Below are 141,220 nucleotides of genomic sequence, written 5' to 3'. Positions count from 1 at the left end.
AAGGCATTATTTGAGGATACTGATCATTAATTTCGTATTTTGTCCTATACTTTAAAAAAGGATCTTGCCTATCTTCGCCTTAATAATCATAAATTCCACCTTGTTCACAAAGATAAAAATTATATTCTTTAAAATCTTACAGTCTGTTTAGTAAGGTGAAAATGGAGGATGGAGGAGAAATATAAAAGAGACCAGAAATTCTTGATTTCTTTCCTCTGCTTCTCAGACTTAAATAAAGTGCGAAGTTCTTGGCCATTGCTATTGCAATTCAATTCTCCTGGTTTTACTTCAATTTTACTGATTTCATTTCAATCACTGTCTATTTTTGTTGTACGTATAAGCCATGATTTAGGAGGGACCAGCTCTTAAAATTAAAGTTCATCTACAATGTTCAAATATATTTTATAGGGACAGAGCCATGTTCCAATTATAGTTGTGTGTGTTTTGCAAAACTATCTTAGTATGTATGATAAAAATATATTTACATAAAAAAAATTAAGAATCAAGATTACATTTTTAGAAAATTACATTTTATCTTTTTATTTTTAAGAAACCAATTTGATCTTGGAGGGATTAGTATATTTTGGTTGACACAAAAAATAGTTTTTTAAAAACCCAAATCAAATTAATAACCCGATCCGGATGAGATGTACCTAGTTTAGATCTTTTTCGAATAACCCTAAACTAAATCAATCACTGAACACTACTTGTTAGACGTCCACTAAAATTTTAAGATAGAAATTAAGTAAGTTTGTTTCAAGACTGTTATTATTAATAATTTTATTTTTTTATATAATCTTATATCCAAAATCATTTTACTTGTTTTTTTTTTTGCGCCATACAGTAATTGCATAATTTGTTATATATTTGTATAGTTTCGCATGTGATATGTCTCGGACCAAACATTCTAATTAATGTTGTGAATGGCCACGAAAGGTATTGATGACCAATTTACACATCCTTCGTATCTAGCTTGATGCCCATGCTAGCTACGCTGCAGACACACCCATTTGATGAAATTTGCAAAAATGGTATACTTTAAGGACGAGTTAAAGGAAGAATCTATTCTAAGCCGCTGAAAACATCCTTGTTTTATATTTCAATCATCTTTTGTTTAAGGCTAAGAATCTAATTCAAATATTTTACTCATCATCTTTTCGCAAAAAGTTAGGAATCTTTAGTTTATGGCATGCCTGGACGAAAAGTTTTGCATCACCTTGACGATTGCTCATATGATTTCTTCGCCCATGACGTTACCGTTATCGAATTACATATTACAGGGAACCCACACATCATTTTCTACGACTGGAATGCTCTTTCATTCTTTAATATCCTCACACTATACGGACCATGTTCTATTCCTCAACTTCCTTCTTTCTTTGCCTTCTATTCTTCTCCATAACATTTTCTCATGGTGTGTGTTGCTCTTACTAAACTCATCTTTTACCATTAGTTTTTTTCCTTCTAAAAATTGAAAGTTGGTGTTTGCTAGTGGATCATTACTTAAATTGTTTGCAATAATGACATTTGTATAATAGTTTAATTTCTATGCGTTGTTAATGTAACTATGAACTAATCATAAATCATAGAAAAAGACGATTTTTAAAGTAATTATTATGAAAATCAAATAAATTTATGATGTACCACAAATTTGTTGTTAGATTTTATACCGCCAATATGCATAGATTATGAACTCTTTCTTTGGTACCATGCACAATTTTTGTTTTGTTTGGCATTTAGTTTTGTAGAGGTCCTTCCTTTTGCTTGGTGTAAGTAGAAGAGTTGATGTCATTTTTATGTATGAGATGGAATTTTAACCAAAGCTTGGACATATATTCTTGTGTGGTGCAGTTTTTGGGGATAAAGTATTTACGGGAACATATGGAGTAAACTACGGTAGGGTAGCAGACAATCTACCTTCTCCTGAGAGTGTGGTTACCCTTCTGAAAGCTGCAAAGATAAGGAACGTGAGAATATATGATGCTGATCGTCAAGTCCTGAGTGCCTTCAAAGGGTCAGGAATTGCAATTAGTGTTTGTGTACCAAATGAGCTTCTGAAGGAGATAAGTGTGGGTGAGGATCGTGCCATGAATTGGATCAAACAAAATGTTGAACCATATCTTCCAGGAACCAAAATCCGTGGCATTTCCATTGGGAATGAGATATTGGGAGGAGGAGATATGGAGCTTTGGGAAGTTTTGGTGCCTGCAGCTAAAAATGTGTATGCTGCCCTTCAAAGGCTTAACTTGGCACATCAAATTCAGGTGTCAACTCCACATTCAGAGGCTGTGTTTGCAAACTCATACCCTCCATCTGCATGCACTTTTAGGGAGGACATACTCCCTTTCATGAAGCCTCTATTGCAATTCTTCTCACAAATTGGCACTCCTTTCTATATAAATGCATACCCTTTCTTGGCCTATAAGAATGACCCCCAACACATTGACATAAACTATGCTCTCTTCAAGAAAAACCCTGGGATTTATGATGCCAAGACTAAGCTACACTATGATAACATGTTTTTGGCCCAAGTTGATGCAGCTTATGCAGCCTTGGAGAAACTTGGGTTTGACAAGATGGAGGTCATTGTTTCCGAGACTGGTTGGGCCTCTAAAGGGGATGACAATGAAGCTGGGGCAACAGTAAAAAATGCAAGGACTTACAATAAAAACCTGCGTAAGTTACTGCTCAAGAAAAAGGGTACCCCTTATAGGCCCAAGATGGTTGTCAGGGCTTATATCTTTGCTTTATTTAATGAGAATTTGAAGCCAGGCCCTACATCTGAGAGAAACTTTGGATTGTTCAAGCCAGATGGAAGCATTTCATATGATATAGGCTTTACTGGCCTTGTACCTTCCTCAGCAACAACCTCGTCTTTTCTTTCCTTCAAGGTATGGATACATACTCGTATATTTTGCATTATTAATATGAAAAGTGCTAATCTAACACCCAGTTTACTATTGACTGACTTAAATTTATTACAGATAACAAAGTTTTGTGAGTTTTACCTTTTTTTATTGCGTCTCTCGTGATTTTGTAGTTTAGCAATAGCATAACATGTGTTAAGAAGAGTGTTATTAATGATTAACATGATTAATTTCTAGCACGTCAATGCTGATGCTGTAGCATTTGTTCATTTCAGGGTATTGGATCTTTATATGCAATGGTTTCTACAAGCTGTGCGGCTTTTCTTCTTCTTGTAGCATTATAAGCGGTCATAAGAATGAATGTACAAGTGATTTCAATTATTCTTTGGATGTAACAATTTTCAGAACTCACATGCAATTCAAATTGTGGAAATTCCAAAGTACAGATGCCACGTCTCGATGTCTGGCCAATTAATCTTTTTTAATGTTCATCTTCATTAACACTCGGCAATTTAGCATAGACTTTAGTATCCACTCGATGTCTAGTTGATGATCAAGTATTGATATTGTTTTTTTTTTCTCTCTCCAAGATTATAGTGAATTTAAATAACCTATCATCATTTCTTATTATTGTCTTTCTTATCTCTTAACATGATTTTATAGAATTATTGCTTCTAAATATAACGTGTTTCACGTGTCCATTAAGCCTCAAGATAAATTAAGCTAGGTCCCGTTTCGGAGTCCAAACCCATAACAATCAGTAGGACCCACAATTCTTAAGTACATGTGCTTTTGAAGTTTTCTTATTGGCCCAAGTGAAATCATTCGTAGACTTGTACAAAAAATAATAATTATTAGTAAGCATTCCAATCTTAACACAAGGTGTGCCCAAAATTGGAAGAAAACAAAAACCAAGTACACATGTCACTGAGAACATCTTAAGAGCACCTTCTAAGTTCAGCGAATCCTATAGGTACAACCTACAACACGGGCCCAACCAACGTTACCCTGAACAGAGGTGGTCAACATTACTACATTTGTGGCGTTGATAATCACTGCAACGACGGGCAGAGGTTAGCCATAACTGTCTCAGCCTCTTCCACCGCCCTTCCACCATCCGCCACCACTGCTCCACCACCACCTTCGTCTTCTGCGCCATCTTCTTTTCCTACTAATTTCCTTCCCTTCCTCTTCCTCTCTACATTCATCCTTATAGCGCTTTAGATGTATATGTGGACCTTAGAGTCAATACCATTTAGTTACGCATGTCACCTTATAATAATTAAATACTTTTAATTTGTGATTCATGTATCTTTCTTTTTTTTACCTTGGTATGTTTGTGTACACGATCGAGCATGTAATTCCAAAGTAGTCATTAGTTAGAACTTTGATGGAATTTGCATCTGCTACAAGCAAACTACATACTGGTAATGGTAAATGATATGCTCAATTAGTCAAAGTTTGCATTTAATTTTGGTAGTTTGCAAAAGTCTGTCTCGACCTCAACTTTGTAGACTATAATAGATAGATTTTAAGTGTAAAACTCAAATCAAACGATGATCGTTTTGATTAAATAAATAATATTTATGGATTGACCAAGTGACTGTTTGTTTAACTCATTTTGTTTGCCTCTTCTTCATCAAATTGGGCAGCAAGCCCACTACTACGACATTCTAATTTATGGCCCAATAAAAATACTCTAGTTATGGACATTCTGAACTAGAAGCACTCAAATCCCATGAACATTAAAAATGTGAGGCAAAATTATTCTCTTTTTATCTTCTCTTTGGAGGGTCTGGTCACCATGAAAATATATTGCTACACTATTTCACGTTTAAAATAAAATAAAGAAACAATTAATATATATTCATTTATTGTATCTGAAAAATCAAGTTATGTAGAGTGTTCGCAAACTGCAAGCACTATATGAGTGTTTGCCATTAAACAATATTTGCAAGACTCATTTCATAAATAGCAATTACACACAGTCACGCTGTTCGTAATTTCCACAATAAACGGTGTGTTGAGAAATATAAAATACAAAATGTAATTATATATGTATATATACTAAAGATAATGAATGTTTCTTATAAAATATTAATTACACTAATTATTATAATAAAATAAGTGGAAAAAATATTATTATTATTATTATTAAATAATAAATGAGAAAGTTATTAAAAACATTTTAAATCTTTAATAAGGATAATTTTGTCAAATTAAATTATTTTATTATAGTAATTTATCTAATTAATAATTTTCTTAAGAGATGTATATTATTTCAAATATATAGATTATATGATAAACACGCTACATATATTATTTCAACTTTTAACTAAATAATAAGGAGTGTACGTGTTCGGACATTGATTAATTTTTGGCAAGCTAATGGTCCAATTAGCTTGTGCATTATCATCGACTAATTAATTGCCACACCATATAAAAAATAGACTAGATATATTGCTCAATTAGTAGGCAAACTGTCAAAATCAAGTTAACTCTTCTAACTAAGATTTGGATTTCTGTTAAAAATGTGGTGTATGAATTCTAAGAAAAATCTAATGGTCCACAAACTCAATTTTACAACAAAAAAAAAAATCTGAATACTTTTGTAAACTTCATTTTATCCTAAAAGTTTATTTGTAACAATAAAACAAATATACACTAATTCTCAGCTAACCCTGCTTACTATCTATGTAACCCACCGATCGAGAATTCCTTATAGTATCATAAGAGGTAAACTTGACAACCAACTACACCTTAACCCACTGAGAATGACATAAGTTTTTGAGCTATGTCGTATATCAGAACATTTAGTGCATGAATATGTATTCATATACTTCGCATCCAATGATCTCATGCACTTTTTGTCTTCTATCTTTGCTTTAGCATGTATAAGTGTCTTTATTACAAACCTACAGCAAAATATGGTCCTCGTAAGAATATGGTTCTTGAATTTAAAACTTAACTTTCAGAAAAGAGGAGTTAATATGGTCCTAACAAATGGTTCCGTCCTCTGGCCTAAAAGTGGTTATCTTCCTTGTAATAGAAAAAAAAGAAGATAAATATCGTTGTTGATTAGCAGCGTTTTTCTTCTTGCGTATTTTGCATCTGAGTGCGGGATTAGATTAGCAGGGACACATATCATCTGAATTTACTTTAATGAAGCATTATCATACAATAAAATAGTAAATTTAATTAACTACATTTTCATAACTTTATTTTTTTCTAATATTTGTTCAAATATATCATGTCAATTTCCTAGGCAAAACGTTGGTCGAAAGTAGTATACTAAAAGGGAAAATATAAAAAAAAATCTTCAAGTTTATATATACATCCTTAATTAATACTATTATAATCATATAAAAAAGTCGAAGTTATATTTTGATGCACGTTTTTGCTTTTCTCTAATTCTACCGTACGATATCATTACATTAAAAATTACAAATGTATTAATTTAGTAATACCAACCAATAGTAAATGTTATATATATTTATAAGAAAAATGATTAATTATAATACTTCTTCTTAAATGTACATAGAATTAGTTGAATATAGGAATAATAAATATATAAGCATACATTAATATTGATACATGATTTTTTTTATCGTTTTATACTACGCACATGTTTAAGCTGGTCAAAGGCAAAATGGGATATATATGACTATATATGCATGCATGATATGAATATCGATCCTTGAATTAATAATTAACGATGGGGTGGTTCACTCTGTATACGCGCTTGCCGACAAGTGGACAAATATTTCATTTGTTAATAGTGATATATGAACAGGAATTTGAATAGCTCCCTTTACAGTTCTGCTTCTGCAGATTCTCACACCACTTTGATCTTCTCTTTAATTTGATTGCATTATTTTGTGTGTACGTATATGGTTGGTCTATTAACCTAGCTAGATGTGTAGCTTTCTTTATTCCAAATTACACAAAAGTAATAAGACTGTTGAAACGGGAATTCAATTATATATATAACGGTGGACATGTGAAGTAGTATACGGCTAAGGTTCTTGCCTTTTCTACTTGTAATTTTTTATTTCTTACCTTTCTTGGGGCATGTTACGAACAAATTATTCTGCAGTTTATTGGTCATAGAGGAGGAAAGATCGACCATACTATCTGCCCTCCTAATATCATCTCCACAGAATTTATTCGTTATGTGAGTAAGAATGCATGAATTGAGAGAATAAGATTCTTACTCACATAACGAATATATTTTGAGTTAGGTCGGCACTTTATTTGAAAGCTGGTGGTCAAACATAATTCAGATATAAAAGGAGTAGAAGAAAATAATTAATACTTACACAGCAGGAAAAGTCGATACTACAATGATTTAAAAGTTTTCAGTAATGTGAAATAAAACTCAATATATAATTCATTAATACACAGCCTCAAATATATTGGTAATCCCCTCGTCCATAAATTTTACTTAGTTACTTTTTTTTAAGATTGCTCCTACATATTACATGATTAATTCAATGAATGCTTATTGGTTCTCTTTTGCTCTCGTAACCATGTAAGATATAGAGCTTAAAAACTGGCAACTTTTTTTTTTTTATGTATGTTAAGTACAGTATGCATTTTTCTTCTATTCAGATTTTGACTTTGTATTTGCTCATATATTGCATTTCTACGTACATATGTAGAGGTTTTTTCTTTTTCTTTTTTTCCTTTGACCAGAGCCAAATAAGTCGCCCTTATATTATCCATCGCTTAACTCATTACAAACCAAAAGATGAAAAACAATTTTGCCCATTTTTCTCAAGAATAGTATATATACAAATTATATTGGAAATAAGGTCGCAAACTAAATTCAGAGTTGTTTTATTATTTGATTCAATTCTTACAAACCAAAACATGAAAAACAATTTTGCCCATTTTTCTCAATATTAATATATATACGATTATATTGGAAATAAGGTCAAAAACTAAATTCAGTTGTTTTATTATTGTTGATGCTTGGGGACAAGAAATAATTTTACTTATGCATAAGTAATATATAGTTTAAGTTTGAAGCAAAAATAGGTGAAATAGAAAAGCTAAATGTTAGAAAATAAATGCTTTTCAAGTCCAAGATGTCGGTGTGCTTAGAATGCTAATACCCCTTTGCTTTCTCGAATAGTAGATAGTGAAAGGACTAAAATTCCTATAAATATTTTATAGGAATATCATGACAAGGACTCAAAATTATAAATGAAAAGCTAAAAAAAAATAATACAATGACAAAATAAAAAATGCTTATTTATTAGGCCATCCAACATATATAATTGGTTGATCAATATGTTTGAGCTGTTATAAACGTATTCCCTGATAGTGAGAAATATATAGCAATCAAAATAGCAAACAATTCAGAAATGTTATTTATTTTATTAAAATGTCAACAGTGAAAAATAGCTAGTCCGTCACAACAAACACGCTGCCCTATAGTTTCAATCAATCGAAATAGCAAACATTTCACAAATTGTCTTAAACTGCTAATGGTTAGAAATAGCCAGTCTGTCACGTACCATTCACAAATTCCCTGACATATGATCTAAATTTAAGATGCTAGCAAATTGTTGTGAAAATGGTAAAAGGCACATCATTTAATTGAACCATATACTTAGGTTTGGAAGGTATTATTGTACAGCATCGACCATTTAACTGAAAGTATCCATTCAGCCAATGATAAAATTAAAGAGCAAATCAAGCAAGCATGGGAAATTAAGATAAGTTTATCTTTAACTTTCAATGCATATAGAATGTACAAGATCGCATAGTGATTATGATCCAGAACATCATCATTATTTTTTTTTTTTACAAAAAAAAACGAGATGAGCCATAAAAAAAAAAGGGCAGAGAGAAAGAAAACCCTTTGAGAGGGAACACTCCAACGATCAGTGAGTAAAACGTCAGAATCAGAAAACAAGACAAATCTGATAATCTCAAACTGGAACCGGTGAAACAAATCCCAGATCTTCTGCAGCAGGGTGCACCGAGGGCTCCAAGATTCTATCATCAAAGTAATTCTCACCGTTGATCTGATCAAGTACCAATACCAATCCCATGGCAAAGGCCGCATCGAAACCAGGCTTCACGCAGAGCCAAAAGACTTCCTTCCCGAGCATAACGCTGGTGGTGGGGTCCACTTTGCGACGAATCTCAGCCACAAGTTCCTTAGCGGCATTGAAAACCTTGCAGCAGCGCTGCGGGAAGCAACCTTCGATGAGGTACTCCACACCGGGGCTATCGTACACCTCCACCGCCACGCTGGTCCTCGACCGTCCGATGATCGACGATCTCTTGACGCTGAAAATGGGTTTATGACCCTCCGTTCTCTCCCCTTTGAAGCCTTCCCAGCGTTGATGAAGACTCGGTTTCTGGCAATTGAAAAGGAATAATAGGCAATTAGGCATAGATGAATCCTAGTACATGTTACCTCGTACAAAGAAGAGAAAATGGTACCTTTCGGCGGAGAGTGAGAAGAGAACGGCCATGGGGATCCATGAGAACGAGCTCGTCCTTGTCACGCGCGCGGGGACCGTAGGAGTCGAAGCGGAAAACGAGTTGGCCTTTGCAATCGTAGACAGCGAAGCCATCACCGTTGAAGAAGAGAGAGGTTTTGAGCACTGTGAAGTGAGTCTCTTCTTTGAAAAGGTACCCTTCTTCAACCACCAACTCCTCCTTCATTCTTAGTTTTGCAAGAGAATACGTGTGTTTGTGTTTGTGTTTGTGAAGAGTGGAGAAAGGGAATTAACTTGGCTTTTGGCATTTGCTGTACTATAGTGGGAAACCAAATTTGAGTTGATATAGAAAAGGTACCATCATTATCATCATTCGTCAATGTTCCTTTCTGTGCTGTGCTTTCTTTTTCCTTTTTATTTTTTTATTCACTGCTAGAAAAAAGTATTTTACTTGTGGACAAGCTTCCATTTTCGTGTTGAACCAATGTAGATATTTACGTGATTTTTCACATAAGCCACCCCGCGGTTATATACACTACTTTTTTAGTATCTAATTATAAGTAATCGTGATCTCAAGCACATTGATTAAGATGTATTAAAAACAATTCTCATCAGTTTTAAGTGATTGCAAATATTTTATACTGTATTTGGTACTACTTTTTAGATAATAATTATTAAAATTGTTTTAATGTTATTGTTTAAATAAAATATGAACACATGTGCCAAAAGTTTTTTTTTTTTTAACAAATGCGTGTGTAGCCAGAGTAGCTATCTTTAGTATAGTGATATTATATACGTCTACTTGTACACATGTTTATTTTGTAATTGTGTAATTTTTATTCTTCAATTATTATGATATTATATATGTCTATCTATACGAATGTTTATTTATGTATTTATTTATAAAAATGCACATGTTTATTTATATTTGTACAATTTTTATTCTTCAATTATATTTTTTTTAATATGTTTATGGTTTAATTCTACTCCCTAACGTAAAGGTATTAAGATACTATCCCGTTGCTTTTGACCAAACACTTTTAAAGAAAACTTTTTTTTTATTTTGAAATTTTATGTAATACTATTAATTAGTATTATTTTTTTTAACTAAAATTTAATAGTCATATATTTTCGGTGTAAATATTTTTATATTACTAATTAATTAAAAATACTATGCACTCAACTTGATTCTTGAAAAATGTTAATATATAATATACACTTTAATTTATTATTTTAATACATTCTTTGTTATTAATTTAATTTCTTTCTCTAATTAATCGTCCGAGATTTTTTATGTTGGCTTTTGTAACTTGGCATTAGGTTTTTACTTGTCACCAATAAAACAACTTTAATTGGTTGAATTAGTTTTTATCTGATTCTTTAAACAACTCATTGATTTCACTAATTTACTGATTTTCAGGCCGATAGATAAGTCATTTTTTTCCAACCAAGATGTGCATATAGTATAGTATGCAGAAGATTTTGTCAAAACAAATTAATAAAATTCATAGGTGTCGTGACTGGGTTAAAGTTTAATAGTCTATATATATCGTCTAGTTAAATTCGTTGGTTTAATGCATAAATCATCATACAAAGAATTAATTCTGTTTGAAGATTTCTACAGGGGGTCAAATATTTACGGAAAACAATGTAAAAAAAATTATAAAAATTTTGGAGATCAAAAATAAGGTTTTAGTTGCCATACGAGTGTGGTACTTGTGGGTTGTCTACAGCACTAGTCCAGATGTTTGGAAGAAATATGGGAATCGGAAAAATTCCACCAATATGTATTAGATGGAGATTGGATTCTCAGCAAAAGAATCTGTACGTAGTTTTCTATCTTAATGCAAAAAGAAACTAATGCGTGGCTTATGTTTTATGTTCCAAGCAGTGATTTCCAGCTGAATTGTGATTCAGCGTCTACGTACTCTTTTGAGGAGTAAATATTTTTAGATTACGGAAAGAGTGAGAGGGTTTTGGGGCTTATTTAGACCCTCCTTAATAATAATAAAAAATAAGTTAGAGCAAAATATCGATTAATCACAACATTTATTAATTAGTCTTATCTAATTGCGTTTTGATGGGGTCCAAACTCCGTTTGGTTTTGGGCCTTCGTCAATTATTTTAATAGAACTTCATAATATAAAACACCGATGGAACTTGAGTAGTAGCTTGACTACCTAGATTTTTTTTATCCAAGAATTTTTTTTTTTTTGAAAAGCTAAATAAAGTTGTTAAGTGTTTATGTTTATTCAATTAAGTTAGTCAATTAAGTTTTTGAGTAGCGATTTGTATTATTAAATATATTATCTAAGAAATTGTTAAGTGTTTACCTTTACTCAATTATGTTAGTCAAACTATTTGGGACCCAGCAATGGATAATATGATATTAGGTAATTAAGTAGGTGTAGTTTGGTCAACTTAAATTAATTTCCTAACTTCACCAAAACTTGAGAGGTATCTTAACCTTAGTTACTTGAATTAGAATAGAATCTACATACTCGAAATGATAAAGACTTTAATTTATTTTAAAAAAAATCTCATTAACTTTTACACTTGAGAAAGCACTCGTTTTTGTGGTGGGGTGAAAATAATATTAACCAAAAAATGCACGTTTATAAGGTTATCACATCAATTAATTTGGAGGAATTTCACTCTTTTAGAATGAGTGGTGCTCTCTAAAAATAAAAATATAAAGTTATAATTGTTAAATAAAAAATATAGGATGATTTTTAATAATTTATATAACATTATACACAAATATACAATCACAAATTCACAATTACAAATGTTGATCACCGAGTACGTTGAATGTAGATCATCAATTGGTAAAAGATTAATCTAACTTAATCAGTAATATCCAATTCAACTTGAAATTATTTTAGTTACGTTGGTCTTGAGTTAAGATATCGATAGACTAAGTAGGAGTGTACAGTGACAATCCCCCGCTTCCCTCCCCCCTAAACTCTTTAAATTACCTTACACTTATATTAAAAATAATATTTGCCTCCAACTAAAAGAAAAAGCCTATACCCCCCATGAAAACATACTATCCATTATTGCATTTTTTTTTTAAATTGTATCACAAACAAATTAATTTTTACTTTATAGAATACTACCCAAGGTTGATTTTACTTACCATGCATTTCAAAAAATTTCGCCCCCACCCGGGCACCTCCTATATGTTTTTTCTGGTCCAAAAACAACTGTATATTAAATAATTGTAGAGAAAGTATAATTTATAATGATTCTATTCTATCAACACAAAATTATTCTAGCAAAAGATATTTGTGGTGTCTAAAACATAGTTAGGGAGGTTAATTTAATCAACAATTATTATGCCACATTTTTACTATCTTTTTCATCCAAAAAAATCCAATTAACGAATCTAAGCTAATCAATAAACAATAAAATGCAAAGTGAGGAGTATAAAAATCCATTTGTACTCTTTAAACTCTACAGTTGAATTTAAAACAATAACATAAAATCAATGAAGAATGGTACCATAGACAAAATGGCCACTAAGTAGATGAAAGAAGAGCCAATAGCTACCTTTCTTTCCTAGGTCGGCAAGTTCCCACTTCCCACCATCCATATCTATCAAATCCGATCGACAAATTGAAATTCTAAGCTAGCATAGAAAAGTAACATGGATTCGAGCAAGAACAACTATGATTCATTGATTCCATTTTCCATAGTCAAAAAACACGCTATCTTGGTGGGCTAGGGTGGACCTCTTATGAGTTATGGCCTTCTTCTCTTTTTGTTAAAATTAAAAATAAAATTTGATTATTTTAGGATAGATTATATTTCTAATATTTCATTAAGAGTTCATATTAACAAAATTATCCCATACAATACTACAAAAATTGCCATATATTAATAAATTGACATTTGACTAGTCTTGTTGATATAACTTTTGTTTTAAAAAATGAAACAATTAATATAAACTTTATAAATTTAAACTAACACTATAACAAATTTCAATAAAATATTATGACAGACAATGTTTATATGGCGAGTTATATTATTGGGTTAGACTCATCATATTTATACTAACAATTTAATTTCTATTAAAAAAACTATACCGACCAAAACAATCACAATGCTTAACATTTTTTATACGTTAATATATAACTTTTTTAGTAAAAAAATATTCAATATATTTTACTTTTTTGAATTTTAAATATTACATATTATTCTAATTCACTACAAAGCCTTTATATTGAGCTATTTTTAAATGTACACTAGCACTTATATAGTTGAATAATATCACATTAAAATACATGCATTATTATTAGTGGCTCAATTAAATGCACGTATGTAATTTAACATGTCGATCTTGGCAAGCAATGACGCATCTATGTGTAATTCAATTTCAATTTTTTTAATACTAATTCGCATTTAACTTTACCTTTAAATCCCATAAAAAAAATACCTTTAACTATGCCTTCACCATCTGTTAAGAAAAAAAAAAAACCTATTCCTACTATCCACAAATTTTATGTCGTCCTTAAATGTTTTGACTATATTCATCCACCTGAAGATCACTTATTTTAAGTATTCCAATTCGTTTCAAAATATTTATCATTTTAGAAAATAAGAAAATATTAATAACTTTTTTAATGTTTTCATTTATTGATATTTCATCTAAATACTTAAATGGATTCACAGATTATATTTTAATTCTTTTTTCATCTAAGTAAGCCAATTATCAATCTCATCACAGTCACACTATCTGTAAATTAATTAGCTTCACATTATTTTTCTTTTCACTCCCCTTTACCAAACCACGACAATGAAATGCCAACTTTTTTTAACATCATCAGGATAGTCTAAATAGCAGTACTACATTTTGGTGTGGCAAAATTTCGTCCACAATGCATGAAATATTTAGCTGGTGATGATTTGCCACATGAAGTGACTTTTTTGCATGCTACTCGCAAATTAAAGGCAATATCATTATCATGCTACATTAGGAATCTAGCATAATTATTACACGGTGGAAGTTGGGGAGAAATCAATTAGTATTAGAGACTCTCCTAATCCTCCAAACAGTTAAAGCCTTCCCGTGGAGTCAATCAATTATTACATTGAAAACAGCTTATAATGCGTGGGGTTAAATCACACTCCACCTCCACAAAAGAAGGATCATTGTTCAAACTTCGGAACAAGCACCTGTGAGGACAACCTCTTGATAGTTAATTGGTATAGCGGTGATATATATATATATATATCAGTTTCTCCTGCTTGTAGGGCATAGTCGTGTTTTAAAATGCAGACGACATAACATCTTGCTTGCAGCATCCATGACCGCAACCATTTTTGCTGCATCACATTATAACAACCAGAGTTAAAATTCAAATTCTTTACGAGTCATTTCAATTAATTTGTGATTTAATTGGCCAACTTATAAATTTATTTGATTAAAATGTGTTGGTAATTATTATTTTTTAACTATCTTTCGGTATTAATTTTTCAAATGTTACTTATATTCGAGCTTATAGCTTATAAAAATAAATCATGGTCCTACGAACCATATATTCAAATAGTTTGGATTCACATGGATTTAGTACATGTCTCCCATGTTGTTTTGTTTACCTCTTTTTTTTTGTTTATAATGTTTTCTGGTGGATTGATTTTGCTGATTAGCCTTAGAGGTGTCAACCTTAGTTGAGATCTCTAACCTTAATCCAATGTGCTAGCTTGCCCTTTTGTGAAGAGAAAAAAGGTTTTTTTTTCTTAGTAAATATATTTTCTCTATCTTACTTTTTTTAATCTATACCACTTTACTATTTAATTTTCAATATATATTACTTCAGATTTTTTCTTTCCTTTTTGTTTTTCTTTAATTTAAAATATTATAAAATATAAATATTATATTATATAATTTTTTTAATTGGTTTTCAAATTAGTTATTTATTAAATTAAATTTTATAATTTTGTTTTTTATTTTTTAAAGAAAAAATGTATAGATAAAGAAAAATAAAAAAAATTGAATAAAATTATAGTACAATTTTTTAGTTACTTTGTATGTATTTTTATAATTAAATTTATGCGTTGTTGATATTTTTTTGTTATATTCGTTAATTAAAAAATAATAAAATTAATTAGTAGTATTAAAATAAACTAAAAAATACAGTAAAAAAATAATTGATACATCTATCTTACACAATAGACATAAAATTTCAAAGAATAGTAACTGTTATATTGAAAATATATTAAAAATATATTTAAAAGTATTTATTGAAAATATCTTTAAAAATATTTTTAAATAAAAATATATTAAAAATATATTTAAAAATATTTATTTAGCAATTATTTTTGGCTTAAGTGATAAGAATTGATATTTTTATTATTTGTGGTTTGCAAGTATGAAAAAAAAAGATTAAAATATCCAAAAGATACGATAAATGTTAAAAATGAGTTATTTTTTATAATAAAAATATATTGAAAATATCTTTAAAGATATTTAGTTAATAGTTTTTTTTTTCTTAAATGATATAAATTGATATTTTTCTTATCTTTGACTTCCAATATGAAAAGAAAAGCAAAAAAAATCTAAAAAATATCAAAAATATAAATAAGATTTTTTGACATCATGTCCAAATCCATCGCAGTAACTATAAGAAGAGAGAGAGAAAAAGACACTGAGTCTCAAAGCACTCTCACTACTAGCCACAAAACTCTTTCTCTCTTTTTTGTTATTATCTTTATCCCTTTTTTACAACTACACCTCTGTCACTTTCATTGCAGTATCACCAACCTAAGTTTTCAGTAGACTTGAAGTCTGACCACCTACCACACTACATTGATCGACACCATTTTGTTTAGTAGCAACATAATGACAACCGCCAACAGGTGCACACTCGAGGTTGGCATGACCTTTGATGAAAAAGCAATGTATTTAAACAATCAAAGAATACAACATCAGAAATTATTTTGATTGCAGGACAATTTACTTTGACCAGAGAAGGCTAAACTTCGTGTGTAAATTACACGAAAATGGTAGTAGATGAAACTTAGGCAAAGAGACATAACGAATGGATTATCAAGAGTATCAGAGGTCATCACACTTGTCTCGCGTCAATGCTCAGACAAGATTATCGACAACTTGACAAACACGTCATAGCCCAGATTATCCAACCAATTGTCAAAACAAATCCTAGAGACGTTGATTGCAGAGATCAAAACGTTCATGAATTATATTTCATTCTACAAGAAGACATACTTAGCAAAACAAAAAATGTTGGAGATTATTCATGAAAACAGGGATAATTAAAGGATTAATTATTTCATTTGTTTTGATATTGAAAATAAATTTAGATTGATAATTTGAGGTAAATGTGATGAAATCAATATCAAATTTGGAAACATATCAATTAATCTTTGTAGGAATCTTGTATATATTATTTTCAAACACAATTATCAATTCCTTCATACAAGCATATGACTATTTCATGAAATGGAAATAGCATCAACTTATTCGTAATCGGCTTTGGCACAAATAATATATATAATATTCTAAAATTACATACGATCGAAACCAACCAAAGCCCACGCTTTCTACTAACATGATGCCTACATTTCCTACCAAAAACACTTTCAAGCCAAAAAAAAAAAAAGTGCCTAAAACTTACTTAGAGTTAAAAGAAACTCTGCGTATTAAACTAAATAATAATAGCATAAAAACCCAAATTTTACTTGGAGTTACTCATTCGAAAAAACATATTACGGCAATCTGTTTGAAATCCATCCAATGATAGTGGCAAGGTAGGTAAAACTGCTCCTTGATAATCATTCTGAGATTGAATGGGAATATTCTGCAAGACTGATTCATCAGGTTGACTACCCACAAGATCACCATTTAGTGGATTCGACCAATCCTCAATTCCAATGGGTCCATTAGCCCAGTCAAAGCTACCATGGTGATTAGCCCAATCCAAAGACTCACCAAGTTGATGATTAGTTGAATCTAGAGGAACAACAACTTGATTAGTAAAATCTACCATCTTATTTTTTCCTTTAAGTGACTTAAAAGTTTCAAGTGCGATCATTTGGCTCTGAGCCATGCTTGGCATGTAACTAACGCAAAAATTACCTTGTTGAATGTTTCTCAACATGTTAACTCCATGACTAGAAGCTCCACCAACCTGATTTGTTGAATTCAACACCCTCCCATTATTATTATCATTAAGTAGTGGCTCTACATAAGTAGGGATCATTTGGCTTTGAGAAATGTTTTGCATGAAATTGAGTTGGCTTGAATGGGAGGAAGAAGCACTTTCCTTAGCCATATTTTGCATGGATTTGATGTGAATTCTCTGGTCACAAGCTTCAATCTTAGCATTCACATTAGCAATGAATGCACTCAATTGCTCCTTTTCCATATTACTCAAACTTGGATCCCAAGTTGGATACTTGATCTCTCTGGCCTGTTTATGCAATTTGGAAATCTCAGCTTCAACCATGTTCTTCCTATTCTCGAAAAAGTCTTGAATAACAAAGGTCTTGGGAGGTTTTTCAGCCCTTTGACGCTCATAGTTTTCAATGATGGGACGTACCAATGTGGGGTTTTCAGGCCAAGTCACAGCTCCAACATCACCATTGATGTCATCATACACAATCAAGCAGGCTTCAACTCCACACATGGTGGAAAGTTGAGAAATTTTTGTAATTAGTCCTTCCTTTCTCGTCTTGAAAGTTGACTTACGAGATCTCTCATTTGAAATAGGTTTCAAGGTTATTCTTGCACGGCCCATTTTCTAAAAAACAACAACATATGTACAAAACCAAAAGGGTCAGTAAGATGGAACCTTTGATCTATAATATATAATATATAATTCAAAAGACCATTCACGGTGTAAACTTTTGATGGATACAACAACAAAAAAGAACCTTCTATGGGATGGACAAAGTGAAAGAAAGAACCTTGAACGGTTCTTCAATCTCCAAAAATTGAGAATTCAAGAAACCATACGAATGCGCTTCTTTTTGTTCCTGCTAGCTACCCTATCATTTTACTTATATATACTTGACAATTTATTACTCTAGCTGCGCGATTTTTTTATTTTTATCTCAATCGAATCTTAAATTGTAAGTTTCCAATTATTTTGTTTCAGTTACCACAATTATGGTTTTGTGATTTATTTATTTCCTAAATCTTATTTATTAATATGATTTTTTTCATTGTGATTTTTTTTTTTGTTTAGGCCAAGTATCTTTCATTATCACTAGAAGATAATCTTAGTTGAATCGAGTAAGATTGATGTGGACGGTACAACTTTATTGTTGGAAAGTATATTTATTATTTAGATTTTTTTTCTTCAGCAAGGAGGAGAAATATAAGGAATATATAATTATTATTTATTTTGGAGGAAGAAATATTTTAGGAAATGAATCTGTTTAATAAATAAAATAAAACTGGATTATTTTGATTGAAAGTGAATTTATTGATTTAAATAAGAAAAATATAATCATTATTTTAAAAGAATCAAATTAGGTAAAAGAAAAAAGTCATTAGTTACTCTTATCATGTGCAATGTTGCACACGTTAAAAAAATCGAAATAACAAATTCAAGATACTTTATAGCAGCAGTGAAGTACTGAGCTGAGCTACATCCAACAGCTAGCTAGCTTTGTAAGAAATCTTAAGCACAACTGACTCGTGTACTCTCCCCTTCATCAATCAACCAAAATTATCTGGTCATATGAATAAAACAGAGGAGATTTTATTAGAAAAAATAAAATTCATTTTCATAATCTTAAGGGTTAATTTTTTCGACTGTAAAAATATTTTACTTTAAGAAGGATTATTTTTTTACTGCGAAAATATCTCACTTCAAGAAAGAAAAATTCCGTAAGTGGTAATTTATAGGACTATATCTGACGGGGAAACATTTATTTTACCGATGTACCAAAAAAAAAAAAGCTTCACCATAGATATTTTATATTGAAAGGTAGATAGTTAATCACTGGCATTCCTAGTGTGTATGGCAATTGTTGCATGACAATTTCATATGGCACCAGTTCGAATGCTAGTAAGAAAGTAAAAACAAGAAAACTAGATCCTTGAATTGAGGTATTCTATAATACCTCTCTTTTTACCTTTTTACCTTCGTATTGTACCTCTATGGTAACGAGTATTTTGGTCATTAAGAAAAACTATAAAATGCTGTCATAATATCGTTAATATTCGCAAGAGGTAAGTTTCATTAAAAAAAAAAATCATATCTAAGTTTAAGCCAAGCAATTAATGCTTGGGGTTACTAGAAAAAAAAAACAGTTTTAATGCTAGAAAAAGGACAATTTTAATACTCCAAACAAAGAAATCTGTGTGAAAACAGTTAGAATTTAGAAGAAGTATTTTTTAAGTATTTTATATTTTGTTACACAATTATGTATGCTATAGCATTATCTCAACAACTAATTTAATCAAGGATTATCTAAAAATATGTGTCTATTTGAAGGAAAACCTGGATTCAGTGTAATGCCATTAAGGAATAAGGAATGAGATAAAATTGTTTTCTATCTAACAACTAGGGATTTTTTATGCAGCCAACTAGGGATTGAACGATAGAAAAATGTTCTCTACTTGATTACTAACATTTTCTCATAATTGTGCACACTCATAAACTATCTAATGGGATAAATTTTTTCTTAAAAAAAATCTAAAATATATTTTTTATCTTCATAAATATCGAAAAGTTCAGACTTTGTCTCTACAAAAATTTGGATGTGTTTCTCATTCTGATAAGATTGAAATGTGTTATTCTTTCTTTTTGTTTGGAATTAGGCTTAGATGAATTTAAGCTTACCTGATATTTTTTCAAACTTATATTATATGTTAAAATATGTTTTTGGTCCTGTAAATATCAAAATGTTTGAAATCATTTCTTATAAAATTTTGAGTCTTTTTTCGTTTTCAAAAATTTAAAATTTGTTACTTTTTGTTTAGATGTAGGTTTAGGTATCCAAACTTATATGTTACTCTTTCATTGATTCTATTGATGATTATTAGAGTGAGTGATTTCTAGGGATTAAAAATTATCACAAAATATTAAAAAAACTATCATTTTAATATTAAAAAATGTCACGTAAACTCGGATTCGTCCAAGCCTGATTCCAAGTAAAAAATAACATATTTCAATTTTACGAGCATAAAAAACACACTAAAATTTTTACAGTAATGAATTCTAGATTTTTCAATATTTATAGAAAACAAAATTTTGCTAAAAAAAATAAGCAAGTCATATGATAACTTTTAATAATATTCATGTGCTCCGCATTTCTATCTCATTATACATGTATTTTGTTTTATACAGAAAGATGTAAAATAATTACTTAATCTTAGTATCTTACACATATATACATATGTGTGTGCGGATGGCAAGATGCCCATTAAACAGATAAAGAAAACTGGGTTAGGTGTTATCAATATTTTTATCGGATGTGTTCTCATGTTAAGATACTAATTTAATAAATTATTATTGGTTTAATTGGCAAAACACCACTTGAATTGGTTAAATAAGAATAAATAAAATTATTAAAGTTTTTTTTTAATAATTCCATGGTGTGAAGCTAAATTAAAATTACAAATACTTATGTCACTTCATATTCTATTATACCAAAAAAAAAAAGGTGTTATTGACAATGGGCCTCCTGACTGGGCTTTTAAACCATCTTTTCCATTTTGTAAGGATACCTTAAAAAAAAAAGGATAGTCTATAATGCACTATGTATGATGCAATTTTTCATTCTTTCCTATTTTCAGTTTTCACCTTCTTCTTTTTATGACGCAATTGTTTTATTCCGTTTCTGTTCAATTACTGCACTCAGTGCCACAATGTTAAATCACAATTCACGTGATTAGTTGAAAATTAAATAGCATGATCATGGAACAAATTGAAATTACTCTTACACCTGAATGTATACATACATGCAAAAAAAAATATTGGTTTTTTTGTTAGGGTCTTCTTTATATGCATATAATCCATCTTGAGAAGAGATAGATAGCATTTATCGGGGTAGCTAAGATTTGAAACTATCATCTGTAACAGTAATTTTAGACGCAATGTTAAGATTTTGGATATCACTCAATCACTTAGTTTTCATAATTTTTAGATATTACTAAAATTAGTTTAAAATATTTTATTAAAATTATATATATATATTAGAGAAAAATATCAGGGGCATGCTCCTCTTATGAACACATAGCTCTGCCCCTAAATCCATTGATGCACATACACAAGACATGCTTCCCTATCCCGTTTGATGGCAAAAGAAATTCCTCTGGCGTCAAACAAAGTCAACATTGGATCTTAGGGACTCTCATTGGAATTTAATGTTTAATATTTATTAATAAAGATGCACATAAACTATACCTACCTCTCTTTCCCGTTTGGCAATTGTTGATCAATAATCCCAAAATGACTGTGGTTCGAATCCCAATGGGGTATTATATAATACCTCTCTTTTCACTGGCAGTAACATTTTTTTTTCTTATTGTATTATAAAAAAATATTAAATAATAGAAAAACATATTTAATATAGTAAAAAGGTAGAAATATTTAATACTTTTATTCAATATATAATACCATTAATAAATTTGGGCCTGGCTGTTGAATAGGATCTTGGGGGCCTCGGGTTTCAATATAGTTAAAGTATTTGGTCTTCTTTTGATACTCATCCATCTCTTTTTCTAAAAAAAATAAAAATAAAAGAGGATTGAGAGAAAAGTATGATTGTAAAAATTATAATTATTCTTTTGTCATCCTAATATTAATTTATTAATTATTTTTCAAATCTAAATAAATTACTAATACCTACAAAATTTTCTAGAGCATAATATTACTAATAGCAACTCTCCTGCATGCACAAGGGATAAATATAGAAAAACCTTGTAAAGAATATAAGTAAGTAAGGGAAATAAGTATTTGTTTAAAAAGGTTTGCTAATAAACTATAATTTGAGTGCAAATTGATAATTGAAGTTGTAGTTTATTAAAATATTTGTTTAAAATAAGTTGGAATATTTTAATGCACATATGTGTTGATATTTTGGTTCTCTAAAAAAAAGACTTCACTTCTTATTTTGAATTTTTAATCATTGAAATTTAACTTATTTAATGAATATAAAAAATAAATGTGAGTGTGTTCTGAAAATAATTTTTTTAATAAACTCATTCTCTTTAATAACTTTTTGTACAAATTAAAACTTATTGATTTAAGGTGATATGTGGGTTTATTTTTATAGTTATCTTTAGTATAATTATATAGAGAGTGAAAATAAATTGCGCTTATAATTACAAATTAATATTTTATTAATCTATAATCTATCTACTATATTCTACTATAGAAAAAAGGCTTTCTTCTATGGGATGGAGGATGCCCCTCTTCCCCATCAGTTAGTTTTCTCTATTAATATTGATGTAGTGGTTTTTGTCATTTCTAATTAACTGTATCATTTGGTATATTTCTAATAAAAAAGGATATACATCTTGATAAACGTAGTAATTATTTTGACATATCAATCTTATTTTTGTGAAGTAAGAATTTATCATTTTTTACTCACTTATTTTTGCAACATCTTTTTTTAATTAAATATATAAAATTTTAAGTTTGATTGTTGCTATTATTTTCTAATTTTTATCTTTGCAATTATTAAGATGAAGCAACATGTTTAAAAGGGAGCTTTGTCATAAAAATCCAGTTTACACAATAATTTTTTAGTTTTACAAAAATATATGTAGTAATTAAAAATATCAATCATATTAAAGAAAAACTCAATAGAAAAAAAAAACTAACAAATAAAAAATGTGTTTAAAAGTGACATGTGGTGTGATACATTTTGAAAGAAAGAAATCAAAGAAATTAAAATAATTCACCTTTAAGAATAAAAACTTTAATTTAATTTATTTGTATATTATTATAATTTTTATTAAAATATAAACTAAATAATTAATAATATATTAAAATTTTAAAATAATTTTTAAAAAATACTCATATAAATTATAAAAAATAAATTTAATACCGGTATAAGTTACAGTACTCTAAGCTGATATATAACTATAACAACAACCAATACGTTTTTAAAGATATAATCTTATGCATGAGATAAATTCCTACAAATTAAAAATATATATAACCTTATTCATATTCATAACATAATACTGCGTGATAATGAACTCATGCAAATTATTCGGAAATGTTTATTTTTGTTTAGCCAGAGTTTTTTCTACTGTTTATATTTCTTTTCTTTTATTCTTTTTAAGAAAACTGTTAATTTTTCTTTTCATCATTTTTCCTGCATACTTTTACTGATAAAAAAATTACATTGAGTTATTCTAATGGCCGGTAGATTCCCCGAAAAAGTTTAAAAATCTCGATGATCAACCGGGATACTTAATATTTTGCAATCATATGCATAGTAAAAAAAATATAAAAACACTAACTAAATTGTATAATAATAGTATTTTTTTTTCCAGTCTCTATTTTTATTTAAATTGTGGATGCAGGCAGCATAAGATCGATGCATGTGGACCTTACATTTAAACAAAAGCGATAAATGGAAGATCCACATTTTCTAGAAAGCCTCATAGATTTTGCTGTTTGTATTATAAATTAAAAGATGCATACAAGGGCCACTAGCATTCCTGGTTCGGATGGTAGCTGATGGAAGTCCGTTCCATAATGAACCGGGTTCATATGCTGGTATCAAAGGGAAAAGGAAAATATATGTTCTCTACATGAGGTATTCTATAATACCTCTCTTTTGCCTTTTCTTTTTCTTTTATTTATTTTTTTATAAAAATGCATGCAAAGGCATCACAAGAATAAAAGAGATTTCAACGTACACCTCATTCCTACTTTTGCTGTGAGTATCGTCTGCAATATTAGACAAATGTTCTCTATTAAATGCTTAATTTAAACTTTTTAATACGTGTTGTAGTCATATTTATCATACCAAAATCTAATCAGGAAATCATATTAGAATGTTCACTCATAATTATATTTTTTCATTGACAAATTAAAGTTTAAGTCTGATGATTTATTTAAGAAAATTGAATTTAATTTCACTTCAATTAATGACTTAGTGATTTATCGAAGTGATAAATAATTGTGACTTAAAAGTTAGAAGATTAATATAAATAATTGATGATTAATATTATATTAAGTCTCTTTACATAATTAATACATTGTTTACTCTAAAATCTTTTACAATAAATCTTTGAGTTTCTATAAATGCCACATAACTGTGACATTAATAAAAAAATAGTCGAATTTAAAATCTTACTTAAGACCTTAAACTTTTCATTTAGACCTAGACTTATCATAAGTTGGTATATATGTCCCATTACTTTTATGTTTTTTATTATGTAATTTGTATTATTGTGATTTTTTATATTCTTTTGGTAAATATACATTATGATAGTATATAAGTGTATATCTAAATATGCAAAGTAATAAAATTGAAGAGATATAATAGTTTTTGTTGTTGTAGTTGGCAAATGCAGTAAGAACATTTGATTTACTGTTGAGCTAAAAATGTGAATTGAAGCAGGCAGGTATTCTTAATTAAGCAGTGGTTGGTTGGGTCCTCCTGAGTCCTGGCTAGCTACGGAATGTTCACTGTACACGAACAAGACTAGACACGCTGCGGAAGAACTTTCTTTGGCTTGAGTTGTACTTGGGTCAACAATTTGACTAAAAACTAACATAACATCGATCTAAGTTCAATCACTGACTCCACTGAGTACTTTCTCAAATACTTTCATGTGGCTAGCTAGTACTGAAAACGAGAAGAGTCACGTCTTTACTCAGCTCCTATCCTATCTCACCCAATCAATGAATAATACGTAACAACGTGACCGTATATAGCTATTAGCTAGCTAGGCCATGCTATATATATATATATATATTTAAATTTTGAATATGTGTATGTATATATGTATTATATGTACAGACAGTGCAGTGCAGTGGCTTTGAACTTTTGACCGATCTACATGCATAGATATATTGGATTCTCTTTCAGAGTGGCATTGTCGAGTTGTTTGGTAGAAAGAAGCGAAAGGGTCTTTGGAAAGCCTCGAAATACAATCACAATGCAATGCAACCTATTGCTAATGAAGCACTTGCCTTGTTTGGTACTTGAACCTCCCTCTCTTACGAGCTAGCTAGCTAGAGAGAGATAAAAAAAAAGAAGAAAAAGAAGTCCTATCCTAGCTATCTTCCCGCGAGGTACGTACCTATGGCCTTTTGTACCCAACTGCAACTTGAATTGATGGACACCACCCTCTTTTCGATCTCATGTGTAGATAGATAGATAGGGATGTAAATTCTTAGTTTCTTATATTTTGTATAGTTTAAAGAGTAAGTATATATCTACACTTATAAATTTTAAGTTTTTTTTTTTTTGTCATAGGTCATAAATTAAGTGTCTCTTTTAACTCACTAAGTTATAAATTAATTTTATTTGCGATACATAATTATAGTTGATCTAACAAAATTTTGTATAATGTAAAAATCAAATAAAAAATCTTTCGTTAAATAAATCATTTTCACTCATATGAATATAATGAGTACTCTTTCAATCATTTGGGTTCATAAATTTTAAGTATAAGCTAATATGAGATTCACTAAAATTAGGTTCAAGCCTTTTGAATAAGATATTAAATTTAAGTTAATATATAATTTAAAAGAATGAAGAAAATGTTAAAATAAAATAAAAAATATTTAAATTAAAATAAAAAGAAAAATATGTGACCTACATCAATCTTTTAAGCTTTTTAATCAAATGAATATAAGTGAAATTAAACCAACCACTATCTTATGTGTGGAATAAATTATAATAAAAGATAGACATTACTGAAGAGATACTTAAGTTTTTCTTTTTATATATAAATTAATCATTAACAAAAAAATTAAGTACATTGCACTATAATATAGAAAAAAGAATAATAGATGTAACGTTATTTTTCCATCTATTTTTCTTCATCACATCATTTATTATATGTTTAATACTGTTCAATTTTTTTCTTAATTGTAAAAATTATTGTGCAATTAACTGTACAAATAGTATTTCTCTTATAAATATTTAATTTATTTATTTTACTTCTTGTCATATCATCTGTTACGTGTATACTTCTATCTTTCTTTCAGTGTCCAATAATATGGAGTGTGCATCTTTATCTTATCCGTGTTTAAATTTGAATATCTAGTTTTTTTAGTTCAAATTTTACAAACGCAGAGTCAAACTATATTCGAAGGTTGGCTTTATTTGGTAAGCGAAAGGAAATCATTGGTGCATCCGTGCATGAAGTTCGTTTCTTGTTTGGTTGTTCTTCCTCTCATTATGTATTTTTATAAATTAAAATCATATAAAACTTGAAAAAAGGGAAATATTCTTTTTTTATTTGATGAAAATGATAATAAACAAGAAAAGTCACGACTCTTTCTGCTTCCCTTGTCATTCTTTTCCCTTTCGTATGTGCTTTCTTCGTTTTCCTCACGAAAATGGTAAAAAGTACAAAAGATATTTTTTTTTCTTTTACTTTACAAAAGTTACACACGTTGAAATTAAATTTGTCTTATACCAAGTTAAAAACAATCAGGTTACCCTTCAAATAAATGTATTTCATGTCTAACTGAATTTCTTTTATACTAAAACTGAATTTAATTTAAATATACCAAAAAAAATAGTCGGATTGAAATTTTTTGTCCAAGTTAAAAAAAAATTACCAAGCCTTTGTTCTCTTTCTACATAACCAATTAAAACAAGCAAAAAAATATTATTGAGTATTAACCCTTTGTTGTCATTTATTTCTACTTACATTATTTTTTTTTTCGTTTAACACCCTGGTACCCTTGACTTTTAATGGGATTACGATCTCCAATATTTTTTTTTTGTCTTACTTGTTAAGCAGGGCCCAATTAAGGAATTAATAATTTTCTTAATCAAATAATATATTTAAAATTAAATCACAGTAACAATAGTGGTCAGTATCTACTTTTTTATTTATTTATAAAAAAGCTTAAGATTTTTTGTTTTGTTACATGCATTTCCTTCCCAACCTGTCAGAAAATGAGTTTTTTTTATGAGGTTAATTCAACACAAAATCGATTTGTAAAGTTAGTATTACTTTTCACTTATATCAATTATAACACTATTTTTATTCTATGAAATTTTGATATTTTCCATTTTTTAACTTTTTCATTTGGATTCCAGATCCATTTTTCTAGCTCTAGCTAAAATAGAAAGACGACATAATTTCTACGAATAGTAAAAATCGAAACACCACCAACTTTGAATAAATTTGATTCACTTTAGTTAAAAAAAGTGAGCAGGGTTACAGCGAAGCATACTGTAAGGAAGAGCATGATGGCACTACGTACACTAGAGAATCAAGAAAGCCAGAGGCGTTGATCCCTTTTTTCTATTCCCTACACAAGTACAAAAGCTGGGTATCCCTTGGTTTGTCTATAACCGGAAATACGTTCCCTTAGCCTTACGAAACCAGAAATGAACACAAAGCAAAAATAGCAAAAAAATCCTACAAATATTTTATCATCATCATTTCATTTCCTTGCATTGCTTTATTAATTCTGCACCGGGTACCTTACTCCTGCTGCCAAAGCACGTTGCTGTTCAATCTGCTCATTACCAAATAATTAATAAACATAATTAATTAAGGTATCAAAATATGTATCTTTCATAATACTAGTATATATAACTAATTTGATATTGATAACCAGCTAGCTCTTTCAGAATCGGTGAAGGAAAAAAATAGAACATTTTCATTTAAAAATTATCATATAACAAAATAGAAATATTTAGAATTTGATTTTAAGTAAGATTATATTGTAACAATTTAAGATACGCATTTAATGTTCTTTTATTCATTATTACGCTGGTTAGCAAAATCAGTATGAATTTAATAAAGCTCGGAATATAGCCAGCTAGTCTAACATGGTACAGTGCAACTACTTTACTTGGAACAATTCGTGCAATTTGTTCTTGAGATAGCAATATTCATGCTCCAGCATCTCCAACGCTCGCAAGCAACTGCAGCAATCGGGTCAAAGATTAAATAATACTGTAGCTTTTCCAAGGTAGAACTTGGCAAAAACAATTAACAAAAAGAAACAAAATATACACACAATTAATGCTACTTAAATAGTAGCACTATCATTTTTGCACTACATATATATTAATTAAGAAAGTGCTCATCCAAAATCAGATATGCATGATGTAACTAGAAATATTTGAAATATGATGGAGGCATTATAATAAAGACACAGTTTCCAAATACTAGAACGTGAGAATATAAACATAGCAAAAAGGAATATTTGCAATAAATGGATAAAGTATGACATGATTAGGAGAAATGAAAAAAGGGTAGTGGCGTTGGAGGGTTAGGGAGTTAAAAAAGATGCACGAATTTAGAGGGAGTTTGGCAATTGGAACTTACCCAGCACGGTTATTCTGTTCAGTAGCTGCACGAAAGGCAACGCAAACATTTCTAACTCTCTTGGCGCCAATACTTGAGCTGCTACCCACGAACTGATTCAAATGTATCCCCATTTTCTTATAGTCAGAAAACTCCTTCTCCATCCTGCATTCATTCATTACTAATTAATATTACTCCTATCATTCATTATATATAGTAGCATCAGTCAAACCAAACCCCCATCATCATTTATTAATTTGTCATACTAAAAATAATAGCTACAAAAAAGTACTAGTAGTAACGTAACATAATAATAGTACTCCAATATATATATATATATATATATATATATATATATATATATGGTGAAGAGAATTCAAAATGCTAATCAATGAAGGAAAATATAGGAAGAAGAAGAAGAGTGATTACAGCAAAGCTCTGAGATTTCTGAGAAGCTTTTCGGATTCGTGGAAATAAATGTTGACAACCTCGGAGACGAAGTTTGGGGAGGTCTCATCCTGCAGCTGCTGAAGCTGCAAGAATTGCTCATCCAACACTCCCTAACCAAACAAAAATAAACAAATAAAGAAGCTAGCTAGCGTACATGATGTTTTGCAAATTAATATTTATCGCTTCTACATCTCAAACGTGATTCTTTTATTTTTAACGAGTTTCCAAACACGTTATTAATTAATAGTGAAGCTAGGTGAGGATTTGAAAATGTGGTACTAATTAATTAATTAATTACCTGGTGGAAGAGAAAGGCGAGGAGACGGTTCATGTCGGCCCACAAGAGGTCCGCACCCAAACCAAGCATCCACAAAGGGAGACCCGTTTTGGCTGACTCAACCAATTCACTTAAATTGATTTGATGATCAAAGTGTTCGAGAGTGGCCCTAAATGGAGCACCCTCTTCTCACTTCAACTTTGTTTCTTCTTTTCCTTGTGGGGTTATAGGTTTACAGTTTTGTGTTCCACTTCCTTCCTCTTATATTGTATATGTACCACTATTTAAAGCCTTGGAGGACCACATTAATTATTCTTGTTCATCCTCCTATTATTGCATCTTTACTCCTAAGCTTCAATTAAAATATAATCAAATTGATTAAATAAAACTTCTACTTTGAATATTCTTATATTTAAAATTTAAAACAAAAAAAACTTATAAATTTAATATTTTTCTCATAGCTTAAATAAATTACTTTAATAGTAATGTTTTTAATCTTAGACTTGTATGCTTTCAACACAATCAAACGCCCTATTAATTTTGAGTCTACAAAATAATTTGTTTTATTTTAATGGTTTTATATTAAATTGTCAAGAGAAAGAAAAATCTTTAAGTTTTCAAGTAAATAACATAATTTTTTGACAAAGACTAGGGTGCGTAAGCCAAATTTCTTTCGCACCCTAAGTAAGTTTATGAAAAAGGTAGTAACCATTTATGTCCGTCTGATTTAATAATAAAAAAGTTAAATTGACCGGATTTGATAATGGCAACCGGATTGAGAGGTCTCCAAATGTACGCTCCTACGCTTGCGACCCCTCCTTCCGCCATTGTCAACCCGCCGCACACTATGTCGTGCTCAAAGCCAACGTGATCGCCTCCACCTGATCCAAATCAGCCTCACCCTTTCCGACAATGCGGGAAATCTTCCCACCCTCGGCACCTCCAACGCCTTCATCTGGGAATTCAACTTCAGAGATTTCGACGTCGCACGTGACGCCCACACCCATGACTATGTTGAGTTGCTGCATTGCCAGGGCATCTATTTCGAGAAGAATCACGACTTTGGGATCGACTCGTTTCGATTCGCAGAACTGATGATGTTGTCCGGTCTGGTCTGCGACAATGTCGTTAGCTGGGTGACTTTTCACAACGCGTACAATTTTGAATATTTGGTGAAATTGTTGATGCATCGCGCATTGCCACAGGAATTAAGAGAGTTTCTCCGTCTAGTGAGGGTGTTTTTAGGAGACAAAGTCTTTGATGTGAAGCATTTGATGAGGTTTTGCTCAAACCTGCATGGTGGACTGGACCGAGTTTCTCAGTCGTTGAAGGTGGAACGCGCCTTAGGGAAAAGTCATCAGGCTGGTTGGCACGGCGTAGAGCGCAGCGGGTTGCCTTTTAATTGGTCTTAGAACAATCTCACTAACTCTATTTCGGGTTCCATTTTCTGCAACGGTTCTATCCACCCACCATGTTTGATGTTTCCAACAATGCACTTTCCAATGACATCTACTACTCCTCGATCCAGTTGTCATCATCAAATCTAATTCATTTAATTTTTTTATTATTAAATCGGACGAACCCGAATGATTTTTACTTTTTTTTTAAACTTACATAAGGTGTAAAAGGAGTTTAACTTACACACCCTAGTCTTCGTCTAGTTTTGTATATAAAACTGTCTTTTATATTTACTTTTTAAGAATGATTTCATTTTAGTGGATAAAACTTAATTATTTTAAATGTATTTTTTCATTCTGAAAAAGAAATGACTAAATAATTGTCTGTAAATATGGTAACAATTAAATAAAAACAACTTTATTAAAATGTAAAAGAAATGAAGGTGCAACTGCAAAAGGCAAAATGGGGTAGGGCGTGCAGGGTTTTTATTGTTATCGAGGTGAATGTGTGTTATCTCCCGGACCATCCTACATACCCGCAGACGAATTGGAAGTGTTGGGAGTGGAGGTATGGAAGCAACCTGCTGTTCCCGTAACCGGTCAGTTGGCATGCGCCTGTCCTCTGCCGGTAACCTGTGAGTCTCTATGAAGATGATTCAGCTGAATTTCTCATGTATATGAGTTTTTTGAAACCTTTTTCGACATTCCCGAGGCTTGGTTGAGGCAGCTAGTTAGGGTGCATCGAAATCAGGGCTGAGACTGAGAGGAAGGTAACGCCCGTTGAACAAGGCTGCTTCTCACTGCACTGCACAGTAAACAGCTGAGGCTGGTGAAAAGTTTACACCATGCTGGACACGTGGTGCATTATGGCTAACTTTGATTTTTGTCTCTAGTGTAATTTTTAATGGGAAAAACTCTCAAGTCCTCAACGATAACACTTTTCTATACTTTTGCCATTGGTGATGATGGGCCAATCCAATTAAGTGAATTAACAACTCTGTTTTTATTATTATTATTATAGGTACAAATATTTATAGATTTTATTCATCATTAATTTTTATTAGAAATCTTAACTGATTATATTTTATATAAAAAAACTAGCTATTTTTTTTATCCAAATATAAAATCTAATTTAGGAGGATCAAATTTAATAACATTTAAACCAATAAAATACTATTAGGAAAAGAATGACTGAAATATTTAACGATTGTATTAATGATTATTTTTTATTGTAAACATTAACGGATCACTTTTTTTGGAATTTTTTTTAGATCATATTTATTTTCATCCTTAATACTCAAATTTAAAATTTTGTTTGAATATATTATTTAGACCAATAAAACAATAGTAGGAAAGAAAAAGAGTATTTTTTTTCACCATTAAATTAAATAATTAAAATAATTTAGATAAGAAAAAAACTATAAAAAACACTTATTAAGGGAAAATAGTTGTTTTGATAAATTTTTTTATATTAACACACCTCGTATGTACGAGGATTTTTTCCAAATAAAAGAGTTTGAATCAAGAAATAAGGTATGCTTTAGAAGCACTAGATATATACTTCTATCATGATATAAATCACAAAATCAAAATCCCAATTTTATTTCTTTAGATAAAGTTTAGGTGAATTTGTTGAGAGAAAATTTAGGTGAGTACTTAAGCCTCATGAGGATCAAAACAGACCTTGAAATTCAAAGAATGTATGTTAAAAATACTTACAAATTATATATAAAAGATTCTTGTATTGAAAGTGGAATTCAATTTGTTGTGTCTTTGTAAGATTGATATGAGTTCATACTTAACAACCAGACTACTTGTTGTTGATAAATGGCAATCTTATAAATAACTAGAAAAGTTGAAATAACACGTTTTTTAACACTTTATTTTGGTCCCTTTGTTTAATTTTGAGCCAATCAGTATAATATTGTAGGAGTCTAGGAGACTATATATGGGTCATGGATGTATTTTTGCTGATGAGGTGTTTTTGCGAATGGAGAAGAAAGGGAAATTGGGAGAGGCTTGCACTCATTTTATCTTCATAATGTATGGAATTAAGAAGAGAACAATATATATAGATGCATTTTTTTTGGGTTTTATATTTTGCATTGCATCTTTACAAGTAGAACAAAATTAAATGAAATGGTTGGTGTACGTGGTTTCACACTTTTTTCTTCATTTATTCATTGTATAATTTTTTTAAATGCAACATTTTTATTAAATTAAAAATAATAAAGTAGCTTGATATTTATTTAATATATTTTTCTTAACAAATCATAAAAATTAGGGAGAAAAGTTCCCTTTCTTTTTAGTTATATTACCGAACAAGAAAAATATAATTTATTCCAATATTATATGATACTACTATATATTCTTTTTTGTTTATCTCTCTTTATCTTATTTTATATTTTTTTTCTTTTCTTTTTGTAAATTTTTATATGTATTGTATGAATATAATGAATTTCTCTCATGTATTATTAGAAACAAGAATTTTTCTAATTGTTTCCAAGTGAAAATGGAGTTAAATAACATCATCTTAAATGACCAATAAAATTTTGACAATAATCTTATATTTTGAGTTCTATTAGAAATGGTATGACCATCACATTTAATACATAATCTTTAGTTTATATTTCATATCATTTATATATAAAATAAAAACTTCATATTTTTTAATTAAAATTTACTAAAATTATACTAAAATACATAAGTATATGTAAATAAATTATAAAATATTTAAATCTTGATAATTAGTATTTTTAATTAATCATAAAATTATTCTATATTCACTTTAGTTAAATAGTTTTCATTTATTTTAACTTTAGAAATTTAATTTAATTTTTTTAATTGATTGAAATATATGAAAATTAACTTGAGGTAAATAGTTCTCATTTTACATATAGATAATAACAACAATTGGATTGTAATGTGAAACGTAAAATGAAAAATATTTACCTAAAGTTAAGTTTTATATATTTGAATAAATTGAAAAATTAAAATTCATTTTTCTAAAATTAAAATAAATAAAAACAATTTACCAATTTTTTTATGATAACTATTTAGCTAAAGTGAATAAAGAATATAGACTTTTATAATTAATTAAAAATAATAATTATTAAGATTTTATAATTCTATTACCTACATTTATGTATTTTAGTATAATTTTGATTATTAAATTTTAGTTAAAAATTATAAAATTTTATACATAAATGATATAAAAAAATAATGAAAGAGAAATTAAAGATGATGATTTAAATGTGATAGTCATAATATTAATGGTAAAATTTAAAATATAAAATAATTATTTAAATTTTATTGATCATTAAAAATAAAATTATTTAACTCCATATTTACTCAGGATCAATTAGACTACATCCTAAAAACAAACAATTATTACATAAATCATGGCATATACAGTAACAAATTTGTTTATGCATTGATTTTTCTTTAAATACTATTTTATATGTCTAGCTAGTTGCACTAGCTCACACATGCAACCGTTAAATGTGCACTTTAACCGTACATAAGATTAAAACGCGCAGCCCAATCTAGGTTTATGGGTTTACGCATACTTTATCTTAACTCAGTTTTATGAATCAAAATGAGCATGTTATTTTTTTTTTTAATAATAACCTCGATGTGTTTGCTCAAGGCATGCTTTGTCTTGACATAATCACATTGATTAATCCACAAATAAATAAGATTAGTGATATAAATATTTCACACCTATAATTATCTTTTATTCAATTGCAAATTAAGCTACGGTTAAATCAAGGAAATACCGTGACGTAACAAATAAAAAGTACCTGATAAATTAATCCAAACCATTCAATTTTATATGAATGATTAAAATTAGATTTATACATATTGTTAGCCAGTTAACAGCACTATAAATGGAGTATTAAAAGAGATCTAAAAAGAATTAATATTAACTATTTAATTTTACATGAGTAATTATTAGACTATACACAAAAAGCATATCAAGTAAGAATTTTTTGTTATTCATCACACATATGTTGGACCAAAAATAATTATATTCAAGTCGAATATAACTACTATGTGTAACTCTTGGGTTTAAAATTATCAATTAATTAAGCTAAAACAATTCGTAAGTTGATATACGCTCTATGATTATTAAGTAATAAGAATGAAGAAGAGATACTTTAATCATTTTATATTAATGGTTAACATAAAATAATCTCTCCCCCTCAGCTCCTATATAGGTTTTGAATATCGAGCTTAAGTTACCTTTGCAATATATGTACTATATACTTATTTTAGTGCGAATGTGTAAATGGAAGCATGCTTTGTGTTGACGTAACAGATTCATCAAACTAAAATTATTTAACTGGAAATACTTCTGAAGGCGATCATACCGATGTTTCAATTAAACTAGTTAATCTTAATCATAGTCCATAGGCTTCATAATCGTGCATTTTGCTCTCCCGTGCTATATGAAATCTATTATTCAATTCCTGCAAACAATGCCTTTGGCCTGTCTTCATATGATTATTATTTCATTCCCTTTATGGCTTCGAAATTCCAAATGACATGAATAGCAGTATTCTTCTGTTCTTGTTTCATAGAAGGCAAAAGTCGAAATCATGCTGTTCTTGTATTCTGTTCATTTTCATATAATTCACACAACTATGAGGTCATTAAGGTATGGTGATTAACTGATTACATATGTTATAAAGGTAATGATGAAAAAATGGTGGCTTCAATGCTCGAGGCTGTTACTGTTATTCTTACTTTTTAATAATACCTACCCTCCCTCTTTTTGATGCATCGGAGAACTTCCAGTACCAGCCACATTCCAAAACCAACAATTGATAACATATAATATATATTGCAATTTAGCTCATAAAACGAACTGTGTGTGAAATTGACATAGAAAACACATTACTCTGTTGTATTATTCACTATGTAAATATTTTCTTTTTTCACTATGTATGCTTTATAGTAGGGCAAAACTCACCCATATATATGGAGTAAACAAAAATTATTGTAAAGTGTACGTAAGGACATTTTTTATACCAAAAATGTTAATCTTTTAATTACTAGGGCGTTTCTCGATATCAACATAAATTTACTGATGAATTCTTTTACTAAAAAAAACTCTAAACAAGTTCTTTGGGTTTAGATTAATATTAATAGCATTAAGTCCTAAAGAGACTAAATTCTAGTGAACAAATGCATAACTCGATTTATTTATATTAGATTATATTTCTTTATAAAAGTTCTTATTGTTTAATTAACTACTACTTAATAGTATCTGCCGATTCATCCTCTAAAAAAACTAAAATAATCGGAAGAAAGCTTGGCTGTTAATTTTTTTTACCCGAGGTCAGAGAAAAGAAATATTTTGTTTTTTCTATTGGATTTTAGAATAAATTTTTGTGTGGAATATTTTAAATTATGAAATAAATTATATAATTGGTATAAATGAGTTTTTAAATACACATTTTTCCCTTCTCTTTGCTTTTTTACTTTTATATATATTTTTATTGATCAGTAATAATAATGACACTAATTTTGAATTTTTAAATACTTATAAATTTACTGTCCTAATAATTTATTTTATTCTATTATATTAATTTTAAGAGCTAGTCTCTCCCCCTCAAATAATTTTTTTTTAGTCTCTTAAATTGGTAAAGAGACTAACAAATATAAATTTTTAGTTGAAGAATTAAAAATATAATTAAGCTTTAGGCAGTTGTAAAAGTAATTCTCATGATATAGCCTAGCCAATCGAATTCACCACTTAATAGGCCTGCTAGAGATCTGGTAGTCCCCCCAACCCACCACCCCAAAAAAAAAAGCCCGATCGCATGAACAAGTCCAAATTGTTTTTCTTTGACTTAATTTTTAAGCCCCCCAGAGAGAGAGAGAGGACAACCAGTGAAATGAAAGAAAATAATGAACAAACTAACAATTTTTTCATGTATAGGATAAATATTTATATATTCATATTGTACAAGAATTTCTAAATATGTATGTTGTGTGTGTTTGTTAAGAATTTCTAAATGTGTATTTATGTTTTTAGCACTTAAATTTTTTAAGTCTATTTTTAGCCTTTTAATTTTTTTATCCTTAATTTTAATTCTTCTAATGGATTAAAAGTAAGAATGAAAAAAAAAGTTACAGAACTAAAAATTAGAAAGAAATAAAAGTTAAAGAACTAAAGATCGATGAAAAATTTAGGAAATAAAAACAGAAATTTAAAAAAAAATTAAAGACTAAAAACATAATAAATCTGAATAAATATAATAGAAGACTTTTTTGTTATTAAAAATGAGAATTTTATTTTATTATTTTTTTAATAGATAAAATATTTAAAATTAAGCAGTAAATTATGAAAATAAATTGTGTAAAAATTTAAATATATAGACTTCAAATTTATATGTATGAAATTTTTTAATATTAATAACTAAATAACTTGACATTGATTAAATTTAAATAATAATATTTGATTTTTTAAATGATAAAATGTAATGTATTTAGTTTGATGTAGAAGCCACATTGAAAGATAGTAAATTGGAAAAAAATTCACTCTAAAGAATGAAAGCTCAAGGAATTTAATTAGAATGCATAAGTTATATTGAGGTTAAAGAAATTCTTTGAATATTAATCCTTCTGTGTTGGTTTTGGTTTTAGAGAAGGCAGCATGAGAGAAGCGCAAATATGAGATAAAGTCTTACATTAAATAAAAGTGAAAAAGTTGAACATCAATAAAAAAAAAAAACTCATAAATTTAAATCTTGAGTTAAAGTGTGACATCAATTTTTTTTATATAATTACTCATCACTCGTTGTAAAACATTTCTAAATTATGATCATGCACATAATTATAACAAATATAAAACATTATATTATTTATTCATTTTATTGTCTATCTAACTCAGAGTTTATAGAGCATAAAATTTTTAACTTTGTTTTGTAGTCGTCAGTTCAAGCCTACCGAGGGCGTTATTTTGATGCTATTTTTTTTCTTTATTCATTTGGTGTGTTTTGTTTTTCCTATATAAAAAACTTTTATACTGCTAGTAATGCATATATATATATATATATACATATATATATTATATTTATTTATTTTATATTTAAATATTTATTTGAACCCCTTATTTCAATTTTTATAATTTGCCGATGATGTTTTCCAAAGAATTTAGCGTAGTAAGAAGCAGAAAAAAACAAAAACGCAGTAGTCAGTGGGGGTATGTGTTGACTAGCATTCTTATCCTCTCACTATTGCACGTGGAGAATCTTAAAGATTGAAGTGTTTATTCTTTTAGATCCACCATGAAGAAGTTGCTCGTCTATTGTGTAACACATGATAAATCAACAATGAATCCTCCATATTTAACTGGTCGGTGAAGCGAAAGAGAAAAACCCAAAAACATGGACGGTGTATAAAACTACTGTAGAAGCAAAATATGGTTTCACAACCTTTCAAGTAAATTATAGCGTAGAAGTATACGTTTTCAATAAGTTCACATTTCAGTTTAAACAAACAAATAAATCTCCATGCCAAGACTATTGACTCAATCATCTAATAAGCATCAAATGCACAAATACTTAGGCAGAATGCTATACTCACCATTATTTTAGTAAAGAATTATAAAATTATAACATGTGATTCTAGTGCTCAATGTTTGGTTGAAAATTTCAAATGCCATTGCCTTGAAATGTGGAGGGACCAATACAATAAAACGTTTCACATTTGTGTTTGGAAATGCGTTGAGAATTAGTATTGCCTTTTCGGTTTACATGCTCCAAAATTTGTGTAAATTAACACAAAAAAGAAACACACACTTAGTCTCTAATGAAATTATGAGTTTTTGGCGTCAGAACCAGAGTTTGCGTTATTATACATACAGTGAATATCTACCAACTTTTGGAGAAAGCATACAGCGTTTCCCCAAATGGGAGTACTGTGGAGCCAATTGCCTTGATATGAACAAGGAAGCACAATAAAATTGTTTATCATCTTAAAGATAGTCTAAATTTTTTCCATTCAATTATATAATCTGTGGCCAACGGAGCTTGGGTCCAGCATCAGGCGCTAATTTCCTACAACGTAATGAATAAAGATTTGAATTTCTATCTGGAGAGTTGTTCACATTTAGTATTTAACATGTCTCAAACATAATTTGTCTCTGAAATAAAATGTGGGAAACCAAAAAATATAGATGATCTGTCTATCTATTTAGATGTCGGAAGAGTTTAATCACATCATGGGGAGACCTCAATCTCAATGAGATTGTGCCTGGTCCTTTAGATACTGTTTGATAAAGAAGAATGAAGTGAGATGAAAGTATAAGACATGAAAAGAGATGAAAAAAATGAAAAGAGAGTAGAAAGTGAAGTTGTTTGGTTGAGATGAAAGAGAGTATAAAAAAGATGAAAATTTTGAATTAAATTAATAGGTAAATAATAAAATGAAAAAGTTAAAAAATTAGAGATGAAGCAAATGACAATTTTATCCCATATAATGAAAAATGTTCTTCTTTAAGTAATCATTTTTTTTAGAATTACATTGTTAGTTGATTATGTAAATAACATAATCAATTATGCAACTTCATTTGACCACATAATCAACTATGCTATAAGCATAATTGATCATGTTGCAAACCTCACACTAATTATATTCAATTTTTACTAATTTAATAGATACATAATCGATTACGCTAACATAATAATTAATTATGTGATCAATTTGACATGATATATTCCAATCCAGTTTAAACATCCAAGGTCACGAGTTCTTCGAGACAATTTTAAAAGTCCAAATTCACTCCAATTCATTTCATTTTGGGATAAAAATTTAATCCAATGAAACTCACATTTTTTTTACATAACAATCCGAAATCACCCCGAACAAACACCCATCCCACCACTTTCAACCCAAAATCATTTCAATTCAATTGAGTACAAAATCACCCCCTTAAACCGACTTTCAGTCAAGCTGAATAACCGACTTTCATTCGCAATATAATAAGATAATAACTAAATATTATTTTGTGTCAATCTATAGTTATATTATTTCTAGTCCCATATACATGGTCAAATCCAGCACTCGTGATGGCTGAAAGTAAGACCCAAAAGAACAATTTCCCTACCAAAGTTTTGTGCCATCAACAAGTACCTCTAAAATCCTTTTTCTTTCATTTTGTTATCATTCATTGTGTTTCATGTGTCTATTGGATCACTATTGAGTGCCATTTTCTGCTTGTGACTCTCAGTGGGTAACTTGACGTCAGTGGCCAATCCAATAGCTTGGAGAAATCTCACAACGTACCAAGTCATGTCTAGTTGCCACCACTCTAGTCCATGTCTAGCTGAGTACTCAAAAGCATGGTGGTTATTGTGCCAACCCTCACCAAATGCAAGCAACGCCACCCACCTAAGAAATTTTGAATGGATTATATATTAAGAACAATAACTTGTGAACTCAAACCAATTACTAAACTATGAAAAATTTAAGGTAAAAAAAAAAAATACCAATTATTTCTGGACAAGTCCCTGGTGTTCCATGCCTGATTCCCCCAGACATGGCAAGCTGAGTTTACAAACCAGGTTATATGATAAACCCAAACAATCCTCACTCCCTGCGTTTATATATTTATACATATAAAAAACATGTAACTTGGAATAGCCTTCCAAATTGGACCTTTTAATTTTCTCTGTTCTGTTATGGGTTTTACTTAACCAATGGACTCAATTAAGCAAAATAACATCTTTTAAAACTAAAAGTAAAATGAAAGAAAGTTTTGGTACCATTCCCCAAACAAGGAAAGGAAATCCTCCTGCTGCATATAGAAGGGCTCCCAAAGCAAAAGGATGAACAAGGTAAGTGCTTCGGAGAAATCTATAGAAGGATTGTTTCTCTAAATCACCAACATTGTTGGCTTCTCCACACTGCACATGTATAACATATCCCACAATAATTTTGCAAATTCATTAATTAAGGTTGTTTGCTTATTCAGAAGATGTATATCATACATACCCTTTCTATGACAGAACTGGTATCAAATAGCCAACTCATATGGCTGAACCAGAATCCTTCAGTTGGGCTATGAGGATCTCTCTCAGAATCACAAAACTGGTGATGGTATCTATGGGTGCTCACCCAGTCAATTGGATTCCCCTGCATCACCAAAAAACCAAAGCATGAAGAAAGAGACAGAAAAAAAAAGAATGAAGAAAGGTTTTGAAGAAACAAAATTCACCTGAAGAGCCAGGACCCCACAATAGGCAAAGAAGTATTCAAGCCATTTGGGAAGCTTGAAACTCCTGTGAGAAAGGTTCCTATGGAAAGAAAGAGTGATGCCAAAAAGGCCAGTGACAATATAGAGAGCCACAGCCACCCTAAAAGCTGGCCAATTGAAATGGAAAGGAGCAAAGAGGCAAAGGAGATGCATGGCCAACACAATTCCAGCAGTGCCAACATCCAAAGAGTTCCATTTCCTCCCAAAGAAGACTCTTCTCTGTCTCTTCACCTCAACCTCAGACAACAAAATCTTTCTGTGTTTCAATGTCACCTCCCCTGCCTCCAAACCTTCTCCAAATGCAGCATTGGCATTGGCTTTGGCTGTCACTGCCAAATTATAGGTAAAGGGGTTGTTTTTAAGGGAAATTTTGGTTTGCTTTGGGTTAAAGTTAAATTTTTTAATGGAGAGAGTATTGTGAGAGAAGGAGCCAAGACCAAGAACGGTTCTATCTAAGCGTGGAAGTGGGCGGTGAAGGGTGGTGAAGCGATGGAGAATGGGTTTTTTAGGTTGGGAGGTGAGGAGAGCCATGAAGGGAATTGAATGGTGTTGTGTTGTTTTATGTTGTGTTGGAGGGATTTTGGGTTTGGGTTTGGGTTTTTATGTGGTGAGGTTGATTGTGATGTGCAAGTGACCAACTAAACAAACCACTTGTGGTGTAGCCGGTGAAGAGAAAAATGTAGGGTGGAGTTAAAGTGGGAATAGAGAGGATAAGGCTGTGTTGGCCTATGAATCACATTGGCTAGAGGGATTCGCCTAATAAGGTCCAGATTAAACCCTTGCTTTTGCCTCTGTCAGCATTACTAATTTAAAAGATAATCTCTTTTCTTCTACTACTGAACTTCAATTTAGATCCTGAAAAATAGAGCATTTCGTTCTTCCTGTTGATTTGTGGAAGATGAGAACTTGTATAGGTTTGTGTAAATTAAATTCCAAGATTTTTGGATTACTATGTTTTTAGTGTGATTTGCTTCAAAGTTCAAATACACAGAGCAACCTTTGAAAATGGGAGAAGAGTAAATTGTAAAGAATGCAAGTTCCATCAGATTAAAATACACATAGACCAACCACTTACCATAACAGACATTTCCTATGCACAAATTAGGTTTTTGGTATGATGACAGCACATGACCTCCTGCACACTAATTACAAAGACAAGAAGCAGATCAAGTAAAAATACAATCACAATCGGATCTAAATTAATTTTCACAACACTAATTACAAACAAAATGCAGTAAAAATATACAAAATTCAGTTATACAGCGGCAAGTAATAACCCAATTGCCATCATAAGCACTTAGTGCTTACAGATCAAGTCAACAGTAGAAATTTATAATACAAGAAGCAGAGAGATATGAGACTAACTTCAGCTTTCCAATGTAAGTGTTGCTAGCCCGAGAGAAATCATCAACGAGTGATATTAAAAATTCTGTGCATGACAGGAGCACAAAAAGGGCAGTAGACTTCAGTCAAACATCTCTAAAATGACAAAAATATTTCAGCATGAAATGACCAAATAATGAGTAAAAATGTCATTATCAGATCTACAGACCTATTGGTAATTATGCCTGAATGCAATGTGACAAAATTACTCAATTCCAACACCTCCATCCAGGATATAGCTTTTTCGTTTCCATCTGGACAATCATCGAGCAATTCATGATAATATGTACCACTGCCATCTATAGAAAATAAACTAATTTAAAAAATTATGTTCCTTAGCTAGCTTCTTCTACTAGTTCTGTCTAGCAAGATCAATAAGACTAACTCTGCTAGATTTAGACTAAAGAAACCATTTGATGAAATTCACTGCAGCACCAGACAAAAAAACAATAGGTAGCAATTAACTAATGAAGAAACTAACAATATAGAAGTTTAGAAAGGCTAAGGGCATGTAATGATATAACTAGAAATTCCAGCGATGAAAAATGAACTTGAAAGCCATAAAATCAGAAAGAACTCGATAAATACAAACTCTTAGCTATATTAAATCTGGAACACTTAGCATTTGGTCACATAGGGCAAAAGTGCACCATTTATATCAATAAATATAAATACTATATATTATTACAAATATATAGAGAGAGATTGATTAGATTGTACATCTTAGAACCATGCCAATTTTGGAGCAACTTTGTGACATAAGAATGAGTGGGTGATTATTAATAGATTTCACAATAAATTAAAATATAAAATAATAATAATTGATACATCTAAAATAACTCTATATTTCTTATAAATAGGAGAAAAGGAGTACACCTTTTTGTAAAAGGGTGCATGTAGTAATTTTTTATTTTTTGTTTTTGAGTATTATAGAGAATCTTTAATGAGTGTTTTGACAACATCATATTAAATGCTTTTAATTATTCAAATATTAAATATTAAATATTTTCTGTTTTTAAAATAATAAATAATTTTCCTTTTGAAAGAAAAATTTGTAAAAGCGTTTATATTAGCATTTACTTGTTTTTTATGTTTCAAAAACCACTTCCAAATTTGACTAATATATCTTCTTAAAAATCTTGGCTTGGAGGTGTTATTATCTTCTTAAAAATCTTGACTTGGAGGTGTTATTATCTTCTTAAAAATCTTGGCTTCGAGGTGTTGTTGATGTGCCATGCCATTTGCCACTTCACACTTTCTGACACGCACACTGAAAAATATCATTTATCTCTTGGTATCTCTTGGCTATTATAAATTTGGACATGTTCAGTTGTTAGATATCACTACGGCTCTTCTCTTTTCAGCACCTTACCTTATTCCAATCCAATAGCAAGGAGGTACCAAAATAGTGTGATTCATGGCTGCAACGAATGCGTCAATCTTTGCATCTTCCACGCAACCATGCTTGCCTGTGCCTCCTACCATTCCAAACACGCTTGGTCAGTCTCTCTAATCTAATGCGTGTTTATTTCATTTTTATTGCGTCTTTGTCTCCAATAATATGTTATGTTATATGAAACTTTAAGATTTTGCTGCAAAGGACCATGTGATGTGAATTTTCATAATTTTTTATTATATGGGTACTTTTATATAATTATATCTTTCTTGGCTGCGGCTATTGTTCTGTTAAGAGTCCTAGAAGAAAGTTTCTCCACCAAAGTAGGAATCAGAATAAATTATCATTATATTGACATTGCATCAGAACTTTAATAAAGCTAAAAAACCTTATTATCTGATCTAACTTTTTACTATTTTTTTCCTTAAATTATTTCTCAATTATTGGGTAAGAAGTAGCTGTTGGATTGTTATAACCATTCAAATTTCATAAGAGTTTCATATTACAGAGTCCTTTGATAATTTATAGTCTCCTAGGAAATACTATTTTTTTTCGATTAGATTTCTGCACAAGCATTTCTCTTTCAACATCTTAATCTGAATCCGAATGTCAATTTTCCATCTTAACAATATCGGTATGATATAGTATCATCAAATTGAAGAGGACCAATTATGACAAATGAAAAGGAGTGTGAACTACCTTGTATATCAAAAGAGTTAAATTAGTCTATGCCTTTTCAAATGTAACACTTATCATTTCTCATGTAGCTACTCCTTTTCTCAATGTTTCGTCACCAAGAAGTTACCTTGTGAAGATAAAGCATGTGAAATTTAGCAAAAAAATCAGTGCTGCTGCTGTTGCAACAACAACAACAACTGAGGAAATTCAAGAGTATGAATTCCCCTTCTTAATACCTTTTTCTACTTTTGTCTTTCCTTCCTTTACAATGATAGTGTCACCTGCAATGGGAAAAATGAGCATCCCGAATTTTTGTAGACCTTTGCTTTTGCTTGTACATTATGAAAGGCGTTTTATAAATTGGAAACTAAATAATGAATAGGTGGGATGATGTTCAATGTTTCCCAGAATAAAAGTTAATTTTGGATAACATTATTACAATACCATTATCTACAATCATTGTCTACAGGTACAAGCTTCCATCATGGGCTAAGTTTGAAATTGGGAGGGCTGCTGTCTATTGGAAAACCATGAATGGCCTCCCTCCTACTTCAGTAAGTATAAAAGTATTGAGTTAACTCATTGCTAGTTATTCAATCAATTATCTTTCAGTAAAAAAATTTACAAATTTTGGCAGGGAGAAAAGCTAAAACTTTTCTATAATCCAGCTGCAACTCAACTTGTCCCTAATGAAGAATTTGGAATTGCTTTTAATGGTAATTTTTGCAATGTTACTTGGTTGCCCAAAAATGTCATTTGCCATTGCATTTGTAAGGAAAAATATTTGGATTCATTATAAACAGACATAAACTGCACCAAGAACAAGCGATATAAATTACACATCGTAATTCAGAATTAGCATGTATGTTTGGAGTCAATGGAAACTATGTTGCAACTTGAAAAAAATTATGAAAATTTTTGTTGAGCCTCGAGAAAGGTTCCATACTACCTGCTGAGGCCTATTCTGCAATAAAAGAAGTTTCAATTGACATTGATCAACAATATGTTTGAAATAACGTAATTTTGTGTAATATCTAATTGTTGTAATGAATAATCTGACTATACTGCTTTCTTAGATTGTAGAGGTTAAGATGTCATACTTATTCGTTTCGCTGGTCATATTTTTTCCAACTGACTAGTGAAATTTAATCCATTCAGGAGGTTTTAATCAGCCAATTATGTGCGGTGGTGAGCCAAGGGCCATGCTTAGAAAAGATCGAGGCAAAGCTGATGCCCCAATATATTCCATTCAGATATGCATTCCTAAGCATGGTAGTTTGGTATTCTTGTTTCTTGATATATTTTGCTGACAAAATCATTCAGTTTTTTCTTGCTAACTTCTCTTTTTTGTGCAGCTTTGAACTTGATCTTTTCATTTACAAATGGAGTAGACTGGGATGGTCCATATAGACTACAGTTTCAAGTTCCCAAGGCATTACAAAACAAGCCAATTGACTTCTTTAATAAGGTAAATAGCCAGCCACACAATTTCTAGCTTAATACAAAAGTCATTCTAGCTTTATAATCAAACTCTCAATCTGTCTTTTGAGGAAATAAGATAAAAGCAAAGGCAGCACTTGTAGATCTGTGAATTAAAGGCCCATATATGTTTGATAGTTTCATATTTGATTTTAAGATTACTAAATTTTTCATTCTAAAAGGAGGTTGTTGGCAAAGCTATATAGTTTAGCCCCAAAAGAAAACATTAGTCAAGTAGTGAAGAATGAGTTCTACCTATTGTTTTTATAAGACAGCATTACAAGACAAGTATATTCGAGCTTGTGAGAATTTAGTACATCAATTTTGACACTGATGAGTTATTAAAGAAACCAAAAGTACAACAATGGAATCTTTTAGAGTATTAGTTAACATGACCCTGAATTGGGTGTACTATTGTGGTAGGGCTTGGCTGAGGAACTGAGTAAAGAAGGAGCATGTGAGCAAGCAATATTTCCAGACACAAATAAAATTATAACCAAATGTGCTATGATTGGTAATTTGTCAAAAGAAGGGGTGAGTAAATTCTTCAATTTCTTTACTCTTTAAATCATTGCTTCTCCTTGGAACACTGTCACTTTCTTAATGATGAATGAGAACATCCATGCAGGGTGATCGCTGCGATCTGAATTTTGTTTTAGGATGCACAGATCCTAGTTCGCACCTGTACAACCCGCTAGCCAATGTAGATGATGGAACATGTACAATTGAATTGGATTGAGTCTGAAGAATAGCATTATACTTTGCATAAATATTCATTTCGATCATACTTTATGTTGGTTTTAAGTACACAGTGTATATTGTAAATTCCACTCTCAACATTGGACATAGGCAATTGCTGGTCTTGTTACCTTATTTCTCTCCTTAATCTGTTACTATAGAAACAAGTTTTTCTCTTTCCTTGTCTAGTTGAAAGTGTAATTTATTTGAGAAAAGTATACATACAGTGTGTTTGGATAATTACAAGAATTGATTCTGACCCTCAAAATCATGGTGAAAAACTGAAAAAATAAAAACAACTAGTATTTGATGTTTTTGACATTCAACGTGGAATTAGAATTGATTTTGTAAAAAGTTGAATCTAATCCCAACGGACTAAACTAATAATATTACCAAAACTACAATTTACTACTAGTACATGCTTGGGTAAAGTGGCACCGATCAATGAGCTCTACTGCGATTTCATTCATGGGAAGGAATTTTCTTAACCAGCTCATATGTTTCAGATTTTCTTGTATAGTTTGAATTTGGTGGAATTTTCGCATTTGTCCATCCGATTTGTCTTTGGGGACCAAAGAAAAGGAAACTTGCATAATAACCATTATATTCAAATTAAAATCAAATCAAATCAAATCAAAATTTAATGCAGTCATAGTTCTCCAATGACTATGAATCAACTAAAATAAAATCTTAAAATTTGATGTTACAATCAACATCCTTTAACACGCACTGCCGTCCACAAAGTGGGAACAACACCCAGAGCAATCAATCATGGGATCATGGCAACCGAATTCCAACCTAGACTCCACTATAATAACAGGTTATAAAAACTAAAATAAATCAGATTTAAAATTACGCGGTAATTAAGATTTAAGACTACTCCTAATAATGATATATATCACTCTCTGACCTTTTCTTATCTTTTTTACAATTCAGACTCTTGCCCTCTCACTCACCCTTGTACTTTTACACTCCATGTGTACTTTTCCATGATCATTTGTTAATTTTTTTAGCTATATCCACATTGTTGACGCAATCAAATTGTGCTCTGTGGGTTGTGGATAGAGCAGCATTCCTTTTGCTATCTTCGTACTTGCCAGCTAAAGAATCAAAGAGAATTCCAGCACCAACCCCTACGGCCAAATCAATAGTGTAATGTCCTCTTGTACCCAGCAACCTCACAGCTTGCAAAACATTGAGCACATCAAAAGTCCAAGCCAGTTCCCACCTCTGCATCCTCCTCATGTCCAAGGAAGCAATCACTGAACCCGCAACATGCCCCGAAAAAAACAAGAAAAACGACACGTTCCCAACTGGGAAATCCACACCCGAGCCCAAAAATCCCTGTTCAACACCAAATAAATAAATTAGTTTAATTTTTATACATTGTATAAAAAAAAGTTATGGTTTTAGTTCCTATATCAGAAAAATAGAGATTTTAGTCACTAAACCTGCATGTTAGTTAAGTTTTGGTCCATTGCTATCACTAGATATGACTCTTTTCGTATAAGATTGCTATAAAACTTGGCATACAGACTAAATTTAGAGTTTTTTTTTTGGTAAAGGACCAAAACTTAAAAGAGAATAAACATAGAGAGCAAGTGAATAGTTTAATCTATAAAAAGATTTACAACGTTATTCAATAAAAAAATATGATAACATTTAAAAGTCATTGAATGAAGGTATAAAAAATCCTGGGTAGGTAGTAATAAAAAAAGATTAAAATAATGAAAAAAATTGAAACTTTGGTTGATGAAGTAATGAATCACCTGAGGCAATGGGAGCTGGGTGGAGTACCCTAAAATTCCACGGCATGTGAACATGAACAATGCTGAAATCGTGGCTCTGGGGCGTCCTTCAATCAGCCACGTCCATAAGATATAACTCGTTTGCATCCCCACAAACACCTATCCATGTCAAAACCCATTAATGCAAAATGAATACTAAAACCAAAAAAGCAGTAAAAAGATCAGATTTTGAGACCAACCCATTTGCATTTCCTCCAAACAAATTCGATCTCCCAATTGCCCACAACGAAATCCGAAACCAGAAAAAAAAAGTGTCCCGATTCGTTCAGATCTGGAGAAAGTGTAAACGACGTACGGTATTGAGCCCGGCGAAGAGCGTGTTGAGATTCGGCGATGACTCGAGGAGTGCGTGGAGGGAGCGCGTGGCAATGAAGCCCAGATCGAAAGGCGGCGACGACGGCGGAACCATGAGGAGCGTGTATTCCACGGCCATGAAGAAGAGAAGCCCTAATGCGAATAAGCACGGCATCCAATGATGCGTCGCCACGTGGACAGCATCCGCCACGGTCCATTTCATGAACGAGGCGTCGTAGCAGAGCGTCGAGGACGGCTTCGCCATGGCCCCGTTTGCTATCTTAACGCCGTTAGCGGAAGCTGTTTGGTGTCTGCGCCTGCGATTGACGGAGGCCTCAGCGCCGCCGTTCATGACCGTTGGAGATCGTTTTTTTTAAGTGCGGACGACATAATAATGGATGTGGCGAATGATATAAAAATCGGAAGAGGGAAAGTGGTGACGGAGTTTCCCATGTTAGGTTGAGGTTGGTTTTACGTTTCTAGGACTACGAAGTTTTCTTTTTTGGTAATTTTCCTATTTTTTTCTTTTTTTAAGAATAAAAAAATGCAAAGGGGTAATTAGTCTTGCATTGCATGTGATGTGGGTGTGATTCTCTATGGTTATTTACACGCACAGCCGCACAGCCGCACAGGGAAGATTCTGAGAATTGCGAAGTCAGTGAATAGACAATTTAGTTTATGAGATTGTACTCATTTTGCATATTAGTCTTTAACTTAATATGAAATTTAAAATAGTCTCTATCTTTGCATAAGTGTTGCAAAATAGTCCTTTCGTTAAGTTCTAAAGTAACGTCGTTAAGTTCTAAAGGATGACGTGGCATGACACGTGGACGTGCTGATGCCACGTCATTTGATGATAACAAAACAAGTAAATAGGTAATTTAGTCCCTGACTTTGTACCCCTGTTGCATATTAGTCCCTAACTTAATGAAAAATTCAAAATAGTCCCTATCTTTTGCATAAGTGTTGCAAAATAGTCCCTAACTTAAAAGATGCCAGAAATCATGCTTAAAGTGTCCATGCATTGTAAAGGTTGTGCCTAGCACGATTTCTGGCAGCGCAGATTCCTCTTTGGATTCCTTGTCATCTTTTGATTCTTCTGGTTTTTTCTCTTCTTCTTTCTTTTCTTCTTCATTTGCTTTTTTCTCCTCCACTTTGTTTTCCTCTGGTTTTTTCTCTTCCTATTCAAAACACACAAAAAAAATCAGAACCCAGGATGATACATTGATGGTAATTGAAGTAAAAAAAAGAGGAAAAGAGAATGGTTATGCAGACCTCGCCCATTGGTGTTGACAGCTACAGAGATAAGGTTGTTGCTATGGATTTTTGGTTCTTTTTATTTGTGCAAGTGTGTGTGAGTTCTTTTTCGTATATATGCCTCAATTGGTTTAAAACCATCAAATTTGAAGAAGTCACTCATTCTATCATCATCAAATGACGTGATACTAAAATTGAACTTACTAACAACATTACTTTAAAATTTAACGGAAGGACTATTTTGCAATACTTATGTAAAAGATAGGGACTATTTTGAATTTTTCATTAAGTTAGGGACTAATATGCAACAGGGGTACAAAGTTAGAGACTAAATTGTCTATTTACTCATTTTGTTATCATCAAATGACGTGGCATCAGACACGTCCACATGTCATGTCACGTCATCCTTTAGTGCCACGTGGATAGTCCACATGGCACTAAAATTGACCTCACTAACGGCGTTACTTTAAAATTTAACGGAAGGACTATTTTGCAACACTTATGCAAAGATAGGGACTATTTTGAATTTAATATTAAGTTAAGGACTAATATGCAAAATAGGTACAATCTCAGGGACTAAATTGCCTATTCACTCATTGCGAATTGCTTGGAAGAGATGTGTTATGAGCAGTAGATTTTGGCACGAAGCAAGTTATGGGAAAAAGGTTAATGTTGTTATAATATTGTGACTTCTGATTATATAAACATTACTTTTAGTTATGATTTTAAATTATTCCCAATTCAATATTACTAACTAGACAACTAAAAATTATAATTATTTGGGATATATGTGTTAAGGATAAACACATATTATTCACATTAAAGAAGGTCAAAGCAAATATCAAGACATTCAAGAAGGTCAAATCCAAGCAAATAAGCGCTGGGAATGCATATCCATATAAGTATATCAGGAAATTGTATCATAATTATATTTAAATAGGATTTCTATCATAGGCAATTATATCATTGTATAGGATTTCTATTATAGGCAATTATAGACTAGACAATTATAGGCAATTAGTATACAGATTCTTGTACTCTTATATATATATATACAACAAATTACAAGAAATACAACAATAAATTCCGATACAATATTCAAGTGCTTTCTTTTATGTATCGATCCATTTTTTACTTCATAATATGATTACATTACTTTTTACATAAGGGTTGATGAAAGAATATACATTCATTAATAACTTCTGTATGAATCAACAAAGTTCATCAAACTAGGTAAATAAATAGTTCCTCAAATATGTTGGTAGTAGTTTGATTTTATGAATGAGTATATAGAGAAGTAACCCTCGTTGATAATAACCTGCATTTTCATTCACAAGTAACAATATATTGATTTTTTTAAAAATGCTAAAATTATTTCACAAAATTTGATCAAACCGTAGATTTGTTATAAGAAGAATCAAAATGGTAAATAATTTTCAAATCTCGCAATCAAAATCTCTATTGCAGGATGGTGAATAAAATTAAAAAATAAAAGTGAAAAATGAGTAAAGATGAAAAAATTTGGATAATTACCAAATATTATTTAATTATGAAAAACATTAGATGCACATACTAATCGATTAATCATCTATTGGGACAATGACAAATCAGTCACTTTTCCACCATGCACGTGTGCCTACAAGTTGAACCCCAACAATAAGTTTGTCAACAGGACATCTCAAAGAAATTAAAAACATGCATGTACCCATAATCCACAGACAAAGTGAGCCATTGAAAAATTTTACGCAACAAAACTACCTAGCCAAGAGACGAACCTATCTCTTCAACAAAGAACGCTAAGTCTATGACCCTCTCAAGGAAAGACGGTAAACATGACCATCATACAAGGCAAAAAAAATCAAAGGATAAGTTGGTTATCCTTTTGATAAATTGCAAATAATAATACATATGTAGCAGTATAGTTTGGAATTGGAAGACAAAATATTCATGAGTCAAAACGCAACAGGGCAGCAAAACAACCTTTGAATAATATAAGAGTTACAATGAACAAAATACAATGCTGCCTTTTACCAAAAATTATATAGCAGCACTTCAGAGTAAATTTCACAAAGAAGCAAAGCAATGCTAGTGAGGAAATAATAAAAATATCATCTATATATATATATTATATGGTTGGACCAAGATTAGGATTCAAATTTCAGAAATTGGCCACCTTTCTTGTAGTATTGCAAAAATAACCTCAAAAGTTAAAAATAGAAAAAAAAATCAAAAAAAGAATACAGCAACATATTCTACTCACACATGATCGTTTTTGGCTTTAAACATTAAACACATTCTACTCACAATAGGAGTGGACGAAATTTATGAGGTGAAGATCGGAGTGAAAATTAGTTGCACTCCACTTCCAGGGTCGATTTGGCAGAGAAAAAAAAATAGAAAGATAAAATTTTTGATTTAAAGTAAAATATAAAAATGAGTCTCACGTCATTTTATTATTCAATCCTTTTCTTTTTTTACTATCTATCTTTGTAAACAAACGGATCTGAGTATATTTTTGGATTAATTAACAAATATCTTAAAATCTCTTTTCTTAAACATCTCACTGTGAAGACTTTTTCTTTCTAAACTACTCTCCCAAACATACAAATACAAATGGTACAGATTATAAAACATTCAATACATGATACATGAAAAGACAATTAAGTTTCATGAGTAAATCACAAATGATGTCAACCACTAACTACCATTTCCATTCTCTGAACAGAATGAAGGCAATTACAAGCTATAAATATGAAGACAGAAAAATTCTGAACCTCACATGCGTCATAAAAGAAGACGAAATGGAGTGGCGTCAAGCACGTGGGTGACATGCTGTTTCTCTTGGTTTGCATAAGAAAGTGTCTCTGCAGGGCCAATACCTCATAGTTGTATTACGTGCCTACGTCGATAATAATAATTACAACAAAGGAATTTATATCATCTGTTTGACAGTCATTGTCATATAACACAAATAACCGATTCTTTTGTAGAAAATGAATATGTATGTCTATGAATCTACTATACATGATAACTTCTTTTCTTAAGCGCTCTCCTTATATTTCAAGTTTAAAACTTGTTATTTAAAATATGTATATAGTTGTCATTATAGTTGTCATTAGATATATAATTTACACAAAAGTGAAAATTATTCAAAAGTACATGTTTTGCAATGACATTTTTTCTTATCCTCTGATATATTATTGGTTTTTAGGAAGTTTTATTAGATTTTGTTTTCAAACAAAGGGACCAAAGCCCAATAACTACCCTGACCTATCAGATATTAGCCTGCTTATTTATTTATTTTTGGTATCATTTTTTGGCACAGTAGCTTGTTTATTTTAAAATTGGGTGTGATTGGTCTTGATAAAATTATTTTAAATATTAAATGTTATTAAAATTAATGTTTGTCTAAATTAATGTGTTTCTACTCTTCATACTTGTCATATATATTAATAGCTATGCTTTTTCCATACTCTGATCTGGATTGTGTATGTGTCATATTATTGTTATTTTAACTTCCGTTACCAATATGGCAGCTCATAGTAAAGGTGATTATGTAACATGATTTTGTTTTTTCTATCTCAAGGGAGGACTCTTCAGATCTGACAATTTCACTCTTGATTTTAATTCCACAAACCATTTTTTTCTGTTTCATGTGTTTGCCTTCAAAAAAACTATTTGCTTTTGCAGTTTGATAACTAAACAATATAATTCAGGCTACCACTTTTGACCCAAATTATCAATGTTCCTGCCATTTATTTTGTAAATTAACTTATGGATGTTCTGTGTCCTGCATTTTTTAGTAGGTAGAAAATTGGTTGATAATTCTTATGTACATTCCATTAATATACTTTTATATATCAATGGCAACAAAATGTAGGTAGTATTGAGTAAGTCTTTAAAAATATTAGAGATATATAGCGTTTTTTTATGGGATTTATATTAAACTTATAAGAGATTCTATAAAACCATCAAGGAATTGTTTAATATAACAATCAATTCAATAGGGATTATAAGAGATACTCTTGATTTTTTTTGGACTTTCTTTTTATGTAGAGTAAAGGTTGATAAGATCCATTTTGTCTCATTTGTTAAGTGGAGAGGGGTCAGGTGTGTAAGAGAGAGACTCATTTATGAGAGAAAACAGTTACAAACCTTGAGAGAGAAAGGAGAGAAAAAGTCATTGTGATGGATTCGTTCCCTGTTGGATCGGGTTAATTTTTGGACAGTAGGTTCTACACACGTGATCCTTTAAATTTTTCGGTTGGATTGTCAAAAAGATATATGAAAAGGGAGATAAGTGCTTTGTATTTCTTGCTATGTTTTTCATCTTTTTGTTTCTCTATTGTAAGCACTTGTTGGAGATTCTCTTGTACCTTTATTGATTATAGTGAAGTTATTTCTTTGGTCTGGATGACCCGTAGTTTTTATCCTTGCATTAAGAGGTTTTTCACGTTAAACAATCTATGTCTTTTGTGTGCTCTTAATTTTTATTTTACGCTCTATATTTTATTGGTGTTTCTCATAGGTTGTTGCAAGTTTGAAGAAATTTATTTCCGCTGCCTATTGCTCTGTTATTGAGTTTTGTTATTGTGTTGGTATATTTTTTCCCATCAAATACCATAATTCATATAAAAGGGAGCAAATTAACATATGATAAATTAGTCTAACATTGGTGGAAAGACTCTATCACTTCACATATGTTGTGCCAATTCTATTAAAAATAATATAGAATGGATGTGAGAGTTATTTACAAAGGAAACGGTCTTTCCACCATGGCACCATCAATTTCATTATATGATAATTTGTGGTTTGATTCATCTTACAGGAAAGTCTGTTTCCTTTGGTTATGTTTTCAGCATGTTCACTCAAATTTCCTATTGTGAAATTCGTTGCGATCTTTTGGAGATGGGAGTGATATGAGATTTTGTTCAGAGAATATGGATGCATATTCCTAGAACACAAGGCTGATCAGTTTTAAGTCTGATTTTAACAACATCACAAGAGTTATTCATTTGTGTAGACTTTGAAGGAGGTGCTGGTTTATCAGATGAAGAATAAGTCATGAAAACAAATACTGCTATTTGTTAATTCAACTTTGTAAATGTTTATAGTTTTAATGTTACCATTTGTGGCATTTGTAATTTTTCCAATTTACTTTAATGCAACTAATCTTAGCCTTAGCCTTTGGGATGGGGCATTTGTAATTTTTCCAATTTACTTTAATTCAACTAATCTTAGCCTTAGCCTTTGGGATGGGGTTGAAAAGTGTCCTTTGAAAAAAAGCATACCAATGTCTCTATAGTCTTCAAGAAAGACTCTCACTTGATTTGATCGATAACATGTACTCGAATAACCTAATAAATTAGTTATGTTCGACAAGACATTTCAGTTATTAGCTGAAAAATTTGTTTGGTAAATAATTTTTTTTAATAGCTTATAATGTTTTTTGAAACTCTACTAGAAGTAGTATTTTTTAAAATGCTAGTTTTTAGCTTGTAACTTTTTATATTTTTATCCTTAATATATTTTTCCAATTTTCTAGTTATCATTTTTAAATAAATTATGATTTTATTATTTTTCTGTTATTTTATATTTTTCAACTACTTCAATGGTTAATTTTACTAAATACTTATAATTTAATAAATTAATTTTTCGATTTTCAACTAGTAACTTTCTATTGTCCCTTAACCTTTCAGCTTTTAGCTAGCTTACCAACCACTTTTGCTTAACATAGTAATTGTATGTTTTATAAATTTGTCAAGGGCATGATAACTTAGTTGCTATCTCACATCTTCTAAAATATGTTTAATAGAGGTGTCAATTATGGTTGGTATATGTCATTTGTTTCAATTCCTGCGGCAGGGACATTCTTCCGTAGTACAGGTACTGGTGTTAGAGTGATTTAGTTTGTTTCTTTCCATCCTTGGGATAAATATCCATTCAACTTAATGAGATTTGACTCAAAATATGGCAAATCATTTCTTAAAAAGAACAAAAAATGCCACTTGACTCAATTTATAATTAATGCTCAGAAAGTTAGAGTTTGAAATATTCATATTACTTTTATAATGTAGTAATGCAGATGTAGCTAAACAATTGCGCAAGCAACAGTCCACCAAAACTAAATACAAAAAGATATATATATTAAATTGTTTGCCTTTATTTTTTTACTCAATATCCAATATACTAGTAATTTTAATAAAAACCAGTTGGCAAGTAGTTTCAATAAGCTAGTCGTTATGCAAAATAAATAAATAAAAATAAGAAGCCAGTCAATTAACGTTTCTGAATTAGAGTTATGACTGCGTTGGTGGGTCTATTTCAAGTTTTGATTTTGTTCACCTTTTCTGGGATTGTTTGACAAGCCAGAGAGAGAGGAGTAAGTGTGGCTGATTAGTGGAAACTGCAAAAGGTTATGGCTTTTTGGTTTTGTTGCGGAAAAGCTTCGAATCGGTATGACAAAAATTCGGGAATCTAAGTTAAATGTTTTTCTTGCTTGATTGTTTTGGTTTTGGATTAGATATTTGTAGAAAATGAATATTAGAGAGGGTTTTGGATTCTGGTTTTAGCAATAATAATCTTGACTATAGAGTAAGAAACATTAAGGGTTAGTTTGTTATGCATGATTAACTGTTATGAGCATACCAAAGTGTCTGTTCAATTGATCCTATACCTGCAAGACTTCACAAAGTACATTTTTTATATTCAAACTTTGGACTCAATTATGCTTTTTATTTTATCTTTTCACTCAATGGATAACTGAAATCAATCTTATTCATGCAGCAGAAGGCGAGGGAAAGAACAACATAAATGGCGGGTGTTTTCTTTGAAGGAAATACGCTCTGCTACAAATAATTTCTACTATGATAACAAGCTTGGAGAAGGGGGAATCGACAGTGTGTACTACTGGGGCCAACTTTGGAATTGGTCGCAAGTATGACTTCACTTTAATTTTTATTTATTTATTTACTTATTACTACAATTGTTGTTATTTTTATTGTTATTGTTAATGCTACTCATCTTATCGAAATATCAAATCAGCTGAAGTCTGTGCCTTCTATGATTATTCTTCTTGCTCATTTTTATCTGTGGACTGTGGTTGCTATTTCCTTGTGGAAGGGCGAGAGCTAGTGTTACGTTTAATTAATAGTATATTTGCACAGCCTTATATTTATTTCCTAAACTGCATATTTTGGAAATGGTGAACCATATAAATGAGTTTTCTCAGATACATGTTCTATCAATAATGACATGCCTTATAATTTTCTTTCTGGCTTCTGTCCTTGCCAAGACTTGAAGATTAAAATTGATTTGACATCCATGCCATCTAAGTATTACGCTTCACAGAGTCAGCTTGTGAGGGATCTGTATCAAAACAGTTACTTCGATTTTCTGATGCAACAATCCTTCAACATGAGTATACCAGTTTTCTTATTATGATATGTCAGGGAGCCTAAGTAATTTGTATACCTTACTGTTGATGAGAATTTTTAATATCCAGAATTTTTCCTAGCAATAGCAATGAACTAAAACAGTCTTTAGTTGTATACAGTATTATAGAAGAGAGTGAGTTTGATTTATGCTCCTTAATGGATTGTTCTTTAGACTTGTAGGATTTGGTTTGACCTTGTGATATGATTTTTAAAGAACATGATCGGATTTTTCAGGGGCTAATGCTGCAAAAACTTCTATTCTAAACATTTTATCTAGTACTTGAGAACTGAAGCTACTAAAGTGAAATATGTTGATGACAGACAAATAGCATAGCTCTATAACCATTTTATTGTTTCTAAATTTTTTCCATTCCATATTGCAGTGAAAAGATTGGAAGTTTGGAGCAACAAAGTAGAGATGGAATTTACTGTTGAACTTGAAATATTTGCAAGAATTCGTCACAAGAATCCTCTCAGTTTTCGTGGCTACTGTGCTGAAGGACATGAACGATTAATTGCATATGGAGATTGGAAGTTTGGAGCAACAAAGTAGAGATGGAATATATGCCAAATTTGAGCCTCCACTCTCATCTTCATGGACATCACTCATTCAAATGCCTTCTTGATCGGAATCGACGGATGAATATTGCAATTGGATATGCTGAAGGAATTGTGAGTACTAATCTGATCTTTCGTATGAGTTTCTTCCACTACCATTGCTTTACTTTCAGATACCTTCACCACCAAGCAACACCTCATATCATCCACAGGGATATCAAAGCAAATAACGTGTATCTGGATTCTGATTTCCAGGCCCGAATTGGTGGTTTCCGATTTGCTAAGTTGATCCCTGACGGAGCAATACATGTGAGTACAGAAGTTAAGGGTACCCTGAGCTACCTTGCACCAGAATATGCTATGTTAGGTAAAGCAAATGAGGGTTGTGATGTCTATAGTTTTGGCAATCTCTTTCTATAGAACTTGCCAGTGGCAGAAGACCGGTTGAAAAGCTTAGTTCCACGGTGAAGCAAGCAATGGTTGATTTGGCGTTGCCATTGGTTTGTGAGAAGAAATTTAGTGCACTTGCTTATCCGAGACTAAATGGTAACTATGTGGAGGAAGAGCTTAAAAGAGTTGTTTTTGTTGCACTTATATGTGCTCAGGTTCTTTCTACCTGGGAAGAGACCAACCATGCTTGATGTGGTAGAGCTACTGAAGGGAGAATCTAAAGATAAATTTTCTCATATAGAAATCAATGAAAATGAAATGTTCAGAAGCCCGTTGAAGACATTCAGAAAAATTTATCTGTACATAATAAGGCAAAGAGAACCCAACAAAAAAAAAGGGACATGTCTTCATCTAAGTACGCTTGCTGAGAACAAAAAAAAATGTTTTAACTTCTAATAATATTATAATTATTCGGGTCAGTGGAAATTTGTAGCACTAGATGGTGTGGGTTCCTAGTTCCAACATTAGGTCGAACTGGTTAAGGTTCCGTTAGTACGGTGCAAGCTTTACTTTTGGATCAAGGGGAGTGGTTATTTACAAATAGCAGAATCGAAATCACGTTCCCCTAACTCACCAGTCACCGCTAAGGTGGGGAATACGTTTTAACATCTTTAAATCACTAAAAAAGTGAAATAGGAGATATAAAGTGAGTTGAATGATTAAATCATTTCCACTGTCAAAAACTAACATTCTAATAATTTGTCCATAAAAAAAAAAAAAACCTAAAAAGTGAAATACATGCCAAGTAGGCAAGTAGATACACCCAAGTCATCTAAACATCTCTTATTTGTGTCACGGGGAAGTTACGAGCGTGATTGATTTGAAAATCATGCACCTATTTCTGACACACCGTTGGAAGATATAGCAGAATCAGGCAAATTTCCAAAAGGGGTTTGTTTTACAAACTATTTCCGTAAATGGGGCTCTTTCTAAACTATTTTCTGTATGGTGTCATTTTTTACGTAAAAGCTATACAAATCGCAGAAAGTATTGGCGAGTTCGGGCTGAGGCTGACACGTGGCATTGGTCTCGCCAGTACCACCAGCGATTTGAGCTTCATGGGACTCGCCAGTGGGACTAACGAGTTGAGCAAGTTGGGAATTGTCAACTCTATTGGCAAGTTGTGCTGGCTAAAACCTTTGGATATTTTTTATTAATAATATCCTAATATATGGCGTGTCCTTGCACTACCGTTTTTGTCTCAGGAATCCCTCGTTGGCAGCAGAGATACAATGCGGCTTGGCTCATTATCTTCTCTTTTTTATTGTGAATCTTTTGATCAGAACAAACAAGAAGAACCTGCACCTTTCATATCATTTTGAAATGCAATTTGGTTTTTAATAAAATCCTTTTAAAATAATCATGGAATAATTTAAAGAAATATTTTTTTGTCATTTTTTCCTTTTTGATCATAATTACAATATTAATATTAAAAAAAGTTGGGACGTAAGTGAGAGGTGCCTGCCACTTCACTTCATTTTATTTTTTTTTACAGTGTTTGGTTGACTCTTGTATACTCATTAATAATCATTACTGTATTTTTTAACTATTTTTCAGAGAATTTAAAAATAATTATTAGCTCTATCCTTATTTATGCTTTGAATTTGATTTAATTATGTTTTTAATTTCTAAAATTTAAAATAATTTTAATTCTTGTAATTTAAAAAAAATGTTTTTAGTCCTTAAAAGTAGACATTGTTGGCAGAGATTATTAAAAGGAATGTCATGGCACTCTCAACATATGTTTTTAATATTTTATATATTCAGATTAGTTAGTTAATGATGCTGGATAAATTAATAACAGGTTAAAAACATAATTCATTAAAAAATATTGCGTGTATATATTCCTCAAGCTCCTTAATTAATGGCATTATAAAGCACTCCCAATCTGCTGCACAACTCGCCAGTAGAGTTGGCAATTCCCAGCCTGCTCAACTCGCCAGTCCAACTGGCGAGTCTCATGGAGCTCAAATCGCTGGTGGTACTGGCGAGACCAGTGTCACGTGTCACCCCCAGTCCGAACTCGCCAATGCCTTCTGCGATTTGCATGGCTTTTACGTAAAAAATAACACCATACAGGAAATAGTTTGAAAAGAACCCCATTTACGAAAATAGTTTGTAAAATAAACCCCTTTTGGGAAATTTGCCGCAGAATCACCTTAGACAGTTAGGTCCACAATCATTCAGCCTGTGTTGAGGAAAATAAATTATTAGATAATCTTGAATGATCATGAGCCCTGTTAGTTCTCTCCATAATTAAAAATTTGAATATATGTCATGTACAAAATTGGTCGAGATTTATGGAGACATGATGATTATAGATTACTTAATAATTTATCCTTAAAGATATTCTTATTAAGGCTATAGTTGAACATTTCCACCACCAATTACTTTCTCATATAAAAAAAGACATTCATGTACATGCAAAGACTCAAAAGATGTGGTTAACTTGAATTGATGCATATATCACTGAGGGAGATTAAGCAAATGTTTGGTATGAAGTGTGGCATATGATGATTCGGACTTTAGTTGTCTGGTGGCCTAGACTGATGAATGAGTGTTCTGGTCTTCTTGAGATGAGATTAACTTGACCTGAACTCTACAATTTCGATTTGCACAAAAAAAGGCTACATGCAAAGATATTTTAATGTTTAAGTTAACAGAAAACTCCACTAAAGAGATATTATAATAAATGCCTATATTTGTAACGGTGACGTTTCAAATATATACGTATTACATTTCAAGTATATTAGTATCACGGTCCAAAACCCTTTATAGGCGGTTATCTCGGGTTGAAGAGCTTATTTGTATAACTTTAATACTGGTTGTTGTTATCTTCACTTAGCTTCTTGATATGAATTTGGACTTACTAATAAAAATGAACTGAGGTCGATTGAGCCTAAGTTGAGTTCATAACAAGTACCGAAGAATTTATGCATCTCACGGCTTTTTTACCATTTTTGGGTATTTTTTTTTTCAAAATAATGAAAAAAATAAACTATTTTAATTAATTCCCATTTGAAAATAAGTCATAAAAGTTGTTATAATTTTGTAAACACAGGTCATAAGTCTTTATACGACTTCAATCTATATACAAATTTATCATTTTAGTTTTACATTGAAGTCATATAAAGATTTACCACTTCCTTTATGAAATCGTAATAACTTTTACGATTTAGTCTTAATTGATAATTAATTTTAAAAGTGTTTTCTTTTGGTAATTTCTAAAAAATTAGCCCAAATGGTAAAAATAAAGTTTCCATCTCATTCTCTTTGGTTTGATTTATTGGCTTTAGTCATGTGTGATGAAAATAAATGCTCAAATAATCGAGTAGAGATCTTCTTCAAGTATTGGACATTTTCAGTAGGAGAGATAAAGATACAACACATTGTTAAAAATGTCCAATGACCAGATAGAAGACTAACCCCAAGTAATCAGTGGCTAATAATTTTTTTATTGATTCTGAAGAAAAATAAAACCGAAGTTTGGAAATTGTCACCTTGGTCAGTGAGTCTGAAGACTGAACTAGCAAACAATAGCCGATCCTGCACTTCTATTTCGACAGTGTACCTATCCCAAAGGCCAAATACACACATGTTGAGTTATGAGATCACATTTTATTTGTCTGGTGCATATCACCTTAATGTGTTAGTCCTACTTAATGTTGTCAATTTAATATACTATAATTATCATTTAAATTTCAGTTGTCCATCTTTTAAAGAAAAAATGTCGGCATAAGTTTGAATTTTATCTTCAAAGAAAATAATTATCTAAAAAAAAATTCAAAGAAAATAACAGTTATTCCGTTATTCCCCATGTCACAGGCTAAAAAATTTTCAAGTGCACTTTTGTAGTTTTCAGCCATCTGATTTATTCTATAATTTAAGGACATGAAAGTTTGTAAGTATGTCCTGTGTAGAACTTCTAATTAGTTTTTTAAACTTCTTAAGCAAGTGTGTTAATGTGTAATGTAGCAGTGTAAGCATAAAAAAAACAAATATTGCTGAATGGTGAGCAATCTGCACCAGGTGTTAGTGTGTCTTTGTCATTATAGACTGTCAAAATCTGATCATGGGAAAGCTATTTGAGTATTAGATATGACTTTTTCAGAGGCTTTATTAGTAGTTCAACTGATCAGCAACAGGTGGCTAATATTCGAAATATGGAAATACCCAAATACCCTCCTCTGGAAATCTGGTTATCCAGAGCCTAAGATTTTCATCTTCCTTAGTTGGCAATGATATCCAGAGCATGTAGAAGAATATATAGAACCTGAAGTAAGGGGTGTAGAGTTAAACAGAAAAGAAGAATTTTTAATATATACAATTCCCTTTATACACAAAAGTTAAACAACAACTTACTTTCAGATGCTAATGATCCTGTGTATATTATATAAAAAAAAATGACCTTGTGTATCACACAAATTGATAAGTAGTTTACTTTATTTGTAACTGGACAGTATAATACTTAATTAGTATTTCTTATTATAAATAGTCCTATGACACAATAAAACACAAGATGAAGTGTGAATTTTAGGAGTTAAAAACAGCTAAAAACAAGCATGCAGAATTGTACAAAACAAAAGGGAGGAAAAGAAAAACAAAGAATCTCGCTTCGTATCCCTCAATTGATTTAATTTGCTCTAACTACCCTCTCTCTTTCTACAACTAAACAATTTAAGTGTTCATTTGATACCTGTATTAAGTAATAAAATGATTGGGCCATACATCTCAAAGGCTATAAATAAAAACCAGTTGCAAATTTGTAAAGTGAGGTAAATGAATCTATATGTCGATTAATCAGAAAAAAATGCATGAATAATAGCGTGGATAGATTCCTAATTAGAAAGCTTTTTGTACAAACCAATAACAAAATTCTTCCGAAATAAAGTATTATATTTTAAAAAAAATCACATCAGCATGCTGTAATGTGATAAGAATATTTTATTCCATTGGAATAACGATTTCGGTAGAAAGAAAATAATGTATTCTTCAAAGCATCAAAAATTTTATTTTTAACGTAATTACTATAAAATAAAAAAATTCATCGTATATTTTAATTTGTGATTAAATAATAATATAATTTTTTTTATCAATACATATATTAATTATCATAAAAACAATTAAATTTTATATTTTTAAAATAATTATTATAAAAATAAACAAATTCATCATATATTTTAGTTTGTGATTGAATAATATTATAAAAAAAATATTATCAATACATATATTATTTATTATAAAATAATCAAATTTTCTATTTTCACTATTTATTTAGAGAAAATTATTTTGCAGCGAAGGGGAAGTTGATTTTCATTTTTTTCTTTAGTTTTTACAATATAAAAATAATAAAATAAAAATGTAAGCATTTTTGTTAAATTTATATTTTAATTATGATAAAATATTTTTATACAATTTTTTTATTTTCTATTTTGACTTATTAAACTAAATAAATAAAAATTTATATATATTTTTTGTTTTTATCTATTTAAATAAGAAATTTTATTTTTTGTTCTTATTTATTTCTTCCTTATTTCATTTATTATCCTAAGAAGCGTTACAGTCTAGAACAGCAACAACTCATAAACTGCATTGATTAGTCAATTAATTTCCCCCCAAAACACAATTAAAATTTAAAAAAAGAAATGGGGGCCATACATACATGTCTTGTTTTATTTAAAAATTAAAAAACAATAAATATGCCAACAGCTGGAGTTCAGCATGACAAGGACGGAGAGGAGTAACAAGCCTTTAACTTCCATTAAACAGAACAGAAAACTCTCTTACTCTTACCTGTTACCACTTTTTTTTTTTTTTTTCGGGTTCTCTTAACTTAACACCACTTTTTGCATCATCATCATGCTTTCACTTCCCATTTCCTCATCCCTCTTTTCTTTGTTGCCACACATTTTCATTTATTTTCCTTCACGCTGAAACCAGCTACAGAAACACCTGTTTCAAAGGAAACAACTCCCGGGTTAAAGGAAACCACAACAACACTTGTTTGGTTTGGTGGGTCGGTTTCAAGTTTTGATTTTGTTCACCTTTTCCGAGCTTCATTGGCAAGGTAGAGAGAAAGGAAGAGGTGGGGCTGATTGGTGGAAAGGTTATGGCTTTTTGGTTTTGTTGCGGAAAAGTTTCCACTCGGTATGGCAATAATTCATGAATCTTTTGTTAACTTTTTTTTTTCTTTTGCTCTGTTGTTTTTATTTTGTTGGATTAGATGTTAGTGTAGTATGACTTCAAGTTTGTGTGCTTGATTTCGAGGAAAATAATGAATGTTAGATTTTTGCAGAGTCTTGACTCTTGAGTAAGAAGGATCTATTAAGGGTTAGTTAAGTTTGTTAGGTACAACTCTACAGGCAAAATTAAGGGAGAAGTTTAGAGCATTATGCATGATTAACTGTTTTGAGCATACCAAGCTGTATGTTTTATTGATTGGTCCTGTACTTGCAGAGTTCTCAAAGTACATTTTTTTTTATATTCAAACTTTGGCCTTGAATATGCTTTTCATTTTATTTTTTACTGAATGGAGGCTTGATATCAGAGTCTTATTCATGCAGCAGAAGACGAGGGAAAGAACAACCTAAATGGCGGGTGTTTTCTTTGAAGGAATTACACTCTGCCACAAATAATTTCAACTATGATAACAAGCTTGGAGAAGGTAGCTTCGGCAGTGTGTACTGGGGCCAACTTTGGGATGGATCACAAGTACGACTATAATTTTTATTTAGTTAGTTATTGTTGTTATTGTTATTGTTACCGTTACGCATCTTGTCAAATCAGCTGCATTTCTGTGTCTTCTAAGGTTATTCTTGCTCATTTTAGCCGTGGATGGGGTGATCTAGTGTTTCATTTCCTTTAATAATATATTTGGGTGGCTTTTGTTTTTAACTAAACTGCATATTTGTAAAATGATGAACCATATAAATGAGTTTTCTCAGACACATGTTCTTTTCAATAATGGCATACATAGACAGATCTAGTACAGTCACATGATTATTCCCATTCCTTGTTATTTTCTTTCCAGTTTCCATCCTTGCCTAAACTCAGAAGATTGAAATTGATTTGATATCCATGCCATCAAAGCATTACGTTCATCACGTTATCATTTCCTTTTATCTACTTTAATGAAGTAATATCTTCTTATTTTGCCCTCTTTCACATTGTAAATGTCAGTACTGGAAAATCTATGTATCCAATGAAGCAATCACTATTAATAATGTGAATATGTTTCTCACAACATATAAACTATAAAGCATTAGTAATTGCACAATGAGTTTATGGCTGGATTATACATTTTGAAACTGAGTAGAGTTCATTAGCAGTATCATTTGTGAATGACACAGGTAAAAGATTGTATAAAATCCATTTCTCTTCATCAATTATTATGGCCATTTCACATTCTTAATGGCTTTGTGGGGTCTGCTTTGATATAGTTTGAATTCCTATATCGTTCTAAGTCCTACTTGACAATTAGTAATTATAAGTCTTTCATTGTTGCTGCAAAAGAATTGACTTGTGAGAGATCCATGTCCAAGAATGTTATTCTCTCAATCAAATTGGGGTTGAATGAGAGGGAAGAAGATACTGAACCCCTCCTCCAGTGGCTTCTATTTTCTGTTGCAGCAATCTTTCAATATAAGCCCACCAGTTTTCTTATCATGATTGTTAGTGAGCCTAAGTAATAGCATTGGATTGAACTTAAATAGCCATTGACTGTATATTATAGAAAAGAGTGAGTTTGGTTTATGTTCCTTAATGGATTGTTCTCAAGACTTGTAGGATTTGATTTAACCTTGTGATGTGATTTTTAAAGAATGTGATCAGAAGTCTCAGGGGCTAATGCTGCAAAAAGCCAAAAACCTCCATTCAAAACAATTTATCTAACATTTGAGTTTTTTTTTGTACAATGGTCGCACTGAGGTTTGAAAACCTAGAACCTCATGCATATTACCCAAAACCCACCACCACTAGGCCGACCCTAGTGGTTTTTATCTAGCATTTGAGTATTGAAGCAACTGAAATATGTTGATGGCAGACAAGTAGCATGGCTGTATAACCATTTTATTGTTTAAAAATCTTGCCATCCCAGATTGCAGTGAAAAGATTGAAAGTTTGGAGCAACAGAGCAGAGACTGAATTTACTGTTGAACTTGAAATATTGGCAAGAATACGACACAAGAATCTTCTCAGTCTTCGTGGCTACTGTGCTGAAGGACAGGAACGGTTAATTGTATATGAATATATGCAAAATTTGAGCCTCCACTCTCATCTTCATGGACATCACTCATTCGAATGCCTTCTTGATTGGAATCGGCGGATGAACATTGCAATTGGTTCTGCTGAAGGAATTGTGTGAGTACTACTAACCTGACTTTTCTCATGAACTTCTTCCACTATCATTACATTATCCATAAATCTTATTACTTTCAGGTATCTTCATCACCAAGCAACACCGCATATCATCCACAGAGATATTAAAGCAAGCAACGTGTTGCTGGATTCTGATTTCCGTGCCCGGGTTGCTGATTTCGGGTTTGCTAAGTTGATGCCTGACGGGGCAACGCATATGACTACAAAAGTAAAGGGTACCCTGGGCTACCTTGCACCAGAATATGCTATGTTAGGCAAAGCAAATGAGAGTTGTGATGTCTACAGTTTTGGCATTCTCCTTCTGGAACTCACCAGTGGCAAGAGACCAATTGAAAAGCTTAATTCCACAGTGAGGCGATCTATAGTTGATTGGGCATTGCATTTGGTTTGTGAGAAGAAATTTAGTGAAATTGCTGATCCAAGACTAAATGGCAACTATGTGGAGGGAGAGCTTAAAAGAGTTGTTTTAGTTGCACTTATGTGTGCTCAGGATCTACCTGAGAAGAGACCCACCATACTTGATGTGATAGAGCTACTGAAGGGAGAATCTAAAGATAAATTTTATCATATAGAGAACAGTGAAATGTTCAGAAGCCTTCTAGCTGTAGAAAGCAATGATGAGACATCAGTGGCTGAAGACAGTTTAGACTATATATCAGAAGAAAAAGAATTACAACGTCCCTTGAAAGGGAATAATTAACTATGGCCTTGAGGGGTTGTGAAGGGTTTTTTTGTTTCTTTTTAATTGTTAGATTAGTATGGGTATGTTTACGTCATGCGTGTGATTGTATTTGTATGAGTGCTTGGGGTTATCCGTTTTGTGTAGTGTTTTATTCCCCTTGTGTTGTGGTTACCAATTTCATATCTGCATCGTCTTTCACCCTTGTTACTATGCGATATTGCTACTAAGTCAAATATTTTTTCTAGTATTTTTTTGCAAAAGCTTCAACTTCACTCTATTCACAAGTGATAGCTCTATTACGATTATTTTAACGTCTGAGCAGTGACAAGTGGCAGCACACCCAAGTTAGTCTTGACATTTTACAGGCTCGGAAAAAAACAATAAATAAAACTCCCTTATATATAAATATTTTAAAATACAAACATATATTACATAAAAAATAAACACATGATTTAATTAAATAAACTATACTTTATTACGTTAAATAAATAACAGAATTTTAACAAAATTTGAAAAAAATGTATTATATTTTTCATTCAATTTATTTCTATGCTATAATCTGTTATCAATGAAATATTATCATCTTAGATTAAATCTTACATGTGTTTTTGTTATTTATTAGTATTTTTTATATAATTACAAGTCATATTTTAGATTTATGATAAATAATTCAAATTGTAATATAAGGACATTTTTAAATTATTGTGCAGAAGTAAATTTCTCAATAGTTTGGGTTGTAGTTTGTATTTTTTATCTTGTTGAAAAACAAAAGCTTTAAATTTATGTATTATCATATATCCGTTGTATGTTACGTTTAAAAATTCTCATAACATGGATTTGTAAATGTAATACATAAGTAAAAAAAAAAAATCTGAAAATTAAAAGAATGATAGGAGATAATGATTTCAATCTATTTATAAAACTATCATAAAATTATATATATATATATATATATATATATATTATCCCCTCCTGATCATAGGTCATGAGTCATCGCATCTCTCGATCAAGTAACAACTAAGCACAAACCTACAATTTCTTTAACCTTATATACATTTACACATTGCTTAATTTGTTCCTGTGGACTTACTATGGAATGAAATCATAAAGTAAGGAAATATATATCTCGTGGCCATTATTAATGGATTGGCATCTTGGTGGAAATTATCTATAACATATATAAATTAGTACATATTAATAAATGTTTATAGAAATATAAATATATTAGAAGGTTTATAAAAATATGAAGAGGTATGAAATTATCTCAGTCCCAAAAGAGATTAAAGCATATTCTATAATTTTGATAACTATAATATTATTTTATAATTTTCAACTTATAATATTTTCTTAAACCTCAATGTTAGATTAAAAGTTTCTTTTCTAAAATTAATTTTTACTTCTTCCACGTAGATTATGATTAAGGTAATATAAACATATCAAAATATACTAAGATATGAATCATTTAATTACTCTATTATTTAATTTTGACAAAATTTAATACAGACGGTCTTGATAATATGTGAATATAATTCAATGATTCAATCAATAAAAATTACATTGTATGTCAAATTATAAAAATAGTGTAATAATTATTAACATTATACTAATAATGTGTGAAATGTTTAAAAAATAATTATTACATTAATGAAAATATCTTATTTTAGTCACTAAATATGGAAAGAAAAAAATTAGAACAACAATTTCACGAGAGAAATTTATTTAAAATATAATTCTTTGTTTGATTTTATAATATTGTATTAGTTTCTTACTAGTACTCAATATCTGAGTAATTTTAGTCCTTAGTATATATTATTAATTTATATTCATTGATATTAATTTTAATATTTACAAATACGTGTAACTTTCATTCTTGATATATATATATATATATATAAATTCATATTTAGAAATTTGAATTTTAATATTATTACTATTTAATAATATTCAGTAAATTTATACTATTATTTATTTATTAATTCTAATTTTGATATTATTAGTTTCTATAATATTAATACTACTTAATTTACTAGTAACGAATATATGTGCAAGGTTGGTATTCCATTTAAGTTACATATAATTTATTTATTTATCAAAACAAAGTCATTAGTTTAATATGGTGTTAGAGTGTATGGATTTAATTAGGACTTTTTAAAGTTTTTTTTTTTTTTTTTGCTTTAAAGACTTAATAAAAAACTTTATATAACCCCATATATTAATTCAACCTACATAAAAAATATTAAGTAATTCTCTAGAAAGAAAAGATATTAAGTAATTTATCTTTTTAATATATGAAATGGATCTTTCTAAAATATATTTGATGAAAATGTAACGTTGCTCTTTTTCTTCTAAAAAAAGGAAAATGAAGCAAGTAAGCTAAAACTCTTAATACTCATAAAACACAATTATAATAATACGAATTATTAGTAGATTGCAAAATATTAAAAAATTAACGAGTGACGCTCCCCTCCCCTCCCCACCTCTTGATTCAGTTAGGGGTTTTTTAGGGAGAGAATTTCCTACAGAAGAAGAATCGTTGGTAACCAACGCGCTGGGGAAGCACGTGGAACACAGTTTCGGTTCGTCACCTCTGTGGCACAGCACTATAAATAATCCTCAAGTTTCTACACTTTACCTCTCCCAGGAGGAACAGCGCAGAACCTAACCCTCACGAAAGCCCTTTTCGATTCCGATAACTCTCGTTGTTCCGAAACCCTAACCCTAACCGGGTTTTTTCGTTTGTTTGGATTGAATTGGTATCGGAGGGAGGCGATCGATTGGAAATTGGTAGTGGTAGTTTAGCGTTGAAGAACGATGTCTGCTGCTGTGTGCGGAAGCAAGAGATCTTTCTTCGAAGAGCTTCCTCCTTCTCCGCCACTCTCCAAGAGGCTCCGTTGTTCCTCTTCGCCGATTCGATTCCCTCCTCCTTCTTCCATCGACCAACTTCGCCCTCTCTTTCCCCACATGGACGACTTGGTGTGTATTGTATTCCTTTCATGTTTTTTCGACTTTTACTTTATTATGTCAATTTCAATTCAGTTGCGTCTTTGAAACTGGGTAATTGAAGGGTTAGAATTAGAATTCATCTTCTTCGGCATATTATATTGTTGTTATTAATTAAGGTGTTCGGTGTGTATTCATCTTTCTTTTTTCTAGCTGCAAAATAGTTAATGAATCTATTTGTTTTTAAATTTTGATTTTCGTCGAGAGAAGGAAAATTCACATTTGATTTATTGTACCGACAAAAATTTCACAATTGATTTGTGTTCATGCTCGAGAATACACTCACCAGAGACTCCTAAAGCTTAGTATGAACTCAAGAGCTATACATTGCGTGACCTGGTGTCACCTGGGCTGGTCATGCCTATTTAACAATCATATTAATCAATCGATCATATTATTCAATATTCGATTGATTGGTCACTTGGGCTGGCCATGCCTATTTAACGAGCATATTGGATTGGATGGTTTGAGGTTATTGACAACAACAAAAAATGTCTAAGTCACTTTGTTTCTTTTTGTCCAAGTTTCTTCTCATTTTGTCTAACTTCCTTCCTTTTTTATTTGTGAGTTTTGGGAGTATCCCCAATCATATGTCTTCTAACGGTTTCCTTTTTTATTTGTGAGTTTCGGGAGTGGTGTGAATGGGGCCTGAGTCACGTGCGAGGGGGAGGTGGGGTCAATGGTACCTCAACCACGTGCGAGGAAGGATTTATAAATATTATATTGAGCCTGAAGGCCCAACGCCCACTGACTATTTGAGGTCTTGGGGCATCTCAACTGTTAGTGTGATAGGGTGAGCGATCAAAGGAAATGGTCGGTTTTACGGCGCTCGGCCGTATGGTCCAATTTGCAATTTATTTGTGATGTTTTAGATTTGTTCTTTGAAAGGAGCATGATTGATATAGATGACTCTCTTTCTCTTATATACCTTGTCGGTTGCTATGTTGCCTTTCAGGTTCTTGAGAGAGCTCTCCAAGAATGTGGCAATGATATAGATGCTGCCATCAAGAGGTTGAATGAGCTTTGCTTGGGAACTGCCGATGGAAATGGAATTGCTGAAGAATCGGAGGTTGTCATTAATCTGGGTGCAGGTATGGTTGGTTGACATGTGCGATTGAATGTTTAGTAGACTAAACTTTTACGAGGAAGTTCTGCTTTTACATGTTCTATGATAGGATATTTTAACTGTTAGTTAATTGCATTATGGCACAGTACCAATGCACTGCTCTTCTATGCTGACCCAGGCAATGCGGATGAGAGTTGAATAAATTGTCCACAGGTTTTGGTAACGAAACTGAGAAATTGACATGGTTTTGTGAAACTTTGCAGGTAAATTGGAAGGTGATGGAAATGCTTCTGTTTCTGAGGAGCAGCCTGCTTTGAACAATCACCTTCCTGCAGATGGAGCAGAATGGATTGACTTTTTTGTCAGGGAAATGATGGTTGCTACTAGTGTTGACGATGCTAGAGCCCGTGCTGCCAGAATGCTGGAGGTTCTAGAGAAATCAATCAGTGAAAGAGCAAAGGCTGAGGCAACTGATGCACTTCAGAAGGTATTCATACTAGAACCGTTCAAGATTTATGTTATCAACCAAACTCTGATGTCTTGCATGTCACTAAGTGAATGTCCATTTAGAGGAACAATTCGATTATATGATGTATGCTATTGGCTAGGGCGCTATCTGAACTGAAGTAGCAGTTGGGTGATGTTGAGTGTTTTGAGACTGGTTTGTTTGTGGAGGAACTCTACTGTTGATGGTTCATCCTATTATTTTTACTTTGTTGTTCTGTGTAATGATTGTGTATACTTTTTTAGTTTCACTTTGTATATGAGGATAAACAAGAAAATAAACATTATGTGGAAGTAAGTTTTGAGTGGTAAGAAGTCAAGAATAAAAATTCAAGTGTATCACCGATGAGAATGCTGTGTTGGACTTGGATGTATGGGCACACTAGACAAGATTAAAGAAAGTTGGGGTAATACTTGAAGTAGAAAAAATAGTAGAATTTTGCCCTTGGTGGTTTGGGTGTATGTGGAGAAGACATGTAGAAGCTTCAGGAAGGAGAGCAGATCAAATATAGGATAGTCTTGTAAATAGAGGTAGAGGGAGGTCAAGAAAAGTTATGGACAAAACCATAAAGAGGGTTTTGAAGGTCACTTGTTTGTCTATAGATATGATTTATAATAGAACATTATGACATTATTTGATTCATGTAGCCAAACCTAGTGGAAAAAGGCTTGTGGTTTGTTGTTATTGTTGTTCCTTGTATGCGAATATAACACTTAAGAGAGGCTGAAACTTACTGTGCTTAGACAATCTGTTTCTATGGATCTTCTTCAAATAAGCATGCAAAGTATTGTGTCTGATTTTCTATCAATACTCTTTAGTGCGTCTTCATATAAAAAAAAAAGATTGTGTAATTTTTTTAAAAATGAACTAGTAGTCAGAAGTATAATGCTTAAGCTGCATCTTTGCTGATGGCTTTTCAAAAATGGTTTTTACTTTTTATTATCAGAGTACTGGGTTTTGGGTGGTCCATGATCTTTATGATGCAGAATTGATCTCTCTACAGACTTGTATATTGATATTATTATGAGTTATATCTTAGAATAATTAGCAATATAAATGTATAGTGTTTCTTCCTGGTTGAGCTTGTATCTTAATTGTTGGAAGATGTTTTCATTTTCAGGAAAATTTGATGCTTAAAGAGCAAATTGAAGCGTTAATTAAGGAGAAAAATTCTTTCAAAAATGCTTTTAGAATCCAGCATGAGCGATTTGCTGATTATGAGGTTAAGAACCAAGAGTTACAGCATTTGAAGCAATTGGTGTCTCAATACCAGGAGCAGATTAGAACCCTCGAGGTTTGAATCAGCTTTTTCTCTTTTTTGTTCAGCCACAGCTGACCCATTAAGCTAAGGATATAATAATTATTATCTCTTTTAATTTGGTTTTATAAATTTAAAAAAACATATTGGAAATTCAAATATAATCTGCTTAAATTTAATGTCTCCTCCCTTCATACGAAGAAATAGAAGGGAAGGACATGATGTCACTGTTAACGATGATAATCATGGAGATTGTGGTCATTCCTGAACCCGACGCATTTGGATACTAATGGCTAGTAATGCATCATTACCTTGCACTTGCTTTCATCCACTTCTCTCCCTTTTGGGTTGAGAGTCAATCTAGTAATCTGCTATCTATAGGTTTACAAGTGAGTGTTGGAAGTTTCCATTCTCGGTCTTCCCTCATTTTCCGTACACAGAGGGAGAGGCCAATGCTCAATTATTGCATCTTAACATACGAAATTAGTTTACAAATTAAAATTGGTCCATTGCCAGATTCAGACAAACAGATTAGTTAGGATGAAAAATCTAAATGCTAATGATTTCTGTATCCATTGATTTGTGGACAGGTGAATAACTATGCTTTGGCAATGCATTTGAAGCAGGCTCAACAGAGCAACCCCTTTCCTGGGCGCTTCCCACCTGATGTCTTCTAATGGGGTGAATGTTTAGAATGTAATAATAAAGGCAGCAAATAGCTGCATCAGGTTGATTAATTATGTCGTGTTATTTTTCTCTCTTTCTTACAAAGGTCAAGCGTTGTTGTAGTTCAGGACTTCAGGTTATTCTATCCTACAGTATCCGAATATACTGTCACTCAGTTCAATTACCCCGTTTGGAATTTTATGATTTCGAGTTGTAGTCTAGCGAGATTGCGACGATGTTCAAGGTTAGCCTGTATCCGTCGCAATTGATATTTTAGATGAAGTTTGATAATCTCTTTTTGGCTAAAAAATGATCATTTTTTTAAAAAATTCTCGTGATTATAAAATTTATTTTTCAAAATAAGTTAAATTATAAGTGAAACATCGGAATTAAAATTTGAAATATATTATTAATTCTTGTCGATTGTTTATTGAATTGTATACTACCACGTTTTGAATTACTTGTATGGGTATTTTTAATCATGGATGTATCTGAGAGAACTTTTGTAAAATTTTAACAAGAATTTACACACTTCTGTCACGTTCTTTTGATCACATTTTATTATTAATTAATTTCATTAAATATCAAATTTTTTATGGGTTTATTTTTTGTTTAATGAGCCTTTATCACGTTTTCAATAAATTTTAACAAATATAAAAGTGGTTTAAAAGATTGTATATTATGTCTTAAATTACTTTTTATTACCTGCTTTATTACCTGCAAAGGGCATTTTCATTTTCCTGCCTAAATTATCATTTTTATTTATTTTAATACATTATATTTTTTTTGTTTGACATTAGTACTTGTCTCATTGAGTTAAGTGATTTGTAATCAATAATGTTTTACTCTCATCTAGTGATACTTTGTTAGTATAACAAGTCTTACTTAATGGATCTTCATTTGTGATTACTAAAATAAAAAATCAAACATAAAAAATGTGGGTTACTAAAATAAAAAAGAATGATAGTTTAAATAGTAAATCAAAATGAACAAGTAGAAAAAAGTTATTTAAGGTGTGTTTTATTGCTACCATTCTTCTTTTCATGATTTCAAATTTTTCTACTCTTTAGACCAACCATTAATGTTATTTAAAATAATTGGAAAAAATGAAGAGCTCTTCTTTAAACTAATTATTTTAATTTTAAAGAATTTTTCTTGATATTATTTATTTTCATTTCAAATTTAATTTCAAGAGTTTTTAATGAAACATAATTATTTTTTTATTAGTGCAAACATACTTTTAGTGTTAAGTTATACTATTATTTGTTGATTAATTATAATATTATTTTTTTATCAACAAATATTAATTTTGTTAGTAGAGGGGATCAAACTTACAACATTTTTCTTTTTTCCTCCTCTCTTAACCATCCAACTCATTTGTATCTTTAATTATAATATTATTTAATTTATTGAATTAGTATTTTTAAGTAATACATGTATTTCATGTATAATTTATTATTAAAATAGGATAACACTAAATATTTTTTATATTATTGTCCAATCACAAATTATTATATACAATTAGTGAGAATATTTACTTTTATAATAAATTATGTTTAAAATAATTTTTAATGAATTGAGAGTATAAAATGTTTTATATATTAGTAACATTGTGAAAATTAAACTCTTATTATTAATCAATAACTAACCATCAACATTTATAAACGGATTCAATCTCACATTACAATTTTTTTTCAGTTTTCTTAATTTTTTTCTCATGTTTAGTGCTTTATTAATTGTATTATATTGCTAAAAAAATATTACTATTATATATGGATTTCCTTTTTGTTTCTTGTTACATTCTCATGTTTCAAGTTCAAGTAGTGCCCATAGTAGTACGTACTTGGTGTTCTTGGCACCGTGGCACGTACTGCACGATTGCCATAAACTCTTCATTTTCCCACACAAACAAACTTAGAAGCGCTCGCTTCTTCCTCTTGAGATGGAAACTATGTCATGAATATGATGATAAATAACAGTGATACAGGGGAGTAACTTCTTCTCTGTTTCTTTTGGCCATCGATAAATCTTGCTGGTGAAGGCTTTGTTACACCTATAAGTGTTTATAATTTATATTTATGTAACACAATTCACTTGTTTTTAAAAAAGTCAGAATTGATGTTTTGAAGTCATTTTTTGAAAGATGTTTATAATAATAATTTTTGATAAATAAAACAAATTTACCTCTTGTGCATTTGACACTAATGGGCCCCTTTTCATATTTCTTATATGGGATTTTATCTTTTTTGTAATATTGAATTTAAGATTTGATATTTGCTTGATTCCTTTTCTCTTTGCCATTTTTAAGTGTCAATGCCGAAATGTTACCTAATGCTATCGATCAATTTAATTTTTGGTATGTTAATAGGTGAAGACAGTTGAAGGCATTTCTGAACTTCAAATACCTCCTGGTACCCAACCTGGAGATGTCCTAATCCTAGCAAGGAAAGATGCACCAAAATTAAACAAACCATCAATATGTGGTAACCACTTGTTTACTGTCAAAGTTACAATGCCTATACATATCAGGTAATGGGTGACTTCTAAATAATTTTTTGTTGGCTCCCTCCCTCATTATAGGATGCTATCAATTTGCCTCTGCATTTTGTCTTCAGTCAATGGAACATGAGTTGCTTGAAGAAGTTTCTTTGCTTCGTGACACAACAAGCAGCCATTCAAAATCTTATCTTAAAACCCGCTCTTCTAGTAGGTGGCTTCTTTATTATTTGCTAATTATCTGTGCTTGCTTTTCTTTTTCAACAAAGTGCACATTCAACATTTCGAAAGAAAGCCATTTTGTTATACCTTTTGACACCATTTTCAAGTTGCAATAAACAATTTTTTTAAGGTAATGAGTATATTTTAGATATTCGAGTTGTTAACCATGATGCTACTTTCAGCAGAAAGAAGTCCTGAAGGTCCTGCAGCTCAAAATGTTGAAAGTACAGTAGCAACAGTGGCGGAACAAACTGCACAACTTGAAGATCATTATGACCTGTGGAAGAAATTGAAGGACATTGCAGGGTAATAATGGTCTCTTGTTAGTTTTGTGTTACATTTTGATATTTTGTTTTCATTGATTTATTTGTGTACCCTCAATCTTTTGTAAGTTGAAAATTTTAATTCCGACTACTTATTTTTGTAGTACTCTCCAAAATAAAAAAACATCCAAGTCATTTTAGTTTAGTGGTATGGACTTAAAGAATCTTGTGGTAGAACGTGACCTCTTAAAAGGATTAATAGTTCTGCCTCTGATTAGGTTTGAGAATAGGTCATATTCTAATGTTTTTTTTAGTAGGAACTGATTCCTTGCAGGAGAGACTTTTTTTTTTTTTTTTTTTTGCATTTAGTTGATTAACCAGAGCTGAGATTATGACTTTCTTGTTGGTGCCCTTTTTTACAGAATTACCCATTTGAGGAAGCTCTAATACTTATCTGATAAGAAGTTTAAGCTCTACTCTCTTTTTTGTATTTAGTTGATTAACCAGAGCTGAGATTATGACTTAAATTTAATAAAGGCTAAAATATGTTCTATATCCAAAATTATCTTATCCTGTTAAAAGGAGATATTTGAGGGAAATGAAGATTTTTTTTTTCTTTAATTGATGTGTTAATGGTTGGTCACGTTTTGAATTAAATCTGCTATTTTTTAAAAAAGAAATTTAATTAATTCTTTTGATTTTTAATTGTAAAAAATTATAACTTAAAATTCTAAATAAATAGTGACGATTTTCTAATTACAAAAAATAACATACCTTAGAAAATTGTTAATTTATCATGAATAAATATTTTAGCCTTTAATATATAATTGACATGTATAAATATCACCAATAATTACTGAATGCTTAGTTACTTAAAATAATTTTTCACGGATAGGAAAACCCATCATGTTATTGAAAGAAAGAAGGGTACTATAATAGTATTTAAATAATATTCAATAAGAAAAACTCGTCATAACACTATCCTAAATTGATATAAATAATGATGGTAATGTGGACAACAATCTGATAGGTCCATCCATTAATAGTTAAGACTTTATACACTACTAACAATTCTTCTGTTTCTAATATCTCTGCACATGCATGCTGCAAAACAGCCTTCATCAAGAAGAACAAGCGCGAGCCAGTTATGTCAAGTGACCATTTTTGAGGAAGCTGCACAACTTGTTTTAATCTTTTCATTTGTTAAAATCTAGAGGTCCAAATTCATTTTTCAAATAAAATTAATTTCCTCAGTAGATTCTTGCTGTGAATACAAGATAGAATGCTCTAATGGCCATCAAGTGTTGCCAAGGACTCGTTAAGGAGCCTTCGTGCTTCTTCTCTCCTCCTGCAAATAGAGATTAAGTTAGAATAGAAAAGACTAATAATGACAAGAACAAGTCAAACATCATTTTGGTCCCTAGAAGATTTGGGGTTGATCACATTCGTCCCGTTAAAATAGAAATCACCATTTTCAACCTGAAAAATGAAAATATTGATTAATTTGGTCCCTAAAAAGGACTAGATGGCCCTTTTCATCTTTCAGAACAGAAAGGTGATTTTCATCTTTTACAGACTCACATGACTGACCCCAATGCTTTTAGGAAACAAAATAGTGTTTTACTCTGACAAGAACACAATAAAATACCGTCCCAATCACACATTAGTATTTAATAAAAGAAAAATAGCTGCTTAATTTTCACCAAAGCAAAACTAGATAAGCAAGGGAAATGAAGGTAGTAAAAGATCTGGTAACCTATCTCCTAGCCACACAAATAATACCAAAAGCCAACACTACCTAATAAATGTTAAGAAATTATGGTTCCTTCCCCATTTGAGCTTTTGCCTCATATTTAGTGCACCAACTATAAAATCTTACAATTCAGACCAATCAATTTTCAAAAGCATCACAGCCATTTTTTCACCCATAGCTCATGGAACTTAACCAAGATACATTGAGAATAGTCTTGTAAGTCCCAAAATTTTAGAAATAAGAAGGTTGTAAAAAAAGAAAAATGTGAGATGCTATGAATTCTGGTTATCAGTATAAAATGGATAATGAAACACTTGTTTGGTTTGGCGGCGGGAGACCAAAATCACATCTTTTACACAAAAAAGTAGTCACAATGCAAGTGCTGCTTCATTGGGACTGTAGAAAAATTAATCAATTAGACTTGAGTGCCTGACCCACCACCACCACCAACACCCCAGAAAATGACTATGTACTTCATTGGAAAATGTTTGGGAACAGAAATTATCACAGGAATGCCAGATGATGTCTGCATTATCAGTTTCAACAACATTACTAACAGTTCCAACTTTCTTGTGGTCTTCCATGGTTTCAAGAAGGTAAAGTTTACATTGCTGAAAGCATGAAACTTAAAAGGGATACAGCATGATGTTACTAAGTATATTAAAATTCGTTTGAAGAGGTATAGTGCAGTTATTAAGGTTAGCCGGTATGGGTACATGAACCTAGGAGGGAGAACTCTAAGAAGTTATGGGCTATTTGTAAGGTGTCGCATATGTTATCAAAGGAAATCAATCAATTAATAGGGCATCCTTCTGTGATTAAAAATTGAAGGATCAAATTTTAAATTTATAATGAAATATATTCCATTTAGAATATTGATGAAAAACAGGAACTCTTCTCTCCCTGAAATCAATCCATCCATTCAAAAATACTTGTAAGTTTCACTTTTTATACTCTTCTACTTATCAACACAACTTTAATATTTCTCTCCTTATGAGCATTGTTCCATAAAAACCTGTCTTTATGACAATCATTGATCCAATATCTTGACCCATTGGTCTAAAAAACATGGCTGATGGTTTATTAACCATCCAATAGTAATTGTTGATCCCCTAGAAATTGGATAAATTGGATGGTTAGTGGATAAATGGGTGCAATTACCACCCATAGAAACCAACTAAATTGTTAAAGGCTCTCAAATTGATAGAACAGAGACATTTCACTATCATGGTACCAGAGCACTAGATTCCTTAGGGTTCATATGAAATTAAGAAAACAATAAGGAAATATAAAATATACCTCTTTATGTCCTCCACTGCTTGTTTACGGCGCTGTATCTGAAGTTCCAAAATATGAATCAATGTTGCTCTCGCCTACAGAGTAAATACAAGATACACTTAAAACCTCACATGACGGAAAGAGAACAACAGCCTGCCAGTCAAAGGCAAGCATATTTCCTAAGAGTTAGCTGTATGGAAGAATGCATACTATACCTGATGAGGACGCAATGAATTTAAAAGGTGGTGTAAGTTTTTGAATACTGTTGAAATTTCTTCTACTCTCCTTGCATACTGTGAAGGTCTCTCAATAAGAATATCAGCAAGCTCCAAAACGTGTAGTTGCAACTCTCCGTTGAGTGACCTCAGCTCCTTCTTGAAATCTATACAAGATCAGAATCTTTTACTAAAGGATGGAACATAAAAGAAAAACTAAAGAATCTTGAAATGGTTATGCTAAAGCAACTTATAATAAAAGAGAAAATATATCATGGACACTGGACCCTTTTGAAATCACTCACTTTATGACATGGATGTAAGTTGTATATATCATTCTGGAGTAACGAGCAATATCACAACAGTAGCTCAACATGTAATATACCAACCTACAAAGTAAGGGAATGAATACCCAATTTGAAAAAGCAGAGCATGCAAAGCTGTAATTGATTTGTTTCTGTTCTAGGTTCGTGCCTCAGTGATTCCACTTTCCCATAATGGAATTTCCAAAAAAGGATGAAAATGTGACCGAGTATTTTGCAACATAATAATGATAATATAAAATACCGAACCTATGGCAACAAAGAGCAGACAAAGCTTACCAACATTAGGAAGCAAGGATCAGCAGAAGCATTGAAAGGTTAAAGCTTACCAACATTAGGGCCCTTAGAATAGAGCTGGCGCACCCCTTGTTCTTCCAAGGTTGGTAGAACATCACTAGTCTATGATATGAAGAAAGAAGAAAAAAGGTTAATAAGAAGAAACCCTAATTAGAAGAAGCATGGATTGTGATACATACGGTGTAATTGGCTCCAAAACAAAGATAAGTGCCTTCAATAGGCGGTGGAGGGTCGGGAGCAGACTTAGGGTTTTGCAAGTAATCTTTGTAAAGTCTGTAATAAGGTGGCGGTGGAGGGTACGTTGCCGTCGCCATTTCCAGATCGGCAAAATTTCGAGTCAGAGAGAGAGAAAGACGAATCAAATCAAATTCTAATATTTTCTTTTTGATAAATATATTCTTATACAATTAAATAAAGTATTTTTCGTTATAATAAATATATTTCAATGATAATATTAACATTTTAGAATATATATTATACCACATAAATGTTTATTTTCGTATAATTAAAATTTTCTAAATATATAAATATAAATTGTATTACAATTGATATTTATAACAAATGAATATATTTAGATATATAAATTACATATTAGATTTATGGTGAATAAATTAAATTGTGATGTAAGATTATCTTTAAATATGTTTATTCTTCTTTAAAAAAAATAAGCTAAAAGAATCCTCTTATATATCTTGTTTATATAAAAGCCAACATGTAACAGAAACATGTAATATCTTTAAATTATTAACGAAGTTAAATCTATATTAATGAAAGGATTAAAATAAATCATTTTAAAAACATAAAAAATTAAAATACTTTTTTTATAAAAAAGGTTAAACTTAAAAAAAAAAAAGAGAAGATAAATGATGAAAACAAGCCGCACACTCATAAGAAATACAGAAAATTCCACAATGAAACTACCAAATCAAAATGGAATAGCCTAATAAAAATAACGGTGTACTTCAAATAAAATACTTTTTGTATGTCTACTAAAAAAAACTAAAAAGCATGAGGTGCGAATTCATATGATCGTTAGTGTGCAAGTCTCCTATGTCGTATCAAAGTTCACAATGCTTGTTGTCAAGTAATGCCACATCTTTTAGACGCGTCGATAAGTGAATTTTTTGATAAAATTAGCTATAGGGACAGTTTGTTTAAAGCTATGTAAAACTAATTTTAATAGAATTAATTTTAAATCGTTCATTGTCATTAAAATGTATGTTCATATTAAACTTAACCATAAATTTGACCTTAAAACATATACCATGATGTTCTTAACTATGTGCCAAAATAGGTGGTTAAAATTTTGCAGACTTTGTGGGGAAAGCACTATTCCAATAAAATCTACTTCTAACATAAGTAGCTCAAAGCTTTTAAAAGGCACAACAGATCACAATATTTTTTAAAAAAATTAGCTTATTATTCCTCTAATTTATTTTTTAGGTTGGATTTGGTTATCTAATTTTTAAAATTAATTCCAGTTGATCTGCTGTTTAAATTAAATCAACATTGTTAAAAAATTACATTGTGATTATTTAAAACTACATAAAAATGATTTTAAATCGCTACGAAAACATTTATTTAGGTAATAAAATCAAATTTAGATGGAATGATCACTCATTAATTTAAATAGTAGAATCAAATTGTTTGATTTTAAAAATTAGATCATCAAGTTGAATAAAAAAATTAGAGAACTAAATCAAACTAATTTTAAAAATTAGAGGACCAACCCTAAAAATAAATTAGTGAAACAAAAAATTAATTTAACCTTTTTTTTAGATCTGGAATTAGATTTAGGGGTATCTATACAGCTGAAATGGTCGCTTGAGCATAATTGACTCAAGAGTCGAGTGGAGTCATGCTTTTAAAGGATCCAAACTACTAGTTAGTCACTTGTATCGCACCTAGACAGTAACAAAACAGGATAATAGCCATCATATGGTTAAGGTTAACTCAAACATTAAAACAACATTGGAAGCGACCAGAGGAGAGGCAAACCAGGTAATAACTAATAAATAAATAAAAAATAAAAAAAAATAAAAAAATATATATATATATATATATATATATATATATATTATATAGAAAAAGAAAGAACAAAGAAGCAATCAAAGACACATGGATATAATATTAGACTGGGTTAATGTCTGGTTGAGGCTAATGTGATTAACCACATTTCACTCATGAATTGCAAATACAAAACTACTGTCAGAATTAACTTCACCTTATTCAATATATTCAGAGAGGAGCAATATATAACTTATTTATAATGTTACAACTACAAGAAAATTTCCAATTCGCTATAAAATTGCTTTGACTTCACCTAAAGACAAAAATATACAGAAAAAGGAAAATAAGGGGGCTTAGTTTTACAGAGGAAAGGATCTTAAGGTAAAATTGAAAGGAACTATTTCCACCATTGAGATGCTGCAGGTTGATTGACAAAACAATACATCCGAATTCCATGTGAACAGCATAATTTCACAACGATGAGTTCTTGTGAAGTATTAGAGTTTGTAGTACAGATCAGAAACAATCCTCAGCTCATATGCCACAGCCAATCTACTAATCACCACCACCGCCAAACATTCCCATCATATCTTTAGCAGACCCCATCTGCTTCATCAAGCTTTGTAACCCACCCATGCCTCCAATTTGCTTTAGCATCTGAGGAGGGAGGACTTTGCTCATGTGTTGAGCATTCATATTTCGGGATAAGGCGCTCATTTCACCCTTCTTAGGTATTTTAAGCCCTTTCATTTTGCTCCATATCTTTGCAAGACGTTTGTACTCTTCTAACATTTCCATTACTTCCCTAACTGGACGACCAGAACCTCGAGCTATTCGCATCATTCGGGACTCATTCATGAGCTTTGGGTTTGAACTATCCAACTCTGAAAACATATTAAACATTAAAGTTAGCAGGCAAAGGAGCGCTATTTCAATAAGAACAATGAATTTAGCATGCAAAAAGTTGATCTTCTCAAAAAGGCCAAAAAAATCAAATGCTTGCCTTCATTTGTCATCGAGTCCATCATTGTCATGTAACGTTTAATTTTAGCCTGGCTTTCCTTCTCACGGCCTTTTGGCATTAATTCAGCACTAAATCCTGGTAGCATAGAAAAGACCTACATAAATCAACAAAGAAATTGTCACCAAAAAAAATTGAGCAGCCTCTCATTACAAAGTAACCAACCAAGCAGCCAATTAGTATCTATTCAGTGCATGAAATGTAAAATTTTGAGTGTACAATAATAAAATAATCAAATATAATAAGGGAGGTAACCTGGCTGATGGGACCCATTTTAAGTAAGTTCTGAAACTGCTCATACATAATTCTCAAGGTGAAGTTTCCTTCTGACAGCTTTTGAAGCAGTTCAGGTTGTTGATCCATAGGAACAACTTCATGAATTTTATCCATGAACCCAGACCAGTCTCCCATGCCTAGATCAAAAGTCATTGGCCAAGACTAAGAATTAATATTTAAGGGAACTGACACATGCTTAGCATATACTTAAAAAAGTGAGGCATAACCCAATACTCATGTCAAGAAAAAAGGCAGAAAGCACCCACCTAATAGACGACTGACAAATGGTTTAACATCAAAAACTTCAAATTCATCCATGTGTTCTCCAGTTCCAATGAATATGACAGGACTCTTTGTTGCTGCTACACTGAGCATACAAAATTAATTAGATTCACAAATCATAAGATTAGGATTTAAACCACAACACACATCATATTTACACAAGTTGATATGAAATCATGTAAATACAATACAATTATCCAGGTGATACTTACGCACTAAGAGCCCCACCACCCTTTGCATGGCCATCCATTTTAGTGACAATGACAGCTCCAACTGCAACACTCTGTTTAAATGCTTGAGCCTGATCAAAAGCAGCCTGACCGATACTGCTATCCATAACGAATATAACAAGATCTGGTTTCTGAACAATGCAACAGAAGATATTAGAGCTAATTGACTAATGGAAACAGAAATTAACACAGTATCTATACAGAAAATACCGTTGCTTCTGAAACTTGGCGCATTTCTTCAAAAAGAGCAGCTTCTTGCTTGTGCCGCCCACTAGTGTCAACAATTATAAGATCACAGTTTTCTTGCTTGAATCGTTCAACCCCTTCCACAGCAATTTTCACAGGATCTGACTCCATATAGCTGCAGAAGAATTGGCCATAGAAACCAAAAAATTACTCGAGTATGAAGATCATGGGCAATGAAGTGCAATTGACATAGAAGCAAGCACTCTGTTCCTCACTTATTACATACTTGAAGCCAAATAATATCCCAAAACAAGCTGAAATGTCCTTACATGCCAGAAGGCCAAATTCTTACCAAAAAAATAAGTTATCAAATTCTAACCCAACATAATAATTGTAGACTGCAAAGCAATTCCAATCTCTAACAACTATCAACATTTTTCTCGAAGCAAATCTTCAATTTGTGCCTCGAAAAAGAATCACCAATTCTCTTGGAATAATAGTTTCAAAACATCATAACAAATACAACCATCCAAGGCACGATCTATACAGAAATACAACTGCAAATCCACAACCTTAACTTTAATATTAACATTCAACAGGTATATGTGCAGCATGTTCAACAAAAGAACAATAAGTCTACAGTTAAACCCAACCATCTCTGTCTTTCTAACGAGTCATCTCATATCCAACAACAGTTAAAACCGGCGTGTACCTTCCATAGAAAGGGATCTTCGCTTTAGTAGCGTTTTGCTTCAACTGATCAAAAGCACCAGCTCTGAACGTATCCGCACACACCAGAGCAGGCTTCCACCCTTTCTTCTGATGATAAAACGCGTATTTCGTACACGTCGTCGTTTTGCCAGATCCTGAAGCACACACCACGAGCATCAATATCGTCATTCCTATTGCGCATAACATCATCATACAATTAAAAAAGAAAAAACGAACCTTGCAGGCCAACGAACATGACGACGCTGGTTTTGCCCTTTTTAGGGGTAAAAGAGGGTTTTCCGGGATCGAGGATCTTGCAGAGCTCGTTGAAGACGGCCTGCTGGATGATCCTGCGCTTGTTGTGACCTGCGGCGAGGTCTTCGAGGTTGACAATGTTCTTGATGTTGGTCTGCATGTCGCGGACGAGCTTGAACTGAACATCGGATTGGAGAAGCGCGCGCGTGATGTCGTTGAGGCAATCGTTGAGGACTTTCTCGTCGATGATCGTCGCATTGCTCATCTGCTGAAGAGCACGCGAAATGCTCCCTCCTAACTCCGCGAGAACCATCTTCGCCCAACTTCAGATTCTTCCTCCGATCGCCGATCTGATATTCGAGAATTAGGGTTTTTTGTTTGTTTGCACCACCTTACCTTCGCCGCCGGTGAAAGAAAACCAAATCCAAATATCCCCTGTCCGTTTAGTTTACACGCCCACCCTTCACTTTTGATGTTTTTTTTTTCTTTTAAATCAAGTATAGTTATAAAAATAAAAATCTAATGTTATAAGTTAAAATTAGGCTTAATGTTGTTATGCTAAAAAAAAATAAAAATTGATGTCTTTGTTACCTTATCTGTATAGAATGTAATTTTAGTTCTCATAATTAATGATTTTAGTATCTAAATTTGAAATTGAGTTTTTTTTTTTCAGAAAAATTGAGTCTTTTAATAAAAAATGAGTAGTTTATTTTTTGTTAAATTAATTTTTTCTCTAATTTTATTTTTCTATTTTTTAGTTTAATTTGATTATTTGATTTTTAAAGTTGATTTGATTTAGTCTTTTAATTTTTTATTCAATTCAATTTTCTAATTTTTAAAATTAGTTTAATTTAATTCAATTATCTAAATTAATTTGAGTAATATGTCATTTAAATTTGATTTTATTATCTAAATGTGTGTTATGATCGTTTAAAATCGTCATTAAATAATTTTAAATAATTATAAAATACAATTTCTTAACAATATTAATATTAAATAATTTTAAATAACTACAAAATGCAGTTTCTTTACCATGTTAATCTAATTTAGAATGCAGAATTAAATTTAAAAAAAAAATAAAAAATCAAATCAAATCTAACAAATAAATTAGAGTACTGATAAATTAATTTATCATTTTTTTTATAGATAAGTGTATCTTTAAGGGGAGCATTGGTTAAGCTATAAAATACCAAAATAAATATTTCATTAGGGTCGGATATTTAAGTAGAAGCAAAGGAGAAAGATGAAAGACTAAGGTAAGTGTGAGCTGCAACTTATATCTCTTGTCCGTTCGTGAGTTGTGGAGGTAGTCGAAGAAGATAATGGATGTTCATAAACGTTAGTTCAAGATGAGAGCTTTTGAACTTCAAAGTTTGTAGCATCATTGAAACAACTGCTAAACTTGGGAGGTAGAGTCAAGTTTTCAAGTTATGGGAGATAGAGAGAACTTGAGTTGCAGCACTTCAACACATATTAAAAACTCTTAAATAACAAGAAAGATGATATTGTAACATAAATACTGATAAATTAATTATTACTAAACAAATTTTATTGTCATCAAGCATGGGAATCAATTAATTAATATGAATTTATTTTTAGTTTAGTTAGTAATTTTGGATTTTAAATATATAATTACATTAAATATTTATAGAGATAATTTTACTGCTGACCGTATATGTGGTGTAAAACTAAAAAAAAATAAAAAATTTCCACTAATATTTTAATTTTTTTCTCAAAATGTCTTTTTTTTTCAAATTAAAAATGAGCTAATTGCATATATGTTTTAACTATTATCCATGTCAAATTGATGTTTCGCACTAGATGAAAACAATATTTTCTACCTACTTGTGTTTAAAATTTGTATTGTCAAAAATAGAATTATAGTGTTTGAATACATGTTTGACATAAAAATGAGATAAAAAGTGCATAACTAATGAATTAGCAAACACAGTACAATTGTAATTTTTAGTGAAACAAATATATTATAAATTCTTTTCAAACAATTGGACGTAATGATTTAAGTTCCCCAAAGTGAGTAATTAGCTAAGTGTTTAAACTTTAAAGTGAAAAAGCAAAAACACATTTTTGATTTGAGTCAAAGTTATCTATAATCTTGTTCATCTTTAAATTAATCATAAATACTCCTTATTTTTTTCACTCTATTCTAAAAAAAATAATTTATGCATCATTGTCCTTTTATCATCATCATTATTATCTCAACTGATTTTTTTTAAAAAAAGGATTGCACTATTAGGTTATATAAATATTTATTTTATTGGATATATATACCGCGAACCCTATAACTATAAGTACCAAGGGTTAGCACGAAGTGCAAATTGCGAAGCAGTTTAGAAGTTGCAAGTTTGAACCCTTGATTGTTCCTTCGGCTGCGCGGACACATACTGCGGCTTCCAACGTCAATCGTTGCTTTTGCTGCCGACTTCTCTTCTCTCTCTCTCTCTCTCTCTCTCTCTCTCTCTCTATATATATATATATATATATATATATATATATATATCTATATACAAGCACTCCATTCTCATTCCATTCACTTGAGTTCACTTCACAACGCCGTTTCTCTCTTTCGTCGCCGTTGCAGTGGCAGTGGCACGTGCTTTCACAACTCCCCCCTTTTCTCAAGGTTCTCTTTCTATCTCTCTCTCTCTTCACTATTTGAATGTAATGCTACCCTGTAACCTCTCTGTTTTGATTTCACTCACTGTTGTGCGTTGTTGTTTATGTTTGATCTCTAAACGAATGAACGAAAAGCAAGAAGAAACAACCCTGTTTATGATTTCAACTCATTCTGTTTTAATTAAAATCAATTCCTAGTGTTTCTAATCGTGTGTGTCTTCGCCATGCATTGTCATTGTGATGTTAAATGAGTGACTTTGCAATTGTATTCAAGTGAAATGTTGCCTTGTGCTTACTTCGTGATATTTGTTGTTTTCTGCTGAAGAAACAGCAAAAACGTGGATTTATTTTATTGTTTGCTTAAATTTGATATTGTCTTCTCTGTTTGCAATGCCGATATATGTTTAGGGAGTTCTATATGCAAATGTCAATTCACCACCTTCAGAGGTTTTAACTATCTAACCGTATTGGATTATTTGTGGATGTTATGGACAAAAAAAATGTGAATACTATTGCTAACTTTAATTTTTGAGAGTTAGTATGGCTGTTGAAATAATATGATATAGCAGATTATTGGCTTTCCGCCATTTTTAGCAACTTGCAATTGATAACACTGGTTTTAAGTTGGTATATCTTGCAAGGGGAAGTTACTTCTATGGAGAAACATGCTGAAGCTAAACTAGATAATTAAAGCATGGATGGAAAAGTTGTCAAATCAAAATTTAAATCGTAAACCACCATGATATCTTTTAAGTTGTGAATTGTAAATCAAAGACTGAATTGTAAGATTTGGTAACAGAAATAAATTCAAATATATCATATTAATGATAAGTAATACTCAACGCAAGTTTTAAACTAGAAATAGACTAAATAGGTTAATCATAAGCCTCACAAAACAAAAGCACAAGTCACAATTGAGTGTGTCAAGCCTCTGTTTTGGAAAAATAATAGAACAGAGCAATGGAATAACCAAGTAGAGTGCATGCATTAAATGAGTGAGTGATGAATAAAGTAGTGGAATAATCAATTAGGATACATTCTATTGCTTATATAAGTTTCAGTTTTTTTAATGGAGAATTGTTAAAAAAGAAGAGAAAAAAACGAACGTTGATTTGGGTGATTCATTTTGGTGATACAAAATAGCACTGATTCATCCATGTATCATAAGATTCAACATTTGAGATTCATCATATGATGCAAAATGCTGGTTAGCTAAATTGCATCAAATGATATGATTCGAGTCATGAATCATAAGATTCTAATAACTATAACTATAATGAATGGATTGTTTTTTTTAATATTGTTGTAATAGTGTGCTAACATGATTTTTGATAGGATCCACGGAAAAAAGGATTTTGTTTGCACAATTTTTGTAGTAGTCAATAGCATGCTATAGCAGAGTAGATAGTTGTCTAGTGTGCTATGAGATTCAAATTGTAAAGCGGTTTTCAATAGTGGTCATTGCAGTTGGTGGCCTTTTATGTGCAATAGTAGTGCTACCATGATATAGGCTTCAAAAACCTATTTTTACCCTTGGAACAACATATTTAGTTTTTTTGGGGGGGTAAAATTGTGATTTCTCTCCTGGGTTTTAATGCTTTTTTTGCTTCAGAAACATAATAGGATTTGAAATCCTTCGTCCTTGACCATTCCAAAAAAAAAAATACTTACCTCTGAATCTGATTTGATCATTGTTCTTTCTCACTGTACAGGGCTATTTTTTTTTACTTGTGTTCCATTATTTTTTCTACTGTTAGACTTCCTAGTTCACATTTTGCTAATTTTTATCTAATTTGTCATGCTCTTTTTCTATTAATTTCATCATCATATTTCATCTGTTGACTTCATTGCTATGTTCTTATTACTCCTAGATTGATGGTCATTGTGTGTGTAAACTGTGACTTTAATATATATCATGAACTTTTTAAATTTTATTTTTGTTTTAGAGTATTTGTATGTGTGATATAAATTTATTATAATATTTAAAATGACGGCCATCCCATTTCCCACTATCCTGCTATAGCATTTTCAAAGTTAGCCACTATGTGTGCTAATCCGAGATTGATAAGTATTTGTACAACAATTATTGTGTGCTAATCCTTTAGTTATTATTAGTTTGTGTGTGTATGTTAAATAGCTTAGGGTTAGAAACATTGTGCTTAAAACTTTGTTTTTCATTTTAATCTAGAAACAGGAAACATACAAAATGTGATGGTTTGCCTCTAGAGGAAATACTACCATGAATGAGGTGGAAGTCTTGATATCTTTCCTGTAATGAACCGTGTTATCTTTGACAGTATGAGTGGATTTTCCACATGCTGGTTTTCGTTTTATATGATGAGGTTGAACCTTCCTCTGAAACTCAAGACTGTCGAACAAACTTAGAGATCTGGGTTCTTTGTTTTGCAGTATAATTTTCTCTTTACTTATATATCGTTTATCAGAGTTTGTCCTTAGCAGCTGAAGTTCTATGGCATTTTAAATTCTAACTCTTTTTCAATTTGTTATTTATGTTTTGTATAAAATAATAAAATATAACTCTTAGCCTTCATCGTTCATGTATGGAGTCAGCCACTTATTGATGCCCTTCTGATGTTCCATTCTTTATGTTTTCTAGGGTTACTCGTGCTATCATGGAGTTTGTTGCTCGTGCTACCCCTGATAATAATGATGAGATATCTGATTCAGGAACACAACCCAATAAGCAGATGAGAAAGAAGTCTATGGTGTGGGACTACTTCACAGTGGAAACTGTTGGAGCTGGATGTACCAGGGCCTACTGTAAACAGTGCAAAAAATCATTTTCTTATATAACTGATTCAAAATTATCTGGCACAAGCCATCTGAAAAGACACATTTCTTTGGGAATCTGTCGAGTGCTTTGGGAGAAAAACCAACAAAGATCATATCCCAAAACTGGTGGCTCTCTAGATACTGCCAATCCACCCAAGAAACAGCCAAGAGCAACACCTGGGTTTGCTGGTAATGGCATCTCATTTGATCAGGAGCGTTGCAACCATGATGTCGCTAAAATGATAATTTTACATGATTATCCACTTCATATTGTGAAACAACAGGGTTTCATTGATTTTGTGCGGATTCTTCAACCCCAGTTCAATCCATTATGTCTAAATTCTGTTGAAGGGGATTGTGTCGCTATCTACCTCAGAAAAAAGCAAAATCTGTTGAATGTTATTAATGGGATTCCTGGCCAAGTAAACCTGACATTGGATTTGTGGACTTCCAACCAGGCAATGGGCTATGTTTTTGTTCGAGGACACTTCATTGATAGTGATTGGAAATTACATCGTCCTATTCTCAATGTTGTTACAGTACCATTTCCTGTTTCTGATGACTCTTTAAATCAAACTTTAGTAACCTGCCTATCTGATTGGCATTTGGAGGGTCGGCTGTTTACCCTTGCACTTGATAAATTCTTTTCCAGTGAAGCTGTGATGGGAAATCTGAGAGGCCTTCTCTTTGTTAAGAACCCTGCAATCCTCAATGGTCAGTTGTTAAACCAGAATTGTTATGCTCGTGTTCTTAGTCGTCTTGCAGCAGATGCACTATGGACAATGAGAGAAACTATTTGCAAAGTTCGTGAAAGTGTAAAGCATGTGAATTCTTCTGAATCCCATAAAAGGAAGTTTATCGAGCTGAAGCAACATCTACAAGTACCTAGTATGATGGACCTTTCAATTGATGACCAGTGTAAATGGGACACAACATATCATATGCTTGTAGCTGCCTGTGAATTAAAGGAAGTCTTCACTTGCCTTGATACCATTGATCCTGATTACAGAATGACTCTAACAATGGGTGACTGGAAGCAGGTTGACACCCTGTGCACATATTTGAAGTATTTGTATGATGCAGCTATTATTTTGACTGTGCAACCATGCCCAACTTCAAACTTGTTTTTTGCTGAAGTGTCAAAAGTTCAGGTGGAGTTGACACATGCGGCCTTCAGCCAGGATCCTTTCCTTAGCAGTTTGTTTTTGCCTTTGCACAAGAACTTTGACCAATATTGGAGAGAAAGCTGCCTCGTCTTGGCAATTGCTGTAGCGATGGACCCAAGGCATAAAATGAAACTTGTCGAATTCACCTTTGCTAAGATATTTGGTGAGAATGCTGAGGAATGGATAAAAATAGTTGAGGATGGTCTTCGTGAACTTTTTATTGAATATAGCATGCAAATGTTCCTTACAACAACAAATGGCGATGAAGGGGATGACATTATGATAAAAAAAACATTTCTAGAAGGGTCAATTGACTGCTCACTTTTTGTTGACGGGGATGAATTTTCGGATTATGAATTCTACATATCTGATTTTACGGGTAACCCACAATTTAAGTCAGAATTGGATGAGTACTTGGAAGAGCCTCTGCTGACCAGAGTGGAAGAATTTGATATTCTGAGCTGGTGGAGAGTAAATGGATTGAAGTACCCGACATTGTCTAGAATCGCATCTGATATCTTGTCTTTACCAGTTTCCACTCTGTCTGCAGATTCCATTTTTGACATGCAAATTAGAAAAATGGATAGCTACCGGAGTTCTTTAAGCTCCCTGACCCTTGAGGCCCTTATTTGTGCCAAAGATTGGTTCCAGTCTGAATGACTAGATTTTTCAAATGTAAATGCGAAAATGGAATTTCAGGTATAGGTTTCTCCATGTAGGATAGATTATTGAGGAGATTTTAATTCGTGTCATTTAATTCGCGTGACTGTCAGATTTTTTTGTTACATTATAGATTACAGTATAAAGACCAATTCTATTCAAATGCCATCTCTGTTCAAAATAACCTTTTTGTACCAAAAAAACTACGACTGTATTCATACTTTCATTGTTTCAATGAAAAACCTGAAAGATTCATAGTTTCAAATTTTGAATGAAGAACTTGGAAGGATTGTTTTTCCAGGGGATACATTGGCACTTTTTTTTATCCCTTACTAATTTGATGTATGTTCTTTTTAGAAGAGAATATATATACCTCGTAGTTGTCGATTGGTCTATCAGTTGCCCTTGCATGTTTACTTAACGTATTTCCATCAATATTTTTAAAAATTGAATTGAAATTCGAATTGACCAAATTTCTGAATCATACTTCAGAATTTTTTTCAACTTTCAAGTTTATAAATTCACTAGATAGAAATTAAAGAGCAATACATACCGAGTTACAGTTGACTGATTGAACCGCATGGCCGGGTGGTGTTTTAAAAACATCAATTTATACTGAGGGGATTAAAATGTTTTTTAAGAAAAAAGTATCCATTTTTTATATCTGTAAATCAGTTTGATTTTAAATTGTTTAATTCAATAAATTTCATTTTGAACCTGTTTGGAGGGGATCTTTTTGTTTTTGTTAGAAATAATGAATAAATTCTTCCTTTTTTCCATCTACCCATTTTTAAATTTTTAAATATAATACATTTTATTGAATTATTTAAATAAGTATTTATCATGAAATTGGGAGATATATGAAAATAATACATTCATATTTAATTTATTTTTTAAAGAAGTAAAAATATTATTTTTCAAACATTAATCTATCCCAAACATGACTTCATGATTTATTCCGTAATTCGTATGCTAATGCATAAGCATATATTTATCATATAATATATAGTCCAAAAATATTTTTGCCTAGAAAACCGTTGGTGGAATCAGTTCTTACTTGTTTGATTAGAAGTATTGCTATATTGTCTTGTTGGATTGAAGTAGAATCATGAAAGAACAGATACTGAATGGATCGTTGTCGCATTGATCTTACATACAGTCTTCAGTTACAATACAACTTTGTTGGTACAGAACATGTTCTCAATGTTATGTTTGTCAATTCCTTTGTCTTTTTCACTTGCAACCTTGACACTTTCACTTTCTTGGTTCCCCAAGAGAATGATTTCACACTGCTTTGGAGAATCTCCAATCTCTTTGCTTGAAAAGTGCAAGTCCATGTACCAGCTAAAGCAAATTCACTCCCACACCATCAAAATGGGTCTCTCTTCAGACCCTTTATTTCGAAATAGAGTTATAGCCTTCTGTTGTGCCCATGAATCAGGGAATATGAACTATGCCCATCAGGTGTTTGACACAATCCCGCACCCAAGTATGTTCATTTGGAATACCATGATCAAGGGGTATTCTAAGATCAGCCATCCTGAGAATGGAGTTTCCATGTATCTACTAATGCTGACTAGCAACATCAAGCCTGACCGTTTTACATTTCCGTTCTTGTTGAAGGGATTTACCAGAGATATGGCTTTGCAGCATGGGAAAGAGTTACTTAACCATGCAGTGAAGCATGGATTTGATTCTAATTTGTTTGTTCAAAAGGCCTTCATACATATGTTTTCCTTGTGTGGGATTGTGGATTTGGCTCACAAGGTTTTTGATATGGGTGATGCATGTGAAGTAGTTACCTGGAATATAATGCTATCTGGGTATAACAGAGTTAAGCAATTTAAGATATCAAAGATGCTTTTTATTGAAATGGAAAAGAGAGGGGTGCCACCAATTCGGTCACTCTAGTTTTGGTGCTTTCTGCATGCTCCAAATTGAAGGACTTAGAATGGGGCAAGCACATTTTTAAGTATATCAATGGGGGTATTGTTGAACGTAATCTCATATTGGAAAATGTTTAAATTGATATGTTTGCAGCCTGTGGAGAAATGGATGAAGCACAAGGTGTTTTTGACAATATGTAGACTCGAGATGTGATTTCTTAGACTTCCATTGTTACTGGGTTTGCCAATATAGGTCAAATTGATTTAGCTCGGAAGTATTTTGATCAAATGCCTGAGAGATTATGTTTCCTGGACTGCTATGATTGATGGCTACCTTAGAATGAACCATTTCATAGGGGTTTTGGCACTTTTCCGTGAGATGCAAATGTCAAATGTGAAACCTGATGAGTTCACCATGGTTAGCATTCTAATAGCATGTGCACTTCTGGGAGCACTTGAACTAGGGGAGTGGGTAAAGACTTACATTGACAAAAATAGTAATAAAAATGATGGTTTTGTTGGGAATGCTCTAATAGACATGTACTTTAAATGTGGGAATGTCAGGAAAGCAAAAAAAGTATTCAAGGAAATGTATCAGAAAGACAAATTTACCTGGACAACAATGATAGTTGGCCTTGCCATCAATGGCCATGGTGAAGAAGCTCTTGCCATGTTTTCAAATATGATAGAAGCTTCAGTTACACCAGATGAGATAACCTATATTGGTGTCCTATGTGCATGCATGGTAGACAAAGGAAAAAGTTTTTTCACTAACATGACCATGCAACATGGAATTAAGCCTACTGTGACACATTATGGATGCATGGTTGATCTCCTTGGTTGTGTTGGGCGTTTAGAAGAAGCCCTTGAAGTCATTGTGAATATGCCTGTAAAACCAAATTCAATTGTTTGGGGATCACCTCTTGGTGCTTGTAGAGTTCACAAAAATGTGCAACTAGCAGAAATGGCAGCTAAACAAATTCTTGAGTTAGAAGCCTGAAAATGGAGCTGTTTATGTCTTGTTATGTAATATATATGCAGCCTCCAAGAAATGGGAAAACTTGCGTTAGGTCAGGAAATTGATGATGGAGAGGGGAATTAAGAAAACACCAGGTTGCAGTTTGATGGAACTGAATGGCAATGTTTATGAATTTGTTGCTGGGGACCAGTCACATCCTCAATCTAAAGAGATATATGCAAAGTTAGAAAACATGATGCAAGGCTTGATAAAAGCAGGGTACTCACCTGATACATCAGAGGTTTTCCTTGATCTAGGGGAAGAGGATAAGAAGACTGCACTTTACCAGCACAGCGAGAAGTTGGCTATTGCCTATGCTCTTATTAGTTCAGGGCCTGGAGTTACCATAAGAATAGTGAAGAACCTTAGAATGTGTGTGGATTGTCACCATATGGCAAAGCTTGTGTCACAAGCTTACAATAGGGAACTAATAGTTAAGGATAAAACCAGATTCCATCATTTCAGGCATGGTTCATGTTCATGTAATAATTTCTGGTAAACATTTTAACAAGTAAGAAGATCCAGAAGAGTAGCTAGAAGCCTACATGTAGCAAAGTTCTAACTTTAACTTTGAAATGTAATGTATATTCTATATTTCTGTGCTTAGGCAAGTCATATGCCAATTTTGATCCTCATTCAAATCATAGGAACTAGACATCGAGCCACACATTGTGTTGGCAAATATATTGACTGTCATAATTAAATTACTTGCTAAACATGATCTAATATATAATAAAATTAACAGTGCTAACAATTTCCAACCATAAGCTGCATTGCACACGTCTGGTAATAGTAGAGTTATGACACACCTTAACTACAACGAAGGATAAAAATGTTTGCTCTATGAAGCAAATTAAAAGGGAAAAAAACTGGTCAGATTATTACACTTGCTTATGCCAACTGATGTATGAAATGGGATGCAAAAAGCACAATGCACAAAGAACACGTGCTAATCTTGACGGAGCTGATCTATATAAAAACAATAACCGAGGTCTGAGGTTTCACTGCCAAGTTTGAAGGGCTTTGATCTGAAAGAAACTAATGTACATAATCAAGTCGTTACACTTTCGGGGTACATGCCATTTAAAGAAACAAAAGTAATTACTTTACCCTTCCCCTAACCAATTGTTAAGGAATTTTGTTCAAAATAAGAATTTTAGATTTAAAAATAATTACATTACATTGTAACAATGGTATACAAATTATATAATATTTTATATTGAAAGAAAAAAATGTTTCATATTTTATTTTTCATTCAAACAATTGCACTAAATTGAAATTTTCTCTGCTTATTGCTTCCTTCGCGCATCCCAGCAAAGGGTAAATGTTTGTTATTAAGACTTCCTAATCCTAATCCAGTTTATAGCCGTAGAATTGTGGAGCAGAGAGAGCCATATTTTTTTAAATTAAATTATTAAAAAAAGGACGGAGACAAGATTTCTAATTAGTAGTTACACTATATGCCACATCTTAGGTGAAAACATATGAGGACTACGTTGAAGTGGGGACATCAACCGCAACTTATGAAGCAACCAATAAAAAAAATAAGTGGCTAGAATTTGTTGGTTATGTTCACCTTGAACCGTTGAAGCTCTTCTTTTGCCTTGCAACAATTTCAAGTAACCTCTGCCACTGATCACAAACCCAGTAATGGTTTTTTCTGCTGTGTTCACTCCCACTCTCAACCTTGCCATTTCATCCAGCACATACTGTTGTAGAAGAAGAACATCATCTACCACAAGAAGAGTTGTTACAGTGAGAGCTAGCTCCACAGAGAAGGATGAATCCAAGGACAAAGATGCTTCAGCATTCAACCCTTTTGGGTTTGTCACTGACAACCCTTCTAGCCGAAATGCCATTCAACTGCCTGAAAACCCTGCTGAGGATGGCAACGTCGGCCAAATGCTATATGTACTAATCTTTCTTTCCTTTCCTCCTTCTAGCTTCTAGTTCCTTTTAATTAAGTTTTGATATTGAAGACTTTATGTTATTTATGCATGACAAGACATTTGTTTCTCCAACTATTTATGTTGTAGTGATGATAGTTCTCCTTTAGTGGGAAAGTAGTAATAGTTTTTGTGTTGCTAGAGGATAGAAGACAAGGGCAAGGAATATGGGTCATATGTTAAATCTGGCAAGTTAAGATGGTTTGTGAGAGAAACTGGTATTATTTATTTCCTTGCTGAGGAATCGGTTTCTAATTTTCATTTTTCAATTTTAAGAAATGTTTGGAAAATACATGCTTTTGGTTGTTTTTTCTTGTCCTAATTTGCAGGGTCAGCAAATGGCAGAAGAGGAACAATTGTCTTCCTTCATGGGGCCCCAACGCAATCTTTTAGCTACCGAGTTGTTATGTCTCAGGTTATCATGCTATCTATGTGATATACTTCTATTTTGTACACAACATAGGTAAAGATAAACAGAAAATTGAAAAAGAAGGACATGAGAGAAAGAGTCATACCCAATCTAAACATGATCTTCTGAGGTGAATAAATGATTTTGACTGTTTGATAACTACTACTAGATCATCAGCAGGCTAAAATATGTTTCTCTAATGGATCCTTGAACATTTTTTGTTCTGGATTTCTTTTTTGTCATTTGACCTACATTACATGTTTTTCAGTATCTTATGATTAATACTATTTAAATTTTCTGTGGTTATTATTTATTTTAATTTCCCTCCTCTTAAACAGTTGTCGGATGCAGGGTTCCACTGCTTTGCACCAGACTGGATAGGATTTGGTTTCAGTGACAAACCACAACCAGGATATGGTTTTAATTACACAGGTTTCATAATCAAAACATCTTATATCTTGAGGAATTTTTACTGCAGAAACCTCATACTCATAAATGCTTTTCTTTCATTTCTCATAGAAAAGGAGTTCCATGATGCATTGGATAAGCTGCTTGAGGTGCTGGGGGTCAAATCTCCTTTTTTCCTAGTTGTTCAGGTACCTAAAGAATGAATAATAGAAACAGTGTTTAGTAGCATTTCTTGCATTAAAAATTCATTGAAACGAGGTGAATAATGTATACATTTACATATTCAACACTGGGATGTGCCTCTTAGAAATAAATGTAAATTGTAGTTTTATTTAAGTTTTGTGAACTCCTCACTAAATACTGTGTCTGACATATGGTCACACTTCTCCTTAAGGGATTTCTTGTAGGCTCATATGGACTAACTTGGGCCCTGAAGAACTCAAGCAAGATATCAAAGCTGGCTATACTAAACAGTCCACTAACAGATTCATCTCCCATTCCTGGACTTTTTCAGAAGCTAAGGTTTCCATCTTACAGTACCAATGAATGCATAACTAAATTTCTAGGCTAAATCTATACTCTAGTTTCCTAGATTTGTCTCTTGATTTCAATCACTTGAAGGCTATGGACAAGCACTGTGTTCACATTGAGATTGTAAATGGCAATTTTCTTGAAGATCATAACATGGCTCCAGTAACTGAATATTTCTTCAACTAATGAACACCCTCATTCCTATTCCATTGAAATTGACTATAAAAGTCCTAACTGAATTCCTAAATAGATCTATCACCTTTTGCCACTCCTCTGGAATCATGTACTGTTGTACTCTCTTAATGACGAGAGACAAAATTATAAGGCTATGTTTTAGGTTACTGTTGAAATTTCATTGGAGGATGCTCAATGTACTTTTGGAGAAGGAACTCCTTTGAATTTTTTTTTCTCTCAACATACTTTTGGAATGGTGAGAACAGTACCCCAAACTGCACTAAGAATGTTATGTGACATTTTTCAGCAATGAATTTTTAGTGGCCGAATGATGCATGTCTGGCCATAAATTAAGTTCTACATACATGTCACAGCACAGCTTAATTTAATGTTGCTTTTGTCTTATACAATATGTTGGCTGTTTTATCTTGATTTTTATACTATATTAACTACTTTGATGTCATTTCTTTTTTCTAGAATTCCTCTATATGGTGAATTTACAAGCCAGAATGCTATTATTGCTGAGCGGTTTATTGAAGGAGGTAGCCCGTATGTATCCAAAAATTGTACATGACTATTGGCCGGTAATTTTATAAATTGCAGTTCTAAACTGCAACTTATTATATCATTTTCAAAGCGCTGAAAATATCTTGTATAGCTTTGCACAGATTGAAAGTAAACAATTTAATTAGCTTAGGAATATAAACTAACAACTTTGCATCTCTATCTAGCCCTTCCTCTAACTTGCTTTATAAGTATATTGCTCCTATACGGCTATACTATAAATCAAGGAATGTTCATACTAGGTTTCAGCACCACCTTAAGCAATAAGGTTAGACTTATGCAAACGTCCTGGTCCTTCCTTTAATGCATTGCTCAAAGACATGGAAGTGATATTACAATTTTAGTGCATGGAGCGTACAGCATACACGATCATTGTTGTTTTCAATGACTCGCTGGAATAAACAATTTTTCTTGTTAAAGCATTGAAATATGAATTAAGATAGTTCCTCAAATTATAATTTTATAAGGTGTTTGCTCTTATAGATGCATTATTTTGCAGTTACGTTCTGAAAAATGAAAAGGCTGACGTGTACCGGCTACCTTATTTGGCAAGCAGTGGACCTGGATTTGGTTAGTGACTTCCCTTTGGTGGCTTGAATTTTCTGCTTGTAATACAATTTAAAAAAATGTGATAAAACTTATATATGCTATATGGAAGTAGTGAAGAAAAATTACTTTGTGCTAGGTGCACATTGATGTCAATGAAAAATTATTATACCTGATATATTCAGCTTAGTCACTAGAAAATTCATAGTTTATTCACGATAAATTAATTTATGTATTCAATACGGGTAAAACTAATTTTTCCGAATTAGTGTTAGTAATAATCAAACTTCTGATGTTGGGTTTCAGCTCTACTTGAAGCTGCAAGAAAAGCTAACTTCAAAGGTACTTTCAGTGAAATATCAGCAGGATTTACAACTGAGAGGTATATTTATTGAATTTGATCCCTCAAGAATTCATGCTTTATTATTATTACTATTTTGGAATTGATAAGTTATTCTTGATAGAGAAGACTGGGGAACACAACATCTAAATGGCAATAGTAACCCTCACACAAGGATAAAGTTTACTGTTTGACAGTTACATGTTGGGAAATTGTTATATTTTTAATGTGACATATATAGTACATTATTGATTTCACTCCTCTAAAATTAGTAGGGTAAAATAACTAATCTTAGTCGTTGATGATAAAATCAACTATTGATATTTCAACATATTCATGACTTGTTTTTTAGGTGAATGTAATTCCAATTTGTGGGAAGGGGATGTAAAATCAAAATCCTACCCTGAACCTATAGTGATAACATAAGTTTTGTAATTTGTATTACAGATGGGATAAACCAATGCTACTTGCTTGGGGATTATCAGACAAGTACTTGCCCCAGTCTGTGGCAGAGCAGTTTCAGAAAGGAAATCCAGCACAAATCCAGCTTAAATTGATAGAAGGAGCTGGTCATATGCCACAAGAGGACTGGTAAGTAACTTTAGTTAACATAGGATTTCAGTGAATAGTAAAATGATTTGTTCAACCTCTTAAGAATATACCCTTTGTACTTTTGACAGGCCTGAGAAAGTTGTTGATGCTTTCAGAATGTTCTTCTGATTTCAACAACTAATTGACCCTGCAGGCATCCAAGTGCTTTATTTCATTGGAAGGGCATTCTTGAGTTTTTCCTTAATTAAATTGTAAATTTAGTATGCCTTAATTTTTCTTTTCTTTTAATGATGGTCAACAAATAAAATTATAGCTTTCTTGAAATGAATTTGTCCTCCCTTTCCTAATAAAAAATTAAATAAGCCGTTAGATCGAGAACTTTAGTAGAAATAACCACTAATGTTGTCTTTTATTCCTTTGAAAAAATGTAGAGACAAACACAAGTTTTGAAAAATTGTGGAGGATGCCACTCTTCTTTTTATTTCATTAAACATCGTACCATCCATTTCTACACACTACACTTCAACATCAGGGGTATTCGGAACCTGTCAAAAATAAGTTCGGATAGAGCCAAGTTAGTGAAACGGGATAGGTCGTACACACTAAACACTCCTAGTTTTACCAAGATTCTTTGATGGGTTAAAATTATGACAAAAAGACATTATAAAAATATAATTGCTTAACTGGTATGTCTCATATTCTTTATCCCTTGATATGGTAAGAAAGCGAAATATAGTTGCTTAATTATATGTCTCATATTCTTTGTCTTGATGTAGTAAGAAAGTGAAACAGGACAAGTCATAGACACCCCTAATTAACAAAACAAGATTCTAAGAAACAATGTAGTAATATATATAGCCATGGGAGCACTTTTTGCATTTCCATCAAAGAATCAGAAGTCATGAAACGTTTGGTTGCAAACAGATGGTTGCGAATGAGACAAGAGTTTAATGAAAGAAAAGTTGCACGAGAAAATAAATAAAAGGTGAGTTAATTTTTCTTTCACTTTCGTACTACATCATGCGATAAAGAACATGAGACGTACGTACCAATTAAGCAATTACAATTTTATATAGTTTTTTTTATAATTTTAACCTATTAATCAATGAACACTGGTTACCCATAAATTTTTTTATATAATAAATTAATAAGAAATCACAATAATGACTTTAAACATAATTATTATAAAAATCAATAAATTTATTTTACATATTAAATTGTGATTGGATGTGATGATATATATAAAAAAAAACTTTTATATTACCAGTGCATGTATCATTTATTCTATATATATCCCTACATGTCAAAGTTTTTTATGTTAATTATTAATTTGTTAATTTTTATTAATAAAGAATATTGAACCCAAATTTTTTTTCTCTTTTTCTTTATCCTTAATCACTCAATCAACATAATATCTCCCTCCACAAGCCAAAGTGTTCATCAAAAGACATCATAAGAAAAAGAGCTGATCTATGAATCCAATGAAAAGCTTTTGGAAAAGATAGTAAAATGAGAAGAAGAACTACTTAAAAATAGTGTGCGTAAGTGGGTTATTATATTAAAGATTATCTTATGATTCTACAAATCGCTTTCACCGTAACTTTTTTGTTTGTATTATTATTTGGAAATTTGTTAGAATTTTAATCTTAATTATGCGACAGTATATATTTTACATTTATTCTCTTTTTGTTTCGAGGATACAATTTGTTTTCAAATTGGAAAGAAGGTCTCCTTGGCTCGACCTCGTTATAATGTACTTTCTAAATAATTTTAGTATGATTACACACACAAATTGTGGACTTTCTAATTATAAATTAAACACATTTTCGGTGAAACATATTACTCCATCTTGCAGTAGTAACTGAACCTGCTGTAGAACAAGAGCAATAATATATAGACACTTTTATATATCAAATATTTCATCAACGGTTATTATTGAGTTCAACTCTTCTAAAATATAATGATGCAATGTTTGGTAAAATAACACATTTAGTGGTTCATGTAAACCTTAAATCATAGAGCTTATCACACTTGATCCATTCTTTTTACGCATCACATTGCCTTTGTTTCATTTACTATCCATGTTATTTTCATTCCATAATTTTATAGCATAATAACAAAAAAGGTATTTTGATTTTAAAAAAACATATAACAGGAAAGATAATGTGAAAAATGTTTTAATGAAACAACTCATCTCCTTAAAGCAATTCAAATGTAAAGTTTGTGCATGTATTTTTTAAGTCATATTTTTTAATGTCTCTGACCATTCATTTTTGGTCAATTTATGCTTTTAGTTTCTCAAAAATAACTTTGACCATCCTCATAAATTTTCTATAAAACGTTTTTAGTCCCTGCTCTAAAAGGTAGTAGAAAATAATCTTGGCTCGTATGAAAATTGGTAACCAATCCATTGTATTGTATATTGGTAAATCTTGTAGTGCACAGAATACCTCTACAAATATATGATTTGTTGAAGTCAATTGCTCTCTATGTTACTTTATATTTTCAATTATTTTGACTAAAATAATTAATGAAACAATTTTTTTAAAGAAAGGTTCTTTTTTTAGGGAAATTAAAGAAAAGTTCTAGTCGCTGAAATTTATAAATATTTAGTTGTTCATTTCGTATTTATCTGCTGAACATATTATCGATTTTTAATTTGGACGGTTATCATTGAAGTCAAATGAACCGTAATTACACTTTGATGATCACGTTTGAAAAGATATATCACCTTAATCACCCAAAGTTACATCATTATCACGCAGGAAATTGAAGTTGAAGCTTATGCTTACGTGCTTAATTTGACATGCCTTTTAAGAGGGAAAAAGAAATGGTATGATTAAGGTAGGGGAGTTAATGAAAATTAATGAGTATTGAATATACTATGTTGAATATTTTTACAGTAATTATCATGCCTTTAAATGATTTATTTATTTCTCATATAATAACAATTTTTTAATGATTTTTTTATTGTTTCGTTAACTAATCTTTTTAGATTGCAGTTACTAATATTTTTCTCTATTTCATTTATCATTTATTTTGAAGAAAAAACTATTTTTTATTTATCTATTATTTTAAAAGTTTAAGATAATATTAATTTTACTTTCTCATTAAAACGTATCAAGAAAAACAGAGAAACAACATTGTAGAAGCAATTAAAAGGGTTTTTTTTGTCAGTAATTAAAAGGGGTTAATCAATGCTAAATCACAATTCAAAATATATAATGACGATTGAGCACAAGATTAAACTTAAAGAATTATCATTGAATACTCATAGATTGAAAATAATTTTTATTTAAGAGAAAGACTATTATATCAAAGAGACTCACATCTAAGAGAAAAATTATTAATTGTTGAAATATAAGTATGAGATAAAATTTTGGATAAAAAAAAGATTAAATATCATATAACTAAAAATAAAACTTATAAACATAAGTCTTAAGATTTTAGATTAAGATATGATATAAAACTCATGAGATCGTTTTAGGTTCATTGATTTAAATCTTTCCTGTGTTTATTTTCTTGATTTTCTAACTATTGGAAAATATATTTGTATTTAGTGTTTGACTTTTTTTTAATAAAATAAAGGATACAATTTTTTAAAGATCTTACTTGGTTGTATCTTTTCTCTTGTTTTGATAAAAGATAAATGATTTTGTAAGTTTTATTATATATTTATATATTTTTATTCTTTCTTTATAAATCAAACTAAAAAGAGAAAAGAATATTTGTGGTTTAATTTCTAAGATGAAATCAAATAAGAGAATAAATAACTCTTTTATTTTTTTTCTTCATTTTCTTTACTTCCAATAATGTTATATTCCTTTTTTGCTAGTATAAGATACCAAAAATAAAGCGAAAACGATTGAGGTAGGAAGGAAAAAAAAAAAAAAGAGGCATATAAGTGATTAAATAGTAAATACAATAACTAGCAATCAATGAGAAGATGACAAGCTTGGGTGCATGGGGTTCAATAATGTACATGGCCTTGAAACTCTATGTGATACCAGATCAACGGTCTACAGTTACTCTGCACAGCAGGAACAATTGAAGGTCCAAACATGTGATAAAACAAAAATGTATCTGCCACACACTTTTCTGCCACGTGGCAAACAATCAACGGTCAATTTCCCTTGCCACTGTCTATTTTGTCTTTAGCCTTAGCCTAAGTACATGCCCACCTCAAACTTGCTTATAAGTTATTCACTCACATAAAGAGAGAGAGAGAGAGAGAAGCTATCAACTTATTAGCAACAAGGAGAGGCCAGAATTGCTCTCAAATCCTGAAAAAGGTTAAAACTCGATGACCCTTATCCTATCTTCTTCTAAACAATTTACACAATACATCATTCTCTTCTCTATTACATAAATTTCTTTGCTCTCACGCATATAAACTCTTTCCCTTCGCTGTCTTCATTCTCTTTTTCTTTTCCCTCAACTTTATCAGTCACTCAGTGTTGTTTTTCCTTTCTAGTACAGTAGTGCCTCTTTCAGCAACTGAATTTAGGATTGTTAATGAGTTTTCCCTAGTAAGTCTTGTGAACTTTCTGTCCAAATTTGCATTTTTTTGTGTGTGGCAGTGTCAAGAAAAAAAAAATGCCCCCAAGATCAGGAAAAGGGAAATCAAATAAAGCAAAGGCAGAGAAGAAGAAAAAGGAAGAGAAAGGTTACACTCTTTTTCACTTGTGGATACAGAAGAACATCACTATATATATCAGATATTGATGTATCCTCTTTTTGCTCTAAATAATCTTTAACTAAATTAGCTTTCTCTAACTTTTGTTTTTCTTGTGTTTTTAGCTGCAGCAGCACCTTCTCTTGTTGACATCACTGTGGTCACCCCATATGACACACAGATTGTCTTGAAGGTACATATTTTATTTAACATTCTCCAAAAATGTTGCATGTCATTTGTGGTTTGATATCACTAACTATTTGTGTGATGAAATTTTTCCAAAGGGTATCTCTACTGATAAGATACTTGATGTAAGAAAACTATTGGCTGTGAAGGTGGAGACATGCCATTTCACAAACTATTCTTTATCTCATGAGGTTGGCATTTTTTTTAGTTCAATTGAGTATTTTTTTTTCATTATTGTTAGATGAATATTAAATTCCGTATGTGCCAACCCTTGCATCTTTCTTTATTTTCCTCTTAACACCTACTATACTGATTCAATGTTGTTCCTCCTCTAGACCAAAGGGCAGAGATTAAATGACAGAGTGGAAGTTGTTACCCTAAAGCCATGTCTTCTAAGAATGGTTGAAGGTAGGTGCACTTAGCATACTTGTCATTCAGCATCAACTACCAATTGTGTCTTATGTGCGTGCGCATTTAGTTGAATCTACCGTTTCTGGGTATATATTTTAGTTTGACTTAAATGTACTTTCTTGTATTTTAGTTAACAGGGTAATAAGTTTACAGAGAGTTAGGCACAAATTATGCATTGAAAGAAAAAAAAAACTAAATTTAATTTATTTTTAATTAAGGCTGATCGGATGGTTGAAGGGGTAAATATATATAAATGATGAAAGTAGTGTTGAGTCGGAGTAGTTGCCTAGTTTTACCATTTTAGTTGTAGTCAATGCTTCCAAACATTTGGTATCTTTCTTCTTCTGCTTTTTTTAAAATAAAATAAAATAAAACTTTAGGAATTTTGGTAAGTACGAAATTGAATAAAATTGAACAAGTTTTTTTTTTATAAGTAGAATGATGCATGAATTTAGACGGGAAAACCAACGGATTTTTATGGAATACATGTTTATGTTTAACATTGTCTACACTAATGTTAAAGTCTTGGTTTGAATTAAACTTTGTCTACACTAATGTCAAAGTCTTCATTTGAATAATAATTACAATGGTTTTTGTGAGGATTGTCTGCTCCACACATCACGTGACATATTAATTTCTTGTAGTGTTCTATAAAACTGAAAAATATTTATTTTTCTTTATGATATTTAGTCATTTGCATCTCCTCTTAGGCAAAGAGACATGTGGAGTAACCTAGCATAAAAGTCATGATTGAGGTGCTCTTTTTTTTATTACCTACCATACTAGAAGAGACATTGCTCCTTAGAATATAGAATCTTTTAATACTTCTTAAAATATACTACCACTATTTTACAACAAAATAATCGAATCATTTTTTGTGGGCGTCAAGTATTTACGGCAATAATTAAAATGATTTGAAATAAATAATTTTTAATGCTCAAAATATGTCATTTATTAAAAAAATAATAATAACTTATATGATTGAAAAAACCTTTCGCTGCGGTTTCTTTATCTGTTTTTCCAATTGGTTATATATTTATGGTGGTTAATGCAAGCGAAAACTACAATGCATCAAAAAATCTATACACTTATTGCTATTTGGAAAATACATTGTTGTCATTTTCATAAACGGTGATAATCTATTTTTGTGTGATACACGTTAATGATTCGCCGAGGATTGTAATCATTTATTCAAGTTGCATTTCGGTGGAAAACCAAACCCCACTTTGCTCTAGCAATCGCAATCTCATTAACTCTTTTTTGAGTTTATAGGAAATAATAATTTAAAAACAAAATAAGAGGAATTTTAAAAGATTAATTAATTGTTCTCTAAAAAAAGATTAATTAATTGTTTAAACGAACATGTTAAAATAACGTGTGTGTGTGTGTGTGTTTTGTACCCACCCGCCTTTTTTTTATCTTTTAAAACTTTCAAATTTCAGTTTATTAGTCGTTGAAAAGTTATTACACTTTGACATAAAAAAATAGAAGTTATTAACTATGGGAAAAACAATGATTAAAAAGCATCACGTAACTTTTCCTCTACTTTTATCGCACGATTATTTTCAAGTTTTTTCCTCCCAATATCAGTGTCACGGGTGTGCTTCACGCAATTTGTTTTGAATTATGTTGCTAGCATTACTGTTTGTTTTAAACAAGTCTATTTAAATATTTAAGTTTAATAATTTATTCTTCAAATATATGTTAATATTATTACTTAAAAAAATAGATTAATGTAATTATTGGTTTACAATTTCATGGACTTATTTGAATTTTTCTTATTCATAATTTTTTGTATACTAATATCTAAAATGATAGTTTAGTCTATGTTTTAGTCATTTATATCTTTGGGGAATGAGATTTTCTTATTTATTATTTATATATGTATTTGTTTGTGCCACTGTGTTACAGAGGATTATACAGATGAAGCCCAAGCAATTGCGCACGTGCGGAGGGTCTTGGACATTGTGGCCTGCACAACAAGGTTCGGTAGGCCCAAACGGAGCGTACCAAGCTCAGAGTCAAGGCCCAAGAAAAATGGTAAGGCCCAACATCAGAACCAGACAAGTTTGGGGACACCGAATGGGGAATCCCGGGTCGGGTCACCGTCGTCGGAGGCGCCACCGTCGGCGATCTCGGATAACGTGGGGATGAAGGCCATTCACCCAACACCGAAGCTCTCAGATTTCTACGAGTTCTTCTCCTTCTCTCACCTCTCTCCCCCGATTTTACGTGGGTACCTCTTTCTTTCTCTTCCAATTTTCTTAATTAAAGAGAAAACCAAAAGCTTAACAATAATGGAAAACTTGGGTATTTGTGTGTTTAATGTTTATTAGATTTGAAGAGATGTGAAGTGAAGGATGAAGAGGATAGGCGCAAAGGAGATTACTTTCAGCTTCAGGTTTTGGCTTTTTTCTCTCCTTGTTACTTAAAGTGTTAGTGTTTATGGTTGAATGCTGCATATATGTATCTGAAGTGAGAAATTGTTGTTGGTGCATGCATGAACATTGAACAATGAAGGTTAAAATATGCAATGGGAAGGTAATAGAAGTGGTTGGTTCTGAGAAAGGGTTTTACACAGTAGGGAAGCAGTCTCTGCACAGCCACACCTTGGTTGATCTTCTCCAACAGCTCAGCCGAGCCTTTGCTACCGTATGTTTCTCTTTTTAATTTCTTAACTCCTTCCTGTCTCTATTTTCTGCTTTTTATATATATCTTGCATGTCAAGCTATCAGAAAAATAGTCATAAGAATTTGATCTTGAGCAAGTAGTTTGATGTTCTAAGTTTTAACTAGCGATTCTGACAAATGACTAATCAATGCAGGCATATGAATCATTGATGAAAGCCTTTTTGGAACGTAATAAGGTACACTTTAATCAAATGAAATTGATTATTTTCCTTTCTTTAGAAAAAGGTATTTCTCTAACAACTTATCTCCTTCAGTTTGGAAATCTTCCGTATGGATTCCGAGCAAATACATGGCTGGTCCCTCCGTCTGTCGCAGAGTCTCCTTCAATCTTTCCTGCATTACCTGCTGAAGATGAAAACTGGGGTGGTAACGGTGGTGGCCAAGGAAGAAATGGTGAATTTGAGCTTAGACCATGGGCAACAGATTTTGCAATACTGGCCTCTCTTCCTTGCAAAACTGAGGAGGAGAGGGTGGTTAGAGATAGAAAAGCATTTCTGCTTCACAGTCAGTTTGTTGATACCTCAATATTTAAGGGTGTTGCGGCTATACAGCATGCCATGGAATCCAAGTTAAATACCAAGAATGAATTGAATTCTTATCCAGATTCTGTTCTGCATGAAGATCACGTGGGAGACTTATCCATTATAGTCAAACGTGATATCCAGGATGGAAATGCAAAGTACAATTCTTTACTGGATGAATCTAGCATGCATAAGGTGGATGCTCAGAAGAATTTACTCAAAGGGTTGACTGCAGATGAAAGTGTAATTGTTCATGTAAGTCAATAACCTGTCTTTGCAAGGCTATATTGTGATTTTGTGATTGCTCAATTTTTTGCCTTGTTGATTACAGGATATGTCTTCCTTGGCTGTTGTTGTTGTACACCACTGTGGATATACTGCAACGGTAAAGGTTGTGGGTAATGTGAACACAAGGAAGCCTAAAGTTCGAGATATTGAGATAGATGATCAGCCAGATGGAGGGGCAAATGCTCTCAACATCAACAGGTTTGAACAATAAACTATTCCATAAATGTTATCTGTAGATGATCTGAAAATGTTACAACTTCTAAGTTACATATTATGAAACATTTTATTTTATCTTTCTCTATTGTTTGATTATATGCATTGCAATGCAACCAGTGTCTCCCATATAGATGAATATTAATAGCAAATTTGTGATGATGATCCCTGACACATTTTTATGATGTATGCAGTTTGAGGGTACTGCTTCACAAGTCGGGAGCTGAGTCATTAGAAGGGACTTTATCATCCCTGTCAAATTCGAATGACTTAGATGCTTCTAAAGTCCTTGTTCGGAAGGTGGTTCAAGAATGTATGGAAAAGATAAAGGAGGAGCCAAGTGCTTCAGAAAGGTCTATTCGATGGGAACTTGGTTCCTGTTGGATCCAGCATTTGCAAAAACAGGAAACTTCAACAGATAACAGTTCCAAAAACAAAGAAGATAGCAATGATCTTGAGCAAGCTGTTAAAGGTCTTGGAAAGCAATTTAAATTTTTGAAGAGGAGAGAGAAGAAATCCAATAATCTAGATGGTGCAGATTCTAGGGAGCAAAATGACTCTAGACTTGCAAACATGAATGATGTTGCGGATAAAGTTGAGCCAAACAATGATGACTTAAGTAACTCTAATGAATTAGAGAAACTACTTTCTGAAGAAGCATTTTTGCGTCTCAAAGAATCTGGAACTGGTCTTCACACAAAGGTTTGTGGAATTTTGAAGATTGTGATGCTTCTTCATGTTCCCTTATTCTCATGTTTCTACTTGTTTATCTTTTTTTTTAAAAAGAATCTGGAACTAGTACTTTTGTTAAAGATTGTGATGCGTCTCAAAGAATCTGGAACTAGTACTTTTGTTATATCTCTTGTGATTATTGTCATTTTCCAACTTTATTTTTTACTCTATATTTTAGCTTGTGTTAAGTGATATTTATGTTCCTATGTCTATGATAATGCATCCTTCATATGTCTTGTACCTATCATTTCAATTAGTTTCTTCTTGCAACAGTCAGTGGATGAGCTTATCAGCATGGCACACAAGTTTTATGATGAAGTTGCCTTGCCAAAGCTGGTAACATTACATTTCTCAAAGGATTTTGCATTTCTTTGAATAACCCAAATTTTTTTTACATGATTAAGAACCAAATGTATTACTTTTTTAGGCTATGGACTTTGGATCACTGGAACTTTCTCCAGTCGATGGTCGTACACTGACTGACTTTATGCATTTAAGAGGATTACAGATGCGATCTTTGGGTAAAGTGGTGAGAATGCTTTCCTCTATTTTTTTGCTTCCTCTAGAAACATCTTTGCTAACTAAGGATAACCCTTCTGGATCTAGTATTAGTAACATTCTTTCTATCTCTTAAGCATCTCTATGAAGAACGTTAAAATGTTCCAACCATCTACTGCTTGAAAGCTGCTATTGTAGTCTAAATACCTTGCTAGTTGAACTAGTGTGAATCAGGTTAAAGCTAGTTGGTAATATAGTTTGCTTTTGTTGGTTGTAATTTCTTGAGTGAATCAGGTTAAACTTGCGGAGAATCTTCCACACATACAATCCCTTTGTATTCATGAGATGATCACTCGAGCTTTCAAGCATCTACTTAAAGCAGTTACTGCCTCTGTTGACAATGTAGCTGATCTATCTGCAGCCATTGCATCAACACTGAATTTCTTACTTGGTGGGTCTCGAACAGAAGATGGCGCTGACCAAATTTTGATTGATGATCATAATCTCAGAATTCAATGGTTACATCTGTTTTTGTCCAAAAGATTTGGCTGGACACTAAATGATGAATTTCAACATTTAAGGAAGTTGTCGATTCTCAGAGGGCTCTGTCACAAGGTATCAGCATCTCGTCGTCTTGTTCTATTTTTTTTAGATGAAGTTTTTATTAATTGCACTTGTTTTTATTCTCAGGTTGGATTGGAATTGTTCCCAAGAGATTATGACATGGAGTCCAGTAAGCCCTTTGGGAAAAATGATATTATCAGCCTGGTTCCTGTTTGCAAGGTGAGATCATGTTTATGTAATCGTCCCCCCAAAACCTATTCTATGTATAAATGTATAATTCATTGATTTTCATCTCATTGAACCATTTACAAACAAGATCAATTTTTTTTACAGCATGTAGGGTGCTCCTCATTAGATGGACGCAATTTATTGGAGTCTTCCAAAATTGCTCTTGATAAAGGAAAGCTTGAGGATGCTGTGAATTATGGAACAAAGGTACAAATCACTTTCTTCAGTCTCTGGATGGTGCATCATTTCTAAGTTTACTAGTTATAAATGTGGCACAGTGTTTTGACAATACTATCATATCGCAGGCATTAGCTAAGATGATGGCTGTTTGTGGACCCTTTCATCAAAATACTGCAAGTGCATATAGTCTTCTAGCTGTGGTTCTCTACCACACTGGAGATTTTAACCAGGTAAATAATAGTTCAGATTTATGTCTCAGCTAGTAGAGGAAAATATTGTTTCTTTTGTTTCAAGCTACTAGGGGAAAGAGATGAAAGAAAGAAAGAAAAAGGAGAAAAACATGCTATTGATTTGCTGAACCTGCATATGATTGGTTTTTATACATGCTCTTGACTTGAGGAAGTTCTGCATGGCTGCGTGCACCTGTTTCAAGGTCTGCTAATTATATTAATTTATTTATTATTCTTTATTTATTTAGGCCACCATCTATCAGCAAAAGGCCTTGGATATAAATGAGAGGGAGCTAGGGCTTGACCACCCTGACACTATGAAAAGCTATGGGGATCTTTCCGTCTTTTATTATCGTCTGCAACACATTGAGTTGGCTCTGAAGTAAGTTCGACTATATTGAACTGGTTTAGATGTTTAAGTTATGACTTTCTGCTTGTTATTTTGAAATTACTATTTCCTCATTGATCTAAATGTATCTTTTCACAGGTATGTTAATCGTGCTCTATTCCTTCTACATTTTACATGTGGGCTGTCTCATCCAAACACAGCAGCTACTTATATAAATGTGGCTATGATGGAAGAGGCCATGGGAAATGTTCATGTGGCACTCAGATACTTGCATGAAGCTCTTAAATGCAACAAAAGATTGTTAGGAGCAGATCATATACAGGTCTCTCTCTCTCTCTCCCTTTCTCCCTCCCCCCCTCTCTCCCCCCATGGATGGAACAGTGCTTTATACAGTATTTTCCATGTTATAGACTGCCGCAAGCTATCACGCCATAGCTATAGCTCTTTCATTGATGGATGCATTTTCTCTGAGTATGCAACATGAGCAAACTACACTAAAGATACTTCAAGCAAAGCTTGGATCAGAAGATCTTCGTACACAGGTCATTTCCTTTTCTGATTGTAGTACTAGAATTCTGGTCTAGGATTGAACTAAGCATTGGCAAAATATGGGGGTTGATAGATGGTTTTGGCTAATGTTACCATTTTTCATGAAAGGTTTTTTTTTCCAATGCAGGATGCTGCCGCGTGGCTTGAATATTTTGAATCAAAAGCCATAGAGCAGCAAGAAGCAACTAAAAATGGAACTCCAAAGCCTGATGCATCCATTGCAAGTAAAGGTCACCTTAGGTACTAACATGGTAGCCCCCATTTACTGTGTTTCAAACAGGTTATATTTCAGGGTACATATATATTTAACCACTTTCATGCAGCGTGTCAGATCTCCTGGATTTTATTAGTCCCAACCCAAAAGGAAATGATGCTCGGAGGAAACAGAGGCGTACAAAGGTGGGCAAATATTTTTCTATATGATGTTTATCTCAAAAGTAACTAATAGCATTTCCCGTGGTGACTTGCTTGTAACCAACGGGTCCACTACTAATTTGATCAAATTTATACTATGTTCTCATGATAAGCAATGGTAACTCCTGATTAAATACCTCTTGTTCCAGTTTCATTGTCCACGTGCCTTTCATTAAGTACTGTCCTTAAGGGAAACAAGAAGACTATGTTCCAAAGATTTTGGAAGTTTTTACCTTTATTAAAGTCAACTTTGACCGGCATGCAACCTATTGCATTCTTTTGGAGTTAGCTTATAGTTCTAGGTGAAGTGCTATAATAGTTTAATTTCTAATCGGAAGTAATTTTGAAAACATTTGACATCATTTACCATATTTTGTATTTGACTTGTTGCTTTTGTTTTCCAGATACTCTCAACAAGTGATAACAACAGTCAAGAACATGATGAAGCAATAGCTGATGAGACAATTCTTTTTGATAACTCAAAAGATGCTCTAAGTATGATACAAGGCAAAATAGAAGAAACAAATGGCAAACTTGATTCTCAAGTACAGAAACAAAATGGTGATTTCACTGGGTACAGACCAGTGACAAGTGAACCTGTTTATGAGGCGTCATCTGATGAAGGTTGGCAAGAAGCCAATTCAAAAGGGCGGTCAGGAAATGCTGCTAACCGCAAGTTTGGGCACAAAAAGCGACATCATCTATCAAAGCTCAGCATTAATGGTTCAAATAATTACATTTACAGGGAAGGCAGTTCTAGGAATGAGATTACTTCGCCACCACAAAGAGGAGTTCCAAAAGTCATGTTAGACATGTCATCTCCATCTAGACAATCAAAATCTAGAAACTTAACTTTGAATGAGGATTCTGTTAATCATTCAACAAAAGCTTCTGTGTCCAAAATTTCATCTCCGGCATCTCTGAGTTCCTTGGCTTCAAAGTCTATATCTTACAAAGAAGTGGCTTTAGCACCACCAGGAACTGTTTTAAAGCCATTGTTGGAAAAGGCTGACATGGAAAGGGTTAATGCTGGAGATGAGATATGCTGCAATCCTGCTGTGACATCAATAAGTGAAGGTAGTTGCCAAAGTTCCATAACTAATACAGTTTGTCAGCATGATGAAACAGAGGAAACTCATGAAAATGAACCTCAACAAGAAAGTTCTGGATCGGAACTTGAGAAGGTTTCTGATCAGGCAAAATCTACAGCAGAAACAAATGGCAGTAAGCTTTCAGCTGCGGCCAAACCTTTCAATCCAGGAATGTTGTCCATGTCTCACCATTTAAATTCAGCTTCCTTCACAAGCATGTATGATACAGATGTTAGTCAAGGCATGCACGTGGAGACTGTGCTTCCCCCTGCTGTTGCTAGGGTCCCTTGTGGGCCTAGATCGCCTCTGTATTATAGAACCAACTATACTTTTCGCATGAAACATGGTTCTACTAAAGGTCAAACCTCTATCAGAGAAAGAAGTGGATTTGGGTCTCCAAGAATAATGAATCCACATGCGCCTGAGTTTGTTCCCAGAAATGCTTCTCAAATAGAAGCCAATGATGCCAATTCAAATGTTTCCAATGAGCATAACTCTTTGTCTGACATAGGCATGTCAGAAGAAAACAAGCTAGATGAAAATTTTGTTGAAATCAATGGGAGTTCCAACAAAAACAGTATTTCTGAATCTGAGAAGTCCGAGATAGCTAGGCAGATACTGCTCAGTTTTCTAGTGAAATCTGTCAAGGAAAATATTGATTCTGTGGATGAGTCTAAGGATGGTGAAGGAAAAATTGAGATCTTGGAAAGTTGTTCTGATGAAATAGCCAAAGACAGTGCTGTCATAAACATTATGTATGGAAATGAAGAAAAGAATAAGACAGTGCCTCATTCCAGTGATAGTGATGAGCAAGAGAAATTAGGTGTTACTGAAAAAAAGAATGGAGATGGTGAAGGGTTTATAGTTGTCTCGAAGAGGAGGAAAAACAGGCAGAAGATCACAAATGGAGTCACAGAATTGTACAACCAACAGTCCATTTGTGCTTCAGTTCGTTGAATAGAGTTATGAAATAAATAACGGATATTGTCTCTACATCTGAGTGTTTGTCTGGCCGAAGCTCTGGACATCATATTGTTAATAGTTTATAACTTCATGGCCTAGAATTTTTGGTCATTCAATTCATTTTGTTTTTTGTCGATATAATAAGTGCATTCGGGATTTGTTTATTCTCTATTATATAGTAAGTTTTGTTCTGATACTTGGAAATTTTGTTTTATCAATAAAAAGCTGATTGACAACTTCATTTTTAGTATTATTGTTGTTAATTTCTGTGGCCAGGATAGTTACATTTCACATCTGGAGTTGAACATAGCTGATAGCTGCTTGGCCTTTCTTCCTCCTAGCTGAACATAATTACTTTACACTTGATATCGTTCTATTCTCATGGGCTATATGAAGGAAACAAGACCTAGTATTCTATGTTGCTGACATTTGGTCATACATGAACCTAACACAGTTTTGTGCCAATTTAATTATTAGAGTAAATGGAGATGGAGTGGTCATTGTTATCATAATAAACTTTTCTTCTTTATCCTATATAAACCACATATATATTTTGTTTGAGACAATTATGTTGAAGTCTAACTATTACGAGCAACAAAGTTTTCCTCTAAGTATTCAACACAAATTGCGTATACAAAACTCAAACTCACGTGACTACTTCAACATTGCGCTTGGTGGTATCATATCTTTAAAAATTAACTATTAGTACTTACAATATAAATTATAACTTTAAAATATTTCTTCAGTTGTGTTGATTGCTATTTTTTTTACCTCAACGCTCAAAATATTTATGCATTTCTTATCAACTGGCTAATAAATTTCGAGGTTGTTAACATTATTATGACTTAAGGTTGACGCATGACTCAAGAAGTGGTGGCAACATTTAGCGTTCAGTCATTTTCTTGAGTTAACAATCGGAGCCCAAATACAGAGCATGTTTGTTGAATATTATCCACAACAAGAAAGAAATGAAGTTTAGTTTTGTGGAGTAGCTCAAGGGTATGGGGTCTTTTTAATGAACTCAATGTGGGAAGCAAATCATGGTCCAAACCAACTGTAAAATAAAATTCAACAACACTTTAACCCCATTGTGAAGAACACTTTAACCCCATGGCGAAGATTATGATAGTGAACCAAATAAGTCATGTCACGTATATAGTTGACCCCATTGTGAATAATGCAATAAATACTATTGATCTCATTTGCTCTTTCTGGATTAGACAGAGTCTAATACTACATTGTGGAAGAGCTCTACTTTAATTATGAAGATATTTAAATAATTTGTCAAATAAAGTTGAGGCACATCACATCTGAGTGGGTTATAACCACTGCATAGCAGAATAGCTTGAAGGTGAAAACACAGAGCAATCATTATTGTCATCATGGTGAATCATATCAGTTTACGACTTTTGGATGGTGGGTTCTCTACACATTGTTTGTCAAAAAGGAAAGGATCAAAAAGGGCTAAATTTATTGGAGTGATTAACTTCTAAATATTTTATATTAATGTTATGTACCTTTCTTTTGTTGGATGCTGGGGATGAGCTTGTTTAATTGTTCAGTCACCAACAAAGCCACAAAACTTGCAGTAAACTATTATGAATCGATGGGTACAACATCAACATTTGTGGTTTCAATAAAGATCTTTGAATTCCCCATCTTAGATAATTAGCTGCATTAAATTAAGCAACATTTGCTAGTGCCTATTCTCTGCTTTGAGCATCTAGGTCAAAATGTGTCAAAAATCATTGCCAAGCATTTGCTAGGTAATTGGGAAAATGAAATTCCATCCCAATAACTTAAAAAAAGAGGTGGAAAATTCCCTACAATGAACCATTCTCACATAATGTAGCAAAAAAATACTGGTTAAACATTTAGTTTCGAGATAAGATGGTTTAACTTCAATTAAAAAATGCAAATGAGTCTGAAGAAACTATTTTTATATATTTATTCACTTAAAAGAAGTGAAATCGTAATAAAACTACCATGATTTGTAGTCAAACTAGAGAAATTACATCTTCCTCTCTAATTAGTTTGAGAGAAATGCATAGGTACAAATAGAATTCATAAAATTATGACGAAACAACTTTGCAATTGAAGTGAGTGAGAAGAGCAAACTGTGACATAATATAAGGTGAATTAGTATCACTAGGGTTAAATGCATGCATCTATGAGACTCTATCAGTGATTTGATCACAAGTAGGACCCTAAATTATGAAATGTTACCCAAAAAAATCAGGGAAAGAATACAGTTCAAGGATTGTTTTCTCTGTTAGAGTTGGATACTATATCATTATCACTATCCAAGTGAAGAGAAAAAAAATTCATTTGTCTAAGTTGATCTCATTATCAGTTAAACACGTACGTCCAAATTGTGTTAGTATACATAACAAAAGATTAGAACTTATGGGTTACTTTCCCAGCCCAATGGATAAAAGCAGGTGACAAGAAATATTCGATAATTAGAAATTTTGTGGAAGCAAAGATGTCACTTTCCAACGGAAATATGTACTTGTAGTCTTCAAAGATAGATAGAGGGAGAGAGACGCGCGCACACCATAGTTATTTGGGTAGGAACATTTAGTTATTTATTTATAAATAAAATAAGAATAATAAACCTTATATCTCATTTAAAATGATGAAAATTAAAAGATAAATATAAATAATTTTTTAAAATTGTCATGCGATTATTGATTAACTTATTTAACCCATCATTATATTTAAATTTATATGACTCCGTAAACCAAACAATAATTCCACTCAAGAGTGTGTGACTTTGTACATCAATACTTTTAATAATAAAGGAAATACGTACTTCATTTTAATGTCTACAAATTTTAGATAATTTTACCACTTTTCGGTTTTTAAATTTCTACCATTCTCTTTTAATAATTACTCACTCACTACTCTCATGTTATTAGTTATTTTTTATTAGTCTTATTTTTTATTTTTAACTTTTAAATCTTTTTTTCCTTTTCTTTTATTTTTATTCAAAATATGTACCCCTAGTAATAGTAAACATAATAATTGTTACGACAGTATATATTCTTCATAGATAACAGTAAATATAATCAGTTGAGTCTTGGATAGAGAGATTTATTGCCTATCTATAGATCCAGCGAGTTTGAGTAAAATTTAGATGATATGTTTTATAGATAGGTAAATGAAAAATAAAGGCTTTTTTTAATTATTATAAAAAATTAAAAAATATAGTTACACGAATTATTTGAGATGTGTCAATTTCAAATTAGTTTAAAAGATATACATTAAGATACTTTTTTGCAACAAAGAAGTAGAAATGCATACTAAACCTAGAAGGAAAAACCGACATGATCCTGATGCAGAAAATCATCATACATGAACGAGCGAGACTCTACCATTATCGGCGTCTTTGATTTCTTATCTGCACAAATTCTCAAATATCAAAATGAAAAAGAAAAAAGAAAAAAAAATACAACATTCTGAGCAACGTATAAGTTAGATTCCTTTTTAACAAAACATATATTACATGTTTGAAATATTAATTTGAACATCATGATTCAGAAAACTACAATTTCAGTATAGTTATATAGATGGTACTATAAGAGAAACGATATTCATATATATAATAAGTTATATAACAATTAATATAAATAAGAGAAATATAGAATATAACTAATATTTTTTTTTCTTTCGAGTATAGTATCAAGTTAAAATTCAAACTCAAAATTATCAATAAAGCTAAAAAAATCCTCATATTACAGCACACACTCGGTGATCAAACTTTTAGTAAATAAAAACTTTTAGAACACATTCTTTTTTTCTATAATTAGGATCTAAAAGTAGAACAATGATGTGCTAACCATTGTTAGAATTAAAATAGATTCTTTTAAGAAATTAAAATAGATTTTAATATATATATATATATATATAACTCTTAAAATTATCAACACATTTTTAAAATAATCATTAATAAAATAATATTATTTTGTTAATTTCTTTACTTTTACTTTTAAAGAGTGCGTTAGTTGACAAACTGGTCTAATAAAAGCATTCAAACTTTTATTTTAGAGGAAAAAACATTCAAACATATTCTTTGAATTTTGCATATAAATGTACAATTTTGTGATGTCAAAAGGACTTGATTGATATTTTTCCACAAGTAACCATTCTGTTCAAAGTTTTGCAATATTTTGATCATAAGTAAGATTTTCTGAACATTAAAGTTGTTATTAATATAATAACAATATCCGAAATATTAAATAAAATTATCTTAAATTATAGAGCATAAGTGAATTTCACACTAGCTAATTCTTAATTTGTATTACGGATAAACGTCTTTAACATTTATTTACGTTTCAATGGAAGTAATTAATCGACACTGTTCTACCGAGATATTGTGAACACATAAGAATTAAATTAAGAACACCCATTTTTACGAAAGACACGAAATAAGTTGGTGGTGCAATGATTGGGAAATGGACATTGGTAATGATTGTGTAGTCTAACTAAAACGAGAGACCCTATACCTTGTTCCTATAAAATTAGTTTAGAGTAGTATATATCTATATTGGGGATGAAAATGAAAGGATAAGAACTCTATCTATTTATTTATTTATTTATTTATTGCTGCTACACTACCCTCAAAGTCGAATAAAATTACCTTATTTTAATTTTAGGAAGAAAAAAAAAACAAACAAACAGGGTAATGTAAAATGCCTTATTTATTTATTTATTAGCTGTAGTAAAATGCCCATCATGAAAATGTGTTTTAGATCTCTTATAAGAGAGTTCACCAACTATATAATAAGTTATGGAACAATTTACGCTAATGGTTGACAAAATTGAGTAATGTAAATAAGTGAATTTAACAAGTGAACTCACTAAAGAAAAAGAAATTGAAAGTTAATAAAAGTTAACATTTGAGACTAGTATTCATTAACAAGTCACGCTATCCTTTGCACTTGCATGCACTTGTTTTGTCTTTGTTTTTTTTAATCCATTGCACACGTTTATGGCGAGGTTAATAATAATTTCATATATATCATCTTAATGTTTTGATTTTCTTTTATTGGTAGAGAAGAATAAAAAATAACAAATACTAAGTTAGATATAGGCTAAGGTTATATTTAGTAAAAATAATTGATCAGTTAGACTCAAAATTTAAAAGTTAGTTGAAAGCTGTTACGTTTGTTTATTATATTTGAAATATTTAGCAAAATTGATTATTGAACAGATTAATTAACGTGAAACTATATGTTTATTTATTTATTATTTTATTGATAAAAATATATTTTTAGAAGTATTAATTTTAAATTCTTGTAATTTTTGTTACAAAACTCTAAGATTTTTGTTTAGAAATATGTTTTAAAATTTTAAAATAAATAGGAGTATAAACAATGTAATGACTAAATTAAATTAGTACGATATTAAAAAAAATATTGAAAGATACTTTGTAACATTAATTAAGATAATAAAAAAATATTAAAATATTAAGAGTAATTTTTTTATAAAAAAGTTATATGTTCAAATTTGATTTAAAAGAACCTACGGGAACTTTATTATCAAATATTTTTAAATTGTTTGAAAAAACTTATACGGTAGTTAAATACTATACACATTCTAAACGTTTTAGTTACTTGTAGTTTCTACAAATGAATCAAGCTTACAAATTTTTGAAGCAAGAGACAGAAAGAACCAAACAAGCTAAACCATGTATCAGTTTTGAGGCGTGTTTTCTTTAAAACTGAATAAAAATATTTTTTAAACAAATGTGTATCAGAATGAGAGAAATTAATTTCTTATATAAAACCATTCAACAAATAACATTATTTGGAAAAAAAAAGATTTAGAATTAGAAATAGTAAGTAAATTAATTTCAAAGAGATAAAAAAAATCACCTTTAAATTGAATAAAATTAATTGAAAGTACAAAATTTAAAATATTATTATATGTCATGCAATTAACTTATTTTTTTCATTTGTTTAAAACATAATTAGATATGAAATGTAAATAAGTCATATTTTAAAAGATGAATCTCTACTCTCTTCTTTTTTTCATTTTTTATATTTTTCTCAATATTATAGTCTGTCTGTCTGAGAGTACATTATTGAGCCGTATATTTTTGGATTCAACCAGAACCAGTAATTGCTTCTAAAAAGTGAACTAGTGTTGAATCCTGAAGATGGCATAGCATTAGCATAACATAGTGTACGTTAAAAACAAAAGGCCATTAAGAAACCAAAAGAAAGCCAATATCTGCTGTATTCTGCTAAACCTAGTTTCTTAACGTAGAATCAATCAACACAAAAACAGTCACGTACCCACCTACACATTCATAATCATAAACCCCTATCTCCACAACATAGAACCATGGAGAATCGAGTACATACATGCATACACCTCTATTCAAAACATAAATAATATTTTTTTTCTTGTCTTAAGCCACTGTTTCATCACAAGAAAAAATTTCAACTAATTTAAGATTCAATCCAAACATAACTAAAATCTGCTCAACAATTATTTCTATCGAAATTGAAATACAAACATATATCTTCAGCACATTAATCATTTATACTAATCAGTTGATTAAACATAAATAATAATTAAATAAACATAAAAGTGGCAAATAATTAATTAATTCATAGCACCAGTAAAATTAAGAAGAAGAAAAAAGCTCACAAAAGGGTTAATTAATTAGGAATTGATGGTGAATTGGTGGTGTGATTGTGGTTGTGGTTGTGAGTGGGAGAATGCAAAGGGAAGAGTGGCAAAAGCTCAGGAGGTTGAGAAGCTCGAGGGGAAGGGTGCAAGTAGAACCCTTTCTCCGCTATCGCTCTCTCTTCTTCCTCCTCGTGCGGCGTGCGTGGGCTAGCACGCGCCAGAAACAACTCCAGTGGAGAAACCGGCGAAGCTACCAACGTTGTCGTCGTTGTTCTGCTTCGAACCAGCGAAGACGTGGGCGAGACGCTCATCATCATCATGCTCATGGCTGTGTCGATGGGGAGCTCCAGCCTCTTGGCGGCGGCGTTGCGGCGCTCGTGGAGCTTGAAGTTCGGCTTCTTGGGGCCGATCACCTCGCCGGCGGAGGCGAGGCGGTGGGACTGCGCTGCCGCGAGGCGCGTGGGGAGAGTGAGGGGGAGTTTATGGGCGGAGGGGTCATCGGAGGCGCCGGTGAGCTTCTGGACGACGGCGCGGAAGTTGGAAGGGTTGGCTTGGACGAAGGTGGTGTTGGGAGTGGTGGGTGAGTGGAGGGTCGAGTTGGAAGCAGCCATGTCAAATGAGAGAGAGAGAGAGAGATTAATTCTTTTGAGAATGTTAATGTGCCCTTTTATAATAATAATAATAAGAGAGAAAAGGGTTTTCTTTATCAAGTGAAGTGACGTGTGATGGAAGTGTCCGACATATACGCTCAACCTCAGAAGAGAAAATGTAATAAAAAAACAGACACTCGAGTCAGAACGCGGGATCTGATGCTTCTTCATACTCGATAGATACTAGTAGTACTTGCTAAGGTGGATATGTTATTTACTAATGGTTTTTTTTTTCTTTCTTATATATGCATATACTTGGTTTAATTTCGGTTTTTCGTGCTTATTTATATTAGATAAAACTGTTATAAAAACTTGAAAGTCTGGCTAACTAGTCTCTTAAAGGATCTTAATAAAGACACGGGTTAAGAAATTAAAAAAGAAACTTTCTTTATTAAAAATCATAAGAAAACATGTTCTAAAATCATTGAACAACACATTTATGCATCACAACAACAAAAAGTCAAAACTACAATGAATGAATATGCTAATTATGGATATGATGCTAAATTTAAACTGGAAAAAATGATTTGCAGTCTCCCGCTTTACCACTTGGCTTGTTTCTTAAGAAAAAAATGTCTTATTTCTTTAATCAATATCTAAGTATACTAGTTAATATTTGCTAAAACTTTTTAACCATAATAAATTATTACATCACTTATGAATCAATTAGTAATGATTGTTTAAATTAATAAATAATTTTGAAAACAAAGTTATTAAATATTTAGAAAAACTATTTACTCCTCCAATCCTATATATTGACCAAATTCTAAAAAGAATACTTAGTCCTATTTATAAGTCACCAATTAAGTTATTAATAATGATTTTTTAATTTTGTCCTTTATATTATTTTCAACACTTCATTAGTAGAGAAGAGAAATATTGAAATTAAAGGTTTCTATTGATCCATATCTATTGATATGGAAATAGTAAAATAATGGGTGAATACTAATGACGGTGAAAGAGAGAGAATGTGAGATGATAATTTATACTAAACATTTAATTAGTTATTAGTGAAATTAGTTGGATGTGTAATTATGTTATTATATAGTTAGAAATTTGTTTTATTTTTAAACATATTTAATGGTTTAATTTTTTGTCTTTGATCTTGATGATTCGATTGAAAGTGACCAATATATAAGACAAGAGAAAGTATCATTTAATTATAATAATTTTATCTAATTCAAATAAAATTATCTTACATAAAACTAAGAAAATGTTTTACAATAAAATGTGTAAAGATTGAAACTAAGTAAACATAACAACTAAGAATAGTTTAACCTTGAGTGAGTTACCACTTTCACACACCACAATCTTTTGAGTTTTGACTATATGTACGTAAGTTGTAGCTAGCTAGCAACTGTGCTGTTTCTAATGAAAAGGTTGAATGAAAGCATTGATTACTACTATTAACATAGTAACATAATACACACAGCTTTTTTGAAAAACGAGGGGGCTTTTCTCATGAGTGGAACTTTGTAACTTTCTTTTATCATTGCAAGTGAAAATTCATCATCATCAAGTTATGCTGCCTATTTAATGTGAGTAATATTCAAGTTTCCCGCAAAAAATCACGTGAAAACTTTGTAGTGGAAATTTTAAATTTCATTTCTATTACTGATCGGTATTAGTAGTAGTAATAATTCCGTGAAAGAAAGAAAGGAATCCATTATAGTTTAAGCACATGCAGGCAAAAGGGCCATGATTGGTTGCTACAGTTAGACGATGACTTGATAAAAAGTCTCCCCCTAATGCAGTAATAATAAATGGCAAATATTTTTTGATTTAATAATTGTACTGTGTGTTTTACTTGGTAGGAAATAAATAAACGAGGAGTGAAATTGGTCCAGGTTGAAAAAAGGGCAATGAATGAATGACGAGTCATGTGGGGTCAGCGGAGCATTGAAACAAGAAAGAAAAAGAGAGAGAGAGAGAGAGAAACTATTTTTGCAGCAGAGGTAGGCAGAGTCTGAGTTCTGGTCAGAGTCTCAGAAATCCTAATATGCATTGTTATTCTGTATTTCTTCTACTGTTTTTTACCATTGTACACTCTGTTTAATTTTATTATAGGATTCAATTAATTAATTTATTAAGATTTAAAAATCAACTAATTTAGTTTAAAATATTAAATTTTCTTAAATTAATACTTTTGTATAAAACTATTTCTGTGAAAAAAACTTACAAATATGGATGGATTGTTTTTCTCACTTACATCATTCTGAAATACTAGACTTTAATAAAAACATTTTTTATAAAAAAAAAGTATTCAATACATGGAATTACTGTATATTTATGCGCATATCTAGTGGTCTGTGCGCGTAAATTCGCCAGCTGCTTTCTCTTTCTGGTATTTTTAATAGTTTGCGTGAAGAATTGCACTTTGACATTGGGGACAAAAGTTGTCTCAGCTCAAAGGCTTCTTAATTTTTGGCTTTGTATGGTGTGGTTCGTCGCAGTTTCTTTGCTTTACTCTTTAATTGCTTTGCTTTGCTGGATGATTTGATTTTTCTGATTTGTGACCCTTTTTCACATCTTTGTTTAATTTCTTGCCTTTACACGAGTCTTCCCTTTTCACCTTTGTTCTCATTTTTCAACTAGTACTAGTAAGCACTTCCATTTCTACCTGCTTTTATCATTAACTTGTGTACATATCTATGCAAGAAACATTTTCGCATAGGGAGTTTACCACGCCATGAAACATACTAATGATAATATGAATCCTAAATTCATAAAGACCGGGGAAAACTTTGTACATTTTTTTAGTTAATGACTTGTACCCCTAAATATTGAGTCTAGATAACGTTTATTTTTTATAGTTCAAAATGTTATCTAAATTGTTTTAAAGATATAAAATAAAAATAAAAACAAAAACATAATAATATGCAAAGATTAAAACAAATTACAAGAAAAAAATATTAAATTATAAAAACTAAAAATGTATCGCAGCCTGATTAAAATGATATCTTTGCAATTTCAAGTATTAATTTTACTTGTATTTAAAATTTCATAAATTAATTTTATGTATTATTTTAAAAAAAAAAATCATACAGAGGGTCGCGGTTTAATTAGACTTTAGACTTTGTACTTTCTTGTTTTTTTTTTTTTTGGAAAGATTTTGTACTGTTTTACTCCAAAACACTTCATCATCAAGAAAGGACGTGCAAGAATATATGCTTCATTAAATTTAGTAACGCAAATTAAGCAGAACGAACAAAGAATAATTGAGAATAAGCTGCCCTGTATTTGTCTGAAAACTGCATGTTGTGAATCAACTTACCTATCATTGGCTATATACATAATTTATAAGAATATGATGTTTAATTAAACATCGATCAGGTGTAGACGTGTACAATTCACAACCTTCAGACAATTTGATATGTTTGTTCGAATTTTCCGATCGATGGCCCACTTATTGAGAAACTTTTGCCATTGCTTAAATTAAGTGAACAACGTATTATGATTCATAATCCAAAATAATACCCGAAATATATTCATGAAATTGACAAAATTAACAGCACTCTTCTTTTTGTAGTCAAAAGGGGCACTTATAGAAAACCATTGTTTTCAATTTCATTCATAGGATGTGAATCATGCCAAGGGAGAGCATTCAATCATAAGGGACATTATGATTGCCAAAGGAGACTGGGTAACTAGGCAAATGTAGAGTGCTGTGTTAACTAACCAAGAGACTCTCATTCAATTTAATACTTTAATTACATTCTTGCCAAACAAACCACCAGATTGATGTGAATAAATATAAATAATAATAGCCAATTTGATGAACAGGAACCAGTTTCATATACTTGTTATTTTTTTGCATCACATGCTTTTACTTGATGGCTCTTGCTTTGGGTACAAGTGGAGGGTGTCTAGGACAAAGCATGAAATCATGGGCGTTTGGATTTTAGTGGAATTAGAACGAACGAAGGGTTAACATTTAAGGATAAGGCGATATATATTTTTTATTTGAATTGCGTACACTTGTTAATTAAACATATAAACTCTTGGTAAAGCATCTTTCTAGCACTCCTTTCTAAAGATTTTCAAGGTGAAGCCGTGAAGAATAACCTAAGCTTATATAATATGCTTCAGATGACAGAAAATGGTATATATATAAAAAAAAAGCATTGCATGCTACACATAAAGCTATAAAAGAATTATTTTATCAAAATACAGTATAAAAAGAAAAGAAGACAAAGACTTAATGTATTAAATTTCTCTACAAGTATTCATAGCAAAGAAAATAAATATATAACATGAGCTAGTGGTCGTTTAGAATTCCTAAATGTATGTTGGAAATGTGCTGAGAGAAACATCTTATTTGTATTTTTTGCTCCAAATGTACGTTGGAGACCTTTCAAACAGTAACACAAACATAGCTTTAATCTTTAGCTATAAAATTAAATTATACATTTCAACTTGAAGAAAAATTAAATTAAATTTTTAAAAAAAACACTAAAATAAAAAGCTAATTTTAACATAAAGTATTTAGTTTCTTTTTAAAAAAGATGGCTAAACAGACTCGTTCACTTTATTAATTAACATAAAAAGACTCGTTGACTTTATCTTCTTTTTGGGTACATAAACAGGGCCAAGGCCCAAGACTGGCTTCTTCCTCTTGGAAGAAAAAAAGATTGGACAAGCTGCATATGCACGAACATAAGCTTCTTTCTTTTGTCAGCAGAACTTGCGTTATGTCTTCCTTTGCGTTTCATCTGAATTACATTACACGAATGGCTGAGCAATCTTGGTGTTTGCTATAAAAGATTTACAATCTTAGTAAAATTAAATATAAAAAAAATTCAAGTTGAGATTGAGAGCCACTACTGGTTTCCTTCATTTCATAGGTTAAAGGTTCTCCACATGCCCAACTGAAGTGTTCTTTTTTCTTTCTTTTTTTTTTTCTTTCTGAAAACAAGGTATCCCCACATGCGAAAGTCATGAGATCAATCCGCAAGAAAATAGAGGACCAGTTAAGAAATAACTCTTCTCCCCCACAGATGTTGCTGTATTCATATATCCAAGAATCGAATCTCCTTCATATGTTTAAAGAATTCAAGCTACTAACTACTCGTGCCACACCTTGCGGGTTGCCCTGCTGTAGTGTAAATACACACAAGAGAACGGCTCCTAGCTCTTTCCTACCAACATGGCTTAACATTGATCTCTCTCGTAATCATTTGGTTGGAATGTTTCCATAATGGCTGCTAGACAATAACTCTGACAATACAAGAGTAAACATTGATCACATTTCAGTCAATAACTAGTAGTACTTCGGTGGGTCTTCGAAGTAGTACTGAGTTACTTGGTTTAGATGTCTCTGACAACCAGTTTTCAAGTGCCCTTCCCGGTTGGCTTTACTAACTTTGAAGAAGATAATATTCCACAAAACAACTCCTTCTGGAACCTGGCTTTGTAGACCTTTCACACGTTATTCTGCAAAATTTCTTGGCTCTAGTAATAATCATTTGCATACAAATGACATCTCATTATTCGCCTTATCTATCTCTTTTTTGTTAAATCATTTTAATTATTACATCTTTCACTTCTACCTCTTCTCTTCCTATAGTTAGTGTATGAATATCATCTTTCTTTTGCATAAACCCTTTTCTGGAAAGATGTATGGCTTCATTTCATTGATCGATGTGTTCATATACATGTTTTCACTGGCTTCTGAAAGTTGCATTGTATTAGAGACGTTATAGTTGGTTCGTGGTTAAGCAGTAGGCAAGGCATCCTTGGATTCAATAAAACTTCATGTTAGAAAACGTCCAATAAATCTGTATAACACCGTGCTGTGTACTTTTTGTCGATTAAAATTAGACTTTCTAATGCCTATTCAATGTATTGTGATTTCTCTTGATAGAATCGAGATATCAAATAAATAAGCACAAGCTCATCTTCGACTTAAAAAGCAAAATTCTGACATACTGGTCACTCAATAACAATACTCAATTGCAAGATAGTACTCTGTACCAGTATTCTCATATGTCAATATCGAAAAAATTAATAAGAAACTCCCACTAATGTATTTCTTCCATTTTATGTGATGCTTTTTTCTTCTCCAAAATACAAGGAAAAGAAGGAACAATACAGAAACATAATGTCAAATTTATTTGAGTTGACATAATTACTCCCTTCATTTTAGTAAGGCTAAAAATAAAGTTATACCCAGAAGTAAAGGACATAAAAAATAAAAATAAAAAGAAACATAAACTGTGTTTTACCATCAAAGAGCAAGATCAGCTAAGTCGAAAGTTTTACTAACAGCTTTGCACCAAGAGTCAACTTTCTTTTTCCTTACTTCCTCAGTCATTACAGGACGGAAAACTCTAGCATTCTTCAACTTCTCCTCAGTATTGAAAATAAAATCTTCTTTCCAAATCCCAGTAGCTAATCCGGCAGCATAGGCTGCTCCAAGTGCTGTTGTCTCTATGTCAGCAGGTCTAATTACTGGACATCCCACCAAATCTGCCTGTAGAACATTAGTAACAAAAAATTATCAGTTATGTGAAAAGTAAAAAGCTTTTGCATCAATCTGAAACTGATCCTATTCTGATTCTCAACAAACATGAACACTTCAGTGACTATTAACACTAAAGAAGCATAACAAACCAGAAATCATATAATGTTATTGTTAAGGAAAAAATAACATGATCATTAACAAATTTTATTTTTTTTTAAAAGAATTATATGCAATTAGATGAAACAAAGAGATCCATAGAAAATAATATGCAATTAGTCCAAACCTGAATCTGCATCAGCAGGTTGTTTACAGTTGCCCCACCATCCACTCTAAGCAAAAACTCTGTTTTTTGGGATTCACTTTCTCCTGAATCTTTATGCATTGAATCCAAGACATCTTTCACTTGGAAACACATGCTCTCAAGCACAGCTCGGGCAATGTGACCCTTGCTTGTAAACCTTGTTATTCCAATACAAACCCCGCGAGCATCCTCACGCCACCATGGGGCAAACAATCCATTAAAAGCAGGAACAAAGTAAACCCCACCAGTGGATTCAACCTGTAATGCCATCTCCTCTATCTCTGCAGCACTAGAAATGATGCCAAGACCGTCTCTAAGCCACTGCACTGCAGCTCCAGCAATAGCAACTGATCCTTCCAATGCATAATTGGTTGGAGCTTTTGGGCCAAGCTTGAAAGCTATAGTGGATAAAAGACCGTGCTTCGATTGAATTATCCCTTCACCAGTATTTAGTAGTATGAAAGCACCTGTGCCATAAGTGCTCTTAGCCTCCCCTTTACGGCATGATTGTCCTAACATTGCAGCATGTTGATCCCCTAAACATCCAGCAATAGGGACACCAGCAATTGGCCATCCAGACCCAACCTCTCCTATAATTTCGGCATTACTAACAATATTAGGCAAAATTTCAGCAGGAATATTAAGGGTTTTTAAGGTAGATGCATCCCAGTCAAGGGTTTTTAGATTCATGAGCATTGTACGAGATGCATTTGAAACATCGGTAACATGCAATCCCCCATTCACCCCACCAGTTAGATTCCATATCAACCAAGTGTCAATAGTTCCAAACAGCGCATCCTTTTTCTTTATGGCCTCCTTTACGGCATCTACATTTTCCATCAACCACAGCAGCTTCAAAGCACTGAAGTATGTGCTAATAGGCAAGCCACAACTCTCCACAAAATGGTTTCTACCGCCAGATAACTCCTTTTCCAATCTCCTGTTTCAAAACGATTCAATAACATCTGATCTATGAGACCATGACAGTTCTAGCAAAAAAAATAAACAACAACAACACAGGAAGGAAATAGTGACCAATTCCAAACACGGAACATAAGTTGGACACACAAACATAGCATTCGATAGGTCCATAAAAATATACAAACGGATCCATGATGAAATACTCACCCACAAAATGATTAGTAAGTGAATTGAAGCCTTAAACAGTTTATACAAGTATACACATCCATATGTGTTTGGATTCATGTTGGATCATACAAAACTCATGTTGTTTTCAATGAAGGTAAATTGAGGTAAATACTAACATGTTGGTTCCACTTTAAAAAAAATTGATTTTGATTAAGATGTTTTAGATAATTTTAGGTTTACATGTTTAGTTCCATACGGAAAAAGTGATCCCGGCCCATAATTGATTTTAAGTTGAAACATTAGCTTTTGTGTGTTGGGTAACAAATTTTATATTAAATTTTACTATGAACCTGCCTTTAGAATAAAAACTCTATGTATCAAAAAGTAAATAAAAAAATTCAAACATAAATCAGAAAACTTTAAAATCAACTTTATACTCATCCAAGCACATACACATACTTAGATAATAAAATATATTATAATAGGTTTTACTACTTATTTGCTTTTTTTAAAAAATAAAATATAAGCATAAATCACATTGCTTCAGAGAAAATTTGATCGAAAATCAATTAAATTCAAAATGAATTCTCTAAACATTAGAGATATAAGGTAGGTCCGATGGTAGGGAAAGGGTGAAGGAGAAGGGAGATGTTGGGGTTTGAATTCTGGGATAGAGATTTCTAACAAAAGTAAAAAACATTGATGCAAAGTTGAGAAAATGAATAGTTGACCTGCAAATGGAAGAAGTGCGAGCATCCATCCAAACAATGGCGTTGTGAAGAGGGAGGCCGGTGGATTTGCTCCAGAGGAGAGTGGTCTCTCTCTGATTGGTGAGACCAATGGCCTTCAAGCCTTTATCGACGTTGAAGCCATCAGCGGTGGCCTTATCGACGGCCTTGGCCACGCACACCTTCACACTCTCCAAGATCTCCATGGGGTCATGCTCCACCCACCCGGCTTGCGGGTAGAACTGGGTGAACTCCACGTGGTGGCATCCTACTACTCCAGTCTTCGCGTCGTATATTATGAACCTGCTGCTGCTCGTTCCTTGGTCGATCGCGCCAACAAACACATCCTCTTTCGACATCCTCTTCCTTGATCTTGATCTTCTTCTACTCAGAGAACAAACACACCTCTCTCTCTCTCTCTCTGTTTATTTATCTCGCTTCCGTTGACCACACCAAACGCACGCGCACTCCTCGGAAATGCCGAAGCTAACCCTTTTTTTTAGGAATTTCGATCATTCGTTCATTTCAGAGTTTATCTATCCATCTTTTTGTAATTATTAATAAAAACAATTATTTCTTTTGTTTTTATTTCTCATATCCACTATCTTCTATAACTGTTTTTTTTTATTTTTAAAAAATAAAAATTAAAAGTACGAAGTTTCTCTTTTTTTGACTAATAATAATAACAATAAATTAATAAAAAAAATTAATCGATAATCCTGGAATACTGATGGAAGAATTATAAAGAGAATGATTTTTATTAAAATACATAAAAGTATATTTTTTAATTTTAATGATTTTTATAATAAATATTTTAATTTTAATTTTTTAATAAATATCCTAAAAACATTTATTAGAATAATGTTATTGTCTTATTCAATGTTTTGGATCTAATGTGACAAAATCAATGAAAAATAGACATATAGCAAGGTCAAGTAGATATATGCACAGTCAGCTATTTAGGAAAATGGATCCTTGATTGATTGATTGATTGGAGAGTTTATCTACCCATATAATAATATAATACCAGTGCTATGTAGTACCAAATTGTTATTATCGTTCTGATAATAAAAAAAATGTTATTGTCTTATTCAAGTTTTGGACAGAGTTATCTTAAAAAAATAAAAAATAAAAAAGTTTCATCACAGTCACTCACCTTATTTTAAGCATTCAATCCTTAATCCTTTTGCATATTACTAACTCTCACAAGACCCAACTCTTTTCATGTTCTCACTGATAATATGCTATTTTATGACCAACAAGAATCAAAGAAAATTATTTTATTACAGCTGAGTATAAAAAATAAAAAAAATGTACAGTACTATAAGCTGTTGTTTTTTTTGGTACAGCTATAAGTTGTTTTTACGATATAAAATGAATAAGAAATATTAATTAATGGATAGTATAATAAAGTAGTCAAAGCAATTATGTGTGAAAATTGATGGGCGTGTATCTATGTATGTGAATTGAATGGCGTGACGGTTCCGTAGTTTTATAGGTGGACGATATTAGTTGACTTGACACATGAACCTCTCCGATGGTTGGGGTAGTTGTTGACCTTTCCTTCCTTTCGCCTTCAACCATTTCCACTGCTCTCATGGATCTTACGGACTGCATTTTTTTTCTTTCCATTGTATAATAAAGAAAAGGCTGATTAATACAGACATTATTAGTGGATGAAGATAATCTTTTTTAAGAAAATTAGTAATTATATATATAATAAGTTTTTTTTTTAATTTTTATAATAATTATCTTTAAAAACATATTGTTGAAGATTTTTCATTGGTTGTAAACATAAAAAAATTTATTAAAAATAATAAAATTAAGAGAAAAACTCGTTAAATAAGAAGTGAATCTCATAAAAACCATGGTTTTTAATAAATTTTAGTACATAGTTAAATAAATGTTTAAAGAATGTGTAACATTTTTTATTAAAAAATTGAATTAAGTAAACTTATTTGAGAGAGGAATCCTTTTACATGTTTTTTTTTTCATTCACAAAAATTAATTTAAAATCTTACTTACATAAGACAAAGTTTTTGGCACTTGAACTATTAAACTTCAGTGTTAGGTGTTATTATGATTATTTTGTACAAGTTGTTTATTTGTTTTGGTCTCCGATGGATACAATTCATTTTTAATAAAAATATGTTTTTCTTTGAAAAATTCCCAAGATTCCTTACATGTTTTTTCTTCAAAATGTTGTCTTTTTATGGCACATCAATATTCGAGTTTGGAGGGCGTATTAGGAGTAGCAATGGACTCATATCCCAAATCCAACTTGACCCATCTCCTTAATGGACATTTTTTAAATCAACACTCCAGCATTACAAAGCCCACTAAACTTTGCTTCATGTTTGATTGGGGAGAGTGGATAGAAATTTTTAATTTAAGTTAATCAAGTTTCACTAATTTATCTGTAAGAATAAGAGGCCAGTTTAATTTTCCATTTAACACCCCGTACCCTTCCTTCCTTATTTAGTTATTCTCATACTCATTAGTCATTAGATACCCCCGCTACCATTAATCCATTATCCATCTCTAATAAAAAAGAAAAGAAAAAAAAAACTAACATACTAATTGTATTGCCTTTTCTACAAGAAAAGACACATTAAGCTAAAAAAAAGTTCTAGATATCCTATATACTTTCTCTGCTTCTTTTTAAGTATCATATTTTTGAAAGAAAAAAAATTACTTCTATTTATTTATCATTTTCAAAGTTCAACATCATATTTATTTTTTTTTTCAATTATATTCTTTCTTGTTTTTTAATATTTAATTATTTTACACGTATATTTATTGTGGAGTGAAAAGTAAAATGACTAAAAAGGAAAAACTCATGGCTATTTTATTAGAGTTATGAAAATTTATTATCTTTCTTGATTTTTACATAACAATCTTAAACAATACATAAAAAGAAATGAAGAGAGTATTGTTTAAAAGAAATCATCTGCTTCGTCTGTTTGTCTGTCTTTGATGTTAAGAATGAAATTTCATTTTCTGTCATCAAGTGAAGTTTAGAGGGGCAGAATATTTTGGATGATGAAAAACAGATAACGAAATTGCGTGTTGCATCCCAACTTGTTAGTGTCACGACCAAAATCAGTTGTGCACATGCCCAGTCCGAAATCCAAAACCAGCCATTTCCAATAACAAGTCAAGATGATATTTAATATTTAAAAAATATGAAAAATATTCAATACTTACTACTATATGAAGTAGAGAGATTAATGAAATCATATTAGTTCTTTTACAGTAAAAAAAAAAAAGTAGAGAGGTTAATAAATAATAATGATATTCTAAAAAAATAGAATTAATGTGATAAATATTTATGGTTATTTCTTAAGATTAAGATTGTCCGTGCATGGGAAGGGCACATAGCATGACCCAATTCCAGTAAGTGAAATTAAGGATTGGGAACGGTGCTTCAGATTAGCCGACAGTATAGTGAGGCGCAATTCAATTAATAATATCTATGGTTTAAATTAATTCTTTCATCACCAGCATATCTTCAGAAACCACATGGTTACCATGATTCTCTGTAACAATAAAATATACCTAAAGAACCTCTACCTGTTAATAACTCCTAATTCGAAATTATAATGCTTTAATTCAGTAACAAGAGTCAAGTGCAATGCCAATAGTGGCTACTTTATGGAAATTTCTCTAGTGCGCTCCAAGTATGGATGAGTGTACTGTAAATCAATTGCCAACTTATTATATTCTCACATCAAGCATTTAAAAAAAGATATCCTTAACAATACCAAGTAACAACTTATGAGATTCTTCTTCTTTTCTTTTTATTTGTTTATTAGTATAAACTCTCCTTTTTATCCTTTAGTGCCAGCCCCTGTCCCCAAAAAAGCGGGAAGGGTATAAATTCTTGCAGCAGAAGGGTGAACCCTGGTTGGGAAAGCATAAAAAATTAAAAAGGTGTGGAATGGGAAAAAAGTCCCTAGATGAAAATAAAGATTCGTGATCCAAAACTAAACGTAACTTTACATGTGCTGTATTGGACCGGACTCCGGAGATTTTGCTATCCGGAGTAAGACATACTCAAACGTCAACGATTTAATGGTATGTGTCTGCTGGAGTTTAATTAATTAATGTCACGTCGCCACAGACAATCTTGATCTTTATGTTAATTGTCTTATGACAATGTCCATAAGAAATTGGATTTGAGTTTGATAGAGAAAAATGGCATATCGTGAATTTAATTGTTACATATGTTACTTGAATCCCTTTACAATTTTTTTTAATATAATAATTTAACTTTTTAAAACAAAAAACTTTTACACCTAAGTCCGTGGATTTTCTGGTCGGACACATTTTTTTGCTGGTGGGATTCATCCCTCGATTCATTTTTTTTTAAATGATAGACAAGCTCTTCCTTCATACATATTTAGATAGTCTTTGCTTGTTTTGTTGTTATTCCTATGGGTATTGGTTTTGATCCCCCCCTTATGATTTTGATCTATTGCATTGCTTTGTTCTTAATATATTTCTGATTGTGCTTCACGTAAATAAGTACATATTCTCACAAGACTTAGCATTTGAGTGGTCGAATATCATTTTGGAAAAGCCGATCAGTGACAAGCCAAGTTCGTATATATAGTGCTTATTTTGAGAAACCTAAATCTTGATAGACACGCACTACTACAAAAGTAGCTTTTTAAGACGCGAGATTTACATCAGTTCTTAAAGAACCGCTTTAATATAGGACGCGGTGACATTTTTGTAACTAGGGGAAGAAATTTTGTTTTCAAAGTCGTACATTCTAAGGCGGTTACAAATAACCGCCTTAGAATGTTACCTTAATGTAAGACAACGACGGTCCTCTGATAAGTCCGTCTTTGTTCCTCACGCGCGTGGCCCATACACGCTTGGAGACCTTTCCAATTAAAGCTGAACCTTGCTTTCTCCCTGAAGTTCAGTTGTGCCCTAACTCTAACCCTTCTCTCTGCTGTGCCCTTCGCGAAGTCTCTACCTAGGTTTCCCTCAAACCCATCTCTCCCTATCTTAAACACCATACCCCTGAAAGTTCCTCGAAACCTCGCTCTCTCTGCAACGCCCATTGTGTGCAGTGGAGCTCGTGCTGTGAGTACGTGAGAGAGAGCCCGTGCCTGTGATCTGTGTGGCATCTCCCAGAAGTGTAGCTGTTGTGACCCGCCATGGTCTTTGCAGCTTAGGTCATCGTACCGGTAAGTTTACGAATCTCCTTAGGGTCTTTAATTTCTGCTACATAATTCCCCCATTTTTTGCGTTGAACTCCTCTGTACATGCTTGATGGTTTCCTGTTCTAGACCTAGAGAGCTGACACACGAAAATAGCCTAAATACTACGAGGCCTTGGCCAAATTTTCAAACCAAAAAAATGAGAATCTAGTTTGGCCCATTAGTTTTCTTCGATCCTAGCTACCATCTTAATTAATTGTAAGTTGTTAATTTGATACACTAGCATGGATCATAGAGGCACTTCATATAACTCGTCTAGAGTCACTTTTCTTTACAAAGTCAAAATCCGTATGGATCGATCTCAACGATTGAGCTTCCCCAACCAATCGTATATCGAGACCCTAGCAAACTAACTTTGGCATACAAGAATACCTTCAAGTCCAGTATAGTACTGATCGAATATCTAAGAGGATCATTGTACCTTTCAAGAAGCAAACATCCCACAAGCCAAAATAGTGTCTCCTAACATAACGAAATAGCATGCATTATCCCTAATATGTTAGAGACACGGAGGGGGAAAACAACATCTAAAATGGGAAGCACATACACCCCAACAAGGACACATGTTGCACACTACAGGATAATGAGAGTATAAATACATAGGAGAACAACTTTTTTATTGGGGTAAGTTTTGCACATGTTAGATTAGCTAGGGTTTCCAAAGGCTGCACAACTTAGATTTCATCAATTAGCGTTTTCCTTGTAGAATGAACAAAACCTAATTACATATAAGAATTGCTATGTTACAGATGTTTTGGAAGGAGTTAAAATTATTTTTCTTTATTTATAATTGATCCAAATATTTGTTCGATCATTTATTTAAACTTAATCATAATTTAATTAATTAGTTTAAATAACGTATGAATCAAGATTTGATCAATTCACAGTATCAAAAGAAGAAGAAGATTTCATCATTTCAATCTGTTAATATAAAATATCAATCTTAATATTACAAATAGATAAACCATAAAATTAAATAAGTACAAACTTATACTTAAAATATATTTTACAATACATATTTCAATATAAATTTAAATATAATATTATTTTATACAAAATATTAGTCATGGGAAAAAAATATTATTAACTCGTCATAATTTTAAACAATACAATTTAAAAAACATACGATATCATACAAAATTAAAATGATCCAATCAACATTGTACATTATGCTTAATAAATAATTATGTCCCGTAAATATATGATATCAAGGGTTCAATTTTCATGTTCATGCCTTTGAAAAAACATTTATTAAAAGATTAATTCTTTAATAGATTTTAGTACTTTGAAAGACTTGCTCCTAACTAATTTTCACCAGGAAATATCAAAGTTCATCTAAAATAAATGATGATGACTTAGTGTATAGTTCAAGTGTCTTTAAAACAAGTCATATCTAATTTATAAAACTCAAACTTAACAAAATCATCTTTAAACAAAATTAATTTGGTGTAAAGAAGTAGTTGGTATTAAGTTTTCAACAAACTTTATCCGGTTGATTAAGAAGGAAATAGATAATTTACTTCTGTACTATAAATTATAATAAACAAGTTAGTTAGTAAAAGTTTGATTATTTTTAATTTATTTATTCTCTCATTTATATGTGAATTTTACACACTCTCCCCATAACAAGCTAAAAGAATTTTCTGGCAACTATCCCGTTTTTTTATTTTACTTTAAATTATTAATCCCTTTCGATCTACCATATTTTATCTTCATACTTTGAATATATTAAAAATCCTTTATCATAAATTTTAATTATAATATAAGTATATGTTTTTTGAAAGAATATAAATTATATATTAAAATATGTATTATTATGATTTTTAATTATATAAAAAACATTATATTGTGAAATGGCCACGCCGAAATTCTAGTATTAAAAGACAAAAGAAAAAAAATGAAAGAAAAGGATTATTGTTGGATGGGATAGGATGCTTTGCACGCCATTCAACACATGTTACGTCAGTGTCCATAAAGCCGTTCCTCCACGATATTCTCTCACCTCAGCTTAACAGGTCACAATCCTCTGCTATTGCGCACACTGAAAGCATCGATCACACACCGTAGGAGCTTCCATCAAAAGCATCACCGTCACCATATCATCCAACGATTGCTAGAGTCCCTGGTCCCACTTAATACCTAACGCACATAGGATATTCCTTGATGCGAACCCCGAAAGAGACACATCGCCCAACGTACGTTTCCACGAATGAGTCAACCAACGAGTTAACTTATTGAGTGCTGTTTGGAAATGTGGTATAAAATGACTTTGGAGACAAAATGACTTTTGAGGTAAAATGATAAATTATCAAAAAATTTATTTTACATGTTCGATCTATATTAAAATACAAGTCATAATATTTTTAACTGCAAATAAAAAATGTGCTGAGAATTAAGGTGGTGAATTAACATTTTTTTAGCTTCACATGTGGGGAGATTAACGCGTTTTGATAGTTATACTCCCGTAGTTCCTTGTTATAAGAGTTTATTAAATATTTTTTAACAAAACTGTTTATTATATGCATCCTTGTTAAATTGTCATTATTGACATTTTTTTTTATTAAACATTTATTATTTAAAATTAAAAAATGAGCATTAATTCTTCTTTTCTCTCCTTAAATATTTTTTTTGTCAAACAGAGATATTAAGTGTATTTTGTTAGGTTTTTTTCTTTAATCACCATTCTCTCTCTACATCCATTTAAAGCCATAAGACTCAACTTCTAGATCATTAAAGCCTTGACGTAGTTTTTGTAGTTGACGTTATGTGTAAATATCATTTTGATTATATTTAGTATTAATTAAAAAAAATATTTGATTGTTCAATAAATAAATTTTTTAATAATTTCTAATATTTTTTTAAAAGTTACTTTTTTTTCGAAAATAAACTTGTTTCATTTCATCAATGATAATAAAATGAAAATGAGCATGAATACAACTATAACTATGGATGTCCGCATGTGGTTTTCCTGCCCTAACAAAGGTTTGAACCATAAGATTTGCTTGATTTCGAACTAAACTCGTCCTATAGTTTCTAAAATTTGAAAAAAAAAATGTTTGCAACTAGATAGGAAGGTATGGAAAACTGAGTTTCCTTTACTCAGAGTATCAAAGTGATTAATAATTCTTTTACATTCAGTTTCAAACATCACATTTTGAAACACTACAGGAGTTTTTACATTTTTATATTTTTTTATCTTTAATATATTTATCCAATTTTTTAGTTATATTTTTTAAAATAAATCATAATTTTATTATTTTTCTATCATTTTATATTTTTTAAACTATTTTAATAATTAATTTTACCAAATAATTATCAACTTTCAGTTTTAAGTTAGTTTTTCACCTAATTTTATTGATAATCAATGTAACAATGTTGGTAGTAATTACCTATCAAAGATAAAGCTTAAAAATTACTATTTAATTATCCATTACCATAAAACAACAATCAAGTGTATGTTTTATTTCATGTTGTATTCTATAAAATTCTGTTGAAATATTAATAAATGAGATTTTAGGAAAATTTGTAAATGTTTAGTTTGATGTTAAAAATTTGATATTGAATTTAAATTTGATTGTTGAAGTATTTTTATATAACTTGTGTGTTAGATAAAAAAAAATATATTAACTTTTACTACTATCTTACTTTATGCTAAAATCTTTAAATATAAATCGCTTATTAAATAAAACTTGT

The 141,220-nt window shown here is 31.6% G+C and overlaps 17 protein-coding genes and 3 pseudogenes across 22 annotated transcripts in view; 11 read left to right on the top strand and 9 right to left on the bottom strand.

Moving 5' to 3' along the window:
* LOC114418103 overlaps positions 1-26 on the top strand; it is a 2,345-nt gene extending 2,319 nt beyond the window's left edge. For both annotated transcript variants that reach the window (XM_028383273.1, XM_028383272.1), the window contains exon 3: positions 1-26. This exon is cut by the window's left edge. The gene's annotated coding sequence lies outside the window, so the exon portion shown is untranslated.
* A 1,257-nt stretch (positions 27-1,283) lies between these two features.
* LOC114419042 (glucan endo-1,3-beta-glucosidase 14-like) lies at positions 1,284-3,338 on the top strand. The gene is made up of 3 exons (XM_028384628.1): positions 1,284-1,414; positions 1,852-2,891; positions 3,143-3,338. Exons 1-3 carry the CDS (start codon positions 1,351-1,353, stop codon positions 3,209-3,211), a joined length of 1,173 nt encoding a protein of 390 aa, XP_028240429.1. The 5' UTR covers positions 1,284-1,350; the 3' UTR covers positions 3,212-3,338.
* A 5,128-nt stretch (positions 3,339-8,466) lies between these two features.
* Positions 8,467-9,718, bottom strand: LOC114418102 (protein LURP-one-related 5-like). Its single transcript, XM_028383271.1, has 2 exons — positions 9,327-9,718; positions 8,467-9,241 (listed from the first exon to the last, which is right to left on the bottom strand). The coding sequence occupies exons 1-2, from the start codon at positions 9,549-9,551 to the stop codon at positions 8,807-8,809; spliced, it is 660 nt and encodes a 219-aa protein (XP_028239072.1). The 5' UTR covers positions 9,552-9,718; the 3' UTR covers positions 8,467-8,806.
* Positions 9,719-17,025: 7,307 nt separating this feature from the next.
* LOC114419270 (agamous-like MADS-box protein AGL80) lies at positions 17,026-18,087 on the bottom strand. Its single transcript, XM_028384907.1, has one exon. The coding sequence runs from the start codon at positions 18,085-18,087 to the stop codon at positions 17,026-17,028; it is 1,062 nt and encodes a 353-aa protein (XP_028240708.1).
* Positions 18,088-27,617: 9,530 nt separating this feature from the next.
* On the bottom strand, positions 27,618-29,744 carry LOC114417658 (pseudo histidine-containing phosphotransfer protein 6-like). The gene is made up of 5 exons (XM_028382757.1): positions 29,521-29,744; positions 29,202-29,332; positions 28,794-28,937; positions 28,315-28,387; positions 27,618-27,975 (listed from the first exon to the last, which is right to left on the bottom strand). Exons 1-5 carry the CDS (start codon positions 29,587-29,589, stop codon positions 27,922-27,924), a joined length of 471 nt encoding a protein of 156 aa, XP_028238558.1. The 5' UTR covers positions 29,590-29,744; the 3' UTR covers positions 27,618-27,921.
* Positions 29,745-30,191: 447 nt separating this feature from the next.
* Positions 30,192-30,911, top strand: LOC114419268 (annotated as a pseudogene).
* An 8,950-nt stretch (positions 30,912-39,861) lies between these two features.
* LOC114418097 (palmitoyl-monogalactosyldiacylglycerol delta-7 desaturase, chloroplastic-like) lies at positions 39,862-41,962 on the bottom strand. Its single transcript, XM_028383265.1, has 5 exons — positions 41,125-41,962; positions 40,902-41,042; positions 40,673-40,813; positions 40,397-40,503; positions 39,862-40,298 (listed from the first exon to the last, which is right to left on the bottom strand). The coding sequence occupies exons 1-5, from the start codon at positions 41,692-41,694 to the stop codon at positions 40,085-40,087; spliced, it is 1,173 nt and encodes a 390-aa protein (XP_028239066.1). The 5' UTR covers positions 41,695-41,962; the 3' UTR covers positions 39,862-40,084.
* Positions 41,963-43,876: 1,914 nt separating this feature from the next.
* Positions 43,877-47,077, top strand: LOC114418100. Its single transcript, XM_028383268.1, has 8 exons — positions 43,877-44,045; positions 44,710-44,833; positions 45,090-45,174; positions 45,258-45,336; positions 45,779-45,892; positions 45,976-46,088; positions 46,523-46,633; positions 46,728-47,077. The coding sequence occupies exons 1-8, from the start codon at positions 43,964-43,966 to the stop codon at positions 46,836-46,838; spliced, it is 819 nt and encodes a 272-aa protein (XP_028239069.1). The 5' UTR covers positions 43,877-43,963; the 3' UTR covers positions 46,839-47,077.
* Positions 47,078-47,455: 378 nt separating this feature from the next.
* LOC114418099 (phosphatidylcholine:diacylglycerol cholinephosphotransferase 1-like) lies at positions 47,456-49,481 on the bottom strand. 2 transcript variants are annotated; one of them, XM_028383267.1, is made up of 3 exons: positions 48,825-49,481; positions 48,607-48,744; positions 47,456-48,181 (listed from the first exon to the last, which is right to left on the bottom strand). In XM_028383267.1, the coding sequence occupies exons 1-3, from the start codon at positions 49,155-49,157 to the stop codon at positions 47,831-47,833; spliced, it is 822 nt and encodes a 273-aa protein (XP_028239068.1). In that variant the 5' UTR covers positions 49,158-49,481; the 3' UTR covers positions 47,456-47,830. The 2 variants fall into 2 exon arrangements, with proteins under 2 accessions (XP_028239068.1, XP_028239067.1); XM_028383266.1 differs by having other exon boundaries at positions 48,941-49,459.
* Positions 49,482-56,472: 6,991 nt separating this feature from the next.
* Positions 56,473-59,059, top strand: LOC114419426 (annotated as a pseudogene).
* Positions 59,060-64,374: 5,315 nt separating this feature from the next.
* LOC114418095 (PTI1-like tyrosine-protein kinase At3g15890) lies at positions 64,375-67,958 on the top strand. 2 transcript variants are annotated; one of them, XM_028383263.1, is made up of 4 exons: positions 64,375-64,787; positions 65,207-65,351; positions 66,736-66,998; positions 67,077-67,958. In XM_028383263.1, exons 1-4 carry the CDS (start codon positions 64,750-64,752, stop codon positions 67,714-67,716), a joined length of 1,086 nt encoding a protein of 361 aa, XP_028239064.1. In that variant the 5' UTR covers positions 64,375-64,749; the 3' UTR covers positions 67,717-67,958. The 2 variants fall into 2 exon arrangements, with proteins under 2 accessions (XP_028239064.1, XP_028239063.1); XM_028383262.1 differs by having other exon boundaries at positions 64,376-64,787; positions 65,204-65,351.
* Positions 67,959-70,330: 2,372 nt separating this feature from the next.
* LOC114418096 lies at positions 70,331-74,484 on the top strand. Its single transcript, XM_028383264.1, has 5 exons — positions 70,331-70,671; positions 71,654-71,789; positions 72,028-72,251; positions 73,390-73,563; positions 74,118-74,484. The coding sequence occupies exons 1-5, from the start codon at positions 70,510-70,512 to the stop codon at positions 74,202-74,204; spliced, it is 783 nt and encodes a 260-aa protein (XP_028239065.1). The 5' UTR covers positions 70,331-70,509; the 3' UTR covers positions 74,205-74,484.
* A 3,602-nt stretch (positions 74,485-78,086) lies between these two features.
* On the bottom strand, positions 78,087-81,415 carry LOC114418094 (mediator of RNA polymerase II transcription subunit 7a-like). 2 transcript variants are annotated; one of them, XM_028383261.1, is made up of 5 exons: positions 81,220-81,415; positions 81,073-81,142; positions 80,421-80,587; positions 80,227-80,300; positions 78,087-78,653 (listed from the first exon to the last, which is right to left on the bottom strand). In XM_028383261.1, exons 1-5 carry the CDS (start codon positions 81,352-81,354, stop codon positions 78,614-78,616), a joined length of 486 nt encoding a protein of 161 aa, XP_028239062.1. In that variant the 5' UTR covers positions 81,355-81,415; the 3' UTR covers positions 78,087-78,613. The 2 variants fall into 2 exon arrangements, with proteins under 2 accessions (XP_028239062.1, XP_028239061.1); XM_028383260.1 differs by having other exon boundaries at positions 78,087-78,522.
* Positions 81,416-83,203: 1,788 nt separating this feature from the next.
* Positions 83,204-86,485, bottom strand: LOC114418093 (signal recognition particle 54 kDa protein 2-like). The gene is made up of 8 exons (XM_028383259.1): positions 85,994-86,485; positions 85,758-85,911; positions 85,070-85,220; positions 84,842-84,990; positions 84,614-84,714; positions 84,327-84,484; positions 84,054-84,168; positions 83,204-83,934 (listed from the first exon to the last, which is right to left on the bottom strand). The coding sequence occupies exons 1-8, from the start codon at positions 86,322-86,324 to the stop codon at positions 83,606-83,608; spliced, it is 1,488 nt and encodes a 495-aa protein (XP_028239060.1). The 5' UTR covers positions 86,325-86,485; the 3' UTR covers positions 83,204-83,605.
* Positions 86,486-88,342: 1,857 nt separating this feature from the next.
* Positions 88,343-93,560, top strand: LOC114418092 (zinc finger BED domain-containing protein DAYSLEEPER-like). The gene is made up of 2 exons (XM_028383257.1): positions 88,343-88,652; positions 91,263-93,560. The coding sequence occupies exon 2, from the start codon at positions 91,279-91,281 to the stop codon at positions 93,262-93,264; it is 1,986 nt and encodes a 661-aa protein (XP_028239058.1). The 5' UTR covers positions 88,343-88,652; positions 91,263-91,278; the 3' UTR covers positions 93,265-93,560.
* A 774-nt stretch (positions 93,561-94,334) lies between these two features.
* On the top strand, positions 94,335-96,813 carry LOC114419397 (annotated as a pseudogene).
* Positions 96,814-97,723: 910 nt separating this feature from the next.
* On the top strand, positions 97,724-102,013 carry LOC114418091 (haloalkane dehalogenase 2-like). The gene is made up of 11 exons (XM_028383256.1): positions 97,724-98,079; positions 98,257-98,332; positions 98,444-98,529; positions 98,862-98,955; positions 99,043-99,119; positions 99,326-99,453; positions 100,114-100,185; positions 100,700-100,770; positions 101,053-101,128; positions 101,534-101,677; positions 101,767-102,013. Exons 1-11 carry the CDS (start codon positions 97,819-97,821, stop codon positions 101,804-101,806), a joined length of 1,125 nt encoding a protein of 374 aa, XP_028239057.1. The 5' UTR covers positions 97,724-97,818; the 3' UTR covers positions 101,807-102,013.
* Positions 102,014-105,825: 3,812 nt separating this feature from the next.
* On the top strand, positions 105,826-116,667 carry LOC114418090 (protein TSS-like). Of its 2 annotated transcripts, XM_028383255.1 has the most exons (24): positions 105,826-105,930; positions 106,219-106,304; positions 106,439-106,506; positions 106,598-106,690; positions 106,835-106,907; positions 108,822-109,142; positions 109,247-109,311; positions 109,431-109,562; positions 109,735-109,776; positions 109,855-110,376; positions 110,453-110,607; positions 110,817-111,324; positions 111,628-111,690; positions 111,782-111,883; positions 112,147-112,467; positions 112,543-112,635; positions 112,750-112,851; positions 112,950-113,054; positions 113,303-113,436; positions 113,542-113,725; positions 113,814-113,945; positions 114,080-114,192; positions 114,276-114,351; positions 114,771-116,667. In XM_028383255.1, exons 2-24 carry the CDS (start codon positions 106,235-106,237, stop codon positions 116,412-116,414), a joined length of 5,118 nt encoding a protein of 1,705 aa, XP_028239056.1. In that variant the 5' UTR covers positions 105,826-105,930; positions 106,219-106,234; the 3' UTR covers positions 116,415-116,667. The 2 variants fall into 2 exon arrangements, with proteins under 2 accessions (XP_028239056.1, XP_028239055.1); XM_028383254.1 differs by lacking the exon at positions 105,826-105,930 and having other exon boundaries at positions 105,977-106,304.
* Positions 116,668-123,091: 6,424 nt separating this feature from the next.
* Positions 123,092-123,673, bottom strand: LOC114419266 (VQ motif-containing protein 11-like). The gene has a single exon (XM_028384904.1). The coding sequence runs from the start codon at positions 123,671-123,673 to the stop codon at positions 123,092-123,094; it is 582 nt and encodes a 193-aa protein (XP_028240705.1).
* Positions 123,674-129,640: 5,967 nt separating this feature from the next.
* LOC114418088 (glycerol kinase) lies at positions 129,641-132,805 on the bottom strand. Its single transcript, XM_028383253.1, has 3 exons — positions 132,297-132,805; positions 130,459-131,416; positions 129,641-130,184 (listed from the first exon to the last, which is right to left on the bottom strand). The coding sequence occupies exons 1-3, from the start codon at positions 132,650-132,652 to the stop codon at positions 129,939-129,941; spliced, it is 1,560 nt and encodes a 519-aa protein (XP_028239054.1). The 5' UTR covers positions 132,653-132,805; the 3' UTR covers positions 129,641-129,938.
* Positions 132,806-141,220: the final 8,415 nt, after the last annotated feature.

The sequence above is a fragment of the Glycine soja genome, chromosome 7 (assembly GCF_004193775.1).
Source record: "Glycine soja cultivar W05 chromosome 7, ASM419377v2, whole genome shotgun sequence".
In the NCBI taxonomy this organism is placed as follows: Eukaryota; Viridiplantae; Streptophyta; class Magnoliopsida; order Fabales; family Fabaceae; genus Glycine; species Glycine soja.
This window is presented reverse-complemented; position numbering and strand designations above follow the sequence as displayed.

What these genes read in the sequence shown, in the direction of transcription:
- LOC114419270 (XM_028384907.1), bottom strand. Translation starts at nt 18,087, where the DNA reads ATGGGCCGTGCAAGAATAACCTTGAAACCTATTTCAAATGAGAGATCT.
- LOC114419042 (XM_028384628.1), top strand. Translation starts at nt 1,351, where the DNA reads ATGTTCTATTCCTCAACTTCCTTCTTTCTTTGCCTTCTATTCTTCTCC. An exon ending in CTCCATAACATTTTCTCATG is followed by an intron (nt 1,415 to 1,851) that starts GTGTGTGTTGCT and finishes TGTGTGGTGCAG; the next exon opens with TTTTTGGGGATAAAGTATTT. An exon ending in CGTCTTTTCTTTCCTTCAAG is followed by an intron (nt 2,892 to 3,142) that starts GTATGGATACAT and finishes TGTTCATTTCAG; the next exon opens with GGTATTGGATCTTTATATGC.
- LOC114418097 (XM_028383265.1), bottom strand. Translation starts at nt 41,694, where the DNA reads ATGGCTCTCCTCACCTCCCAACCTAAAAAACCCATTCTCCATCGCTTC. An exon ending in GTGGGGTCCTGGCTCTTCAG is followed by an intron (nt 41,043 to 41,124) that starts GTGAATTTTGTT and finishes TTGGTGATGCAG; the next exon opens with GGGAATCCAATTGACTGGGT. An exon ending in CCAGTTCTGTCATAGAAAGG is followed by an intron (nt 40,814 to 40,901) that starts GTATGTATGATA and finishes ATACATGTGCAG; the next exon opens with TGTGGAGAAGCCAACAATGT.
- LOC114418094 (XM_028383260.1), bottom strand. Translation starts at nt 81,354, where the DNA reads ATGGCGACGGCAACGTACCCTCCACCGCCACCTTATTACAGACTTTAC. An exon ending in ATTCATTGCGTCCTCATCAG is followed by an intron (nt 80,301 to 80,420) that starts GTATAGTATGCA and finishes TTTACTCTGTAG; the next exon opens with GCGAGAGCAACATTGATTCA. An exon ending in GCAGTGGAGGACATAAAGAG is followed by an intron (nt 78,523 to 80,226) that starts GTATATTTTATA and finishes CTCTATTTGCAG; the next exon opens with GAGGAGAGAAGAAGCACGAA.
- LOC114418092 (XM_028383257.1), top strand. Translation starts at nt 91,279, where the DNA reads ATGGAGTTTGTTGCTCGTGCTACCCCTGATAATAATGATGAGATATCT.
- LOC114418099 (XM_028383266.1), bottom strand. Translation starts at nt 49,291, where the DNA reads ATGAACGGCGGCGCTGAGGCCTCCGTCAATCGCAGGCGCAGACACCAA. An exon ending in TCTTCGCCGGGCTCAATACC is followed by an intron (nt 48,745 to 48,940) that starts GTACGTCGTTTA and finishes TGACATGGATAG; the next exon opens with GTGTTTGTGGGGATGCAAAC. An exon ending in CCCAGCTCCCATTGCCTCAG is followed by an intron (nt 48,182 to 48,606) that starts GTGATTCATTAC and finishes GGTGTTGAACAG; the next exon opens with GGATTTTTGGGCTCGGGTGT.
- LOC114418100 (XM_028383268.1), top strand. Translation starts at nt 43,964, where the DNA reads ATGGCTGCAACGAATGCGTCAATCTTTGCATCTTCCACGCAACCATGC. An exon ending in GATATGCATTCCTAAGCATG is followed by an intron (nt 45,893 to 45,975) that starts GTAGTTTGGTAT and finishes TTTTTTGTGCAG; the next exon opens with CTTTGAACTTGATCTTTTCA. An exon ending in GTAATTTGTCAAAAGAAGGG is followed by an intron (nt 46,634 to 46,727) that starts GTGAGTAAATTC and finishes ACATCCATGCAG; the next exon opens with GGTGATCGCTGCGATCTGAA.
- LOC114418091 (XM_028383256.1), top strand. Translation starts at nt 97,819, where the DNA reads ATGGTTTTTTCTGCTGTGTTCACTCCCACTCTCAACCTTGCCATTTCA. An exon ending in ATATGGTTTTAATTACACAG is followed by an intron (nt 98,956 to 99,042) that starts GTTTCATAATCA and finishes CATTTCTCATAG; the next exon opens with AAAAGGAGTTCCATGATGCA. An exon ending in GCAGGATTTACAACTGAGAG is followed by an intron (nt 101,129 to 101,533) that starts GTATATTTATTG and finishes TTTGTATTACAG; the next exon opens with ATGGGATAAACCAATGCTAC.
- LOC114418090 (XM_028383255.1), top strand. Translation starts at nt 106,235, where the DNA reads ATGCCCCCAAGATCAGGAAAAGGGAAATCAAATAAAGCAAAGGCAGAG. An exon ending in GAAGAAAAAGGAAGAGAAAG is followed by an intron (nt 106,305 to 106,438) that starts GTTACACTCTTT and finishes TTGTGTTTTTAG; the next exon opens with CTGCAGCAGCACCTTCTCTT. An exon ending in ACACTGGAGATTTTAACCAG is followed by an intron (nt 113,055 to 113,302) that starts GTAAATAATAGT and finishes TTATTTATTTAG; the next exon opens with GCCACCATCTATCAGCAAAA.
- LOC114418096 (XM_028383264.1), top strand. Translation starts at nt 70,510, where the DNA reads ATGTCTGCTGCTGTGTGCGGAAGCAAGAGATCTTTCTTCGAAGAGCTT. An exon ending in CAACTGATGCACTTCAGAAG is followed by an intron (nt 72,252 to 73,389) that starts GTATTCATACTA and finishes TTTCATTTTCAG; the next exon opens with GAAAATTTGATGCTTAAAGA. An exon ending in AGCAGATTAGAACCCTCGAG is followed by an intron (nt 73,564 to 74,117) that starts GTTTGAATCAGC and finishes ATTTGTGGACAG; the next exon opens with GTGAATAACTATGCTTTGGC.
- LOC114417658 (XM_028382757.1), bottom strand. Translation starts at nt 29,589, where the DNA reads ATGCTTGGTTTGGGTGCGGACCTCTTGTGGGCCGACATGAACCGTCTC. An exon ending in TCGCCTTTCTCTTCCACCAG is followed by an intron (nt 29,333 to 29,520) that starts GTAATTAATTAA and finishes TTGTTTGGTTAG; the next exon opens with GGAGTGTTGGATGAGCAATT. An exon ending in AATTGCACGAATTGTTCCAA is followed by an intron (nt 27,976 to 28,314) that starts GTAAAGTAGTTG and finishes GGTAATGAGCAG; the next exon opens with ATTGAACAGCAACGTGCTTT.
- LOC114418095 (XM_028383262.1), top strand. Translation starts at nt 64,750, where the DNA reads ATGGCTTTTTGGTTTTGTTGCGGAAAAGTTTCCACTCG. An exon ending in AACTTTGGGATGGATCACAA is followed by an intron (nt 65,352 to 66,735) that starts GTACGACTATAA and finishes TTGCCATCCCAG; the next exon opens with ATTGCAGTGAAAAGATTGAA. An exon ending in GGTTCTGCTGAAGGAATTGT is followed by an intron (nt 66,999 to 67,076) that starts GTGAGTACTACT and finishes TATTACTTTCAG; the next exon opens with GTATCTTCATCACCAAGCAA.
- LOC114419266 (XM_028384904.1), bottom strand. Translation starts at nt 123,673, where the DNA reads ATGGCTGCTTCCAACTCGACCCTCCACTCACCCACCACTCCCAACACC.
- LOC114418102 (XM_028383271.1), bottom strand. Translation starts at nt 9,551, where the DNA reads ATGAAGGAGGAGTTGGTGGTTGAAGAAGGGTACCTTTTCAAAGAAGAG. An exon ending in TTCTCACTCTCCGCCGAAAG is followed by an intron (nt 9,242 to 9,326) that starts GTACCATTTTCT and finishes TTCAATTGCCAG; the next exon opens with AAACCGAGTCTTCATCAACG.
- LOC114418093 (XM_028383259.1), bottom strand. Translation starts at nt 86,324, where the DNA reads ATGGTTCTCGCGGAGTTAGGAGGGAGCATTTCGCGTGCTCTTCAGCAG. An exon ending in GGTGGTGGGGCTCTTAGTGC is followed by an intron (nt 84,715 to 84,841) that starts GTAAGTATCACC and finishes TTGTATGCTCAG; the next exon opens with TGTAGCAGCAACAAAGAGTC. An exon ending in AAATGGGTCCCATCAGCCAG is followed by an intron (nt 84,169 to 84,326) that starts GTTACCTCCCTT and finishes TGATTTATGTAG; the next exon opens with GTCTTTTCTATGCTACCAGG.
- LOC114418088 (XM_028383253.1), bottom strand. Translation starts at nt 132,652, where the DNA reads ATGTCGAAAGAGGATGTGTTTGTTGGCGCGATCGACCAAGGAACGAGC. An exon ending in CGCACTTCTTCCATTTGCAG is followed by an intron (nt 131,417 to 132,296) that starts GTCAACTATTCA and finishes GTTTTGAAACAG; the next exon opens with GAGATTGGAAAAGGAGTTAT. An exon ending in ACCTGCTGATGCAGATTCAG is followed by an intron (nt 130,185 to 130,458) that starts GTTTGGACTAAT and finishes AATGTTCTACAG; the next exon opens with GCAGATTTGGTGGGATGTCC.